General features: G+C 43.5%; 3 protein-coding genes and 1 long non-coding RNA gene across 5 annotated transcripts; 2 read left to right on the forward strand and 2 right to left on the reverse strand.

The window, feature by feature from the left end:
* Window positions 1-22785: 22785 nt before the first annotated feature.
* Window positions 22786-43733, reverse strand: LOC140470621 (Fc receptor-like protein 2). The gene is made up of 12 exons (XM_072566668.1): window positions 43486-43733; window positions 41723-41980; window positions 37869-38150; window positions 36848-37120; window positions 32704-32988; window positions 31494-31796; window positions 30553-30651; window positions 29532-29562; window positions 28684-28757; window positions 26568-26627; window positions 24925-24959; window positions 22786-22905 (listed from the first exon to the last, which is right to left on the reverse strand). Exons 2-12 carry the CDS (start codon window positions 41841-41843, stop codon window positions 22786-22788), a joined length of 1683 nt encoding a protein of 560 aa, XP_072422769.1. The 5' UTR covers window positions 41844-41980; window positions 43486-43733.
* A 25361-nt stretch (window positions 43734-69094) lies between these two features.
* LOC140470643 (uncharacterized) lies at window positions 69095-91949 on the reverse strand. Of its 2 annotated transcripts, none has more exons than XR_011956580.1 (4): window positions 91770-91949; window positions 91065-91119; window positions 83569-83650; window positions 69095-74837 (listed from the first exon to the last, which is right to left on the reverse strand). It is a non-coding gene; the product is annotated as an uncharacterized lncRNA (long non-coding RNA). The 2 variants fall into 2 exon arrangements; XR_011956579.1 differs by having other exon boundaries at window positions 69095-76343.
* Window positions 91950-97561: 5612 nt separating this feature from the next.
* Window positions 97562-98338, forward strand: LOC140470638 (histone H1-like). The gene has a single exon (XM_072566675.1). The coding sequence runs from the start codon at window positions 97599-97601 to the stop codon at window positions 98277-98279; it is 681 nt and encodes a 226-aa protein (XP_072422776.1). The 5' UTR covers window positions 97562-97598; the 3' UTR covers window positions 98280-98338.
* Window positions 98339-99458: 1120 nt separating this feature from the next.
* Window positions 99459-100051, forward strand: LOC140470954 (histone H3). Its single transcript, XM_072566879.1, has one exon. The coding sequence runs from the start codon at window positions 99548-99550 to the stop codon at window positions 99956-99958; it is 411 nt and encodes a 136-aa protein (XP_072422980.1). The 5' UTR covers window positions 99459-99547; the 3' UTR covers window positions 99959-100051.
* Window positions 100052-144179: the final 44128 nt, after the last annotated feature.

Consider the following 144179-nt stretch of genomic DNA (forward strand, 5'->3'; position numbering starts at 1 on the left):
CTTATAGAAGGATTATTTTGAACATGGTACTTGTGCGAATTTTACAATCTCATGTTATTTGTTTTATCACTATTACACTGTGAATGATATTTTGTTCAGAATTTCAGATTGGTTAAGGGTTAGTTTACCTCTCGTTCGTGGCTGTGTAAAACGGGAATGCGGTTTTTGATCTGCCCATGTGAGCTTTCAGGAGGTGAATGATTAGTACTCTCTCACAATCTGTCCCTGTCAGTTTCTGATATCTCAACGTGTGAGTGTAGTCATCAGTCTGTATCTGTCAGTGATTACGTTCGTACAATTATCGCTCAATCCCAAAAGGCCGCTGTTGTGAGAATGTGTAAGTCATTACCACTGCAGTGCCTATCAGTCTTTCCTATGAGAATGTTTGCTGTACATCTCTATGACTCTATGCTCAATTAGTTTGCCTGTAATTATCAGTCTAGCCATATCAGTCTCTGCTATGTGAATGTAGGACTGCTTTTATCAGTACTACCTTGTCAGTTTCTGTGTTGGGAATATGTCAACGTAGTTATCAACCTGTTCCTGTCAGCTTCTGCTTTGTGAGTATATCAGTTTATTTAAACTATTCCACAGAGGTTGTGATGTGCCAATATTGCAGGATGGTTATCAATCTGTACCTCTGTCCTTCCACAGTCATTTTGTTTGTGTAATTATCAGTCTATCCTCAAGGTCTCTGCTGTAAGAATGTGTAATTGTAGTTATCAATTTGTCCCTGTCAGCGTTTGCTCTGTGAATGTGAATTTTTCTGTGAATTTACTAATTGGTCCCTGACAGTTTCTGCCATGTAAATGAGCGTTTTGCTGTTTAATTCTGCTATGTTAATGTTTGACTAGCATAACCAATCTGCACCTGTCAGTTTCTGCTCAATGAATATGTCTGTGTAATTATCAGTCTCCCCTATCAGTGGCAGTCCACTTTTTCCTGCTAAGAAATGCTTCCATCTTTTTTCATCAAAGTCGTGATGACAACTTGGCAATGAGGTTCTGTCATCCCGCCATATATGTAATTTACCAAGTAGATGGCTGCAATAATAAGCTTCATCTAAACAGTCTGTAATTTTTGTTCTTAAAATTTATCCAAAAACAATAGACGCAAGGTCGCCTTCTCAAACATGAAGTATTTCTGTGAATGAGTCTTCAGGTTTCTGTAAAGATACCCAATAGGCCTCAAACTGTTTGTCTAGTGGCTCGGTGTTTCTGCCTTAAAATTGCTCTTCAAGAACAAAAGGACAAAATAAACCTCTTCAAGCCACAATATCATCACACAGTGTCCATCTCTCACTTCCTGCATTGTGAATATGAAAATTCCTTTATCGACCTGTACCTGTCCATTCTTGCCAAATGAACATGTAAATGTTGTCATTAATTGTCCTTGTCAGTTATTGCAATTTATGCATGTGACTGTCATTATAAATCTACCCCCTCAGTTTCTGCTGTGTGAATGAGAGTTTAGTTATCAACCTGTATCTTTCAGTTTCTGCAAGGTGTAAAAGTGTGAGTGTCAATATATGGCTGACAGATTTTGTTCTGTGAATAATTATCAAAGAATACCTGTCAGTTCATGTTCTGTGAAATGGGAGCGTTATCAAAGGAAGGACAGAAAGGGAGGCAAGAGAGGAGGGGGAGTGGCATTTTTGAAAAGGGATAGCATTACAGCGGTGCTGAGGGAGGATATTTCTGGAAATACTTCCAGGGAAGTTATTTGGGTGGAACTGAGAAATAAGAAAGGGATGTTCACCTTATTGGGATTGTATTATACACCACCTAATAGTCAGAGGGAAATTGAGAAATATCTCAATATCTCAGCTATCTGTAAGAATAATAGGGTGGTTATGGTCGGGGATTTTAACTTTCCAAACATAGACTGGGACTGCCATAGTGTTAAGGGTTTAGATGGAGAGGAATTTGTGAAGTGTGCACAAGAAAATTTTCTGATTCAGTATGTGGATGTACCTACTGGAGAAGGTGCAAAGCTTGACCTATTCTTGGGAAATAAGGCAGGGCAGGTGACTGAGGTGTCACTGAGAGAGCACTTTGGGGCCAGCAACCATAATTCCATTAGATTTAAAATAGTGATGGAAAAGGATAGACCAGATCTAAAAGTTGAAGTTCTCAATTAGAGAAAGGCCAACATTGACGGTACTAGGCAAGAACTTTCAAAAGCTGATTGGGGACAGATGTTTGCAGGTAAGGGGACAGCTGGAAAATGGGAACCCTTCAGAAATGAGATAACGAGATTCCAGAGAAAGTATATTCCTGTTAGGGTGAAAGGAAAGGCAGGTAGGTATAGGGAATGCTGGATGACAAAAGAAATTGAGGGTTTGGTTAAGAAAAAGGAGGAAGCATATGTAAGGTAACACACGATAGATCAAGTGAATCCTTAGAAGAGTATAAAGGCAGTAGGAGTATACTTATGAGGGAAATCAGGAGGGCCAAAAGGGGACATGAGATAGCTTTGTGAAATAGGAGTAAGGAGAATCCAAAGGGTTTTTAGGACAAACATTAAGAACATTAAGGACAAAAGGGTAAGTAGGGAGAGAATAGGGACCCTCAAAGATCTGCAAGGCGGCCTTTGTGTGGAGCCGCAGAAAATGGAGGAGGATACTAAATGAGTATTTTGCAGCAGTATTTACTGTGGAAAAGGACATGGAAGATATAGAATGTAGGGAAATAAATGGTAACATCTTGAAAAATGTCCACATTATAGAGGAGGAAGTGCTGGATATCTTGAAATGCATAAAGGTGGATAAATACCCAGAACCTGATCAGGTGTACCCTAGAAATCCGTGGGAAGTTAGAGAAGTAATTGTTGGGCCTCTTGCTGAGATATTTGTATCATTGATAGTCACAGGTGTGGTGTTAGAAGACTAGAGGTTGGCTAACGTGGTGCCACTGTTTAAGAAGGCTGGTAAGGACAAGCCAGGGAACTATGTACCAGTAAGCCTGACGTTGGTGGTGGGCAAGTTGTTGAAGGGAATCCTGAGGGAACAGAGGTAAATGTATTTTGAAAGGCAAGGACTGATTAGGGATACTCAACATGGCTTTGTGCATGGGAAATCATGTCTCACAAACTTGATTGAGTTTTTTAAAGAAGTAACAAAGAGGATTGATGAGGGCAATGCGGTAGATGTGATCTATATGGACTTCAGTAAGGCATTCAACAAGGTTCCCCATGGGACACTGGTTAGCAGGGTGAGATCTCATGGAATACAGGGAGAACTAGCCATTTGGATACAGAACTGGCTCAAAGTAGAAGAGGGAAGGTGGTGGTGGAAGGTTGTTTTTCAGACTGGAGGCCTGTGACCAGTGGAGTGCCACAACGATCGGTGCTGGGTCTAACAGTTTTTGTCATTTACTTTCATGCGGAAAGTCAGGAGGCATGGGATAGAGGGAAATTTGGCCAATTGGATAGAAAACTGGCTAACCGGTCGAAGTCAGAGAGTGGTGGTAGATGGTAAATATTCAGCCTGGAGCCCAGTTACAAGTGGAGTTCTGCAGGGATCAGTTCTGGGTCCTCTGCTGTTTGTAATTTTTATTAATGACTTGGATGAGGGAGTCGAAGGGTGGTCTGTAAATTTGCAGATGATACGAAGATTGGTGGAGTTGTGGACAGTGAGGAGGGCATTTGTCATTTGCAAAGGGACTTAGATATGATGCAGAGCTGGGCTGAGGAGTGGCAGATGGAGTTCAACCCTGCCAAGTGTGAGGTTGTCCATTTTGGAAGAACAAATAAGAATGCGGAATACAGGGTGAATGGTAGGGTTCTTAGTCAGGTGGAGGAACAGAGGGATCTTGGGGTCTATGTACATAGATCTTTGAAGGTTGCCACTCAGGTGGATAGAGTTTGTAAGAAGGCCTATGGAGTATTATCGTTCATTAGCAGAGGGATTGAATTCAAGAGTTGTGAAGTGATGTTGCAGCTGTACAGGACTTTGGTTAGGCCACAGTTGGAGTACTGTGTGCAATTCTGGTCGCCTCACTTTAGGAAAGATGTGGAAGCTTTTGAGAGAGTGCAGAGAAGATTTACCAGGATGTTGCTTGGAATGGAGAATAGGTTGTACGAGGATAGGTTGAGAGTTCTCAGCCTTTTCTCATTGGAACGGCGAAGGATGAGGGGTGACTTGATAGAGGTTTATAAGATGATTAGAGGAATAGATAGAGTAGAGAGTCAGAAACTTTTTCCCCGGGTACAACAGAGTGTTACAAGGGGACATAAATTTAAGGTGAAGGGTGGAAGGTATAGGGGAGATGTCAGAGGTGGGTTCTTTACCCAGAGAGTGGTGGGGGCATGGAATGCGCTGCCCATGGGAGTGGTAGAGTCAGAATCATTGGCGACCTTTAAGCGGCATTTGGATAGGTACATGGATGGGTGCTTAATCTAGGATAGAAGTTCAGCACAACATCGTGGGCTGAAGGGCCTGTTCTGTGCTGTATTGTTCTATGTTCTATGTTCTATGTTCTATCTACATCCTGGAGTTTACCGTCACTGACCCCACCCCCCACGCGACTCTCAACATCCTGGAGGGTACCATCACTGTCCCCACCTCACCACACTACTCACATCCTGGGACTTAACGTCACTGTCCCCACCCCCACCTCAGTATCAACATCATGGAGGTTAACGTCACCCTCCCCACCCCCACCCCCTATTAACATCCTGGGGTTTACTGTCACTGTCCCCACACCCATCCCACCATCAACATCCTGGGAGTTATGGTCACTGTCCTCATCAGCAACCCTCCATCAACATGCTGGCGGTTACTGTAAAAATCCTGGGACATACCATCACTGACCCCACATCCACCCCACTATCAACATCGTAGGGGTTACTGTCATGTTCCCACCCATACCCGACTACCAACTGTGGGTCACCATGATCTACCCACCCTCACTCAACTATCAAGATCCTGGGGGTTATCGTTGCTGTCCCCAGCCCCCCCGCACTATTTACTTCCTTGTGTTGACCATCAGCCTTATCCAACTCTTATTGTCAAAGCTTCTAACATTTTTTGATGAATTGATTAACATGGAATCGTGGAGTCAGAGGTCTACAGTGTAGAAAAAAGTCCCTTCAGCCGACTGAATCCATATCGTTCAAAAGCAAACGTATCCCTACTCTCTAATTTTATTTTCCCAGTGCTTGGATTCAAAGAATCATGTAGCACCGAAACAGGCCCTTCAGCCCACCTTGTCAATTCAGACCAGATCTTACAAACTGAACTAGTCCACTTGCCTGCGTTTGGCCCATATCCCTCTAAACCATTCCTATCCACGCATCTGCTCAAATATCTTTTAATGTTGCAATTGTTCCCTTTTCGACCAGTTCCGCTGGTAGGTCATTCCGTATACACACCACCTTTTTGTGTGAAACATTTGCCCATTAAGTCTCCTTTAAAACTTACCCTTCTCACCTTAAGCCAATGTCACGTAATTTTGGGCTACCTGCCCTGCGGAAAAGACCTTAGCCCTATTTCTGCAGAAAATACAAGTAAAATGTCGACGGCCATTTAATCTGTCTATAGCCTTGGCATCAGAAGTGCACATGTAAAGCGGTTTCTGACTCTCCTATTCTTACACGCAGTGAATTCCAGATTCCCACCGCCCTCTGGATGAAAATCTTCCAGATTCCCACTGCCCTCTGGATGATTAACCCTTACATTTCCAAAGTTTTGAATAACAGGGAAAAAAATAAAAGAAAAGGAAATGTAGCTTATGCTTGATTGAACTGGGAACCATGTCGCTCTTTTTAATCGGTTTACTGTCGCGAGTGGTAACTTTACATTGGTAAGTCCTGGAATGGGGTGGATTATTTCCTCTGTTGTATAAATGCTCTTCTCTGAAGGCAAATTGAGAGATTCTCTTTTTGTTTTGTAAAATATGCAAAACAGGGGTGATCATCGTGAAAGAGTTCAGCCAAACAGAAAGTGTTAAAGTGTTCACCAATGAATACTTCCACGTCGGGGTCAGCTTGCAGCTTTGGGTCAGAGCAGAGATCTATAACAGAGCAAATTGCATAGAAACCGAAACACAACGAATGCTGGAGATCTGAGACAAAGCACAGGAAGTGATGGAGAAACTCAGTAAGTCTGGCAGCATCCATGGAGAAGGACACAGAGAGAAAAACAATTAATGTCACAGGTTATAAACACTTAAAGTGCTGGAGAAACTCAGCAGATCTGGCATCATCTGGGGAGACAGAAACAGAATTAACGTCCGTGGTCCCAACCTTCAGAATAGCCATGCTGCCAAATCATAAAAATAAGGGGACTGTATCTATTTTTACACATCACACTGTGATACATTTGTGAAATTTCTAGTGCACGATCACAAAATTCCTGGGAAAACTGATGACAATGTTCTTTGAAGCAACATTGACATCTTTGCCTTTGAGCCATCTAACACAAGATGCGTACGTTGTGTGATTTGGAGACTGATGTTGGACGGGGGTGCACACTGTTAAAAATCATACAACACCAGATTATAGACCAAGAGGTTTATTTGGAAGCATGGTCTGATGAAGGAGTAGCCTCTGAAAGCCAGTGCTTCCAAATAAACCTGTTGGGTTATAACCTTGATTTGTGTGATTTGTAACTTTGTACGTTGTGTGAGGTCTATTGCGTGAAATACAGATTTTGTTCACATTGATAATTTGCTCCATCTGAAAGTCTCACCCTTGCTATCGTGTAGTCCAGTTCTTGTTCTTCTTCAATTAAGGAATTGTTTAGATACCAAAGGAAAGTGTAATCTCTTTCAGATCCCCAGGAGCATTTCAGAACAAAGGTTTCACTAAGCATCAGGGGTCTGTCACTTCCGATGCTGCAAGAAGAAAACATAACTTGAAAGATCTGCCAAGCCTTATTAACCCTGATTGCAGCAGAAGGGTAGGGGAGTCTTAGTGCATTTGTATGATTTAATTGGAGGTCGTTGACATCACGTTCACCGGGATTATCCTCGTGATTGAGGGGCCATCTTCTCAGCAAACAGAAGTTGGGATTCTACTCACTGGAGTTTAGAAGAATGAGAGGTGATCTACTTGAAACATGTTAGGACTTGACAGGGTCAATGCTATGAGGTCAAATCCAACCATGGCAGGGAGTGGAGTTTGAGATCAGTGAACATACAGCCCAAAAACACCTAAAAATGTAATGGGTTGGAATGTCAAGGCAACAAGTTAATCATCCATTTTAATAAAATGCAAACGATAATGCACAAGGTATGAAGACTGGCCAGGTGGTTGACTGTGAGAGGGAAGTGTTAGATTAGAGGTGAATCGGTCAGATGGGCACATCAGTGACACATGGAGTTGAAATCTGGTTAATGGGAGCTGATGCATTTTGGAAAAAGGGTGTACTCAATGAATGGAAGGTCATTAGGAAGCTCATGAGCAAAAGAGAGATCTTGGGGTGTTTGTCCATGGATCGCTGAAGGTTTCAGGACAGGTTGATAGGGCAGTTAAGAAGGCATTAGGGACACTTGCCTTTATCAGTGAATGTGGAGGTTATAGAAGTGGTGAGGTAATGGTGGAGCAAGACAGGACTTTGTTCAGGCCACAGCTGGAAGCACTGTGTGCAGTTACATTCTTCGCTCTATAGGAAGGATGTGATTATACTAAAGGGAATGCAGAGGAGATTTACCAGGCTGCTGTCTCGGTTAGCACATTTCAGCGATGAAGAGAGGCTGCATAAGCTCAGGTTGTTTACTTTGGAGCGGAGAAGCCTGAGGAGCAATCTGATAGAAATGTGTAAGATTAAGAAGGACATGTATGGGGGGAATAGGAAGCATCTGTTTCCTTTAGTCGCAGGGTCAGTAATAAGGAGGGGAGGCATAACCTTAAAGTTAAAGGCAGGAGGTTCAGGGAGGGATCTGAGGATAGTTTCATCCAGAGCGTGGGAGGGTCTGGAATGCACTACCAGTGAGGATATTGGAGGCGGGATACTGCCTAACCCCGATAAAATGTACGCAGTCACCCATTTGTAAAGTCATAACATTCAAGGCTGTGAGCTTAGTGCAGGAAAGTGTGAGTAGTATAGGCAGATCAGTGCAGAGACGATGGGCTGAAGGATCCCTTCTGTACTTTACGTGGCCAGGACTCGATGACTCACTCACGAAAGCAAATAATAGCTAAATTAACTTGGAAGTGAAAAGCGTTGATTGATTCAGTTCAATAGGAATTCCCTCTCTGTATTGTAACTGGGAACCGTCATCAAACCGTGGGAGATGGTGAAACAGGTTTGACACTGCTTCCAGAATCAACTGGGCCCTCAGCAACATTTAGGATGAGACAGAGTGTACGATGTAGCCCTGTAAATGACAGAATGTGACACAGTGTAATATGGAAAGGACATGCTCCAATTCAGGATGAGGCCCAGTGTAGGGTGAGGGACAGGGTACGTTGAGGCCCAGTGTAGGGTGAGATACAGTATAGCAGTGTATGATGCTCCAGTGTATGATGAATAATAGTTTCTTATGACACTCAGTTTGTACTGTGGCCCACTGTAGGATCTCTCCTGATTTGGCATGTGGATCAGTGTCGGATGTTTCCCAGTGTAGAATCTTGTCCAGTTTTGGATGAGGGCCAACTTAGGACGTGACCCAGTTTATAATGCGGCCCAGTTGAGGATGAGGCCTAGTTTGAATATTTCAAAATTTAGGTTATATCACAGTTTAGAATCAGTTTAGGGTGAGGCCTAATTTATAAGAAGGCCCAGTTTACGATGAGGCCCAGGTCAGGATGTGGGCAATTTAGGACGAGAACCTGTTTTGGATGTAGCAACGTTTACTATTTGTCCCAGTTTAGGGTGGATTCCACTCTAGGACGTTGCCCAGTTTAGGACAAGGGCCAGTTTGGGATGAGGGCCAATTTAGGATGTGGCACAATTTAGGGATGTAGCCCAGTGCAGGATGTGGCCCAGTTTGGGGTGTGTTTCAGTTTGGGACGTAGCCCAGTTTCAAAAGTGGCCAATTTGGATCGTGGAAAGCTTAATGGTGAATCCTAACTTTGGATGGGGCCCAATTTAGTGTGAGGCCCAGTTTAGGATCAGGCCCAGTTTGCGATGGGGCTGAGTTTACAATGGGGCCCAGCAATTGGTAAAAGCTCTGAGGAACAGCTTGGTTCCAAAACCAGTCCCCGGATCTGAATGAAGGGTAGAGCAGGGTCGAATGGCCGAGCTGCCAATCTGTTTTGATTTCTTCTGGTCCTGACGGTCAACATTCAAATCTGGGAGCACTAGAATTTAGTCCCTTGGGAAAGAGGAATGGAAAGCCTCCATGTATCGCATTGGGACTCAGTAAATGGAACAGCATGCAGAACGATACATTCTGGGTTCTCTCTACAAAAAGGAATTTTGTTCGACACAGAGTTCATGCATCAACACTCAATGTTTACATAGCAATAGTCACCACTTGCAAAGGTTCACTGTATGAAAGTATGTTCCCAATTTGACACTGGTAAGAGCCTCCATTTTTATTGTCAGCGCTTCTTCAAAAGTAGTTAACATCAACCTTGTAATAGTTATTCTTGTATCAGCCAACCTTGAGAAATCTGCTGTCGTCCCGACACTTCAGAGTGAATTACACTCTTTTTGGATGACACCATCCCTGGGATTAGATATGAGAATCTCTGGGGATTGGCCTGTAGAACAACAATATCAGTCATTTCTAATAAGTAAAACTTCTGGTGAAATCTTTCACTCTTCACCGCAGTGCATGAAGTTGCTGTTTCTGCCCAATGCAAAAACTGCTCTTGGCAAATTAATCAGTTTTTCTCCTCGCCAACGACTGTCCGCCATTGACAAGGCACAAGTAAGGAGTGTGAGAGAATATTCCTCATTTGTCTGGATGGGTGTAGCTGCAATGAGATTCCAGAAGCTCGGCGCCTTCCAGGGATTAAAACTACATTCACAAAACTCGACTCCCTTACCACCAATGATCGTTAGCAGCAGTGTCACCATCTACAAGATGCTTTGCAGAATTTCACAAAAGATCCTCAAGCAGCATCTTCCAAACCTACAACCACTTCCATCTGTTATGACACGGTAGGCAAATATATGGGAACACCACCTATTCCAAACCACTTACCATCCTGACTTGCAATATATTGGCCATTCCTTCAATGTTACGAAATCTTAGAGTTCCCTCCCAAATGGCATTGAGAATATACCTATAGCATGTGGACTGCAGTGATTCATGAGGGCAGCTCAACATCACCTTTACAACGGGGCAACTAAGGACAGGAACAATAAATGATTGGCCCAGCCAATGACGCCCATGTCCAACAGGCAGAAATGAACTTTAATGGGTGTCTATCTCCAGCAGGACTGTGCAGGGGTCCATCTTACAGATGCGGTCATGGGCAGATGCATCTGCAGCTGGCAGGTTGGTAAGGATGATGTCAGATCATCAGGAGGTTTTCCCTCTTATTGGTGCTAACTCCACATGGAACAGGCCCACGCTAACAGCAATGTCGTGTAGGACCCGACCAGCTCGATTAGGAGTGCTGCCGCTGAGCCACTCTTGGTGGTGGACAATGAAATCCCCCACCCAGATGAGATCTTGTGCCTTGGCCATCCTCAGTTCTCCCCCAAAGTGTTGTTTGAAATGGAGGATGAGTGATCTATTAGCTGAGGAGGGATGGTATGTGGCAATCAGCAGGAGGTTTCCTTGCCCGTGTTTAACCTGAAGCCATAAGACCGCAAAGCTGTCTGGAGATAATGTTAAAGACTCGCAGGGGAACTCCCTCTGGAGTGTATCCCACTGTACAACCACCTCTGCTGTTTCTGTCCTGCTGTGTAACAAGACATATCCAGCGATGGTGATAATGGTGTCTGGGACATTGTCTGTGCGCATGATGATGACCTCCCAATTTTGGCACCAGCTCCCAGATGTTAGTGAGGAGGTGTTTTCAGTGTTGACAGGGCTATTTCCGCATTTGTCTTTTTTGGTTCCTTCGTTGATACCAGGTGATCCATCCAGTTTAATTTCTTTGTTGAGATTTCATAGCAATAGATACAACTGACTGACTTGTCGGCCATTTCAATGGACAGTTAAGTGTCAACCATGATACAGGGTCACTGGATTCGACATGTTAACGCTGTTCCTCTCTTCCATAGATGCTGCTAGACTGGTTGAATATCTCCAATAACTTATGTGTTTATAACCAGCAATGTTAACTCTGTTCAGCACTCTCTCTCTCTCTCTCCCCCTTTCTCTACCCCCACCCCTCACCACCACCTTCCTACGCAGACTGACTAAGATGTTGAATTTTTGCATTCTTGTTTTCCTGTCCTGATTGGTATGAGACGAGAAACCTCTAACACAGTCAGTTTATTTTTTCAGATGCAGCACTGCCAAATGAATATTGGCAAAGATTCCCCACTTCCCAAAGTGGCCGGGATCGCATCAGGACAGGGCGGGGTGTCAACAACAATGATATTCACGTTCACAATAACGGCTGGTAGACATTACAGTATTCTATGGTTTTGAACGTTTAAAAAGTAACATGTCATTGTAAAATTGGTGTCACTTACAGGTCACATTAAATTCACCACAGTTTTACCAGACCTTTAGGCTGCTCTCTCTTTACAGAGAGATGATTAGGGGGTCGTTTAACCTGAGGGTCACCACTCCTCAGGCGAGGGGAGAAGTTGAGAAGGAGAGTCCTTTAAGGTGACCTCAGCCGGTGTGGGAACTGAAACTAGCGTCTTACAAAGCAGATGTCCAAGCTACACCTCCCCATCACAACCCTCCATCTGAGGCAAGAATGAGAGCCTACTTGGAGCAGGGGTAATTATGATTCAAATTGCCTTAACATACACCCCAACCCAAGATGATTGAAGTCAAGGACACTGATTGTTTCCAAAGATTTATCTTAGGAAGAGTGATTGTGCAGTTTAGACCGATACTCTCTGAAGTTAAGAAGGATGAGAAATCATCTAACTCAGGCATATAGGACGCTAAAGGGGGAATTGACAACGGAAAAAGAGAAAGGTTGTTGCCTCATGTAGGACAATCTAAAACCAGAGGTCATCGTTTCAGGAGCGGGCGTAGGACAGAGTGAGAACAGAGATGGGGAGGAATGGATTCTCTCAAAGGCGGAGTGTGAATCTGTGGTAATATCACCACCCCCTTCCAAGAGTGTATGGGGGATACTGGGACACTGACTAAATTGTAGGAGGAGAATGAGTTTTAATCAGTGACAGGTTAAAGGAAGCGAGGGGAGGAAAGTGGAGTTGAGGTCGAGATGGGATCATCTGCGATTGTATGGAATGAGAGAACAGTCTCCCAAGAGGCTTAATGCCTCCTGTTTCTAGCCTTTATGTATTTATGACGTACCTTGGAAAACAGCAGAGAATTTCCACACGGTGTGAGTACTGAGGGACAATGAAAGTAGCAAACACAATCAATCCTCAACACTGATGATCCATAGGAACACACAATCCCAGCAGTCTAGAAGCAAGCCATTCGGGCCATCCCACTGAATTGCATCCTACACAGAACAAATTCCCTTCACTATCCCTGTGACCCTGCATTTCCAATGGCTAATCCACCTGATCTGCACACCTTTGGATTATGTGATGAAACCCACTCAGGCACAGGGAAAATGTGCAAATTCCACACAGCCAAGTCTGGGATTGAACTTGGGTCCTTGGAGATGGGAAACAGCAGTGCTAATGACTGAGCCAATGTGCCACCCTCAAACCTGACCTGTCTTTCAATGGCTGACTTGCGGCCTAACTCCACAGACTCGCCTTTAGCCCCATCCCATTAATACCTTAGCAAACGCAATCTCTCTCAGTTTGAAAATTAACATCTGATCCAGCCTCCACTGTGGTTTGTGGGCCAGAGTTCCAAACCTCTCCCTCTCTTTGTGTGTAAGTCATTCAACGTACCGTGTCCCTCCAGATGTGAAACCTTTCTTACTGTTAAAAGAAATGAGAGAGAATTCGCGGTCACGTCTACAAAAGTCCTCATTTTCAGTTGTAAACTCTGTGAGGAGATACCACACTGGTGCGATCATGTGTCATTTGCTAAAAGAGGAATCTGCTGTTTGAAATCTTACAGCCACAAGATTTGGGGCAGGATTTCTATTTGTCAAAGGGATACACCGTTTGTTTTTACCCTGAGTTTGTACGTTTGCGTTAGAAGCACCTCAGCAAGTCTGAAAATGATGCATTCTATTTCTGGACCTCCACAGACTGATGTCCAAATGGAAAGCTGAGACCAGAACTTCAGAATGGAGCTGGTGAGTACTTTACAATGGAGAGTAGAAGAGGAAGTGGGAGAGTATAACTGAGATGTGATAGGGAAGGGTCCTGGGGACACTGCTTCTTTGAATGGAGATGTCTGTTCAATCTGCTCAGATGGATAGCTCAGGGCATCACACAATAGACACTTAGGGTCATCCAGTACAGAAACAGACCATTCAGCCCAACTTGTCCATGCCAACCAGGTTTCCCAAATTAAAGTAGCACCACTTGCCTGTAGTTTGTCCCTATCCCTCTAAATCTTTCCAATCCAAGTCCCTGTCCAAATATCTTTTAAATTGTAATTGTACCCATCTCTACCAATTCCCCTGGCAGTTTGTTCCTTATACGTACCAACATCTGTTTTAAAAAGTAACCTTTCAGGGACCTTGATCTTTTTACCATAAACGGATGCCCTCTAGTTATTGACAAAGATAATATAGAAATATGGGTGGCAGTACATGATAAGGAATGTAGATTTTAATATGATAGACTCTGACAGGAAAGAGGGGCCGTTTGAACCATCCAGACTGTACCTACCAACACTAAAGGATGTTGCCAATCACCGGGTAGTGGTAACCAGAACCAGGAGGGTCACAGTCTAAAGGAGACAGGGTAGCACTGAGATGTGGAGAGATGTCTTCACCATGGAAGTTGAGAGCCTGTAGCATTCTCTGCCTCAGAAAGCAGTCAGGTCAGAACTTGGAAGTGCTCCCTTTTCTCTCTCTGTCTCTGTCTCTCTCTCTCTCTCTCTCTCTCTCTGTTCTGTCACCATCCCTTTCTTTCTCTCAATTTTGCTCCCACAATCTTTCTCTCCCTCAATTCTACACTCATCTATCTCCTCCTCAGTCCTGCCCCATCTCTCCCCCTCTCTAAATCCTGCCCCAATCTCTCTCCCCCTCTCCCTCAATCCAGACCCTCTCTCTCTCTTTATATCCGTCTCACTCCACAATCCCCCTCACAAACATTTTAACTGCAAGCTCCAACACACATACCAATTTCAATAATTTAGCTCCTCCTGAAAGCATGATGCTCACATCTCATTAACCCTAGAGATAAACACACAATGTTTCATTTAGCTATAAACCTGTAGCAACCACTTATAGAAAACAAGCATACAAAATACCTTCCCATGTACGATCTAATGGAATCCAAACATAAAGTCAACCTGTCCCCCCCTCTCTCTCTCTCTGTCTCTCTCTCTCCATCTATCTATCTACCTCGGAGGGCAAGTCCTTCAGGCAGGTAAATAATTTCTCCTTCTGCCTTTCTGAAAAAGGAAATGAATTCGTGTGTGGCTCCATTGAAGAGAGAATGAGGCCACTCAGTCCATCGACCAAGTGGTGATACTTGTAATCAGTGAATATCTTTCCCCCTGAGTGGATTACGATCAGATTTCTCCCCACCTCCCCCTTTTTCCCTAATTTTCTCCCTTTTACTGCGGTGAGTAAATGGAGCTCAGCAAATGTAGAGTCATAGAGCACGGAAACATGCTCTTTGGCTCAACCCGTCCATGCTGACCAGGTTTCCCAAACTGAACTAGCCCCATTTGCCTGCGATTGGGCCCTATCCTGCTCAACCTGTCTAATCGAATCCAATACAACCTTGTACCAATATCTTTTAAATGTTGCAATTTTAGCTATCGCTATCACTTTATCTGGCAGCTCATTCCAAAAATGCATCATCATGTTTGAGAAAAAGTTACCCCTCAGATTCCTCTTAAATCTGTCCCAGCTCACCTTAACCCTGTGCCCTCTGGCTTTGGACTCCCCTCCCCTGGGGAAAAGACTTTGGCTATTCACCCGATCCATATCCCTCATGATCTTAGAAACATTTATACATTTATAAGGTTACCCTTGAGCCTCCTACACTCCAGTGTTAGAAAGTCCCAGCCTATCCAGCCTCTACCTACAACTCAAATCATCTAGTCCTTGTTAATCTTTTCTGCACATTTTACAGTTTAATAACATCTTTCCTGTCGCATCTCAGGCATTGTTATTTCATTAATTGGAGGACTTCTCACCAGGATCAACCTCTCCAATTGATTCTTCAAAGAGAGTGAATTGCCCCCAGTTTTCCCTCTCCTTTCTCTCACATTAGGAAGCTGGACAAACATGTCTGACGTGTGCACAACTTTTCCAATGGGTACATGACCCTGAAGGGATTGAGTGCCACATCTCCCACCCCAGGAACCAGGGAGACAATCTAAAGGGGGAGATCAGGATCTGGCTTCTGCAGATCGGTCTGCAGCTCTGAATCATCAGCTGTGGGGTTAAAGGAAAATTCTAGCGGTGTCTGTGGAATGACCTTGGGCTAGAGAGAACAGGAAGTGATATTAACCACACAGTTACAAGTCTAATGGACTGCCTGCAACTGATACACAAAGAAAAGGGAAGTAAGCCTCAGCAGTTGATACAGCGAGCTCCTATCTGACAGAAACACATGGCAACAAGGCAAGCGGATTGATGTGGATCAACAGACTCAAAATAAAATTCTCTCTCTCTGCACAAATGTGGCCAGACCTTTTATAAACTATGATATAAGTCTATTTTCTCGCTCCCTCTTTCTCTCCCCCTCTCTCCTCAGAGATGTCACCAGAGCTGCTGAGTTTCTCCAGTGCTCTCTGTGTTGGTTTCAGATCTCGAGAATCCAGCAATATGTTGCTTTTGGAACCTGAAAAAAATGTGTATTCTTTGTATCAGACGCCAATGGCCCCACTCCTGGTGAAAGTCTGTCCGCTGCTGTTCAAGCAAAGAAGAAAGACGGGGGTGACACATTTCAAAATAACTTTGCGTTCCTCTGTCAGAATGGAAACACAGAATTACGTAACTACACCTTATGGGAATAGGGTCCATGCAACTATAGGACTAGGAATAGGCCATTCAGCCCATCGAGTCTGTTCTGCCATTCAAAGAGATTGTGACTGATCTGATCAACCTCAACTCCACTTTGCCACCTTTCCCCTATAACCCTCGATTCCCTTTTTGATTAAAACCTCTCTATCTCAGCTTTGAATATCCTGAAAGACCCAGCCTTGACATCCCTCTGTGGTAAAGAATTTCACAGATTCAATCCCTAGAAACGAACAAATTCCTCTTTATCTCTGTCTTCAATGGGCGACCACTTCCTTATTCTTCGATGATATCCCTCTGGTCCCATGCACTCCCCCACAAGGGGAAACAACCTCTCTCCACATCTCCACTGTCAAATCCCTCTAAGAACTTTCAATAAGGTCACCTCTCATTTTTCTAAACGCCAGTGAGGACTGGCCCAATCTACCCAACATCTCCTCGTCAGACAGGCCCTCCATACCCCGGATCAACTGAGTGAAACTTCTCTGGACTGCTTCCAATGCCCAGGTCTATCTTTCAGACAGGAATCCCCAAAACAATTCACAGTCTCCTCGCTATGGTCTGACGAGTGCCTTGTATAGTTTTTAAACAAAACGTCTGAATCTTTATCCACCTTCCCCTCTGAAATAAAGACTGCTTGGCCTCCCTATGACCAGCTGAACAGTGGTGCTCTTGTTTGTTGATCACTGACAATGCCTTCCCGATCCCTCTGATAAGGACATTCTCAATGGGAGTGTGTCTCAACTTATTTTATATAAGATTACTTAAAGTATGGAAACAGGCCCTTCGACCCAACACGTCCACACCGCCCCTCTAAAGAGCTACCCACCCAGACGCATTCCCCTACACCGAACACCACGGGCAATTTAGCATGGCCAATCCACCTAACCTGCACATCTTTGGACTGTGGGAGGAAACCGCAGAGAATGTGTAAACTCCACACAGGCAGTCTGAGGCGGGAATTGAACCTCAGTTCCTGGTGCTCTAAGGCTGCACTGCTAACCTCTGTGTCACTGTGAAGCTGCTCCAGCCTCTGGAATCCAGCCAACACCTGGATCATAAGAACTCGTCTTCTCAACTGCTTGAGGACCTCAAAGAATCTCTAACTTTGCAAAGTGCAGTTGGTGTTTTTGAAGGTGTTCCTCATGTACCACAACATCAGACAGCGTTGCAGATTGTCACGGTATGATTTGGGATCTCCAGTAGGCAGATCATATGTTAATTCTACGCAGTGGGCGATATCTTCTCCCTGAGGAACAAGATAATCTAGTTCCCTCCCCTCTGTAAAATCATCATTCACCACAAATCTGCATTCGCTGTCCCCTCTTTCTGTCCCTCATCTGTCCCTGCCTCGATTCAATTCTCCTTTTCTATTTATGTTTAAAACAAACATTTGCTCTTCCCTTTTCTGTTGACTTGTTAAAAGCTTTGCTGAGCTGTTCATCACACTCTCTTTGCAACTTATCCATTTGGCTGTTACTTTCGCCCTCTGTTTTCTGTCCTTGGGCAGTTTAACTGTTGACTGTACAACAAGTCAATTTTCACCCTCATTTCCAGTGTTTGTATCTCCAGCTGGCTTGTTTCTGATAAAAGGTGATAAAAGGCATGGGATGCCTTTGTGAATGAATAGGACATGTGTGAGGGAAGGTGTGTGAGAAAGAGTGGAGTAAGAAACACCACAGACTTCTGAGAGAGGGTGTGTGTGTGTGTGTGTGTGTGTGTGTGTGTGTGTGTGTGTGTGTGTGTGTGTGTGTGTGTGTGTGTGTGTGTGAGAGAGAGAGAGAGAGAGAGAGAGAGAGAGAGAGAGATTGTGTGGCAGAGTGTGTATGTGTGTGAGTGAGTGTGTGTGAGACAGAGTGTCTGTGTGAGAGTGTACGTGAGACAGAAAGAGAGAGTTGATAAGAGTAAGTGTGTGCGTGTGTGCGTGTGAGGGTGAGAGGGAGACTGTGGGTGGGAGGAAAGATTGTGTGAGAGTATGTGTGTGAGTGAGAGAGCGTGTGTGTGGGTGAGAAAGAGTCTGTGTGTGTGTGACAGAGAGAGAGACTGTGTGTGTGATGCAGAGAGATAGTGGATGAGAGAGAGTCTGTATGAGTGTGAGAGAATGTGGGTGAAAGACAGTGTGCGTGTGAGAGAACGAGTGTGTAAGAGAATGTGTGAGAGAGTGTGTGAGGGAGTGTGTGCGTGAGAGAGTGTATCTGTGTGAAAGTCAGAGTGTGTGTGAGTGTTTGTGTGAGACATAGTATGTGTGAGACACAGTGTGTGTCTGTGTGAGAGTGTGTGTGTGAGACAGAAAGAGAGAGAGACAGAGTTTGTGAGAGAGAGAGAGAGAGTGCGAGAATAGTGACAAAGTGTCATGCATTTCTTCAGCATGGAAACAGTCCATCTGGGCCAACATATCAGTGGTGCCCAGTTTTCACAATTAAAATTAGTCCCATGTGTTTGTGTTTGATCCGTATCCTTCCATACCAATCCTATCCATGTACCTGCTTAAACGTTTCTGAAATTACAAAACTGTACTACCTCGGGCAGCCTGTCTCAGACAGTCAACACCCTTTATGTGAAAAATTGCACCACTGGACTCTTTCATTTATCTCCCCTCCCACCTTGCTGAAACCCTCATAAACCTGAAGAAGGTTGTAGGTGTGCACTGTGATGGCAAGGCTATGTGCCAAGTGCTGGTGAAATGGGATTAGACAATAGTGAGGTCGTTACTTTTGACCAGCACAGACGCGATGTGCTGATGGACTTTTATTCTGTGCAGTAGACGAGTACAACTCCCCGCCATTGACTCTTATCTGTCCTCTGGGGCAATTAGGAATTGGGGCAACAAATCCTAACCCATTCAGTGATGCCCACATCACATGAGCAAATGTAAAAAGTTGTGATTTTTTTAAACATGAATTGAACTGAGTTGATGACCACAATCTCGTGGTTACAAAGGATTTGGCCTTTGGAGTGATGGAGAAGGGAAAGCATAGAAGGAGGACCTTCAGCCCAATGCCTCTGTGCTGGACAGTTTGAGTGACAGTTCAATCTTGACTGATAGGTCTCTGCTTTGATTCATTTGGGTCAGCTCCTCCCCTTACAGTAACCGGCGTGCTGTGAAATATGTGAGCGACAGCCGGGTTAGGCTGAACTCTAAAGGCAGCGTGTGATGTGAGGCAGCTTAGTGTGGAAATGACGGTGGGTAATGTCACCAAATTGCTTCCGAGTCACGGGTTTACCTGGTGGGTGTTGTGGGTGCGTGCACGCCAACCAGTCTGTGGTGTGTGAGGCTACACATCGGAATTCCCATATTCTCTCCATCACAGCCACAACGCCAAGGTGATGGGGAAGAGGAATGTTGTTTCCGTGTAAAGTTGCTTCACCTGACCGCAACAAATTATCGACACATCACAAATAGGTACAGGAATAGCCCCTTTCATCCTGCTCCCCTCCCGTCCCACATTCAACAGTTTCGAATCTGGGTCCCTGAGACTGTAAGGCAGCAGTGCTAACCATTGAGCCACGGTTCTGCCCACAAATAGAGGATAGAGGGGGGTGTAGGGGAAACGGGAGTGGGTAGAGCGGGGCTTAACAGTAATGGGAAAGTGATAGAGATGGGGAGAAGAGGAAATGGGAGAGTGAAATAGAGTTGGGGGGTCAAGGTTCAAATGATGGTTATTGAGGAGAAATGGCGAGGGGAATACAGTTGTAGGAGATTGAGGGGACATGGAGTGGAGAGCGATGGAGTGGGGGGGTTAGATTGTCCCCCTTCCCTGTTTCCTGTGCACCCCACTCTAGCCCCCTCTCATGTATTCCCTGCCCCGCCATATCTCCGCCCCCTGTTAACCTGGTCCCCACTTTATTTCCCTCCATTGCTCCCCCTGTCCCGCAGCTCTATCTCCATGTCCGCATATCAGTCATTCTGTACATCTCCCCCTTTTCCCTGCTGCCCACTTTATTCTGCTTCACTGTTTCCCCTGCCCCCTCACTCTATCCACCTTCAATGTTTGCCCTGCCTCCCCTGTTTCCACTGCCCCACTCTATACCCCTCTCGTTTCCCCAAACACTCCCACTCTATCCTCCTTCGCATTCCTCCAGCCCCGACTCTATTCCCCCTCCCCGTTTCCTCTGCCCGCCCAACTCTATGCCAGTTTTGTGTTTTCCATGCACCTCTCTAACCCCTCCCCTCATTTCCTCTCTCCCCAAACTCTCCATATTCTATCCCCCTTAAGCCCATACAGTTTTGCAGATAGGTCATTTGACCTGAAACATTAACTCTGGTTTCTCTCCACGGATGCAACCGGACCTGCGGAGCTTTTCAAACAATTGCAGTTTTTATTTCTGATTGACACATTCACAATTCTTTTGGCTTCCATTCTCTGCTAATCACCTCCATCTCAACAAGAGGGTTTCACCAGCTTATCTCTACTTAATAAAGAAAATCTCGCAATATGTTATGTACAGGAATTTTGCTCATGACTGAATACAGAATTATTGTGTACAAAAGCAAAGACCACTAAGGCAGATGCAGTTTAAAATGGATCGACGTGAGGTTAGCCAATTTGGGAGCAAGAACAGGAAGGTGGATCATTAATCGAATGGCGATGGATTGGGAAAAGAGAATTGAGGACTGGAGTTGGGATGTCATGTTTCGGCTGTTCAAGACATTGGCCAGGCCACGTTTACAATTCCGCTTGCCCTGCTGTTATTAAATTGGGAAGAATCCAGGAAAGTTTCACAAGGATGTTATCAAAGCTCTTGGGTTTTAATAATAAGAGGAGTCTGGAGAGCCTGGGACGATTTTTTTCCCTGGAAGGTCACCATCAGAGGGGTGGACACTATAGAGGTTTATACAATCATAAGGGGCATACATAAGGTGAATAGTCAAGGTCTTATCCCAGGGTAGGAAAGTGGAAATGAGGGCATAGATTTTTGATGATAGTAGAGAGATTTAAAAGAGACCTGAGCGGCATTTTTTCATGCAGTAGTTGTTGCATATATGGACCCAGCATGTACAGGACAGGTACATGTATAGGAAAAGTTTCGAGAGATATTGGTCAAGTTCAAGAAAATGAGGCTGGTGCAGTTTAGGAAGCCTGGTCAGCATGGATGAGTTAGGCTGAAGTGTCTGTTCCCCTGCTATATGACTGTATGACTCCATGATTAGAGGCCTGCATGCTGTCCTTGCCAGCAATGCCCTACATCCTTTCCCTGAATGAGGGACTGCAGTGTTTAAAACGTGTAACTCAGTCACTGTCTTTGCTCGCTCTAATGCATAAAAATTCATCAATACAGTCCTGCTGTTCCATTGAAAGACAAATGATATCTATTGACCAGAACCTTCCGCCCTCACACTGTCGTTGTCCCTGATGGTGTTTATCAGTTTGTAATCAGGCCTGCACAGCTCCTTTCTTGATGGACAGCAGTTATCAGATCAGTACGAGGGCGGTGTTAAAATATTAACATCTTCAACAAAGCCTGTATTTACATCAGTCAGAGCCCTTATGTGGTGCCGTGGCATTGTCCCTAACTCCGGACTGAGAGGCCAACTTTTCCTTTATTCCTGGGAAGAGGGCATCACTGGAGAGGTCAGTATTTACTGTCTATCCCGAATAGCCCAGAGGGCAGTTACAAATCAATCACATTGCTGTCTGTCAAGAGTCACATGTAGGTCTGACCAGGTAAGGATGGCAGTTTCCTTCCCTAAAGGACATTAGTGAGCCAGATGGGGTTTTACTGACAATTGATTCGCAGTCTCAATCAGTCTTTAAAGTCAAGAATTTTGTTGAACTTAAGATCCAACATCTTTCGTGGTAGGATTGAAACCCGGGTCCCCAGAACATTACTGGGGTCTCTATATGAGCAGTCCACCGATAACACCACCAGGCCATCGCTTCCCCATTCAAAGTTCAAGTCTGCAGCTCTGGATGTGTCTGATACCCCCACCCCCATCATCGTGGCGTTTCCAAAACAACTGCAGCGTGAGACATCCCATACACTCCCACAATGGTTCCAGAATCTCACAAAGCCGGGCTGATGTATCGGTCAGGGGTTTCTGATTGAAGAGAGTTGTCTTCTCTGTGGAGACTCCCTATCAGCCATGCTCCCTCCATCCGGATCTTTAGTGGCTTGCAGCTCAGTGTCCATTCTGTCTATGGGGCCAGAAGGTTCGAGTTCAAGCTGCACACTCCAGGACACGTTCACCCTGAAAAGTAACCAGTAAAACTGCCTGCTTTCTGGCTGAGTGTCTCCCACCTCTCAGAACCGTCTGATGATTTCTGTTCTAAATTATTCAGAATGGGACATTCACGTGATCGTCCTTTCAGAGAATGAGACAGATGATGCATTCCTCCCGTTAAACGTGGACGAACTGGAAAGCTTAATCCTCAGATATGCACATCACAGCGAAAGAGAGGCAGGTATTAAATATCCAAAGAAAGCAAGCAGCCAAAATAGTTTGATAAATTCAAAGCCCAGCGAGGTCCAGAACAGATTGATTGTCACACTGACGTGAAAGTAGCTTCCCCGGAAGAAAACGAGTGGAGTCAAATTGTGAAACACAGTTTATAACATAAAGTTAAGAAGTTTGTTATCTGTACACAGGAGGTACATTGTATCGCTTCACCAGTCGTTGCATTGAATCAAACGAACACCCCCCCCCCCCCCCCCCCAACCAATCTATCTTCTTTACCTCCGCTGAATATTCATATAAACGTTTCCGTCCCCTCCGTCTTCTTCCTGCGAGGGCTTGCTAAGGTTCAGTGTGGCGTATGTGATACAATAATCATCGGGGTCAGTCTTCGAATCCTGCAATGGAATGATATTGGAAGGAAATTGGAATCGAGTGGGAGCAAGAAGCTGAAGGGAATGGAGAGGTCCGTTGGAGTACAGGTAACAATGAGACTCAGAGGAAAATGGGAATCACCAGCAGGCAGTTCAAGGCCTGCAAGTTAGAAATCTGGCGGCAAAGTGATTTGGTCCCTATCTCTGAGACAGGAGGGCAGGGTTCAAGTCCCGCCTGCTCCTGTGGTCTGCGATATGGACATAGAAGCAGGAAGGTGATGTTGGAGTGTGACAGGGCTTTGGTGAGACCATTGTGTGCTGTTCCAATTTTTGCACTATTGCAAGGATGTGATATACTGGAGAGGGTGCAGAGGAGATTCATCAAGATGTTGTCTGGCACGGAGCATTTCAGTGATGAAGTGAGGCGGGATAGGCGTGGCTTGCTTTCGTTGGAGCAGAGTAGATGGAGGTGGTTTTGCTTTTGTTTTAATTTACTTATGAGACGGCAGCATCGTGGTTGGGCCCAGCGTTTGTTGCCCTGTCTCCAGTTGCTCTCCTGAGCCACTGTGCTCACAACTTCTGAAGGTTAACTGACAATTCACTTAGGGAGGGAATTCCAGCATTTTAAAGCAGCGACACTGAAGGAACGGCTGATGTATTTCCAAAGGACGTTAAGTGGCTCAGAGTGGAGCACACAAGGGTTGGTCTTCCCGTCTGCTGCCCCTGTCCTTCCAGGTGGAATTGGCTGTGGATTTGGAAGGTGATGTCTCAGGATGTTTTGGTGACTTTCTACAGTACATCTTGTAGAAAGTACACACTGCTGCTACCAATTGAGTGCAAATGACAACGGGCTGACAAGTATTTAACGTCAATATCAGTGATGTTTTAATTAGGTACGAAAGGGAACTGGAACATCAACACTAATACTGCCCCAATTTTGAAACTCATTTGTCTCTGAGCATTGGAAGTGGAATGCGAAACAGCGAGTAATCTCCTCCATTGATCAAGTGTTGCCTGTTATTGTTCATTGTGTTTAAAGGCAGACACAAAGCTGGGAGGGAGGAGGGCTGAGAAAGAGGAGGCAGAGATGCATCAGTGTGATTTGGACAAGTTGAATGAGTGGACCAATACACGACAGATGCAGTTTATTGTGGATCAGCGTGAGATTCCCCAACTGAGAGCAAAAACAGGGTGGTGAATTATTATCAGATAGTGATGGATTGGGAAAGGGTGAGGTGTAATAAGACTGGGTGCCCCTCATACACTAGTCACTGCAAGTGAACATTGCAGAAGCAGCAGGCTGTGAAGTAGGTAAGTGAATGTTGGCCTTCATAGTGAGAGGATTCGAGTCCAGGAGCAGGGATGTCTTGCTGCACTTGCACAGGATGAGACCATATCCTGGAGTACTGTGTGCGCAGTTTGGGTCTCCTTATCTGAGGAAGAATGTTCTGGCTATGGAGGGACTGCAGGGAAAATTTTCCAATATGATGCCTGGGATGGCAAGACAGACGGATGGAGATAGACTGTATTAATTAGGATAATATTCACAGCAGTTTCGAAGAATGACGGGGAAAGTCGTAGAATTGTAAGAGGACTAAACAGGATAAACACAGGAAGGAGGTTCCTGATAAACAGGAGGGAGTACAGAACCAGGACGTCACAGTCTGAAGGAGATGGAGTAGGACGGAGATGGGGCTTAATGCGTTCACATCGAGAGAGTGGGAGCCTGTGGACTTCTCTGCCACAGAAAGCAGTCTGGGTCAGAACACGGAATGTTGTTCAGGAAGGAGTTGGATAGAGTTCTTAGGGGCTAAAGGGAGAAAATGGGGAAGAGGAGACTGAGGTGGATGATGCTGTTGAACGGGGAGAGTAGGTTGGAAGGACTGAATGATGTACTCATGCCTCTACATTTCATGACATATTCCTCAATTAGTCTGATAATAATCCACAGTTCATGTTTTACACTGTGGATGCAAGGTATAAATCTACCTGCACATTCTGTGGCAATAGCCGTGGTCTATTTAGACATAAAATGTGGCATACCTTCTTCACATCGGAGCAGAAAGCAATACTGTTGCCTGAAAATAAAACAGAAAAAGATGAGAAGGAACTCGTTGTAGGCATTAGCGATTCGATCTGGACCCATTGAGGGCTGATCAACACTAAAGACGGAGCTGCATCTTGTGAAAGTGTAGCTGTACCTTTGTCAATTAAAAAAAACACAGTGCAACAATTTCTGAATTGTGCCCCTCTCAATCAATCCAGACATTTCAGAACATGACATTTGGAAAAATCGGCTCTGTTGAAATCCAGCAATTGGTTTTTTGACCAATAAGAAGGTGTATCAGTTTTTACGATGCTTGTCAGTGCAACGTCTTTGACAGGCCGCCTTAATCTCGTCATCCTTTGCATCACTTGCTCAGTACTTGTTCATAAAAGACAGGAATGAACTATTCAGGTTCCATATCTTTGGGTTTTCACTGCAGTATGCTAATAGTTCAGTGTGATGCAGCTGGCTGCAGGGTTAGTTTTTGCAATGCATTAAATGCCAACCTTTGCCATAAACATGGTTCCAATTGCCACACCAGCTGAAGTTGCCCTGAGGCATTCTCTCCTTCTGAACCTCTCCTCTCTCATGACGCACAATGACCGGCAAATTAAGTTCGATGATCCTCCCACTTCTCTCTCCCCCTCTCTCTCTCGCTCTCTGTCTCTCTGTCTCTCTCTCTCTCTCTCTCTGTGAGTGTGTGTGTGTGTGTGTGTGTGTGTGTCTGTCTGTCTGTCTGTCTCTCGCTGTCGAATGAGAAGACAGGATAATGGCTTGGAAGAACATGGCTTTTACAGCTCATCCCCTGACATGGTGACTAGAATGTGTTCTGAGAGACAGATTTCATTGTAGATAAGGCTAATTTCGATTCAAATGTCCCTTATAGGTGTTGAGAAGCATCTGCATGATAATTGTAAGCTCAACTTTCTGAACAACAATATGATTGGTGATGCTTTTAGTTTCGCGACTATCTCAAAACATTGAGTGGCAGTGTTTGGCAAGTTGGCCTTGAGTATAATGTCAAAAAAACGGGACTTGCTTTCTCTCTCTCCACAGATGCTGCCAGACCTGCTGAGTTTCTCCAGAATTGTCCGAATTTGTTTCAGATCTGCATCATCTGCAATTCTTAGATTTATGTGAAAATAATCTGCATCTGCCTCAGAGAAGAATAATGTACGTGTCGCACTGCCATTCTCACCCACAGAATCCCTCTCCAGTTGTTCTGTGAGTTTGTTCTGGATCACTGACAACATGTAAATCATCTCCGAATTCGTTGTCTTTGCCCGATCCGTCGGAGAAAAGGCGAGAGCTGATCAGATTAGAAGTTGTTTCTGATTGGCTGTTTTACTGCTCAATCTTGGTAAATGCTGGAGATTTTTTGGTGCATGCTCCAATCCCTCACAATCCTTTCACTGCAAGCACCAAACTACTGCATTTCCCTGTTTGGAACTGGTCTCTCTCTCTTTCAGTCTTTCTCTCTCTCTCTCTCTCACACACACAAACACACACACACACATCCCCAGCAGCTGGGATCGTGCTATTGTTGGAGTTCCTATGATTCCACCCTCCCCCACCACCAACACCCACCCCTCCCATCCCATCTCACACGATCGTCGTATTGAAGCTAAGAGATCTTTACCGGGCTCTTTTCTCTTCTTGATGGTGACCTCTGAATAAACCAGATCCGCGGTGGTGTTTTCTACAAAGGAATAAAGTGCCACAAGAAACACACATCAATCCGACAGCTTCACTCTAAAGGGCTAAATAATTCATAGATTTAATGGATAGAGCGATAACAGAGATTGATAGACAAATATACTTAGACTGAGATAGATAGGAGTTTGATTAAGAATGGGGTATGAAGGTTAAAGGGAAGAAAGGAAGAGAGTGAGGTTGAGGCACACATTAGCTCCAATTGAGGGGGAGAGGTGTCTCGATAGGCTGAATTGCCGAAATTTGCTCCTATATCTTATGGTCTCGTGATCTTATCTTGATAGGTAGATAGATAATTACGCATAAGAGACATTTCATTCGGAATCATTAAGTTAGCCCAGACATCTCGAAAGACTACTGTAAGGGAAAGGTGCTCCTCTTCATTATCAATTGCTTGGGTGCTCGTGTGTCTGAGGAAACGGATCTTTGCACAAATCGCTCGTTGTGAACAACCTCTGTTGGATTTTTCAACACCAGAGAACTCCGGCCTCAGTTTCCAATCTTACTTGAGATAAAATAAGCGTTAGTAAGTCGAGCAAAACACCCTAATGGAGTTCCAATCACAGAATATTAACAGCAGTAGCCGTTTGGAGAAGAGATTGGTGGAAGATAAAGATCTACAACACAGATCAAAGGCCCATTGAGTGTGTGTCAGACAAAAACAAGCACCTCACTATTTTCTGATCCCAACTCCCTTGCGCTGGAAATGTAGGTTTAGCATCGCAAGTGCACATTTAAATTCTTCTTCAATGAGAATTTATGCCTCTCCCACCCTTACAGGCAGTACCTTCCAGACTTCTCACCACACTCTGGTATTTCCTCGTATCCCCCTCTGAATGTCCTGCTCCTTACTTCAATCTGTGATGGCCAAGGTGATGAAGAAGGCATTTGACATGCATGACTTCATCGGACAGGACATGGAGTACAAGAGTTGCCAATTTATCTTGCAGCTACTTAAAATCCTTGTTAGGCCATAATTGGAGCATTGTGTACTGCTTTGGTCGCCACACTCCCAGTGGACGTGGAAGCTTTAGAGAGAGTGCAGAGAAGGTTCACTAAGACGTTGCCAACTCTCAAGTACATTGGCCAGGAGGAAAGGTGAACACTATGATTGTGTTCACTGGAAAGACGGCTGCTGAGAGGAAACCTGATCGAGGTCCCCCAAAACTTATGAGAGGCAGATAGGGTATTGTCAGAGGCTTTTTTCTCAGGATTGATGTTTTAATTTACAAAGGGGCACAGATTCAAGGTGGTGGTGGTGTTGGGGTGGGGTGGGTGGGGGTAATTTAAGGGAGATGTGCAAGGGAAGCTTTTCATGCAGTGAGTGGTTGGAACCTGAAGAGCATTGCCAGAAGTAATGGTGGAAGCAGGCACGTTTAACAGGTATCTGGGAGGTCACATGAACAGTGAGGGAACAGGGGGATAGGGACCAAATAAAGGCATGAGGTGCATTTTTTTTTTAGTTTGGTTGAGGCATGATGATTGGCACAGGCATGGTGGGCCGAAGGGCCTGTTCCTGTCCTGTGTTTTTCTTTTGTTCATTTTTGTCTGTTCATGGGCCCCATTGATCACTCTGTCGAGAGGGAAGGGTTTCTTCCTGTTTACCTTTTCTAAGTTTTTCATCATGTTATACATCTTAAACGAGAAGCAGTTGGCAACTTTGGGGGTTAAAGCGATTGATGGGTGTACGGCGGAGAAAGTGGGGAACCAGGGACTCGGTTGGATGTTCAGCCGTGATCTTATCATACAGGTCAGAGCAGGTTAGCAGAGCCAAGTGGCCTTTTTCTAGTTTCTATGGAAACTGGAGGTTGAGTTGGATGGTCAGCCACGATCATAATGAACGGCGGGGCAGGCGAGAAGAGTTGGTTGGTCTACTCCTGTCCACTACTTTCTGCGTTCCCCTTCAGCCACCGCAGCTCCAAGAAAATCTGTCCCACTCGAGCCCATCTGACGGTTTGGATGTTTATCCAGAATTTCTATCAGGTTACAGTGCACTCTGACTGTGTGGGACTTTTTAATCACACCGATACAATGGCACTCACCAGCAGTGTGTGCTGCTCCAACTACCGCATACTCCAGATTGCTGTCTGCTGCCCCTTCACCAGAAGGTTGGGATCTAGTTCCAGTAGAAAGGGGAAGGAAAGGAAGTCATCATTTAGAACAAAAAGCTTTCAACACCATGTTCAACTTCAACAAAACGGCAAATCTATCACACAAAATACAAAACCCAACGAGATCTGGTATTCCCTGGTCCCGCGTTTCTGGTTTCTATCCGAACATGGCGTTTTCTGAACCCTCAAGAAGCTGCCAATTTCTCCAAGTTGTTTTCACTAATGTCCTTTGGGGAAGGTAATCTGCCATCCTTATTTGGTCAGGGCCTACATGTGACTCCACACCCTGGTTAAATATAACTGCCCTAAGGGGCATTTAGGGATGGACAACAAATGCTGTCCTAGCCGGTGACAGTGTCATCCCCGTGAATAAATAAAAGCTGTCTGGGACCCTTAAGGATCTAAAAATGTGTTGCTGGAAAAGCGCAGTAGGTCAGGCAGCATCCAAGGAACACGAGAATCGACGTTTTGGGCATCTTTCCTGAAGAAGGGCTGATGCCCGAAACATCGATTCTCCTGCTCCTTGGATGCTGCCTGACCTGCTGCGCTTTTCCAGCAACACATTTTCAGCTCTGATCTCCAGCATCTGCAGTCCTCACTTTCTCCTCTGGGACCCTTAAGGAGTATGCTTTCCTGGTTTGTCGATAAGATGCATGTTAACAGCATGCAGTCATATCCAAGCTCCCTCTATGACATCTTCACTTCTATCGTCTCTCCCTGATTGAGAGGAATCGGGATAAACAATGGAAAATATAGAAACTGTCGTTTCAGTCACTTACATCCTGGGTTGTGACGCAGTTGACGAATTGTCTGCAGGGAAAGAGAGAATATTCTCAGCATAATTTATAGTAGCTCTGCACTGTCACAGAAAAGGAGCTGCCAAAGTGTTATCTCAGTCATAAACAGGGAATGTGCACATGAATAGATGATAATTGTCAAATCTGTCTTAATGCATTAAACAGCGTAATATTAAACAGCTGCATAGCGTTAGGGTGAGAGCAGGCATAGGGTGAGGGCTAGGACTATGATAACGTTTAAGGTTAGTGCGAGGTTGAGGGCCACGGTTAGAGTTAAGCTAAGAGTTACGTTTAAGGTTAGAGTTACAGTTATTTTATGGTTTGGATTAAGGTTAAGGTTAGAGTCAGGGTTAGGTTGAGAGTTTGGACTGGGGCGAGAGTTAGGGTTACGATCAGTATTACCTGTATTGTTAGGGTCAATGTTAAGGTTATGATTGAGTTACGTTTAAGTTTAAGTTTAATATCAGAGTTTGCGTTAAGGATAGGTTTGAGTTTATGGTTAGGTTTAGTGTGAGGGTAAGGGTTAAGGTTGAGCTAGGTTTGAGTTTAGGGTCTCGCTGCTGGCTAGGCTTCAGTTTATGTATCGGGTTAGGTCAGTCTGCCCAGTGGATACTGAATAAATTTAAGGAAGAAAGAAACATTGTTTTAACGAGTCATAGTTTAAAGAGCGTGAAGCAGGAAAGTGAATTGCATTAAATAACAGAGCAAGATCCTGAGGTGCTGAATGGGCTCTTCCTGTTCCCGGCAGTCATGGTCTTACTTCTCTCCTCCTCTCTTAGGTGCTCTGACACAGTGTGGTGGGTTACATTTACCGATCCAGCAGGCTAACTGTGTGAGTGCTCTCCCTCCATACTGTCAGGAACACTGTCTACTCCAGTTCCCGACCCACCACTTCCTTCCCTCGGCTCCCCCCGTTCAGCTGTAAGGTTACATTGTGGCGGGGCTGGCCGTATCATGGTGTGAGGATGTGGAACAAGTCCCATTCCCATGAGATGTTACAGACCTGAGGCCCTCCGGTGGATGTAGCAACCCAACACAAGCAGGCCAGCCATCAGCAGAACTGGGAGGAGCGATGCCATGATTTCCTTGGAATAGCTTCGAGCTGGAACCCAAAAACAATATTCAGCTCACGTTCACAAATTCACCAGGAAATTTTATCAATTAGCCCTGCGTGAGGTACACAGTTAACAGCAGACTGACCAACCATCACATATATGTAACTCCCTGCCACTATGGAGGTTTCAAGAGTCTCACTGTGTGGGACAATCCGGCCCATTGAACTACCTAACCAATTCCACTTTCCCCTACAACACCCCGCCCACACAGCTTTCAATGTTCTGACATTTCAAGTGCTGATCCAAGTATTTTGTAAATGTTGGGGGTTACCCTGCCAAGCAGCACATTCCAACCCCCACCACCCTTTGGGTGAAACAATCCTCAACCCCCCCCCCCCCCTTTAAACCTCCCGTCCTTCACTTTAAAATGACCTCCCCAACCCAGCCCTTGTTACTGACCCTTTAACTATGGGGAACAGCTGCTTCCTATTCCCCAGACCCTTCCCCTCACAATCATACATGTCTCTATTCGGTTCCCCTCTCAGCATTTACTGTTCCATAGAAAATATCCCAAGATTATCCAGCATCCCTCTCTTCCTGGCTAAAATCCTCTATCCCAGTAACATTCTGATAAGTCTCCTCTGCCCACTGCCCTCTCCATGAGCCGTAAAATTCCAAATTGTTATTGCATTCAAATTCCACTATCTGATCCCAGGCGGGATCCCAGGAATACCACGCATCATCACTTTGGATCAATAGCCTATTATAATACCACCAGCTATCACTTCCCCAAAAGAGATAGTTAACAGTGTCCAATTGCCACAGATTGAATGGAGCGAATGGCCTTTCCCTGTGCTCTGTCCATGTTCGATCCGAGTGTCACTGTTACCTCGCAGCGTGAATTCGATGTAGTCGCTGGTCACATTAAAAATGGTGTTGTTGGTTCCTTTGTTGATTGCTGCACAATGATACCTTCCGACATGGTCTCCCTGGAATGAATGAATGACCAGCTCACCACCATCAGCAGTCACATGGTAGTGTGCACTGCCGTTTCGTAACAGCACATTGTCACGGTACCAAAGGAACTGGGGCTCGGTGCCTTCCCTCACCCGACACCAGAGAACAAGGTGATCCCCAGACTGTATTTCAGTTCCGTTAATGAAGGAAATCAGCACAGCATCTGTGACAGGAACTGAGGAGAAAACACACCGTGATCAAAAAGCATGGAGTTTACCCATTGATTCAGATGGTCAGTGGGAATCAGTTTGACACAATGATTTTAAAAGAGAGTTAGGGGATTAGTTTTTTTCAAAAACTAATGTAAAGGATGGATATTATTAAATTGGAGTGAATATCGAAGAAATTTACAAGGATGTTGCAAGGATTCAACACTCTTGAGTTTTAGGGAGAGACTGGATAAGCTAAGACCTTTTCCTTTCAAGTGTAGGAGACTGAGGGGAGATCTCAAAAAAGTGTATCAGATTATGAGAGGCATAATTGGGGTGAATGCACTCAGTCTGTTTCCCAGCGCTTTGGTGTCGAGGAATGAGGGCATCAGTTTAAGGTTCGATGGGAAAGAATACAAGGGAAACCTGAAGGACAACTCTTTTACACACGGGGTGGTACGCATATGGAATGAGCTGCCAGTGCAAGTCGCTGAAGAGGGGACATCAACAACATTTAAAAGTCACTTGGACAAGTGGGATAGATACTGGAACAAGGAGAAGGATATTGGACCACGTGCAGGAACTTTGGGTTGCGCTGCTTTTGTTTCCAAAACTGTGCTGCTGGAAAAGCATAGTTGATGTTTCGAACATAAGCTCTTAAAAACATTCCTGATGAAGAGCTTATGCCCGAAACGACGACTTCCCTCCTGCACTAATGCTGCATAACCAGCTGTGCTTTACCTGCACCATCTTTTGACTCTGATCTCCAGCATCTGCAGCTCTCTCTCTCTCACTCACTTTCTCTCTCTCTGTTGCTTTAGTCTAAGGTGCGGTGTTCAAGGAGGAAGCACCAGCTTTGAGTAGGTCTCAGCAACATTATTCCCTGAGCTGATGGTTCCGTTACTCTTTGGGAGAGAATCCTTGTTAACTCACCTATCACTGTGATCTCTATGTCTTCACTGTGCTGTGGGCCGGTCACCTCATTTCTCACTGAGCAATGGTAAAACCCTTCATCTCTTCTGCTGATAGGCCCAATGTTGTAAACAAGCTCAGTGCTGTTGGAAAGCTCCCAGTACAGTTCCACACTTGAGCTGTTGTAGAATTGGTAATAAATCGGCAGAGAACCTTTGGAGACTGAACAGATTAAGGATCCTGTGTCTCCTTTGATTAGATCCTTTCTGGGTTGAATTGTCAGTTCTGGTTTTGACACTGGAATTCCTGTAATCGTAGACAAATGATAGATCATTGTATTTGGCGGAGTTAATTGCAAAATCAGTTATGAACATCATCACAGTTACGCAAAAACGCATATCCTTTTGTTTTTGTTCATTGGTTGGATGTGGGTGTCACTGGGTATCCAGTATTTCTTCTTCATCCCTCATGACACAGAGGGCAGTAGACGGTTGTCCGGCTGCAATCAACCTTTGGAATTGAATTCAGATTCTCCCATCTGTTAAGGTGGGTTTTGAGCCCAGAATATGAGTCGATTCACTGAATTCTTAGGATATAGAACAGTACACATAGGGACTAGTCCTTCAACCCACCGTGTCTGCGCATGACTGTGATGTCATTCTATATGAACTCCATCTGAATACATGTGGCCTGTATCCATCTACTCCTTAAATAATCAAGTGTCTGTCTCTGTGCCTAGTAAACATTGATTCGTATTTATTTCTACCAACTGCTCTGGCAGTGTGTGCCAGGCACCTCCAACTCTCTGTGTAGAATCATAGAGTCATAGAGATGTAGCGCAGCTTCAGTCCAACTCGTCCGTGCCGACCAGGTATCCTAAATTAATCTAGGCCCATTTGCCAGCACTTGACACTTATGTCTCTAAACCCTTCCAATTCATATACCCAACAATTGTCTTTTAAATATTGTAATCTTACCAGCTTCCACCACTTCCTCTGGCAGCTCATTCCATAGAAGCACCACCCTTTGTTTGAAACGGTTATTCCTTAGGTCCCTATTAAATTATCCCCCTCTTACTCTAAACGTATGCCCTCTAGTTTTGCACGTCCCACCCCCTGCCCGTAGAATAAGACTTTGTCTATTTTCCCTCGCCATGCCCCTCTTGATTTTATAAACCACAATAAGGTCACCTTGCAGCCTCCAATGCTCCAAAGAAATCAAACCCAGTTTATTCAGCCTTTCCAGACAGTTCAAATCCTCCAACCCTGGCAACATTCTTGTATTTTTTTTCCTAAACCTTTTCAAATTTCACAATATTCTTCCTTTCGGAGGGAAACCAGATTTGCACACATTATTCCAGAAGTGGTCTTACCTTTGTTCTGTGCAGCCGCCACATGACCTCCCAACTCCTATACAAAATGCTCCAACGAATAAAGGAAAGCATACTAATCACCTTCTTCACTATCTTATCTATGTGCAAATCCACTTTAAGGGAACTGTAAATCTGCACTCCAAGGTCACTTTGTTCAGCAACAGTCCCCAGGACCTTACAATTAAGTGCATAAGTTCTGCCTTGTATTGCCTTTTTAAAATGCAGCACCTCATTTTTATCTAAATTACACTCCAGCAGCCGTCCTCCGCCCATTGCCCCATCTAATCAAGATCCTGTTGTACTCCTCGATAATGTTTACTAGCATATCCCCTTCAAACGGTCCTCCTCTCACACTAAAGCTGTGCGCCCCATCCTAATATTTGACTTTTCCAACCTGGGAGAGAGACACTGACTATCCACTCTGTCCACGACTCTCATAATTTCGTGTACGTTAATCAGGTCCCCCTACAACCTCCAGCACCTTCGTGAAAACAATCCAAGTTTGTCCAATCTCTCCTCATAGCTCACATACTCCAATCCAGGCAATATCCAGATAAACCTGCTTTGCACGGCTCGAAAGCCTCCTCATCTTTGCTATAGTGTGGGCAACAGATCTACATATATCCTCCAAACATGGTAGAACTAAAATCTTATACAGCTACAATATGACTTGCCAACTTTTATAGTCATTGCCCTGACTGATGATAGCAAGCATGCCATATGACTTCTTTACCACCTTATCCACTTGTGTTGTCACTTTCAGAGAACTATGGACTTGCACCCCAAGATCCCTCTGTTTCTCAATGCTCCAAAGGTTCCTGCCATTTACTGCATATTTTCCTCTTGCATTTTACCTCCCAAAAATGCATCATCTCAAATTAGTCTGGATTAAAATCCAGATATGATTTCTCTGACTAATTTTCAGGCTGATCTAAATTATTTGACAACCTTTCTCAGTGTCCACAGGAACATCAAATTTCATGTCATTTGCAAACTTATTAATTAGACATGGTAAGCGTAGGAAACATGTTATTGATAATCGAGAGACATCCAGGGATTACAGTCTAAAGGAGATGGAGCAGGACTGAGATGGGGATGAATGCCTTCACCAAGAGTGTGGGGAGACTGTGAAATTCTCTGCCACAGAATATGGTCGGAGCCAGAACATTGAATGTGGTTCAAGCAGGAGGTGGATAGAATGCTTAGGGTCTAAAGGAAGAGAGCAAGAGGACAGGGGCCTGAGATGGAAGATCAGCCACAATCCTAGTGAATGGGCACATCAAACAGGAAGGCCCGAATGGCCTGTTGCAATTTACATGTTTCCATGATTTTCTGGGTAGTGAATCCCACAGGCTCTTCTTTTTTTTTTTATTTCAAAAATATACTTTATTCATAAATGATCTGATGGTCTGTACATTGGATCATGCCATACATATGTCCATATTTACAAACACAGATTCGACTTTATTCTTGTCCTTTACAATCCTGTGCATTTTTTCAATCTTGTATATATACATATATTTGGCTGAGGCATCAGCAGAGCCCAAAAAAACGTCTGTATGGGCCCCCTGTTCTTCTTTCGGCAGGCCGATCTTACACAGTGGTCTTTCCCCACCGCGCCTTGGCGGCAGCTGCCCCAAGCTTCAGCGCGTCCCTCAACACGTAGTCTTGGACCTTGGAATGTGCCAGTCTGCAACACTCGGTCGGGGTCAACTCCTTCAGCTGGAAGATCAACAGGTTTCGGACCGCCCAGAGAGCGTCCTTCACCGAGTTGATGATCCTCCAGGCGCAGTTAATGTTCGTCTCGGTGTGAGTCCCGGGGAACAGGCCGTAGAGCACGGAGTCCCGCGTCACGGCGCTGCTCGGGACGAACCTCGACAAGCACCACTGCATTCCTCTCCAGACTTCCTCTGCATAGGCACATTCCAGAAGGAGGTGTGTGACAGTCTCGTCCCCCCCGCAGCCCCTTCGAGGGCAGCGTGCGGTGCGGCAGAGAGTCCGGGCGTGCATAAAGGATCTCACAGGCAGAGCCCTTCTCACCACCAGCCAAGCCACGTCTTGGTGCTTGTTGGAAAGTTCTGGCGATGAGGCATTCTGCCAAATGGCTTTGACAGTCTGCTCAGGGAACCGCTCGACAGGATCCGCCCTCTCCTTTTCCCGAAGGGTCTCAAGGATGCTACGTGCTGACCACTTCCTGATGGACTTGTGGTCAAAGGTGTTTTTCCTCATAAATATCTCCACGAAGGACAGGTGATACGGAACGGTCCAACTACTCGGAGCGAGTAGCGAGGCCAGGCCCATCCTTCGCAACACCGGGGACAGGTAGAACCTCAGTACGTAGTGACACTTGGTGTTTGCGTACCGGGGATCCACGCACAGCTTGATGCAGCCACACACAAAGGTGGCCATCAGGGTGAGGGTGGCATTGGGCGTGTTTTTTCCCCCATTGCACCGGTCTTTGTACATTGAGTCTCTTCGGACCCGGTCCATCTTTGATCTCCAAATGAATTGGAAGATGGCCCGGGTGACTGCGGCGGCACAGGTCCTGGGGATAGGCCAGACCTGTGCCACATATAGCAATACTGAGAGTACCTCTTTCTGGGTAGTGAATCCCACAGGCTCTTCACTCTGTGTGAAGACATTTCTCCCCATTTCAGTCCTAAATGCCAATACCATGTGCTGTTTGCCTCTAGCTCAGTAATATACGCCTTTGAGATGTGGGGAGTGATGACAAATTGTCTCTATTCTGAACCTTTAACATTAAAGAAACGGACGATGATAAATGATACTTACGCATGATGGACAAATGGAGCTGGTTACTGCATTTCCACACCTTCCCGTCTGTGACTTCACAATGATAAATACCTGAGTCTGTCGGACGAGCTGACTCAGATATGTAATCACTGTGGTGCGATGGAGACTGGAGAACAATTCCATTTCTGTAAAAACTGTACTGTAAGGAAGCTTGGGAGGGATTCGCTTCAACCCAGCACACCAGTTTGACCCGTTGTCCATCAAAAAGCTGTTCCTCAGGACGCACGGTCAACACAGGGACGGTGTAGACCTCTGGAAAGCAGAAGGACATGTTTCTGTTTCAGCCTGTAGAGTGTCTGGCCTTAGGTACCCTCAGCGATCAGAACGAGAGCAAGAAAATCCCGAGACGGTGTTAGTGCAGGACATTCCTAACAATCCTTCAAGGCCTATCAAGGCTGTTAACATCGAGTCAGCTCGAGGTCAGATTTGGTGACGATCGTGATTGCATTTGGAATGAATAAATACAGCCGCAGCAAGAGGCATTGTACCCGATTCTGGAATCCACATTCTCGGAGGGACAGGATGGCGCTGGGAGATGGTGCAGAGGGAGATTTACGGTGATGTTGCCTTGGAGCTGCAGAGCTTCAGTAATGAAGAGAGATTGGATAGAATGGGATTGTTCTCCTTCGAGCAGAGGAAATTGAGACAAGGGTGAAGGTGATGATGGAGATGTATAAAATGATGAGGGGTGTAGATAGGAGGAAACCTTAACCATTTAGTGCAGGGAGGGGGACATCGATTGAAGGTCATGAGCAGAAGGTTTAGAAGGGATGAGAGGAAACACATTTTCACTCAGATTATCTGGAACTCACTGCCTGTTAGGGTAGGAGAGGTAGAAACCCCCATTGCATTGAAGAGTGTTTCGAAGTGCACTCGTGAGGCCAAGGCTATAGTGCCACATGTTCGGAAAATAGTGATTATAGAATAGCGAGATGGCTGTTTCTGACTCTATGGGTCGAAGGACCTTTCATTTGAGCTGGGAATAATGACAGATAGTTACGTTTAATGGAAATATGAATGCTGCTGCTCCTCTTCCTCAGATTGTAAACTTTGTTGACCGCTTCACAGGTGTAATTCCCAGAAATGTTGACAGCCGCTGCGTTGATGGCGTACACGCTGTCATGACCAGGCACGTCCTCCAGGGCGGCGCTGTCTCTGTAAAATGAGTAGTGAAGCAGGTCGAAGGGCTGTGCCACCGGGACAGTGCACGTCAGCGTGACCGGGAGGCCCTCGAACACTTCCGACGCCGGTTCCACCCTCAGCACCGGCTTGGCGAAGCGTTCTGGAATGTAACACACAATTGGGACTCATTAATCTACTGCTATTATCACAGAGCGAAAGGCACAATGGCGATACGGGATGAAGGGTGTGAGCATTTACTGACAAAGGACAGGGGAGAGGGAGAAATTTTATCTTTCTCTTGCTTTCCAAATTTAAAATTCTTTTTGATGGCACTACAGTCAGAGAATCATACAGGACAGAAACAGAGATTTTGGCCTTTCTCGTCCATGCTAACCAGGTTTGCCAAACTGATTTAATGCTATTTGTCTGTATTTGGCCTATGTCCCTCTAAAGCTTTGCTATTCACAAATTTATCCAAACGCCTTTTAAATGCTGTCATTGTATCTGACTCCCCCAGTACTTCCTCTGGCGGCTCAGTCCACACATGCACCACCCTCATGGCCCTCAGGTCCTTTTCAAATTTTTCCCTTCATCTTAAAGTTATGCCTTCTTGTTTTGGACCCCCCTACTCCTTGCTTTAATCACCTTTTCTCTGCCCTCATGACTTTATTGACCTCATTGAGGTTACCGCTCAGTCTCCAATAACCCAGCCTATTCTGCCTCTCCCCATGACTCACAACCCTTTCACTTTCGATTATCCTGGGATGGGTACAACGCAAATACCAACTGTCTGTCCTCTTCGTGTCTCTGTGTGAGCCCGCAATCTCATTCTCTCTCTGTGTGAGCCCGCAATCATCTCAAAGAATGTGCCAGTCCAAGTCGTGATGTTGTCAAATGTGATCAATCACTGCCAGGATTATCAAAAGAATGGGGACGGTATGGTTTACACTTCAATTGCACATGGCATATTGGGTCAGCATTGGATGTACTGTGCATTGTATTGGTGTCCTTACTTAAGGAATGATATAAGTTCATCACGAGACGTTCAGGTGGTTTGTAATAGACTGTAAGACTACAAGATATAGGAATAAAAGAAGATCGTTGGCTCATTGAGACTGCTCCAACATTCAATGAATTCATGTCTGATGCGATCATTCTCCAATCCCCTTTCCTGCTTTTTATTCCACATAATCTCTCTTCTTAAAAATCTTCTTTCTCTCTCTCCGCCTTGAATGCACTCTACACCCCAGCCAGATCAGGCCTCTGCGGCAAAGAATTTCACAGATTCACTCCCTTCAGAGAGAAGTTCCACCTCATCTCTATCTTCAATGGGCGATCACCAACCCTGCCCCCTAATATTCTGAGAGTTCCCAGACTCTCCCAAACAAGAGGAAAACATTTCTCTCTGCATTTCCCCTGTCAACTTCCTAGAAGAACCTTCAACAAATCTCTCATTCTTCTAGACAGACCCAACCCACTCCACCTTTCCACCATCAAACAGTACCTCCAGAAGAACAGCCTCCAATGCCCAATCTACAGTCTTTCAGATATGGCGCACAAAATATTCACACTATTCCCCTGTAGTCTTTCTAGTATGTTGTAGAATATGAGCAAACGTCCCCCTCCTCACCCCACCCCGGGTTCATGTTCCATGAGCTCCTCTGTTCTTCCTGCCAAATCGCAAAATCGAACGTTTCCCCACATTGTCTTGTATCGGCCAGGTTTGTGCCCATTTCCTTACAATCAATCTGTATGCCATTGCAGACCCTCTGTGTCATACTCGTCACTTGCCTTGTGAACTATTTCCATATCTTCCACAAACTTGGTGGAAGTCCAATCCATTGACCGGCTCAGACCCGGGGGCGGGGGGGGGGGGGGGGGGGGGGGGGGGGAGTGGTTGGATTGGCGTTTGAAAAAAAAAGATGGAAAGGCTGTAGACCGTGAAGAACGTAACCTTAGAGAATAAAGTAATCTTCATCAATTGGGCAAACAGTCACATGGAGTGTAATGTGGTTAAGTGACAGGTTAATATGTCTTTTGCATGGAACAAACAAGAGCAGGACTAATAGAGTGAATGGTAGGACCCTGGATATTCTTGTTGAACAGACAGACTGAGTGTTGGCGGTGCATAGTTCCTTGAAGCTTCTGTTGCAAATAGACAGTGGGAAAGAAGGTTTTTGGCAAGCTTGCCTGCATTGTTCAGGCCATTGAGTACATGACTTGGAACATCATTTTCCGAATGTACGGAGTGTGTTTGACGTCAACTCTGGAGGGCCGCGTGCAATTCTGGTCACCTTATTACTAGGAAGATGTTCCTAAACTGGAAGGTTGACAGAAACAAAATGTGCAACAATGTTACTGAGACCCAAAAGTGAGGCTGGGACTGCTTTCGCTGGAGTGTTGGCGATTCAAAGTTTATAAAATCATGTAATACATAGCTATGATGAATAGCCGTGGTCTTTTCCACAGTATCGGTGAGTCTGAAACTTGGAGGGGTTAGGGTTTGATATGCGAGGGGAATGATTGAAAAGGGATATGAAGAGCAACGTTTTCACACACACAGTGCCGTGTGGATGGAAAGAGCTGCCAGTGAAACAGGTAGGGATAGATACAACTATAATATTTTTTAAAATGGACAGGTATATGACTGGAAAAGCTTTCGAGGGATTTGCACCCAATGCAATTGGGACTCATTCAGCTTAGGAAAACTGGTTGGCATGGACAAATTGGGCGGAAAGGCCTGTTTCCATGTTGCATGATTCCATGACTCTATTTAACAATGATATACTAAGTCCATAGACATGAGTCATGTCAACATATTAAAACTTCCCCCAGATTTCACCAGAGACACAGGGTTGTCTTCTGAGGAGAGATTGAGCAGGTCAGAGCTTACAGTATGTGATGTTGTTTGGTGTCAAGCTCAGTCGGCTGGATGACTGGTCTGAGTTGCAGATGGCGTCTATGGTGTGGGTTCAATTCCAACACCAGCTGAGGTGACCACGAAAGATTCTACATCTCCACCTCTCCCCTCTACTGAGGCGTGGTACCCCTCAGATTCGTCCACCACCCAGTCCCCTCTCTCACTGATTAAAGAGTCGGACCATGGTGACTTTACTCATCCGATGTTAAAGGGACGATTAACAAAGGCGATGGGGACAAAATGTTCCCTCATATGGGACAATCTGGTCCGAGACGTCGTTGCTTCAGTAGAAGATCTGGGGACAGATTCCAAACAGAGATAAGGACGAATGGCTTCTCTCAAAGGTAGGTGAGCAGGTTGGAAGGTAATGAGTGTAGAGCGAATGAGCTCGAGTTATTTTCTCTGGAACAGACAAAGTTGAAGGGGGTACCTGACAGAGTTGTGTAGGATTATGGACAGGATGAATTGGAAACAGCTTTTCCCCTCAGCTGAAGGGTCAGTAACAAGGAACACATCAGTTCCATGTGAAAGGCAGGAAGTTGAAAGGGGGATTGAGGATTGATTCACCTCCAGGATGGTGGGGGTCTGGTGTTCACTGCCTGGAAAGTTAGTGGAGGCAGGAAAACACAAGCTTTAAAAGGTAAATGGGTGAGCAATTCAAGGGACATAATGTTCAAGACAATGCGGAAAAGTGGGTTTGAACAAAGGCCCACCTTTATTATGGATAATTCCGAATGTTTCCTGGTGTTTAAAGTAACAACTGAGACTGGTATGCACATTGTCTATCACAGATTGCAAAATCAAGTACGTACCTATTACCTGAACTTTAACATTTCGTGATTCAGACCAATCAATTTTACAACTGTACCATCCACTGTCATCGGTGCTGTTTACTTTAATGCTATAAGATGATTCACGTCCAGGAAGCGACATGGAATGGAACTTCTTGCCATTTCTATAAAAGGCAAATTCCTTGCTCCACCAATGATCGTATTTGTACCGACAATTCAGTTTTAGTGTTTCTCCTTCCAAAGGTGAAACTGGGACAACATGGAAAGCCACATTTCTATCTAAATCAAAGGTAAAGTTGCATCATTACAGCTCACCATAGGCATTTGTTACATTGGAAACTGCTATAAAAAAAACCGTGATCACTGATAATTTATTGCCCAAGCACATTTTCAAGTATCGGCCAGCCAATCCCCAATATTAAATACAATCCAGTCCAGAGAACTACTATCAGTTTGTTTTCAACTTCCCTGGAGTGTTAAATACAGTCTTGGACCCCTAACCTGAGGAGAGGTCATAAGACCATGATAGACAGAAACAGGAGTATGCAATTTGGCTATCACGTCCCCTCCAGTTAAAGCGATCAGGCCATAAGAATATGAACAGAATTAGCTCGCTCATCCAATCGAATCTGCTCCACTATTCATGCGATCATGATTGATCTGATCTCCACTTTCCTGCCTTTTTGTTCCGTAAACCTCGATTCCCCTCCCAGCTTTAAAATCTGTCTATTTTACCCTCAAATATTTTCAATGAACCAGCCTTGACAGCCCTCCGGAATAAAGAACGCCAAAGACTCACTCCCCTCCGAGAGAAGAAATTCCTCTTCATCTCCATCTTTAATGGGCAATTCCAAACGCCCCGCCCACCACCACGCCCCGCCCCTGCCGAGCCCCTATTCTAAGATGATGGCCCTGTGATCGATGCCTCACCCACACAAGAGTAAACAACCTCTCTCCAAATATACCCTGTCATGTACCTCTAACAATCTTCAAAGAGGCAGCTTTTAATTCTACTAAACTTCAGTGAGTGCGGGCCCAACCTCGTCAAACGCTCCTCGTGAGAAATTACTGACTCCCATGTGAGGTACCAAACTTAACATAAGTAACTGACTGAGCAAAACTAAAGTTTCAGCATTAAATCATGTTGAAACATTTGCATTTGGTTGAAAATTGGTTTGGAGGTCAAGGAAATGGTACAGTTTTGGTCGCCACACTACCAGAAGGGTGTGGAGGCTTTGGAGAGGCAATTGAACTTGTTTATCAAGGTAGTGCCTGGTTCGGAGGGTATTAGCTAAGAGGAGATATTGCACAAATTCAGTTTGTTCTTGCTTGAATGTCAGAAGGAAAAGGATGACCTGATTGAAGTTTATAAAATTATGAGCTGTATGGATTGAAATGAATGCCAGAGCCTTTTTCCCAGGGTAGGAACGTCAATTACTCAGAGACATAGGTTTATGAAAAAAAAAGATGATTCTAAGAAGATGTAAGGAGTACCTTCTTTTCCAAAGAGGGTGGTAAATACCTGAAATTTACTGCCAGAGGATGTGGTGGAAGCAGATACAATCGCAATATTTAAGGGGCGTTTGGCAGATAAATGACCAGGCAGAAAATAGAGGGACATGGACAGCCGAGAGGGAAAGGGTTTCAGTTTAGATAGGCATCATGTTGCATCACAGTCTTGTTAGGCTGAAAGGACTGTCCTGTGCTGTATATTCTTTGAAAAATGTGCAGTCCATTTCCATGCAATCTTTAAAAAATGCAAATGAAAGTCAAATTTCACTTACCCGTGACGACAACTTCAACAGTTTCACTCTCTTTCCATGAGTTGTATATCGCACAGTGATAAGACCCACCAGTTTCATTGTTCGCGACTGTTTCATAAATATTACCCCATCGAGAAGTGAAAGACCGTCCGTTTTTGGACCAAATAACAGCCCGTTCTCTTTCTGTCCCACATTGAAATTTTAAAGTCTCTCCTTCTTTTACAAATCCATTTGTGGGATATACATTAAGCACGGGCCTTCTGAAAGCTGAAGAGAGAGAGAGAGAGAAGCAGAAAGGTTCAGGATCAAATCATTGCATCATGTTGACCTCTCACTACTATAAACACAGTGTGCAGTTCAGCCTCAGTTTCCCAGGATAGAGAGTTCAAGTTGAAGTTGTCTATTGACCAAAGGGTAAAGTCCAGACAAAAAATTCTGAACTCGATGAATTTTGTTGGCACCTAACCATTGATTGCTTGACGCATCATCTCTGCAGCGCCAACCATTTAGTCAACATCTTTATTTTTCAAAGGGCCAATTGTTGACAGGCAATAGTTGATTTACTGTTCGGAAGAGTTAACTGCACAGATTATGTTTAGCTTTATTAGAACCAGTTGATTACAATGTAAAAACAGTTTTGCAATGTTCAATGCTTAGATCAAATCTCAACTCAACCTGTGGAGTGCAAATGAGAAAGTTCACAATATTATCTTCCTGAATTTTCCAGAAAAAAAAACCCTATCCGCTGCAAAGCTTTACTTAATTAACAAGGCAATGGTTATCTCCAATAAGAGATAATGTTTTCCCCTTGATAGTTAATGGTGCTACCCTCACTGAATAATCTTCACAATAAATATCCTGCAAGTTACCATTGAGAAAAATCTAACAATCGTGCTTTGTTTTTCAACTGTGTTACGATCCCTGAACCGCCTCACGATCAACATGCTGGGGGTTACTCTTTTTAAAATTCATTTTCTTTTAATTCATTCACTAGATTAGGGAGTCGCCGGCTAGGCCTGCATTTATTACCAACTCCTAATTGCCCATAGGGCAGTTAAGAGTCAACCATATTGCTGTGGGTCTGCAGTGACATATAGACTAGACCAGGCAATGATGGCAGTTTCCTTCCCTTAAGGACATTAGTGAGTCAAATGGGTTTTTCCAAGATTTGTTGGAGATGCCGATGTTGGACTGGGGCGTACAAAGTTAAAAATCACACAATAACAGGTTATAGTCCGACAGGTTTCATTGGAAGCACACTAGCTTTCAGATTGTCACCTGATGAAGGAGCGTCGCTCGGAAAGCTAGAGTGCTTCCAATTAAACCTGTTGGACTATAACCTGGTGCTGTGGGGTTTTTCCAACAAATGACCGACATTTATTGAATTCAAATTCCACCACCTGCTGTGGGGGATTTGAACCCGGGCCCCCAGTACATTGTCTGACACTTTGATTTAAGAGTCCGGTGATAACGACTCTGGGTCATTGCCACCCCTTCTGAGAGAAAGCAATGTCCTCTACAGAGAGGCAATTTAACTATCGCCTCTTCATATTCAGTGACACCACCACTGAATCTCCTCACTATCAACACCTTGGGGGTTACTATTAACAAGAAACTCAGCTGGACTCACCATGCCAATATCATAGTGACAAGAGAAGGTAAGCGGCTGGGAATACTGCAGCAACTAACTTACCTCCTGACTTTGCCAAGGTCTGTCCACTATCGACAAGGCACAAGTCAGGAGTGTTATGGAATGCTCCCCACTTGGCTGAATGAGTGCAGCTCCAAAAAACAGCACAACTCCATCCAGCTACAATGCAGCCCCCACTTAATTGGTACCACATCCTCAAACATTTACTTCCTCAAATATCGATGCTCAGTACCAGCAGTGTGTACCTTCTACAAGTAGCACAACAGAAATTCACTAGAGATGCTCAGACAACACCTCCAAAACTCAGTAGTACCTCTATCAGAAGGATAAGAGCAGTCAATCATTAGGAACACGGCCACCCTCACGTTACCCTCAAAGGCGCTCAGCATCCCAACTTGGAAATGTAACGGCCATTCTTCAGTGTCGCTGGTTCAGAATCCTGGAATTCCCTCCCCAAGGGTATTGTGGCTGTTTCTACAGCACTTGACGAAATGGCTCAAGAAGACAGCTCAAGCCCCACATTCTCAAAGAGAGCAACTGGGAATTTTGTCAACAAATACTGGGTTCCGCCAGTGATGCCTATATCCCACCATGAATTAAATTTCACGTTCCATGTGCCTGCCCATTTCGCCTGCCCGTATCCTTCTGTTTTCCTCCCTCACTTTCCTCCTTGTTTTGTTACCTTTCCACACGTCCGACCACCTATTATGGAACTGAGGAGCAGAACTGAAGTTAATGTCCATTTATATTTATCATAACAGTTATCACAGCTAGTTCTGATCTGTACGAGGCACCATTTAATGCTGATTCCTGTCAAAAAGAGACAGAATTGTACATTTGGCATATTGTTGTTTACAAATATATTGTTTCGATGCTTACTGCCATTAACTGCCAGTGTCATTATCTTGAATTTTGCTGGCAAATTTGTAATGTGCCTTTAATCTTTAGCTTCCCAAACCTTTTTAAAAGGAAACGAATGTATCAATTTCATTAAAACGCTCACTTTACTCTCTCGCTTATCTTATCCATCAGTTTGTCCATCATTGAAACTGCCTTCCTAGTCGTATTTAAGACCTGAAGAGCAGAAGAATAGGATTAGGCCATTCAGACCCTTGATACTGCTCTGAAATCCAATTGGATCGTGGCTGATCTGACCTCCCTCACATACAGTTTATTGCCTGAACCCTATAATCGTTGATTCCCTTCCCCTCCCTCCACCCCGCCCCGCCAACTAATCAAGAATCTATGTCATCCTTAAATATACACAAGGACTGTACAACTCAAAGCAGTTGCCTGTGGCAAGAATTTCCAAAGACTTCCACACCTGTGAGAGAGGATATTCCTCCTGATCTCAGTCTTCAATTATTGCCCCTTTACTCTGAGACTTCTCTTTTCCTTGACAGTCCCATGAGGGGGGAACATCCTCTCAGCATTGACCCTGCCAAGCTCTATAGGTTTCAATGAGATCACCTCATTCTTTAAACGTCAGTGAGTAGAGCCCTAACCTGTTTAGACATTGCTCAAAAAGACAATCTCTCCTTCCCAGAGATCATCCTAGTGAACCTTCTCTAAATTGCCTCCAATGAAAATGGTGCACTTCCTTAAATGAGGCAGTAAAAGTTCTCAGTGCTCAAGGTGTGGTCTCCCCAGCAACATGTACGTTTGCAGAAAGACTTCCCTACTCTTTAGTAATAATAGCCAAATTTCCCTCCCCACTGTGTGCTAGTTTTCTGTGTTTCATACAGAGCTTCCCCACCCCCAAGTCCCTTTATGCTGCAGCTTTGTGCATTTTTTCTCCATTTAAGTAGTACTCTGTTCTGTTCTCCCTTCTAAATTGAATGGAAACTTATGTTTCCCAAACAACCTGTTCTAAATCTCATGCTCATTTGAAAGGTTGTGGTGGAGTTAAACTTTGATGCAGATTTACTGAATAGACTCTGTCCAATGTGACTAAGTCATTGGCCCTCTTTTTATCTATTGGTACATCCACGCGGTATAAGAGTTGAACATGATTCCAGTGTCTGGCTGTACAGAGGATATCCCTAACTCTGGACAGAAAAACAGGGATTAAATCACAATTGGTTCATATTTAAAAGGTCACTGAAAAGATGTGCACAGCACGACTTCAGATTTCCAAATGATTATCCAAAAAAAAACTTGCAGTTCCCTTACCTTGGGTGATCTGACAGAGAGCAAGATTCACTGGAAAACATAAGGGAATTGAAATGCAAATGTAATTATTTCTGTAAGTGCCCTGGAAACGACAAAGCACAGACAATGTCAAAGCAATTTAAGTGGAGAAGCAGCAGAGAAACAACACCAGTCCTGTCTGTAACTCAATAGTAACTGTTAAATGTTCACTCCCATTGAAGTGGACACAGAAATATGAATTTATATCAACTGTATGAGCACCCATTGGTTTCTTCATCCTTGTCGCATTCGAATTGCAAATGTTGATTTGTATCTTCTGACTTTTATTTATACCCTCGTTTTCTCTTCCTGCTTTCTGTCTGCTTAGTTTCCCACTTCATTTGCAATTTTTTACACAATTCAGGGTCTCTGGAAATTTAAATTTCTTGTAAAATAAAGTACGTTTGCGAAGATGATTGCAAAAGGAATAAAGTCACATGATTGCGCGTTTCTTGCCTCTGTGTGATTCTTAGAAACCCCGAAAGTCAGCCAAGTCTCACCAATGATCACACTGAGACTTCTAGCTCAGCGACGAAAGGCTACTGTTACAATGAAGCATCTCTGCATCTAAAATTACTTCACAAGAGAGCAAGAATCATCTGCAATCTAAATTCAGAGCCAGAGAGGTCTACAGCACAGAAAAAAAGCTTATCAGCTCATCGAGTCTGTGCCAGTCTAAAACAAACACCTCGCAATTCTCGAATTCCATTTAAACACCATTTGGCCCCGAGCCTTGGTATCTCAAATTGACATCTAAATGCTTCGACAATGTAAAGAGAGTTTCTGCCTCTCCACCCTTTACAGGCAAGGACTTCCAGATTCCCTACCACACTCTGGGTGAAAATGTTTACCCTCACATCCCCTTCTAAACCTCCAGGCATTTGTTTCCATCTGTCTCATCCATGTCATTAATCCCTCCATCAAGGGGGACATTTACCTCATGTCTATTCTATCTAGGCAACTTCATCATTTTATACATCAACAACCACAGTCTCTTGAAGTTCCCTACATCTTTGAAATTCTCCAGTCCCCAAAGCAACATCCTCGTTAATCTCCTAATTTGGATGAAAGGTTTTGACATACCCATTCACTGCTCAGTGATATATCTCACCTCTATATTGTTGCTGATTGCCCTTCCCTTTGCTGGATTCTGAAATTCTACTGATCCGCCCATGACTTAACATTTTTAGGTCGATTGCACGTGTGGCGTGGACAATTTGGACCGAAGGGTCTCTTTCTGTGCTGTACATCTCTATGACTCTATGCGTGTAACTTGTATTCTTTCCGAGAAGATCAAATAATATTGTCCGAAGCGGGAACAAAGGATACGATGAAACGATTTTTCTTCTCTCTCTTTCCCAAAACGTTATCGTTCATGTTGCCAACTTGTTTCATTCCCGAATTTAGCCAAGTTTGATTTTTTTTTAATGTTGGCCACAGTTATTAGATCTGAGAAGGAAGTTTAGGGTTATCGACTGTAGAATTCAATCTCACGTGACCGGGGCACCGCGCAGGTTTGTCATGGTTAAGGTCCATTAGTAACACACACTTACAGAGGATCAGAAGCACGGAGGTCAGCGTCATTTTCAACGCGGTTTTCTAGCACAGCAGTTTCCAACTCAGTGTGACCTGATGCTCGCTACATCTATGCATTCTCTCTCTCACATTTACCTGTAACAGAAGACGATGCATTTAGAAACAGCAAAAGTGGCTGCTCTCTCCATACGCTGCTCGCACATGATTAGTTCTACGCACAGTGGGACAAAGCTGCTCCTTCAGCAAGGTTATGCTGTGAATTCCAAGAGGCATGGCACTCCATCACTAAACACATCGAAATAGATCCCATCTACCTTTCCTTGGAAAAAAAAGAACTGGAAACGACATCAATACCTTAAGAAAGCAAAACCTATAAAGAGAGATGCGGGACATGCCACCAGCTCTTTACCAGGGACTCACACTGAGGATGTTACCTCGTCATGGTGACAAAACTATTGAAAACAAACCTTCCAGCTCCGCGAGCTAACGTACATACTTAAAGTTATGCTGTCCTTAGTTGGTTTTTATATCCGAGGGGTTATAAAAAACACAGGTTTCGAAAAGTCTGTGTTTTGAAGGGTTTTAGGACCAATTTGATAATAGCTAACAGATACTGTCACAGGCAGAGGATTTTCAAACTTAAAACATACTTGTACAGTCAAAGGTGAGTGTCCGGATCTCCCAGTTCATCTCTCCTCTGGTTTGGTTTGGGTTTTAGCAGAAATGTAGCAAAAAAGATGCTGGTCCCAAAGAAGCAGGTCAGGACTGCGACTCTCTCTCTATGACTTCTCTCCTGTAAGGCCCTGTGTTTGTTTGTAACTTTTGTGCCAAGGGGTGTTCGTGGGGATAGCTGCAAGTGTTGGCACAGTATCATTAAGTTGCGATAATCAGTTGGGTTTTCGGGTGGGTTAGGTTATTCTGTATTCTGTTCATGTTTTGGTTGTGTTTCATTCAGTAATCTTGTCATTTGTTTTAAACAAAGTGGGTTTGTTTAAAATAAACAATACTGCTGGAAATTCCACGTGACACCTGCTTAAAACAGCTAGCAACGTTCGGGTCTTGGCTACTCTCTTGAAATGTTTTGAGGGGTCTGGCCTGGTTCATAATAACAGGAACAGCAGTAGGCCATTTAGCCCATCGAGCCTATTCCACCAGTCAATAATTGATCTGCAACCTAACTCCAAATACCTGACTTTGGCCACTATCTTCTTCATAACGTTGCTGAACAAACATGGATCCATCTCGGACTGAAAACCACCAACTGATTCAGCATCCACTGCAGTTTGTGGAAGAGAGTTCCATACCTCTCCCACGCTTTGTGGGTGGATGTTCTTCCGAACATCTCTCTTGAACGGTCCGGTCCTAATCCTCAGACAATGCCCTCACCCTTTCTGGAATCCCCAACCAGTGGAAATAGCTTCTCTTCTTCCACCCTGTCTTTTCCTGTCAATATCTTCGATCAGACCACCACCTAATTGTCCAAATTCTGGGGAAAACAGGCTTCATTTGTGCAATCTCTCCGCGCAATTTAACCCCTAAAGTCCAGGTTCCACTCTTGCTAACTCACGTTGTACTCCCTCCGAGGCCAATCTGTCCTTCCTAGCACGGGGTTCGGGAGAGTACTGTTCACGTTAGAAAAGAAGAACAAAAATCGCTGGGGAAACACAGCAGATCTGACAGCATCTATTGGGAGGGAGACAAAGAGACAGAGTTAATATTCCACTTTATAAACACAGGGAGTATTGTAGAAGCTCAGCAGGTTTGGCAGCATCTGTGTAGAGAGAGAGAGAAACCGCTATGGGCCAAATGGATTCAGTTTGGGAAATTTAGTTGGGATGGACGAGTTGGGACGAGTCCGCTCTGGAGGACTCTAAAAGTCCAGTCTATAAGTAGCTGTTCATGATCAGACTCTGATGTGATCACTGGGAATTTTGAAGCAGATTGAGGCACAATGTGAAGGTGTCCTGAACCCGTTCTTTTGCCCAAAGTCTTTGCTGCTTACAGAACCAGAGAGAAACTGCAGCCTAGTTCGGTCTGACCACCGTCTCCGAGCCAGAGAGAGAAAGAGAGAGAGAAGGGTGGGGGGGTTGGGAAGAGAGATACAGGAGACTTCCCCGATTCATGCTGATCATATGCACCCCCATCCTAACCCAATCCCTCCATGAACAGGGAACACCACAACAACCACATCAGTCTTTGGAATGAGCTTTATCAGAGTTGAACAGCCAGCACAGAGGCTGAATACACTCTGCAGCTGTCATGACGACGACGATGCATTGTCAGAGCACCTTCTACCGTTAAACCAGCAACAGCTATGACTAAAATAGAAATCACTGGAGAACGTGCAAGCAAAAACGTCGTGCAGCCTACTAAGACTGAGTGACTCTCTATTCCCTCATCGTAATATCCACCATTTTATATCTCTATTTCGCTTTCACCACAATTAACAGTCCCTTTATCCTTTGCAGCAGCAGTGATCTTTTCCATTCACCCCTCCCTTTCAAGTTGTGAAGAAGGGTCACTGGATTCGAAATGTTAACTCTGTTTCGCTCTGAGTTTCTCCAGCACTTTCTATATTTATAACGAGTGACATAGAACATACAACAGTACAGCACAGGAAAAGGCCCTATTGCCCTCGATGTTGTGTTAAACGGAACACCAAACGAAACTGGTCCCTTCGCCTTGTTCTTGGTCTGTTTCCTTCCATTCCTTTACTAAAACCTATGAAAATAATACCCACAGCTCTACCCTCATTGATCACCTTCGTCACCTCCTTGTAAAATTCAATCAAGTTGGTAAGGCATTAGCTGCCCTGCACAAAGCCATGCTTTTCCAAATGTGCACAAATCCTATCCCGAGGAATTCCCAACGACTGAGGTGAGAGTCACTAGTCTATGGTTTCCTGCATTATCCCTATTTTCCTTCTTGAACAAAGGAACAACATTAGCTACTTGCCAGTCTTCCAGGACCTCTCCATTGGCGAGTGCGGCTACATAGATCGAAGCCAAGGCCCCAGAAAATTCCCTCTCTTGCCTCTCTCAATAACCTGGGTAGATAACATCGGGCCTTGGGGTAGATACCATAGAGCCCTTCGGACTTATCCACCTTAATGCTCTTTAAGAGACCCACTTCCTTCTTGATCTCAACATGCTGTAGCATATTTTGTATGCGCCATGCAAATCTCACTATCCTCCATATCCTTTTCCTGGGTGAATACCAATGCTCATTTAGGATCTCACCCACATCTTCTACCTCTAAACACAAGTTCCCTCCTTTTTCCTTGACTGGTCTTACCTTCTCCCTCCTTATCCTGTGTTCACACTGAGACCTGTTGAGTTTCCCCAGCACTTTCTTTGTTAATAATCTGTCACTTGAACACTGTTTTCCCTTTTTCTCTCCCTCACTTCTGTTTTTGTTTATTATATTGCTCATTCTCTCACTCGCAATTCAGAAAATAACATTGTGACAACAACAATTTGCATTCAGCTATTTTTGGACATATAGTCAAAAAGTATTGATCTGATTTTTCCAAATCTATACTGTGCCACTGACCCATCTGATTTTATTGCACAGCACAGAGCATTTTCAATTATAAGTGGTCAGACAATCAGTGCTGACACGGCACCAGGAATGCGACACTTGGAATTGAAGTATTCATTAACACAAAAACTGTGAGGGATGCTGGAGATCTGAAACAAAAACAGAAAGTGCTGGAAAAACTCAGCAAGTCTGGCAGCAGCTATGGAGAGAGAAAAGGAGAGTTAACGTTCCAGGTTATAAGCACAGACAGTGCGAGAAAAAACTCAGCAGGTCTGGCAGCATTTGTTAGTAGAGACAGAACAGAATTAATGTTCCAGATTATGAACACAGAAAGTACTGGAGAAACTCAGCAAGTCTGGTAGCATTTGTGAATAAAGAGCTAACATGACAGATTGTGGACACAAAAAGTACTGGAGAACCTCAATAGGTCTGTCTGCTTGTGTGAATAGAGACAGAACAGAGTTAACATTCCAGGTTACAAACACAGAAATCATAGCTCTTGTGTGTGACCAACCTTCTGCATCCAATTTAATTACGGTGAACAGTTCTGTATAGTTCTGCAGATGCAGAAACACTGATCCCCTGGGTACCTGAAGCATACCTTCCTCACTCTTACATTCAAATCCCGTCACACGGAACCAGAAATTCCTACCAGCTTTTCTGATTGCTTGCTGCAGCTTCACACCAACCTTCCATCCTTACAAAACCAACTGCCTGAAATGTGCTGATTTCCCGACTGGCTGTCTCTCTGAGAGTTAAGTGTTTTTGTTGTTTGATTCTGAAAGAGAAAAAGGAACTACAGTGACAGAAGGAACAGCTGCGTCGTTTTTTTTATACTGTTTCCACTCAATGTTCCAGTCAGTCCCCGCTCCCTGGGGGCCACTGAAAACAGCACGGGCGGTGGAACCAATTTGAGCAGAGGTCTATTTGGGGCAAGAGGTTTCCATTCTGAAATGTCATGTTCAGTGGAGCTCAGCGAGTGAGAGGGGGATTGTTGAAGTGAAATTGTGTGTCTGAACGAAACGGTAACTGAAAGTGCCGACTGATGGATACTCATGTACAGGATACATAACAGACTGGAGGCTTGGCTGCTTCTCATATCTGGTGTAAGAGTGGAAGGTAAGGCAGGAAAACAGGTCTGCTGTAGTTCCTTGTTCAGGAGATTAGACAAAAACATCCTCAATGGATATTGGCAAAAAAGTGCAATAGCATTAACAACACCTGCTTAGAATAGAAAGAAACTTATTAAATTAATGGAGGGAAACTTCAGAGTGATTCAGTGCAGAGGGATTTGGATGTCCTTGTGCATAAATAGCGTAAAGATAGTGAAATTACTCCATGAGACTACTCTCCCATCACCAAGTCCCCCTTCATTTACATGTATATAGTACATCACACTGACCAATCTGGCTCAGAACCCGTTCCGACAATGAACAGAAACACTGCCACCCCTGTTTATATCTGTCAGTCAAGGCTCCCAGATCGGACAAGGTTAGAAGCACCAATCAGGGAACTTAGGTTCTATGAGGTTCGCCTGGCTGACCTCATTCCAAACACTACATCCCACTTTCCCTCAGTGCTGGTACACAGATCTGTTCTTTTTCCCATAGTATATCCTTGGGCGTTTTTGCATCAGGTCCAGTCGTTCCAACTCTGCCTTGAATACTGGTGGCTTTTACAGGACCGTAGCCTGCCTCTTGCTCGCGGTGTTGGAAGAAAGTCATCATCTTCCTCAGTCAGTAATGGTGTTGAGGCTGTGACGTGTGCCGTGTCCATCTCATTCTGAGAGGTTTCTGCGAGGGTAGCAGAGGGGGAGAACACACAGGTTCTGACAGCCTTGCTGGATGGTCTGAGGTGGTGGGGTATGTTCTGCTCCTGCCCAGTTTGTGAGATTGTAGCTTTCATGTGGTCCATGTGTTTGTTCAGAATTGCATCTTCTACCGAAAATTTGTATGCCATTGGACGGACTTCATGCCGTCAGGTCTCTTACCCATGTAGAGTCATCCCCATGGTTTCAAGACTCAACTTCGTCCATTGAAGTAAACTGTCTCTCCAACTTGGAGGAGCCTTCGGTCCAGCACTGAGTGTACCTCATGTCGTTTCACCCTCTCTCTTAGGTCTGGGGAGATCAGGTTTTACCTGGTGTGGAGACTTCTCCCCATTAGCAACTTAGCATTAGAGCTGTCCCTGTAGTTGTGTGAGGAATAGTCCTATAACGGAGCATGAACCGGGACAGGTTAGTATCGAGTGAAGCTGTAAGCTGTTTCTTTAAGGAGAAAGTGAGGACTTCAAATGCTGGAGATCAAAGTAAAAAAAAACACGTGGCTCTTGAAAAGCACAGCAGATCAGGCAGCGTCTGAGAAGCAGAGGAGTCAATGTTTCAGTCATTCATCATTAAGGGCATATGCCCTAAGCTTCAACTCTCCTGCTTTGCTTTTCCAGCACCACACTTTTTGATGATGTTTCTTTCAGCCTTCCTTCCTTTGCTCCTTCTGCCAGACTACTGGATGATGGACGGTATGGAGCTATACTTCCATGCCAAATGCTTTGTGTCTTTAGGAAATTGTAGTGACTGAACAAAGAGCCAGGTGATATCCCAGATTGGGAGCCTTAACTTTGACCAATTAGGGTGCTCTGGCTGACAGATCCACGCAGGAGTCTCAGATGATACCCCAGAGAACAGTCTCCTACATTGATACAAACCCCCGTGGACTCTCATTTCAGCATACTTCTGGGAATCCTTATCCAATTACAATTGCAGATATGCATAGCTCATGTCCTGATTCGTGAAGAACAGCATCCCGCCAGACTTGAGTATTGCTTGTCTATTTGAGGGATTGGGTAGTTATCCCCAGCTGCCAAAAGTAGTTAGTTATCTGAAAATCCCACGAAGGTAAACTAATTCCCATTCCACAAACTGGACAGGTTTGATGACTCCTTCACTTTCCAGCCTCCAGAAATCTACCTCTATTTTTTGTGCATAAGACTAATGGCATTGGCAGAATTATGGAATTGCTTCTTGGCCTCTTTGATCGTCCCTGCAGCCTGGAGCAGTGACTCACAGCACCAGGGAGCAGGGTTTGGTTCCACCCTCAGCCAACTGTTTGCATATTCGCCCCATGGCTCCATGGGTTTCCTCCTGATGTTCCGATTTCCTCCCACAGTCCAAGGGTATACAGGTTAGATTGAATGGCCAAGCCTAATTGCCTTGTACGAGGATTAACCCTGGGGAATGCAGGGTTACAGCATGGATCTGGATGGGATACTCTTCAGAAGGTCGGTGTGTACTCGACGGGCCAAATGGCCTTTATTCTTACAGTGGGGATTCTATCCTCTAAGCTTGCTGAAACACTTGCCAATATTTAATTAGGACTTTACCCCGGCAGTCGTTTTCCAGTCGGAAAATGTTGAGCTAATCAATGTCAATGTTTCTCAAACAATTTCACCGTCAAGCTTGAGTCCGAGGCTTTTAATACAGTCAGTGCGGAATGAATCAGCTGCTTCTCATAAGAGACCAGAACCTAACTTGCACCCTTAATTGGTAGGAAGTAAAAGCAACTTAACTGTTCCAAATCAGCTCTAGGTGCACTTTCCTGGATGGGCACCATCCTGGATACCAACCAATGTGCTCTCTTACTGGGCAAGACGGCTGTCTTTTGTCCACATACAAACAGAAACTACAATCACCTGTTGGTCTGCATGAGTACAATTTTTAAACACGAACCATTCACTATCCACCAGCAACCACATTAGTATGGCTGCAAAATCCATCCTTGCCAATTCATGTGCCTCTTAAATTATATATTCCTTTATTTAGATTCGGGATCCTACCCTCTAGTTCAACTACGTGGCTCTTCATCTTCATGGCGAATGGTGTCACATTATGGTCACTCTTCTCCAAAGGATCTTTGAACAACAAGACTTAATGTTTCATTGCAAAGTATCCCGTCCAGATGAGGCTGTTGTCCAGTTGGTTCTTCAAGGTTAAAGAACTATCCCTTTTCACTCTTCAAGACAGTGGCTTACCAACACTTTCTCAAGGGCAACTGGGAACAGGCAATAAATACTGGCCAGCCAGTCACACCCACATCCCTCAAATCAATTTTGAAAATACACATATACATACTCACGAAAACACTCCATCATTTTGTTTTGTCAATGTCTATGTCACTTAAAGTCACCCAAGATTGCAGTTGCACGGTTATTACAAGAATCTCTGATGCCTTGCTGCATATCTGATTACGCTTGTAGGAAGGGTAATGGAACGGTAATCCACTATTACAAGCGGATTTAAGTACAGAACAGTTTAGTTTTGTTTCAAATGCATCGGACTTTGGTTAGGTTGTATCTGCAGGTGTGTGTGCAGTTTGGGTCTCCTTATGTCAGGAAAGATGCTATTTCCATGTAGAGAGAGAGAGCCATGAAGATTCACCAGCCTTGCTCCTGGGATGGGGCCAACATCCGATGAAGAGCCAGTGGGCAAACCTGGGCCTGCATTATCTTGGCATTCCACGGATGAGCGATGAAATCATTGGAAATAAAGTAACACAATTCTTAAAGAGGCATGTTACCTTTGGTTTGAATATTCGCTGGTTGGGGGAGACGAGAACTGGGCAGGATTTTAAAGTAAGGGTGACTTCAAAGATGAGGGTTTATTTTGTTTTGCTCATTAGATTGTAATCTTTTAGAATTCTCTACCTGCAGGGTCCTCGGGTCACTCCATCACTGTGTATGTTTAAGGTAGATGCTGATAAATTTATCATCACCAATCTTCAAGTAGGTTATGGGATGGAGTGTGTAAAATGCATTGTAGTGCTCGATCAGCCATTTTCGTATTCAATGGGACAGCAGGTTGATGGGGGTGAATCTCCCACTCCTGTTATTACATTCCTCTGTTGCGAAAGCAATGGATCTGGTTGCTTTTCTCTTAGGAATACACTCAAGTATTTGCCTTCCCCAACAATGAAATGCTGCTCGGAAATGCACAATTTATACACTTGTTGACTCAAAAACGTATTCTCTGATTAATGCAGTGGATATGAAAATGTATTTGTAGTGTTATACAGATAGACAGCATGGAAACAGACCCTGAAGTCGAATTTGCCTCTGCCAACAGATACCCTAAATCAACCTAGTCCCCTTTGCCCGTACTTGGCCCATATTGCTGTCACCATTCTTATTCACATTCCCATGTAGATGCCTTTTAAATGTTGAAAATGTAACAGCCTCCACCACTTTCTCTGGCAGCTTATTCTTTACATTGCACCATCCTTTTTATGAAAAAAGTTGCCCCTTAAGTCCCTTTTAAATTTTGCTTCTCTTACCCTAAACCTATGCCTTCTAGTTTTGATCAACTATCCTTCCCCCCCAAACTACCACCATCCCGGGTAAAAGATTTTGTCTATTTACCATATCCATGCCACTGATGATCTTATAACCTCCATAAGATCACCCCTCAGGCACTGACGTTTCAGAACAAACAGCCCCAGCCTACTCAGCCTCTTCCTAAGGCTCAAACCCTCTAATCCTGGCAATATCCTTGTAAATCCTTTCTGAACCCTTTCAAACTTCACAATATCCTTTCTATAGGAGGGAGAGCAGATTGCATGCAATATTGCGAAAGTATGAGATTCTACTACATCTGTACTTTCTCTCAGGGAAGGCTTGAAGATTATCAACAATTGAATCAAGCTTCATCAAAGAAAGTATTTCCAGTAAATAAATCTGACAAATATGTGTTTCTGTAAATGACAGCTTCACCCCATTTTAATTTAACTTTAGGACTGGAAAAGCAGCGTTAGCAACTTTGCTTATTTCTCATATATTACAAGTAAGCTGGAGTCTAACGGTAGAAATATGAAGAAAGGTAGATAGATAGGTAGATAGATAGATATGACATTTGATGCATAAACTTTTAACATCGTTTTTCATAATAGAATACATATCTATCAAAATTGCACGATTTCATTCGGACTGTTACTGCTGAGCCCGGTTTAACGTGCATGTCTTCCTTTCTTACTTTCATATAACTACCCATCGTTGAAAAAAAAATGAAATGAAAGGATTTATTGTCGAACATCATGCTGCAAATAGAATTAACCCAGTGATGTTAAAGAAGTTAGAAACAAGATTAAATCACAAACGCTAAATCTTCACCCTTGGTGAAAAATTAATGCACTAATTCGACAACTCAATTGAAATAACTTTCAAGTAATACACTAAAATTCTGCACCATCTGACAATGCTTCCCGCTAAATTTGAGTCAGAATTCAGACACATATAAATCATTTTCCGAGTTACTTACACCCATTGTTTTCATGGAAGGGAAAATCGGGCTTCTGCTTGCATATAACTCCTTGTGTGAAGAAGGGAAAGGTGTGAATTCTTCCCAGAAACGAAACAGTCCTGAAGCTAGCAGTATCGCCAAGTGTCTCTCTCACCCTAGTACGTGAACCACTCTGACAAACTCTGCAAGAATCTGTATACTACTTCCTATCTAATTATCTATTCATCTAATTACGCAGCCAGTGGCGTTTGTTTTTCAAGATGTGTGAAAGCAGTGTTGCAATTGCAACAAAATAAAGACTGAAAACATGCACCCGAACAAAACTCTATTGCTGTTTAAGATGGATGGAAATCAATTCTTCTTGGAATTGTATCTCATTCCGGAGTGTGCAGTAGACAGAACCGTGTCTGGAAACATTTCTTTATATAAAAAAAGTGGTGGACACCGTGCAACATTGCGCATCCGTCATCCCTGACAGAGGAAATGTCGCACTGGAGGCAACATCTCAGCATCTATGGAATACCAACGATTAAGCGATAGCCTTGTTGCAATTGTCTCTTGCCTTTAGCTGAGAGAAAACAGATAAGATTCCAATCCACCAGCACGTGTTCCAAGGTTTAAGCTCATGCGTACTACTGAGAGATAAAGACGTTAGCTTTGTCTGACAGTGAGAATCAGTAGACATGCACACACATCAGCAATGCCTACTGTCACCGCCCCTAGCGTTCACAGCGCAGAATCACAGATTGGAACAGTGCTATCAGATCAAAAAGCAGGGAAAAATTATTTTATGGTCAAATAGGTGATGCCCTCAATCCTGCACCTTGGATAATGGTTCGTTTATTTCCTCTCTTGAATTTATCTACATTCATGTGCCGATGAATTAAATAATCTGGGCCAAATACCCGCTAGTAGATGGTATGAAGTTCTGGAAATGGTTGAGGCGGGTACATTGACAACATTTAGAAGGCATTTGGACAATTACATGGATTGTAAAGGTTTGGAAGGATACGGGCCTAGTGCAGGGAAATGGGGTTAGAGTGGCTGGACATCTTGGTCAGCATGGAGCACATTGAACTGAAGGGTTTGTCTCCATGCTGTAGGAACCTATGGCCGAAACAATCTTTCAGGTGAAGCAGCATTTCAACTGCACCTCCTCCAATATTATGTATTGAACTCGCTGCACCCAATGTGGACTACTCCACATTGGCGAAACCAAACATAGACAAGATGGACACTTTACAGAACACCTCCAGTGTGTGCACAGACAGGACCCCAACATTTTTGGCAGCCAGTCATTTTAACACAGGTCACATGTCCATGTGTTCTTCCTCGGCATGTTGCAGTGTTCCAGGGAATCACAGTGCAAACTGAAGGAATAACGTCTAATCTTCAGACTAAGCACTTTACAATGGTTTGGAATTAATGTTGAATTGTGAACCCATTCCCTCCCGTTCTCTTAGCTAGTTACATTCTGTTATAATGCCATCTCTCCCCTCCCACCCCCTCAAGCTGCCTCCCCACCCCCACCCACCCCCCCTCACCCCACCCCGCCATTTCAATGAGGATTTTCTGTCCTTTCAAGACTGGCAGGAGTGTTATGGACCAGTCCGGTCTCCTAAACATATTAGAAAAAGTAGCCCAGACTCTTACTTAGCTAAATGTTTTAAGCAGGTGTATGGCAGATACTCCAAGAGTGTTTGAGCTGATCAAACCTCGTAGTTTTAAACAAAACAGAATTTATTAACAAGATTATTGAATGAAACACAAGGTTTCCCAACTTAATGATATTGTTCCAAATAGTTGCAACAAATTGCATAAATACCCCTTGGCACAAATGGTAAAATCAAACACAGGTTCTCCGAGGAGAGATGTCAGACCGAGGGAGGTTCAGCATGGTCCTGTTTTTTTGGATGCAGCAGCTTCACAATGACTACTTGCTAAAACCAAACCAAACCAGAGCTAAACTGAGCTGGGAGAACTGACCACTCTCCTTTCATTGTACAAGTATTCTTATTTAAAATCTTGAAAGTCTTTTTCCTGCGACAGTATCTGTTAGCTTGAATCAAATTGACCCTAAAACCCTTCAAACCTAGACTTACCTGGAATCGCTGCTTTTGAAACATCTCTGGAAAAAAAATGCCAAGAACAGCATCGTCAAATGAGACATACCATTCCTGATGAAGAGCTTATGCTCAAAACGTTGACTCTCCTGCTCGTCAGATGCTGCCTGAACTGCTGTGTGTCTCTACCATCACACTCTTCAACATACCATTGTTCAGCCATTTTCACATTTGAATCACTTAATCTGAACTACGAATGTATATTCTCCAATAGGACTCTATACCCCCATAGTGTCCCCTTCCAAACCATAACATAAATGCTGACCCCGCCACACATCTCTAGCTCTGATGAACAGTCATCTTGACTCCAAGCATTAGCTTTCTCTCTCTCTCCATGGACGCTGCCTGACCCATTGTGATTTCCAGCATCGGCTGTTTTCAGTAAGAAATATTGTGCTAACATTCTTTCTCTCTCTCTCTGTGTGTATGTGGAAGAGAGAGAGAGAGAATGACAGAGAAAGAAGATGATCAACCTCAATTCAGATACTTTAGCATTCCCTGCACACTCCCACATATACACACACATACATGCACACCCAAACATACACGCACATGCGTGCACACACACACACATATGTGTACACACACACACGTGCTCACATAGACACATGCTCACACACAAAAAGTTGATCGAGTTCATTTTGGAATGCCATACTTCTAGGAATTCTCGTGCATGTCTCTGGCCTGGCCTAGGATGGATGAGTTGTCCCAGTCGAAGTGGTGTCCTTCCTCATTCGTATGTTAGGATACGAGTGAGAGTGGATCATGTCGTTTTGTAGCTAGTTGATGTTCATATATCCAATCAACAAACACATTGACTTGGATCCCATTGACCACCCACTGAGAGAAAGAATAGGAAATGACATCACCAGAGTAAATGATGTCTCCACAGGAAATTACAGCACCAACCCAAGGAAACTCAGACGTATAAATTGAAAATGGGCTACACCACCAGTGCTTCATCCAGAGGCTCAGTGAAGATGTTACCTAGTATGGTGACGAACTGTCTGAAAACAAACCTTCAAGCTCAGCGAGCCAACCTACATCCAAAACCTCAACCTGAGGTATGAATCTTCTCAAAACCAGTTAAATTTTAAGTTCACAATTATATTAATTCAAAACTTTTTAAAATGGATTTTGTTCATTTTTGTTGTAGGGACGGCAGGGTGCCGCACTGGTTTCACTGCTGCCTCACAGCGCCAGAGACGCGGGCTCAATTCCCGCCTCAGGCAACTGTCTGTGTGGAGTTTCCACATTCTCCCCGTGTCTGCGTGGGTTTCCTTCGGGTGCTCCGGTTTCCTCCCACAGTCCAAAGATGTGCAGGTTAGGTGAATTGGACATGCTAAATTGCCCGTAGTGTTAGGTGCATTAGTCAGGGGTGAGTGTAGTGGAATGGGTCTGGGTGGGTTGCTCTTCAGAGGGCCGGTGTGGACTTGTTGGGCCGAAGGGCCTGATTCCACACTGTAGGGAATCTAATCTAATCTCAGAAGGAGTCGATAGGTAGAGAGAGGGCAAACACTGAGATTTTCCGAAATTACCAGATTCACAACAGGATGGTCCAATTTCCTTCCATTCCAGTTGATCGTTTTTCTCCCATTGTAAGCTTCACAGACCCGAACGGAAGTAGTTGAAAACATAACGGCAATTTACTCCTGTCCTACATCGCAGTTGTTAACTGAACTTGATTGTTGTCACAGAGTCCTATAGCAGAGACAAGCCCTTTGGCTCAAACTAGTCCATGCCGTCCACAATGTCCGGCCACGCTAACTCATTTCCCTGCACTTCGCCCATATCCTTCTGTGCTTTCCTATCCTTATCTTGTGTTGACAATGCGGCATCGACTGTCCTCTGTCTGAAACGGTAAATCAGATATGTAAGACAAATTTCTGAGAGAAACAGATATAATGTGAATTAGAACCATAATTTTCAATCGTCAGGTCGATAAACTGGAGAGAAGATATGTGTGTGTGTCTGTGTGTGCGTGAGAGAGAGAGAGAGAGAAAGAGGAGAGATTCAGCGAGAGAGAGAGTCTGTGAGAGAGAGACAGGGAGCGAGGGAGAGAGTTAAACAAACAGGGAAAGGCAGAGAAAGGGGAATGAGACAGTGTGAGATGGGCCATCGTACGAACCATAGCATGAATTTACTGAGTAACAGGAGATGGTGCAATATCTGTGATGGTCAGACTGAATTTCGAAATGTAAGATGTTTTTATTGCTTATGAGTTTGAAGCAATCTTGAATTTCACAGGCTGAATATTTTTAGAAACAAATCAAACCTGATACAAATGAACCACAAAACAGACCGGGTGGGCTTAATGGCACTGACATTTGTTGTCTGATACTACATTTCAATGGATATCAACAAAAAAACGCATGACTCTAATGTATCAGGTCCCCACACAGCACTAAAGGTAGAGAATCAGACCACTGAGATGATGCATGAGCAAGTTCTATTAAGGAGAGAGTATATTCTGTTGTTTTCTGAAGTTTACTGTCAGGCTCTTTAGATATTTGAGGGCACTATTCAACTCTGCCCTGAATTTACTCTGAGTTCCAGTATAAATAAATGGCTTGATACAAGAACTCAAGAGCTGAAGCATGATCCCGATTTCTTCCAGAATAAAGTTTGATTCGCTGGAATTGTTTCCGGAAAAGTAACTGACTCTAGCAAACCTGACGTACAGGAAAGTTATGAGAACCCAAACCCATAAGAGTATGAAGTTCCCTGAGATGGCGAAGAGTAAAACAATAGACTTTCTGCGGTTCTCCATCTCAGGGTCACAATTACCTCCATTGCTCTGGATCCAGAGTCTCCTTCGAGCTTTACTGGCCGCGAGAATGTGTCTGACAGTCCGAGCATTGAGCAGCAGAATCAGCGTGAATGCGAGACAAGGCGTTAAAATACGAAGAGCCCTGACATATGCTACCCGAGCTGATGACGTATAAAATATTATTTTAACGCTGCAAAACCAGGGTGTATTGTTAATTATGTACAAAGGCTCATTAATGAGATACAGGAAAGAACATATAAAACAGCACACTATGAAAACCACTCCAATTACATATGCCGCCGTTTTCTCTGTGCAATACGCCTCTTTCATCTTCTGGCAACAAATAGCTATAAATCGATCAAAAGTGAAAGCCACTGTTAGCCAGGCGGAGCTGCCTAATGCTACAATGTTCAAGACAGCACGGAAACTGCATAACGGTGTAATAGAAAGGAAACTGACCGGGAAGTAAATATCACAAATCCTGTTTAATATCACGGCGGCAAAAATGACAAGAAGATCGGATACTGGCATCGATATCAGGTACCATCGAGAGAGACCGCATCTTTTTTGGGACAGAACCGTAATGACCATCATGTTAGCTGTAACATACACACATGGGTGATTAGATTAGATTAGATTATTTACAGTGTGGAAACAGGCCCTTCGGCCCAACAAGTCCACACCGCCCCGCCGAAGCGTAACCCACCCATACCCCTACACCTACATTTACCCCTTACCTAACACTATGGGCAATTTAGCATGGCCAATTCACCTGGCCTGCACATCTTTGGACTGTGGGAGGAAGCCGGAGCACACGGACATACACGCCGACATACGTTGAACGCTACTTATTTGGTAGAAGTATATACAATATTGGATGAACCGCATCAAGTCTTTTTGCTAAAATGTTTGAAATGGTGAAGAGATTGTTTGGAATATCTTACACGAATAGTGCTTAACTATCAAATGAACTAAAATTTCATTGTTTAAAATTAAATGGAAAAACGCTACCACCAATATTCAAAATATACGACTTATTTGCTGGTGAATCATCTTCAGTGGCCAATGGGCGGTGGCTAAGCGTCATTGGTGGTCAAAGGGCAGTGGCTAATCTTCGGCGGCGAATCTGCTTTGGCGAATGGTCCCATCCGGAAGTTTGTTAACATGAAACTTAATAAGAATGGTGAACATACCGTATTTATTTAAAAAAATGAAGACTCCAATTCCTTTTCCATTGCATTCTGCAAAGGGGCTGAAACACCCTGCTCCCTGTCCGGAAGGCAAAATGATTAGCTTATGAACATGTGGCAATGAACCTGTTCTAAAATATATTCAGAGGTTAAAAAAAAGCTGCAGATGTTGCAATGCAAGGTAGACAAGCAGGAGGCTGGAAGAACACTGCAGGCCAGACAGCATCAGACGGTGGAGAAGTCGACGTTCGGTTGAAACCTTTCTTCAGAACCATCCTGAAGAAGGGTTTCACCCGAAACCTTGACTTCTTCACACGGAAATGTATTCAAACAGACAAAGAAGAATGGGTTGTTAGCCTTCTGTAAAAGTTGGTTGTCACGAGTGATAACTCTCCATGATTATTCGTGGAGCAGACTTGAGAAGTCACATACTCAGTGCAGAGTTGAACCACGGGAGGTGGCAGAATTTGAAGTCTGAATCGTAGAAGGTAATTTCCTCATCTACGGACTAGCAGCAGAAACACTGCCACGAAACATGATTATATCGCTTTAAAAAGGTTATACTTTAAATTTAATGAAATATAAATGAAATAATTTCAAATAGGGAGATACTTTCAAAACAACCGTTGATACATAACTAACAGTGGATCTTCACTGTGACAAATTCCTCATTCTAAATGGGCAATAAACAATTAAACAATTAAAAAAAAGATATTCTGGCAATTCACAAGCATATATACAATTTGTGGAATTCAATGTAGATCGAAAAGACTAGCTGATACCATTAATGTGAACACCTTAGTTTTGTGAACAAACCGTGCACAGAAGAGTTGACGTCACACTTTTAAAGTGAGAACATGGAACACTAAGAAGAAAAAAAAATAAACTGGAAACTTACACATTTGAAGCAGTAAAAAACTGATACAGTAAAAATAGGAAGTATGTCAACTCAAAGACGAGTACGTGGCTGGTTTTCTTTTAACAGATAAGCTGTCGCTTTAAAATGAAACAAACATATGTAGCAGTGAGTCAGTAAAAGCGTGGTTAACTCAAACAGCGCCCAACTTCTTTGATTTACCTGGAACTCCAATCGCTGCAAACATAGGATAGTAAATAGCAGACACAAGGCCCTTTGGTATTCCATGTATTTCTTCAGAAATGTGAGCTCCGCAGTTCATGGAAATAATCCAACATATATAGTTAATGCCAAACACAAGGATTCTAACTGAAACAAACATATTTATGAAGTTGCTGACAACCTCATGTTTATTGTTTTGAAAAATTGTATTTGGCTTTTAAAAAGTCGCACATGCATTTACGACGGAGGCCCATAGACATCACATAGGCTTCATTAATATTTCTGATACAAGAACACAAAAATGAAGTAGCCCCATTGGTTCAACTGGTATTTGTTCAATAGAAATTATTGACATTAGGGCCTTCCTGCCGAGTTAAATGGTGTGAGAATATTGCACAACTGACCAGAGATATCTGGTTGCTCAATGAAAGACGGTCTTTGCTGACATCCGAAACGCTGTGTGCGCACTCATTCAGGGATGTCCATGAACAGAGCTCTATTCCCGCAATGTGACGTTAAATGTCGATGAAGACACACAAGGAGAGGCACAACACAGCTGCCGAGAAGTTGTGATGTCCCTGAGCAAGTAATCCAAACCCTTGACTTGATGATACTGTACTGGTATGTGTCTAAACACCAGCATGAGAAGGAGTGAAATTTGAATTCAATAAAAATCCAAAGTTGAAAGCCAGCAGAATGTTGATTTTTAAAATTAATCTCATTCACTCATGTATTTCCAGGAAAGATTTTTTTTTGCTCTGAACATTGATTTTTACACGCAATAAGATGTAACCGAGGTTTGCTTCCGTAACTCCCACGGCTTCATCGACCATCAGATGAAATGTTAATTCATAACCTATACTTCTTGTTCACCTCCAAGGAAACGTCCGTCTGATACAATGTTGATACTGATCCTCAATGAATAGCGTCAAATCAGAATATCCAATCAACAACATGGGTTTTGTCTTCTTTGTTTGAAAACTGTTTCTCACAGTTCCCAGCACTATAACATAGAACATAGAACAATACAGCACAGAACAGGCCCTTCGGCCCACGATGTTGTGCCGAACTTCTATCCTAGATTAAGCACCCATCCATGTACCTATCCAAATGCCGCTTAAAGGTCGCCAATGAATCTGACTCTACCACTCCCACGGGCAGCGCATTCCATGCCCCCACCACTCTCTGGGTGAAGAACCCACCCCTGACATCTCCCCTATACCTTCCACCGTTCACCTTAAATTTATGTCCCCTTGTAACACTCTGTTGTACCCGGGGAAAAAGTTTCTGACTGTCTACTCTATCTATTCCTCTGATCATCTTATAAACCTCTATCAAGTCACCCCTCATCCTTCGCCGTTCCAACGAGAAAAGGCCGAGAACTCTCAACCTATCCTCGTACGACCTACTCTCCATTCCAGGCAACATCCTGGTAAATCTTCTCTGCACCCTCTCCAAAGCTTCCACATCTTTCCTAAAGTGAGGCGACCAGAACTGCACACAGTACTCCAAATGTGGCCTAACCAAAGTCCTGTACAGCTGCAACATCACCTCACGACTCTTGAATTCAATCCCTCTGCTAATGAACGATAATACTCCATAGGCCTTCTTACAAACTCTATCCACCTGAGTGGCAACCTTCAAAGATCTATGTACATAGACCCCAAGATCCCTCTGTTCCTCCACCTGACCAAGAACCCTACCATTAACCCTGTATTCCGCATTCTTATTTGTTCTTCCAAAATGGACAACTTCACACTTGGCAGGGTTGAACTCCATCTGCCACTCCTCAGCCCAGCTCTGCATCATATCTAAGTCCCTCTGCAGCCGACAACAGCCCTCCTCACTGTCCACAACTCCACCTATCTTTGTATCATCTGCAAATTTACTGACCCACCCTTCGACTCCCTCATCTAAGTCATTAATAAAAATTACAAACAGCAGAGGACCCAGAACTGATCCCTGCGGAACTCCACTTGTAACTGGACTCCATGCTGAATATTTACCATCTACTACCACTCTCTGACTTCGACCGGTTAGCCAGTTTTCTATCCAATTGGCCAAATTTCCCTCTATCCCATGCCTCCTGACTTTCCGCATAAGCCTACCATGGGGAACCTTATCAAATGCCTTACTAAAATCCATGTACACTACATCCACTGCTCTACCCTCATCCACATGCTTGGTCACCTCCTCGAAGAATTCAATAAGACTTGTAAGGCAAGACCTACCCTTCACAAATCCGTGCTGGCTGTCCCTAATCAAGCAGTGCCGTTCCAGATACTCGTAAATCCTATCCCTCAGTACCCTTTCCATTACTTTGCCTGCCACAGAAGTAAGACTAACTGGCCTGTAATTCCCGGGGTTATCCCTATTCCCTTTTTTGAACAGGGGCACAACATTCGCTACTCTCCAGTCCCCTGGTACCACCCCCGTTGCCAGTGAAGACGAGAAGATCATTGCCAACGGTACTGCAATTTCCTCTCTTGCTTCCCACATAATCCTAGGATAACATAATTTCAAGACTGTCTCATTAATAGCAAAGATCTATGTAGCACCGATAGCTGTGAAAGGTGCAATGCCCTCGTGCCAACTTCTTGTTCTTTCTTCCTCGATTATCATTGCTTACAAAGTAATAGTGTAATACCAGTTTGTCAGCGAGTGGTACACCCTTCCCTGCCACCATCTCCACCAATATTCAAATCATTCATTCCACAAATGCTAATCGAAATGCTATTCTTTCAAAAAATTGTTGGAAAGCAAATACTTGCATAACATTGCACTGCGTTAATGTCAACTACATTCGATAAGAGTTTGTTGAATTTGCAGAGAAAAATGATGGGCTTTGAGTTTAATTGCTTTCAAAGAAATACCTTTTGGGAGGCAACATGAAAATCCGGAATCTGTATGCTACCATCAGTGCTTTTTGGCACTGACGGTAAGAACGAATTCAGATTATTAAACTAGTTGTTTTCTTGGTTCAGTTATTGTTTTTTTCCTCCATTGTTGAATGAAATTGTGGGTTCTCAATTTAATTACTGATCAAGACGTCACATAGCCCTGTTGTAAATTGTTGTGACAGAAATGCTCAGTTGGAATAGAAGCCTGTTCAGAAAAAGGTATGAGCCATATCATTCACTTATGTTATGGGTCAGACCAGAACTCGCCAAAACATTTCAAGAAAGTAGCTTAGGCCCTAACTTTGCTCGTTGTTTTAAGTCGGTGTAGAGTGGGTGTTCCAGGAATGATGCAGCTGGCCAAACCACTTAGTTTTAAATGAATCAGAATTTATTTGGACACTTATGGAAAGAAATACATATACAAGAAAACAGAATATAGACTAACTCAATTATTTAAAAACTCAACAGACTATCCCAATTCATTGAAGCTGTTCCAAATTCCTGCAACAATCCCATATGCACAATTTCACAAGAACGTTTAAAACATGCACAGGGTATTACAGGGAAGTGAAATGTCAAAGCAATTCAGCATGGAACACCTTCTTCCATGTAGCAGTTTCTTTTGGATTCAAAGCTAACAAGTTACCAACAGTTCTGAACAGATTGCTAATGAAAAATCAAAGCAATCCAAATCAGGGAAAAGCTGAGCTAGAAGAACTGGCGACTCAACATTCAGTGTTTGTTTTGAAGAAGTAACAAAGAAGATTGATGAGGGCATAGCAGGAGATGTGATCTATATGGACTTCAGTAAGGCGTTCGACAAGGTTCCCCATGGGAGACTGAATACAGGGAGAACTAACCATTTGGATACAGAAATGGCTCCAAGGTAGAAGACGGTGGTGGTGGAGGGTTGTTTTTCAGACTGGAAGCCTGTGACCAGTGGAGTGCCACAAGGATCGGTGCTGGGCCCTCTACTTTTTGTCAATTACATAAATGATTTGGATGTGAGCATAAGAGGTACAGTTAGTAAGTTTGCAGCTGACACCAAATTGGAGGTGTAGTGGATAGCGAAGAGGGTTACCTCAGATTACAACAAGATGAAAGATTAGATTACTTACAGTGTGGAAACAGGCCCTTCAGCCCAACAGGTCCACACCACCCCGCCGAAGCGCAACCCACCCATACCCCTACATTTACCCCTTACCAAACACTACGGACAATTTAGCATGGCCAATCCACCAGACCTGCACATCTTTGGACTGTGGGAGGAAACCGGAGCACCCGGAGGAAACCCACACAACCACGGGGAGAACGTGCAAACTCCACACAGTCAGTCGCCTGAGGCGGGAATTGAACCCGGGTCTCTGGCGCTGTGAGGCAGCAGTGCTAACCACTGTGCCACCCACAAGATCCTGACCAGATGAGCCAGTGGGCTGAGAAGTGGCAGATGGAATTTAATTCAGATAAATGTGAGGTGCTGCATTTTGGGAAAGCAAATCTTAGCAGGATTTATACACTTAATGGTAAGGTCCTAGGGAATGTTGCTGAACAAAGAGACCTTGGAGTGCAGGTTCATAGCTCCTTGAAAGTGGAGTCGCAGGTAGATAGGATAGTGAAGAAGGCGTTTGGTATGCTTTCCTTTATTGGTCAGAGAATTGAGTATAGGAATTGGGAGGTCATGTTGCGGCTGTACAGGACATTGGTTAGGCCACTGTTGGAATATTGCATGCAATTCTGGTCTCCTTCCTATCGGAAAGATGTTGTGAAACTTGAAAGGGTTCAGAAAAGATTTACAAGGATGTTGCCAGGGTTGGAGGATCTGAGCTACAGGGAGAGGCTGAACAGGCTGGGCTGTTTACCCTGGAGCGTTGGAGGCTGAGGGGTGACCTTATATAGGTTTATAAAATTATGAGGGGCATGGATATGATAAATAGACAAAGTCTTTTCCCTGGGGTCGGGGAGTCCAGAACTAGAGGGCATAGGTTTAGGGTGAGAGGGGAAAGATATAAACGAGACCTCAGAAGCAACTTTTTCACGCAGAGGGTGGTACATGTATGGAATGAGCTGCCAGAGGATGTGGTGGGGGCTGGAACAATTGCAACATTTAAGAGGCATTTGGATGGGTATATGAATAGTAAGGGTTTGGAGGGATATGGGCCGGGTGCTGGCAGGTGGGACGAGATTGGGTTGGGATATCTGGTCTGCATGGACGGGTTGAACTGAAGGGTGTGTTTCCATGCTGTACATCTCTATGATTCTATAACTCAAAGTCGACAATCCCAGACATTTCAGAATTTATGCATTTACGATCCCTCTTAAAAAAAAGGACAACGTAAAATTGTTAACAAAGCAGCATGGTCACACTGAGAACATAGAGCATTGAACATGCCCGATAAAAGAGTAATTGCTCCAACTCGTCATCAAAGCCGAGCAACTTTAGTTTTGAAAACAAAAACAGATTTCCAGAAGAAGACGACTTTCCAAACATTTCATAAAATGAGCGTACAAAGAATGGTACAAAAGTGTAACATAATGGATTATGGCTGATGTCTGTTCCAATTAAAGAATTTCTCTATATTATAAAGAAAAAGCTTATGTATGCTCCTGGTCGGATAGGGCGGTCCACGTCATTGGATATTATCACACAGTTTCCAGGGGAAATAAAAGTTCAACTGGCTCGAGAAAGTGAACATTACGCATCAAGAGAAAGGAAAATGTGTGCGCATTAGAATAACTTACAGACGTGGAGTCCACATGAACAAACAAATAAGGATCAGTTGTCATTTTATTTGACATGATAGGTGCCCTGTTGTCATCTTACTGTAATTCGTTATAAAGATTTTCCTGCTACCAATACACAGAACAAGCGTTCAAAACGTTACATAGTGGGCATGGGGATTTACACATAAGTATTAAAATTTGTTCTTCCCCTCTGAAATACGAACATGAATGCTCTATAATCAAGGCAACCTGCCATCCTTATGTCTTCTGTGTACAAGTGATTGCTGACTAACGTCTATCCTTGGAAGGTAAATATTCGCATGAAAAGGCTTAGGATGGCATTGAGTCAATGGGCTAAATTTAACAGCGACGCCGATATACCCGGGAGGGGAAGTGAGGATAAACAGTTAGAGGGAAAGGTAATAAGAAAATGTCCATCGTCACAGAAATCGTGCTTTGTGTTTTATTTTAATCAGAAACAGCTCATTCGGAGGTAGTGACGTAAATTATTTAACAGCCATTTCAATACTTAATTAATTGTGGATTAGAAACAATAAATGTAAAATATCCGACTAAAATGTGCTAAGGATACTAATTTTGTTGAATGTTCAGAAGCAATTAGTCCCTTCCATGACGGTATTCCCGTGAATCCAGTTTACATCATTTTACGTCCCACTTCAATGAAGTTAGATGACACACTATTACCTTGTCCACTTTTTTTTTCCAAATGGGTAATCTGAATGGGTAACTGAAACCACCTTTAACACTTCGCAATATATCCTGCAAGATTGTTATGTTTCCTAACCTAAGGACAAGATTGTGTATTGGGTTGAAAATCTGGAGTGAGCCCAAGGGCATATGTCCGTGCGTTTTTCTCTCTGAAAGAGACAGATGAGATGGGAGATTGCGACTTGGTCTTGGATTGCGTCAGTGTGGTGAGACATTGGATTTAATTATCGTGGGAGAGACTGCATGTTGATCTGGAGTGCACTGCTTCTGTCTCCAATAGATACATTAAAAAAAACTGTTAATTTGTGGGCTGTGGGTCTCGCTGGTCTGCAGTTCCCACTTTCACGGTAATGACTAACAGTCATTGGATGTCAATCCATCAGGATCGCAACAATTTTCTGCTCTGATTCTGTGAGACGGAGCAAAGCATGTTGCTTCCTGTTTCAATACGTTTGCAGCATCATAGGACTGGATGAGAGAGCCTAATGTTGCAGGGCACTGAGAGTGGAGCCTGAAACAGTTATATGGCCTGGAAACAGGAATTCACGCCGGGCAGGGTCTGTACACGCGTCTGTGCGTGGCTGAAGCTACTGCCATGGAGAAACCCGAGGAATCCCAGCCCATGGACAAACCGTGGAAGTGTGGTAACTTGCTTGTCCAGTCTGCACTGGAGACTTATGGGTGCAATCACACTAGGGAAACGCAGTTCTCCTGCACCAAATGTGGGAAGGGCTTTACCCAAGCCCCCAAGCCTCCCACTTGCTTTCCCACGAGCAGGTCCACACTGGGACTGGTGGTCCATCTGCCCCGTGAGCGGGAAGGGCTTTACCCAAGCCTGCTACCCGCTGTCACACCAGCAGGTCCACACTGGGACTGGGTTTGCCTGCCTTGCAACTTGTAGAGGTACCAACAGGGGCACCAGGCCTCCCAGCAATCAGATTCCACCGGTGTCACTGCTGTGGGTCTCTCCAAGAACTGAAACCCCTGCCCATTCACACAGTGGCTGCAGTGCGAGAGTTGGTGGGCATTTCTTTTTGTTTTCTGCAGGACCCCACAGTGCGCAGGGGTGGCACAGTGACTCAGTGGTTGGCACTGCTGTCTCACAGCGCCAGGGACTTGGGCTCGATTCCACCCTCGGGCCGGATGTCTGTGTGTAGTTAGCATGTTCTCCCTTTGTGTCTGTGAGGCCTTTGTTTGAGTGCTCTGGTTTTCTCCCATAGTCCAAAAATATACCGGTTAGGGTGAATTGGTCAAGCGAAGTTGCCCACAGTGTTCAGGGATGTGCACATGTGGTGCATCATTCAGGAGTAAATGTAGGGTAATAGGATAGGAGAATTGGTCTGGGTGGGTTAATCTTCAGACAGATAGTGTGGACTTGTTGGTCTGAAGGGCCTATTTTCACAATTATTCTGTGCACTTTGCTTCCATTTGGCGCTGCTGCTCAGGACTGCATGTTCCAACTGAAACGATCTGCAGAAACTTGAGACCACAAGACCATAAGAGCAGAAGTTAGGACATTTGGCCCATTGAATCTGCTAGGCCACAATTGGAGACAAAAAGAGAACTGCAGATGTAGGAATCCAAAGTAGGCAGGTGGGAGGCTGAGAGAACACAGCAAGCCAGGCAGCACCAGCAGCTGGAGAAGTCAGAGTTTGCAGTATTAACCCTTTTTCAGCACTGAAGAAGGGTTCTACCCGAAACATTGACTTCTCCATCAGCAAAGCTTTCCCACGATGATGCTGGGGATTGCAGTGTTTGAGCTAGAGGGAGAGGTTGAATAGGTTGGGACTTTTTTTTCACTGGAATGTCAGATGCTGAGGGTTGACCTTGTGGAGGTTTATAAATTCATGAGGGGCATGGATAGAGTAAATAGACAAGGGGAGGAGGTGACCAGAACTAGAGAGCATAGGCTTCTGGTGAGAGGGATGAGATTTTAAAGAGACTTAGGGTGCAACATTTTCACACAAAGGGTGGTGCATGTATGGAATAAGCTGCCAGAGGAAGTGGTGGACACTGGTGTAATTACAACGCTTAAAAGACATCTGGATGGGTTTATGAATAGGAAGAGTTGGTAGGGATATGGCCAATTGCTGGCAAATGGAACTAAATTAGGTTAAAATGTCTGGTTGGGATTGTGAGTTGGACCAACTCTGTTTCATTGCTGTTCATCTCCCTGACTCTATGACCCTATCACCATTCAATCATAGCTGATAAATCTCTCCACACCACTCTCCTGCTTTTTCCTTGTAACCTTTGATCAGCAATCAAGAACCTATCCACCTCCATCTTCAATATACTCAATGTGTCTTGCCTTGTCCAGAGCTGGCAGCTGGTTGATTGTTGGCCTTTTGCCCAAAACGTTGATTTTCCTGCACCTCAGATGCTGCCTGACCTGTTGTGTGTTTCCAGTACCACTCTAACCTTGACTCTAATCTCTGGCATCTGCAGTACCCAGCTCCACTTGTTGATTTAGTAAGTCGAGAGAAAAGTATTTTTAAGCAGAAAGCCACAGAGAATGTTAATTCTCTTTCTAAACAAAGAGAGGAAAACCACTGCTGACCGCTGCAGACTTTGGAAGCTTTGAAAACCAGCTGTTTGACTCCAGTATTTTTCTATCCAGTTAAAGAATTCTTGTCACTTTCTGGGAATGAGTCCCAGGCTGTAAGAAATAGGTGAATACTTCATGGCGTCCATTCACATTCTGCAATGACTACGGGGTTTGTTATAGATCTATGTGCCTGCAAATAACTCACCATCCAAGGATTGCCCAAAGGCATGGCAATCCACTGTTAGAAACTGTTTCATTGAATGGGTAATTCTTTGTTTTTATTTTTTCTTTTAACTTGCCCCTGAAGTTTCTGTCTATGAGACAATGGGGGACATGATCAAAAGGCTGAGATCATTGCTGTGAATTCGGTTATCTTGGTTAACCTTGCCCTAGTAAAGTTACAGTATTTACAATTGTTAGTTTTTGTTCAAATTGCAATTTTTGCGTGCGCTATCTGTTCTTCATCAAGTCTGGTTCGGAATAGTAGAGGAATTTTGAGGGATATTGTATATTTTAATTTCACTGTGTTGTGAATCCGGTGATAGTGACACTCGTTCGTGTTGGCTTGCTTCCCCTTGGTTGTAATGCCTTTCACCCCAACCACTCACTGTGGTAGTGACACTCAGCACATGCTGAGGTTTTCTCATGAAATTCTCAGTACAGACTTGGAAGGGAAAATGTTGACCAGGTCAGAATATACGGTGCTAGCAGCAAAACGCCAAGGAGACATGTGACAAAGCAAAAGTTTGACAATGTGAGACAAATAAGGAACTTCGACAGTAATGAGGAGGTCACAAGTCAGTGTTCAAGATCGTAACAAAGTATGTTACTGCCCCTGTAACAGTGTTATGTTGTCCTTGTTTTGTTTTTTTTCCAAAAGGATTTGTAAAGGCAGTGGTGCCGAAGTAGTGAATAGACACAGCCTGACTCAACAACCAGGGGAAGCCTTGCTTTTTTTTAAAGTAGTTGTACAATGAAAGGCGAGTGGCAAGTTCTCTCAGCTCAGGTTTTATTTCAGTTTGATTTAATATTACTAGAATAAAAAAAATGCTGAGGACCTAGAGAAGCAGCTACAACGAAACAAAGTTCTATACTCTAACAGACGTTTTCTTGATTGACTACTCTCTGAAACTATCAATACTGACCAGAATGTGCAGGTTCGGGTGAATTGGCCATGCTAAATTACCCATAGTGCCCAAGGATGTATTGGTTGTACTAAAGAATACACGTGCAGGTTATTGTGGTTTGCCATGCTAAATTACTGATAGTCTCCAGGGCTGTGTAGGTTAGGTGCATGAGTCAGGGATAAATGCAGAGGGGTAGGGGAATGCATTTGGGTGGGTTACCCTCCGGAGGGTCAGTGGGCACTCGTTAGGCTGCTTCCATATTGTAGGATTTCTCTGAAAGGAAGGGATGTTTTTCAAACTGTGCTCTCCTCCTGTAACACTGCAGGGCAACGCAGGCGCAGTGCGGACCAGCCAGCCAGCCGTCCAGAACATGCACAGTGTGGGTTCTGCCGTTGACCTCCCCTGACCCTCGCCCCATTTTAACGTCAAAACGCGGAAGTGGTTTTGTCAAATTCAGAATGAATCTCCCTCCTCTGGGCAAATCCTTGACCTGGGAGGCAGAGAGAGAGAAGGGGTCAATCTCTTCAGTTGCAGCAACTGGAGTGAACCCAGGGCGAGAGCAGACGTTGCAAACTCAGGAATGTGTGTTAATTACCCGGATGAGGAGAGCCAGAAAGACAGAAATTGGGTAGGGGGAGGGGGAAGAGATCTTTTCTGTTTTTACTTTTAAAATGTACACGGTCCCCGTAACTAAATACAACAAGTGCATGCAATGTCCCTCATTGCATCTCCAAGCTGGCTGCAACGGTTTTACATAGAACATAGAACAGTACAGCACAGAACAGGCCCTTCAGCCCACGATGTTGTGCCGACCACTGTTCCTCATGTATGCATCCTTAAATTTCTGTGACCATATGCATGTCCAGGAGTCTCTTAAATGTCCCCAATGACCCTGCCTCCACAACTGCTGCTGGCAACGCATTCCATGCTCTCACAACTCTCTGTGTAAAGAACCCGCCTCTGACATCCCCTCTATACTTTCCTCCAACCAGCTTAAAACTAGGGTTAGTCATTTCTGCCCTGGGAAATAGTCTCGGGCTATCGACTCTATCTATGCCTCTCATTATCTTGCATACCTCAATTAGGTCTCCTCTTCTCCTCCTTTTCTCCAATGAAAAAAGTTCGAGCTCAGTCAACCTCTCTTCATAAGATAAGCTCTCTATATGTGTGAAAATAGATAATTCCCTGGGCCAGATGGGATTTATCCTAGGATTCACTGGGAAGCCAGGGAGGAGATTGAAGAGCCTTTGGCTTTGATCTCTGTCGTCATTGTCTACAGGAATAGTGCCAGAAGACTGGAAGATAGCAAATGTTGTCCCCTTGTTCAAGAAGGGCAGTAGAGACCACCCTGGTAATTATAAATCAGTGAGCCTGACTTTGGCTGTGAGTAAAGTGTTCGAAAAGTCTAGAAGAGACAGGATTTCTAATCATCTCAATAGGAATAAGTTGATTAGGAATAGTCAATATGGTTTTGTGAAGTGCAGGTCATGCCTCAAAAACCTTATTGAGTTCTTTGTGAAGGTGACCAAACAATGAGGGTAAAGCAGTTGATGTGGTGTATATGGATTTCAGTAAAGTGCTTGATTAGGTGTTTTCAGTAAGGTTCCCAATGGCAGGCTATTGCACAAAATATGGAGGCATGGGATTGAGGGTGATTTAGTGATTTGGTTCAGAAATTGGCTAGCTGAAAGAAGACAGAGGGTGGTGGTTGATGGGAAATGTTCATCCTGGAGTTCAGTTACTAGTGGTGTATCGCAAGGATCTGTTTTGGGTCCACTGCTGACGTGGGTGAGGGCACAGAAGGATAGGTTAGTAAATTTGTGGATGACACTAAGGTCAGTGGAGTTGTGGACGGTGCCAAAGGACATTGCAGATTACAGAGGGACATGGATAAGCTGCAGAACTGGGCTGAGAAGTGGCAAATGGAGTTTAATGTGGAAAAGTGTGAGATGATTCACTTTGGAAGGAGCAACAGGAATAAAGAGTACTGGGCTAATGGTAAGGTTCTTGGCAATGTAGATGAGCAGAGAGACATCTGTGTACATGTGCATAGATCCCTGAAAGTTGCCACCCAGATTGAGAGGGTTGTTAAGAAGGCATACGACGTGTTAGCTTTTATTGGGAGAGGGATTGAGTTTTGGAACCATGAGGTCATGCTGTAGCTCTACAAAACTCTGGTGTGGCCACACTTGGAAAATTGCATCCACTTCTAGTCACCGCATCACAGGAAGGATGTGGAAGTTTTGGAAAGGGTTCAGAGATGATTTACTGGGATGTCGCCTGGTCTGGAGGGAATGTCTTATGAGGAAAGGCTGAAGGACATCTGGCTCCATTAGAGAGAAGAAGGTTGAGAGGTGACTTAATAGAGACACATAAAATAATCAGAGGGTTAGATAGTGTGGACAGTGAGAGCCTTATTCCTCTGATGGTGATAGCTGGCAAAAGGGGACATCACTTTAAATTGAGGGATGATAAATATAAGACAAATGTCAGAGTAGTTTCTTTACTCAGAGTAGTAGTAGAGGCATGGTATGTTCTGCCTGCAACTGTAGTGGACTCACCAACTTTACAGGCATTTAAATGGTCATTGGATAAACATATGGATGAAAATGGAACAGTATACTGTGCTGTCATGTTCTGTGTTCTATTATCTCACTAAATCCTTCCTACTCCATCATTTCAAATTACGATTATGTGATCGCATTGATTATTTGAGAAAATGGTATTGAGTTTTCTTGTATTTAATATCAGACTTCATAGGAATGCAGGGCTACTTGTAGAAAATGTAAGTTAATTTGAAACAATGGCACAAGAAGCCTTTGTGATGAAGATAGAGTCATAAAGAAAATCTGTTCCTGCAAGTTGGAGAAATGGAGAATAACGTTGTGCTAAAGGTGGGGATGGCAGCTCCTCTGCCACCATGATCCCTTGATGGAAATGGGATGCTGTCTGAGTGGGAGTAGAATTGTTAGCTGGATGTCTCTGACTGCTGCAGACCACAATGACTCCATGGGAGAGTGATATTCATCTCGATTGGATCATTTCCTGTTGCCTGCAGTGTATATGGAACTCCATAACTGTTAGTCCCTGCTCTGCAGTTATGATGTTTGTATTTTGAACAAATTCGGAATCAGTCAGTGGCTGTGTGCGTGTGCAGTAATTATTTTCCACCATCAGGAACACTGTCCTGGAGAAACTCAGTTCTGAATAATAGTCACTGGCCCCAATACATTAACGCTACTTTCTATCAACAGGTGCTACCAGACGTGCTGAATTTTTCCAGCAATTTCTACATTTGTTTCCAGCCCATAACATGTTCAGTTTTACTTGTCAGGCTTTGGCACACAATGGGTGTTTGGAATTCACATTATTTAATTGCCATGTCTCTGTATGTGACAAGAATTCATTAAAGGTTTAACTCTGTCCTGCCCAATCACTAATAAACTTAATAACACTGTTTCATCCTGTAAATTAGTGACTTTTGTCTGGTTTCCTTCTATCTCTGTGTTTAACATCTATGTTATATATGGTTTTTGAAATGATGTTAAGGTCTGATTTTCTTTTCCATCTTGATTTTAACTTTAAAAATGTCATATTAAATGTAGATTTAACACCTTTCCCAGGCATCTAGTTCAGATAAGAATTCAGTCTAAACCCCTTGAAAAATGGTGTAAAATATCAATGGGCTTGACAATATTAGACAAGAACTTTCAAAAGCTGATTGGCAGCAGATACTCGCAGGTAGAGTGATGGCTGGAAAACAGGAAACCTTCAAAAATGAGATAACAAGGGTCCAGAGACAGTCTGTTCCTGTTAGGGTGACCGGCAAGTCTGGAAGTGTAGGGAATGCTGGATGATGGAGAAATTGAGGTTTTGGTGAAGAGAAAGAAGGAAACATATGTCAGATACAGACAGCAAAGATCGAGTGAATCCTTAGAAGAGGAAAAGTTAGTAGGAGTATACTTGAGAGGGAAATCAGGAGGGCAAAAAGGGGGCATGTGATAGTTTTTGCAAATAGTTTTTAGGAGATTCCCAAGGGATGTTATGAATACATTAAGGACAAAAGGGTAACTAGGGAGAGATTAGGGCCCCTCAAAGATCAGCAAGGTGGCCTTTGTGTGGAGACACAGAAGATGGGGGAAGATACCAAATGAGAATTTTGAATCAGTGTTTACTGTGGAGAAAGACGCAGAAGATATACAATGGGGGGAATAGATGGTGAAATCTTAAAATGTCCATATTACAAAAGTAGTATTACTGGATGTCTTGAAAGACATAAAGGTGGATAATTCCCCAGGACCTGATCAGGCATACTGTCGAACTCTGTGGGAGGTTACGGAAGTGTTTGGCATGTCCCTTGTCGAGATATTTGTATCATCGATAGTCACAGGTGAGACGTCGGAAGACTAGAGGTTGGCTAACGTGGTGCTACTATTTAAGAAAGGTGATAAGGAAAAGCCAGGGAACTACAGGCTGGTGAGCCTGCCATTGGTGTTGGGCAAAATATTGGAGGGACGGAACTTACACGTATTTCGACAGTCAAGGTCTGATTCGGGACAGTGAACATGGTTTTGTGCAAGGGAAACCAGGATACACAAACTTGATTGGGTTTTTTGAAGAAGTAACGAAGAGGATTTCCCCATGGGAGACTGGTTAGCAAAGTTAGATCTCATGGAATACAGGGAGAACTAGCCATTTGGAAACAGAACTGGCTCGAAGGTAGAAGACAGAGGGTGGTAGTGGAGGAATGTGACCAGTGGACTGTCACAAGGATTGGTGCTGTATCCAATACTTTTTGTCATTTATATAAATGATTTGGACGTGAGCAGAGGAGGTATAATAAGTAAGTGTGCAGATGACACCAAAACTGGAAGTGTAGTGGACAACAAAGGAGGTTACCTCAGATTACAATGGGATCTTGATCAGATTGGCCAATGGGCTGAGGAGTGGCAGATGGAGTTTAATTCAGATAAATGTGAGGTGCTGTATTTTGGGAAAGCACACCTCAGCAGGACTTATACACTTAACGGTAAGATGCGAGGGAGTTTTGCTGAACATAGTGACCTTGGAGTGCAGGTACATAGTTCCTTCAAAGTAGAGTTGCAGGTAGATAGGATAGTAAAGTCGGCGTTTGGTATGCTTTCCTTTATCGATCAGAATTCTGGAGTGCATGTTGAGGCCATACTGGACATTGGTTAGACCACTTTTGGAATATTTCATACAATTCTGGTCTCCTTCCTATCAGGAGGATGTTGTGAAACTTGAAAGGATTCAGAAAAGATTTACAAGGATGTTGCCAGGGTTGGAGGATTTGAGCTAGAAGGAAAGAGACAATAGGCTGGGGCTGTTTTCCCTGCAGTATCGGCTGAGGGATGAATTTATCGAGGGTTATAAAATCTTGAGGGGCATGGATAGGATAAATAGATAAGGTATGTTCTCTGGGATGGGGGAGTCCAGAACTAGAGGTTTACGGTGAGATGGAAAAGAAATAAAAAGACCCAAGTGGCAAGTTTTTCATGTAGAGGGTGATACGTAAATGGAATGAACTGACAGAAGAAGTTGTGGAGGCTGGTACAATTGCAACTTTTAAAAAGCATCTGAATGCATATATAAATAGGAAGGGTTTGGAGGGATATGGGCCGGGTGCTGGCAGGTGGAACTAGATTGGTTTGGTTCATCGGGTCTGCATGGACCAATTGGACCGAAGGGTCTGCTTCCCTGCTGTACATCTCTTTGACTCTATAATTGATGAGGGTAGAGTGGTGGACGTGATCTATAAGGACATCAGTAAGACACTTGGCAGGTTTCCTCATTGTGGCCTGGTTAACAAGGTTAGATCACATGAAAATCACAGAGAACTAGCAATTTGGACACAGAATTGACTTGAACGTGGAAGACAGAGCGTGACGGCGGAGGGTTACCTTTCAGACTGGAGACCTGTGATCAGTCGTGAGCCACAAGGATCGGTGCTGGGTTCACTGCTTTTCGTCATTTATATCAATGATTTGAATGTGAACATAAAAGGTTTGCAGATTACACCAAAATTGGCGGTGTAGTGGACAGCAAAGAAGGTTCCCACCGAGTACAAAAGGCTCATAATCAGATGGGCCAATGGGCTGAGCAGCGGCAGGTAGAGTTTAATTCAGATAAAGGCTAAGTGCTGCAGTTTGGAAAGGCAAATCAAGGCAGGTGTTATATACTTAATAGAACATAGAACAATACAGCACAGAACAGGCCCTTCGGCCCACGATGTTGTGCCGAACTTCTAACCTAGATTAAGCACCCATCCATGTACCTATCCAAATGCCGCTTAAAGGTCGCCAATGATTCTGACTCTACCACTCCCACGGGCAGCGCATTCCATGCCCCCACCACTCTCTGGGTAAAGAACCCACCCCTGACATCTCCTCTATACCTTCCACCCTTCACCTTAAATTTATGTCCCCTTGTAACACTCTGTTGTACCCGGGGAAAAAGTTTCTGACTCTCTACTCTATCTATTCCTCTGATCATCTTATAAACCTCTATCAAGTCACCCCTCATCCTTCGCTGTTCCAACAGGAAAAGGCCGAGAACTCTCAACCTATCCTCGTACGACCTACTCTCCATTCCAGGCAACATCCTGGTAAATCTTCTCTGCACCTTCTCCAAAGCTTCCACATCTTTCCTAAAGTGAGGCGACCAGAACTGCACACAGTACTCCAACTGTGGCCTAACCAAAGTCCTGTACAGCTGCAACATCAAATGGTAAGCTCCTGGGCAGTATTAATAAACAAAGAGACCATAGAGTGCAGGTTCATTGTTCCTTGAAAGTGGAGTCGCTGGTCGATAGGATAATGAAGAAGACATTGAGTATGCTGTTTTTTATTGGTCTGAGCATAGAGTTTCAGGGTTCAGATGTCATGTTGAAGCTGTACAGGTAATTGGTTCAGCCACTTTTGGAATATTGTTTGCAATTCTGGTCTCCTTCCTATTGGAAGGACGTTGTGAAACATGAAACATTCAGAAAAGATTTAGAAGATTGTTTCCAGGGTGGGAGTGTTTGAGCAAAAGGGACAGGCTGAAGATGCTGGAGCTGTTTTCTCTGGAGTGTTAGAGGCTGAGGGGCGACCTTATAGAATTTTATAACCTTTATAAAATCAGGAGGATTACGGATAGACTAAATAGACAAGGCATTTTCCCTGAGGTGGGAGAGTCCAGATCTAGAGGACACAGGTTTCAGGTGAGAGGGGAAAGCTTTAAAAGGGACCTAAGGGGCAACGTTTTCATGCAGAAAGTGGTGTGTGTGCGTGTGGAATGCGTAGCTAGAGGAAGTGGTGGAGGCTGGAACAATTCCAACATTTAAAAGGCATGTGGATGCGACATGAATAGGAACAACTTAGAGGGATATGGGCCAAGTGCTGGCAAACGGCACTCGTGTTGGCCGATGGGACGTGATTAGTTTCGAATATCTGGTTGGCATAGATGGGTCAGACCGAATGGTCTGTTTCTATGCTCTACATCTCTATAACTCTATGGCTGCGATTTATAACAATTATTGGCAAATGGGATGATGTACATAAAGAATGGAGAGAGAAAGAAAAAAATTAATTCCTCTGAGGGAGTTGACTCTTGATTTGAAAATTTCTCTCTGGAAATTGAGTCAATGTGTGTCTAATTCAATCTGCTCTGTAACTATGGAAAAGATGCTCTTCAGTCTGACTGTGGTAACATACCTGCTGTTTGTTAGAAGGAACTGATCACACTTGGCTTTGTACCGAGGACATATTACACTGTCTTGGTCCTTCAAGTAATTGTCTGGAGGGAGACAGAAGAGACATCGTCTGTAAATCAACATTACGTCAATGGAATAATTTAATAATCATTTGGCTGTTCTTCCTTCAAGACAGCAATTCCAACAGGACCACAGGCTGATTCTATTGTTGGCCTGAGCTGCTCTTTGGCGACTGTATCAAAAAAATCTGTACTAATTTGCTGAGAATCAGATACTAAGCAACTCCTCTACAAATGGGATAATCTAATACAAGTGAGTGTTTGGATATGAACATTTCCTTATCTATCCATAGCTGTCAGTTCCTGCTCAGCGAATGTGTGAAGACGGTGGCACAGTGGTTAGCACTGCTGCCTCACAGCACCAGAGACCCGGGTTCAATTCCCACCTCAGGCGACTGACTGTGTGGAGTTTGCACGTTCTCCCCGTGTCTGCGTGGGTTTCCTCCAGGTGCTCCGGTTTCCTCCCACAGTCCAAAGATGTGCAGGTCAGGTGAATTGGCCATGCTAAATTGCCCGTAGTGTTAGGTAAGGGGTAGATGTGGGGGTATGGGTGGGTTGCGCTTCGGCGGGGCGGCGTGCACTTGTTGGGCCGAAGGGCCTGTTTCCACACTGTAAGTAATCTAATCTAATCTAAAAAGACAATTATCAAGATGAACCTGTTAAATGCTGCTCTATGAATATCTGAGTGTAATTATCAATCCATATAATCTGTGCAAATATGCGAGTGAATACAGTTATCAATCTGTCGCTGTCACTCTCTGGTAAATATATTTACATTTTCTCACCACAGAGACACATAGAGACAGACTGATAACTACACTCATACATTCACATAGCATAAACCAACAGGTCCAGATTGGTAACTGAACTGATAGGATCAAGGATAACCCCAAGGCATTCTATGCATATGTGAGAAACCTGAGAATGACGAGAACGAGGGTAGGTCCGATCAAGGACAGTGGTGGGAGACTGTGTATTGAGTCGGAAGAGATAGGAGAGGTCTTGAACAAGTACTTCTCTTCAGTATTTACGAACGAGAGGGACCGTATTGTTGAAGAGGAGAGTGTGAAACGGACTGATAAGCTAGAAGAGATACCTGTTAGGAAGGAAGATGTGTTGGACATTTTGAACAACTTGAGGATAGACAAGTCCCCCGGGCCTGACGGGATATATCCTAGGATTATGTGGGAAGCAAGAGAGGAAATTGCAGTACCGTTGGCAATGATCTTCTCGTCTTCACTGGCAACTGGGGTGGTACCAGGGGACTGGAGAGTAGCGAATGTTGTGCCCCTGTTCAAAAAAGGGAATAGGGATAACCCCGGGAATTACAGGCCAGTTAGTCTTACTTCTGTGGCAGGCAAAGTAATGGAAAGGGTACTGAGGGATAGGATTTACGAGTATCTGGAAAGACACTGCCATGATTAGGGACAGCCAGCACGGATTTGTGAAGGGTAGGTCTTGCCTTACAAGTCTTATTGAATTCTTCGAGGAGGTGACCAAGCATGTGGATGAGGGTAGAGCAGTGGATGTAGTGTACATGGATTTTAGTAAGGCATTTGATAAGGTTCCCCATGGTAGGCTTATGCGGAAAGTCAGGAGGCATGGGATAGAGGGAAATTTGGCCAATTGGATAGAAAACTGGCTAACCGGTCGAAGTCAGAGAGTGGTGGTAGATGGTAAATATTCAGCATGGAGTCCAGTTACAAGTGGAGTTCCGCAGGGATCAGTTCTGGGTCCTCTGCTGTTTGTAATTTTTATTAATGACTTAGAGGAGGGAGTCGAAGGGTGGGTCAGTAAATTTGCAGATGATACAAAGATAGGTGGAGTTGTGGACAGTGAGGAGGGCTGTTGTCGGCTGCAGAGGGACTTAGATAGGATGCAGAGCTGGGCTGAGGAGTGGCAGATGGAGTTCAACCCTGCCAAGTGTGAGGTTGTCCATTTTGGAAGAACAAATAAGAATGCGGAATACAGGGTTAATGGTAGGGTTCTTGGTCAGGTGGAGGAACAGAGGGATCTTGGGGTCTATGTACATAGATCTTTGAAGGTTGCCACTCAGGTGGATAGAGTTTGTAAGAAGGCCTATGGAGTATTATCGTTCATTAGCAGAGGGATTGAATTCAAGAGTCGTGAGGTGATGTTGCAGCTGTACAGGACTTTGGTTAGGCCACATTTGGAGTACTGTGTGCAGTTCTGGTCGCCTCACTTTAGGAAAGATGTGGAAGCTTTGGAGAGGGTGCAGAGAAGATTTACCAGGATGTTGCCTGGAATGGAGAGTAGGTCGTACGAGGATAGGTTGAGAGTTCTCGGCCTTTTCTCGTTGGAACGGCGAAGGATGAGGGGTGACTTGATAGAGGTTTATAAGATGATCAGCGGAATAGATAGAGTAGACAGTCAGAAACTTTTTCCCCGGGTACAACAGAGTGTTACAAGGGGACATAAATTTAAGGTGAAGGGTGGAAGGTATAGGGGAGATGTCAGGGGTGGGTTCTTTACCCAGAGAGTGGTGGGGGCATGGAATGCGCTGCCCGAGGGAGTGGTAGAGTCAGATTCATTGACGACCTTTAAGCGGCATTTGGATAGGTACATGGATGGGTGCTTAATCTAGGATAGAAGTTCGACACAACATCGTGGGCCGAAGGGCCTGTTCTGTGCTGTATTGTTCTATGTTCTATGTTCTATGTTCTAACTCGTGTATCCACATAGAGGAAACTGCCAGGGGCTTGTTCATAAATACATTTCATACATTTTAAATAAATATGATCAGTCCCTGTGTGTTCGTCTAATGCGGATATGTGAGTTTAGTTATCTATATGTACCTGTCAGTTTCTGTCCTGCTAACGTGTGTGTTTGCTTGACCAATCTGTCCCTAATAGTTTCTGCTGTGTGTCTGAGAATGTAGTTATCAACCTGAACGTGTATGTTTCAGCTATGAGAATGTGTCAGTTTCTGCTGTATGAATATTAAATGCAGTCATCAATTTGAACCAATCAGTTTAATCTGTGAAAATGCAGATATTCACCTCTACCTGTCAGTTGAAGCGATATCAGTATGTGAGTGCAATTATCAAACAGTCCCGGTCAGGCTTTGCTATTTGGCCCCAAAGTGTCATTGTCAATCTGTTACTACTATGTCAATATGACAGTGTAGATACTAATGGGTCCCTGTCAGTTTCTTTCCTGTCAATATGTGAAGACAGTTATTGAGCAGTACCCATCAGCTTCTGGTCTGTGAATGTGGGTGTATTAATCAAACGGTAGCTGTCAGTTTCCGTGATGTGAATGTGGGAGTACAGTTATCATTCTCTACGTGTCAGTTTCTTCTTTGTCAAAGTGAGTGCAACTGTCAATCTGTATCTTTCAGACTCTGCTGTGTAAATACATAAATATAGTTGTCAATTTGTAGCTGTCAGTTTCTGCTTGGTGAATATGTTTGTGAAATTGTCAATCCTTCCAGTTTCTACGATGTGAACGTGTGAACTGAGTTTTCATCTGTCACTATCAGTCTCTGCTTTGTGAATGTGAGAGTTTAATTATCAATCTTTCCCCGTCAGGCTCTAATGTCAATGTTTGAGTGTGTTTATTCATCTTTTCCTGTCAGTTTGTGTGACTGTAGTTATCAACCTGTACCTCTCAGATTCTGCTATATGAATATGCGAGTGTAGTTATCCATTTGATTTGATCTGATTTATTATTGTCACATGCACTGAGATACAATGGAAAGTATTGTTGTGTGTGCTTTACAGGCAGATAATATCATACAAAATCATCAGGGTAATAGAACAGAATCCACAATATAGTTTTAAAGCTGCAAAGAGAGAGGGAATAATGTTAAAATTTGAGCCAGGTTAGAGTGGTGTTGGAAAAGAACAGCAGGTCAGGCAGCATCTGAGGAGCAGGAAAATCGACGTTTCAGGCAAAAGCCTTTCATCAGGAATGTCCGAAACGTCAATTTTCCTGCTCCTCGAATGCTGCCTGACCTGCTGTGCTTTTCCAGCACCACTCTAATCTGGATACTAATCTCCAGCATCTGCAGTACCCACTTTCGCCTTAAAATTTGAGCAGTACATTCAAAAGTCTGATGTCAGCAGAGAAGCTGTTCTTGAGTTTGTTGGGTGATGTATTCAAACTTCTGTATTTTCTGGTGGTCGGTAGGAAAACATTAGTTTTTATACAGACGTTAGGCTGGGTGGAAGGGTGAAGAGAAAAAGATAGATGGAAATAGAGTCAACAGAAAGAGAAGAACAGTCGGACAGACAAAGGAGTGGAGTGACATGGTGACAGTGGTTAGCACGACTGTCTCACAGTATTGGGGACCCGGGTTCAATTCCCACCCCGGGCAATTGTCTGTGTGGAGTTTGCACATTCTCCCCGTGTCTGTGTGGGTTTCGTCCGGGTGCTCCAGTTTCCCCCCCACAGTCCAAAAATGTGGTTAGATGAATTAGCCATGCTAAATTGCCCTTGGTGTTAGGTGAAAGGGTAAATGTAGGGGAATGGGCCTGGGTGGGTTGCTCTTCGGAGGGTCAGTGTGGGCTTGTTGGGCCGAAGGGCCTGTTTCCACAATGCAACTGATCCAATCTGCCAGACTCAGTGGGTGAAAAGCTTATTAATAGGGCCTGTTAGTGGCTAACAATTGGTGGTGTATAACAGCAGATTAAATGTTAACAAGGCCGGATATGTGGGTTTTTGGGTAATGATATGGGAGAGCTCAAGCCCTGCAGTTACCAGAAGGCTGTCGAGATCCCAAGGAGAAAATGAGGTGCTGTTCTTCCAGCTTGTACTGAGCTTCGCTGCAGCACTGCAGCAAGCCTGAGACAGAGATCTTGGCCAGGGAACTGGGTGGGGTGTTGAAGTGGCAGGCAACTGGAAGCTCAGGGTCTTTTTGTCTGGACAGAATGTCGGTGCTCTGCACTGTGGACACCCAATCTACAGTCAGTTTCCTTAACATAGAGGAGACCACATTGTGTGCATTTTCCTGGCCACCATCAGTTCTGAGGACTGGTCACTCGACCTGAAACACTGCCAGACCTGTGAATTTTCCACTAATTTTTGTTTTGTTATCAATCTCTGCCTGTTAGTTTCTTCTCTGTGAATATGAGAGTGGTGTTATCAAAGTGTACACGTCAATTTATGTGGTTTGAAATTGGGAGCATAATCAATCTATTCCTGTCAGTTTCTGCATTATGAATATGAGAGTATAGTTATCAATTTTTCTCTGAAATTTACTGCCAACTACATGTGAGTTGTTTACCAACCTGTCCGTCACATTCTGCTCTGTGCAAATGAGAGTGCAGTTATTAATCTGTATCTATCAGCTTCTTGTTTATAAATATGCAAATTCATTTATCATACTGTCAGGTACCTGTACCTGTCAGGTTTTGCTGTGCGAATGTGTTAGTCTCGTTATCAACCTGTACCTGTCATATGTGTGTGCGCGTGATTATTGTTCTCTTCCTTTTAGTTGCCGCAATGTGAATATTGTGAGAGCAGATATCAATCAATGTCTGTCAGCTTTGGTTGTGTCCATACGAGAGTTTAGGACTTAATGTATACATGTCAATTTCTGCTGTGTCCATGTGTGAATTTAGGAACTGATCTATATATGCCAGTTTCTGCTGTGTGACTGGGAGAGTGAAGTTCTCAATGAGTTCCAGTCACGTTCAACTCTTATATATCAAAGTTGCTCAATTCTCTGGCAGCCAATAATATTCTAAGAGTCTACAGATGTCCATGAATCTATTGTTGATTGCCAGAAAAACTCATCTGGTTCAGTAATGTCCTTGAATGAAGGAAACTGCCATCCTTCCCTTGTCTGGCCTGCATGTGACTCCAGACCCACATCAATGAGGCTGCAGGGGTAGTTAGGGATGGTCAATAAAGGCTGGCCGAGTCAGTGATGCCCCCATCCCATGAATGAATGAGAAAAAAAAATATATGACTGAGACTCAATCTGATAATAGTGTTTAGGGTGTTGAGATTGGGCCTGAATCTCTTATACATTTTGTAATTTATGACTCAATCACAGAATTGGTACAACCATTCAGCCTGTTGTCTCTGCACTGGGACATTCTATTCTTTATCTGTTCTCCATACTAGTTTCCACTAATTATTGGGATTCTAATCTTCACTCACTCACTGTCAGTGTCTCGGTGTAAATGCCAATTTGAAATTAGTTCTGCAGTTATTAGCCTAGGGTTATTAGTTATTACCTGTAGTGCCAGTTTTGCTCGGTGTGCAACAGTGACAAGTTGAGTATATGGATGCCATTCTCTACGTTCAGTTGTGTTTTTTCAGCAGGGTGTAGGATAAACCCATTCAATATCTGATAAACCTGTGTGATTGAGGGATTAACGTTGGTTCAATACTTATCTTTGCCAAGAATCTGTGTATTCAATCTCAGCTTTGTTTTTACATTTTATGTGTGCAGTAGTCTTTGGCAGCTGCTGCTGGGCACTGCAATAATGTAACATCGAATATGAACATCTTCTGAAGCGATTACTAATGTGGTCAGTCAATTTATAACTGTCCATATCTGGAAGTAGTTGTGGGCCTAAATTGCATTTTTATTTCCCTTTTACCATTAACTGGCTGAGTGAGAGTGAGTTTTCTGTTGTGCTGCCAATCTGTATCACTTTAAAGAGTGGTACTGGTCGAGATCACACCAACATTGTCTGTATGTCTCTGTGTGATTCCAGTTCTGATACACTTTATGATGTAGTTTTAAGGTCTTATCAGTGTTTCATACACTAAAAAAATATGGAAATGCTTCTGCATTACTGAGGCCCTCAACCAGAATGTGAGTATGCATAAAGTGTGTTTACATCAACACTAGGCTGAGAGTGAGAATGAGAGAGACAGAGACAGACACAGATGTGTATATACAAATGTGAATGAGCATTAAGCATCCTCTCGAGAAGCATCCTCTTTAGATAAGGCTAGACCAAGAGGTTCATTTGAAATTTACATTGTTTGATTATTGTCTTTGCACAGGACAACTGTTTATCAAAAGAATAATTTTGTCCTGCTTAGTTACTCATAAATGTCCAACATTGCTTCTATATCTGCACTCAAATATACACTTCATATATATATTTGTTATAGCCATGTAACGCCATGATCGGTTTGTTCTAATGATTGTAACTTTCAAAATGCCAAATCTACAAATGAATTTAATGTAGCTCATAAATGTATATTTACTATAAGCATACAGTCTAACCTACTTCTAATCTTGTGAATGATAATTGGCTTTGAGTAATGGAATTTACTGTCACTGAGGTGGTAAACACTGAGAATAGGGCAAAATAATATAGATTTATATATCGTCAGTTGTTTTTAACTCTTGGATTGAATGTGTACTTCTGGAAATGGAATTCAATGTGTGTCTGACTCAATCCACTCTAACTGTGAAAAGGACCTTCTCCTCTCTGACAGTGGTAACATACCTGCTGGGTGTGAGAAGCAGTTGGTTCCCCTTGGATTGATCCATCAAATATTTGCCTGGAGAAAGACAAAAGAGAGAGCTCCTGTACATCACTAGCAGCTGAGTAGGAAGATATCAAATGATCAAAACAATATTCAGGTCATGATCGTTATAATTCTTTGTTTTTGAACAGGGCAAGATAAACAGTAAGGATCCTGGTTCCACTCGAGCCCTGGGCTTCTTCCAGTCTTTTTCTGTTTCCCAAATTCTAAAACATTTCACTTAGATAAAATAAACTCACCAACTTATGGACATCTCCACAAATGGAATGATTACACAGTTCAATGTCCAGCTCCCAATACATTAACTGTTGAAAAACAAATATTGGGCACGATTTCACATACTTGGGGACGTTTCCCGGTGCCTGCTATATTTATCCTAGACAGGATTATCACATTTGTTTTTACTGTCCTTCATTTCAATGTCTATTCGCAATAAACAGCGTGAAACAGAAGCCAAACAATGAATTCCCATCAGTGTTTAGGGGATTATAAACCCCAAGACCATCTCACAGCAGCTTCTTCCCGCTCTCCCTCCCTCAGCAGGCCCACACACAGCCCGAGAAAGGCCTCTCTCTTCCCCCCAGCCCGCTCACTCCAAAGTTCCGGGACCAGTTCCTGCTCCGCTCGGCCTCTTACAAACAGCCCCCGGTTCTCCCTGAACTCACCCCGAATCAATCCCGGTCTCGGAGCCCCCTCTGTGTCCCAGGCTCCCATCCCGATGTGCTGCTGGAAGGAGCCTGCTGTTCCCTCCCTTCCCTGGGCGCTGATCTCTCCATTGCGGTCTGTTTCAAACAAACCTCTTGTACTCACTGAGTAAATGCTCCTCAATGGCAGCGCTGGGGGAGGGCCTCACGCATGCGCTCCTCGACCCAGGAACAATCAGCGTTGGGGGAGGGACTGCATCGAACACTGCTTTTCCCAATGATTCCCCGAAACAAACATCAATTGGTCATTTTCCCCAATTCCCTTTTGTCCCAGTTTGACCAAAGGAACTGAGGCTGTGGGGGAAAGGGCAGAGAAGGTTTCAAGCTGGGACATTGTCCCTTTATGAAGCTCCAATGGAGCTCATTCCCGGGTCATGTTAATAACTCCTCCCTCCGGCTCTCTCACAATCTGATCAGGGAGCGGAGAAACTGGCGGCCACTCGGCCCATCCCCTGTGCTCCCCCATTCAAGAACATCACGTCTGATCTTATGTTAACTGTGGTATGTAATCCTGCTGACTCCTCATCCACAAATATTAACTCCTTGCCAAAAGTAACATACAGAGAGATGGAATAAGTGGAACATTCCTACGCAGGCAGAAAATAACTGATGGAGAGAGTCTTGCATCACAGTGTCAGTGCTTCTTTCTGGGTCAGGAGGGCCGTGCAAAAGTCAGACCAGGTGTGCAACAACACCCCTGGGACTCGACTTAGTTTGTCGTGGATGACAGATTTCAGTGTCAGGTATGCTGCAGACAGAAACTTTGTGATGTATGCCACAACGAGAGACCCCAGCTGTTTTTGTTTATTCACTCCTGGAACGTGGACGTCGCTGGCTGAGAAATCCTTTATTCTCCATCCCTTTGAGAAGGCGGTGGTGAGCTACCTTCAGGAACAGCTGTTGTCCATGTGCTGCCCACAATGTCATGAACAGGGAGTTCCAGGGTCTTGATCCAGTGACAGTGAAAGAAATCGGTTTTATTTCCAAGTCAGCAGGGTGAGTGCCCGAGAGGGGAACTTGTCCGACATGAAGGCGGTGTTCCCTGACATCAGCTGCCTTTATCGTTTTAGATGGAAGTAGTCGCGATTTCGAAGGTCCTTCTTTTACAACTTACAAAACTCGAATCTCTTTGTCAGCGGCACAGACAGACGTCTCTCTGGCCGACAGCGTGAAATCAGATTAGTGTGTTGTCTCCCTGGTGTCAGGATCAAGGATATCACGGCGAGAGTGCAGGATATTCACATTGGACCGAACTACACAGGAAGGGAAAGGGATGAGATTCCGAAGGAAGAATAAGGAAGAGAGGCAAGAATTTAGAAAGGAGGTCCTCTCCGGTAGTAATATCTAGATTACTCCCGCTGCGACAAGCGACCAAGGGTAGGAATAGGATGATAGAGCAGAGGACTGCCCGACTCAGGAGCTGGTGCAGGGGAGAAGTGTTCAAATTTTTGGATTTTGGAATCTCTTCTGGGGAAGACGTGACTTGTAGAAAAAGGATGGAATCCACCTGAATTGAAAGGGATCTACTATATTGGCAGGGTCACTTCCTTGAGCTACTGGGGAGGGGTTAAACTAGTAAGGTGTGGGGGTGGGGTGAGGTCAGTGGGAACCGGGGAGATAGTGAACAAAGATATCAATCTGATGCTGGTAGTCGGTAAGTCAAACACCCAGGACAGACAGGAACATAGAAGAGAATGAGGTTGGATTGATAACTGCATTTCTTTCAATGCAAGAGGCCTAACAGGGAAGGAGGGTGAACTCAGGACATGGTTAGGAAAATGGGATTGGAATTGGGATATCATAGCAATTACAGAGACATGGTTTGGGGATGACACAACTGGCAGCTTAATGTTTGAGGAATTAAATGTTATAGGAAGGATGGAGGGAGGGGTCAGCAAGAGGAAATGGGGAGTGACATGTTTGGTAAGAGATAAGATCACACCTTTACAGGGGAGGATAATCCTGGGCTTATGTCCATGGAAATTATTTGGATGGGGAAATGAGAAATAAGAAAGGGTTTGATCACCTTATTGGGATTGGACTGTAGACATCCCAACAGTCAGCAGGAAATTGAGAAACAAATTTGTCAGGAGATCTTAGATCTGCAGGAATAATGGTGTGGTTATGGTGAGGGATTTTAACATTCCAAACATAGATTATGGCTGCCATATTGTTCATGGTTTAGACAGAAAGGAATTTCTTAAGTGTGTACAAGAAAAGTTTCTGATTCAGTATGTGAAATGCATCTTCTAGACAAGGTGCAAATCTTGACCTTCTCTTGTGATATAATGATGTGTCAGTTGGGGAGCACTTTGGGGCCAACGATCATAATTTAATTAGTTTTAAAACTCTGATGGAAAAGGATAGACCAGATCTAAAAGTTAAATTTCTAATTTGGAGGAAGGCCAATTTTGAGAGTATTGTGCAAAAACTTTCAAAAGTTGACTGAGGGCAGATGTTCACAGGCAAAGTGATGGCTGAAAAATGGAAAGCCTTCAAAAATGAGAAAATGAGGATACAGAGACAGTATGTTCCTGTTCGGGTGAAAGGCATGACTGGTAGGTGTAGGAAGTGCTGCATGAGAAAATAAGTTGAGGTTTTGGTCCAAATAAGAAGGAAGTATATATTAGTTAAATACAGGAGAGGTTGAGTGAATCCTTCGAAGAGTATAAAGGCAGTTGGGATATACTTAAGGAGGAAAGGAGGAGGGCAAAAAAGGGACATAACATAGCTTTGGCAAATAGTGTTAAGGAGAATTCAAATAGATTTTATAAATACATGAAGGTCAAAACGGTAACCAGGGAAAGAAGAGGGCCCAGCAAAGATGAGCAAGGCAGCCTATGTGTGGAAGAAAAGGAAAAGTGGGAGATACTAAGCGAGTACTTACTGAGGAGAATGAAATGGAAGATATAGAACATGGGAAAACAGTTAGTGACATCTTTAAAAATGTCCATAATACAGAGGAGGTGCTGCTGAATGATTTTATACAGAAAAGGTGGATAAAGCACAGCACCCGATCAGGTGGACTTGGAACATGGTGATAAGCTAGGGAAGTGATTGTTGGGCCCCTTGCTGAGATATTTGTATCACCCATAGTCACAGGTGAAGTGCAAAAAGACTGGAGGCTGGCTAATGTGGTGCCACTATTTAAGAAAGTTGGCAAGGAAATGTCAGGGGAACTATTGAACAGTGAGCAAAGCATCAACAGTAGGCAAACAGTTTAGGGGATTGTGAGAGACAGGATTACATCCTTTTGAAAGGCCAGGATTGATTAGGGATAGTCAACATGGCTTTCTGTGTGGGAGAATCATGTATCACTAACTCAACTGAGTTTTTTTGAATTGGTAAGGAAGAGGACTGATGGGGGCAAAGTGGTGGATGTGATCTAAATGGCCTTCAGTAAGGCGTTTGACAAAGGTTCCCATGGGAAATTGATTAGCAAGATTGGATCACATGGAATCTAGGGAGAACTAGCTGGTTGGATACAGAACTTGTTTGAAGGTAGAAGACAGAGGGTGGTGATGGAGGGATGCTTTTCAGACTGGAGGCCTGTGACAAGTGATGTGCTACAAGGATCACTGCTGAATCCACTGCCTTTCATCATTTATATAAATGATTTTAGTTAATAAATGACAGAACACCAGGTTATATTCCAACAGGTTCATTTAGAAATACAAACTTTCAGACTGCTGCTCCTCCATCAGGTGTCTGTATTTAGAAAGCTTGTACTTCCAAATAAACCTGTTGGACTATAACCTGGTGTTGTCATTTTTAACTTTGCACGCCCCAGTCAGGCACCAACACCTTCACATTATGATGAATGATTTGGATGTGAGGTTCCAGTTATTGTTAGTAAGTTTGCAGATTACACAAAAATTGTAGATGGACTAAACACCAAAGAAGGCTACATCAGAATACAGCAGGATCTCAAACAGATGGGCCACTGGACCAAGGAGTGGCATATTGAGTTCAATTTAAATTAATATGAGGTGCTGCAATTTGGAAAGGCAAATCAGGGCAGGACCTACACAGTTAATATTAAGGTCCTGTGGAGTGTTGCTGAACAAAAAGACCTTTGAATGCAGGTTCATTATTCCTTAAAAGTGGAGTTATAGTTAGATAGAACAGCAAAGAAGGCATTTGATATGTTTTCCTTTACTGGTCAGAGCTTTGAGTATGCGACTTAGAAGAACATGTTATGGGTGTACAGAACATTGATAATGCCACTTTTGGAATATTATGTGCAATTCTGGTCTCTCTCCTATAAAAAGAATGTTGTGAAACTTGAAATGACTACTTAAGATAGTTTTTGGTCCACAGAAAAGGCCTACAATTTGGGAATATAGTGAGACGGGAAGGCTGAAAACAGATGCAAATTCAGCAAATGACTGCTAAAAGGGATTTAACTAACAAAGAACAAATGAAGAAAAGAGTAATGTTGTGGAAACCATTTAAAAAAACTGTTAAAACACCAATAAATGTGTAAAGAGAGAAATCAACATAAATAGGTTGGCAAAGAGGACCACATGCCACTTACAAAATTAAAGAGGGGAGTTCAAAATGGGGAACGAAAATGTCTCAAAAATCGCAAACACACTATTGTTCTCTGTTCACAAATGTTCACACAACTAACACAGCAGTGGTATTGGTGAGTTTAGGGAGAGGGAAGAACTGAACCAAATCAGTATTATTGGATGTTGGGACAGTGGATAGGATTGAAGGTTGGGAAACACCAGGCCTTGAACATCTACGTCCCAGAGTATTTAATGTAGTGGGCTGAGTAATACTGGGTGCAGGGATGGACATGTTCCAAGATTCTATAAGCTCTGCAATAATTTACACAGATCGGGGGCTAGCTCGTGTAAGCAATCCCATCGAAAAGGGAGGTAGATATAAAATTGTGAACTATAGGCCAGTCAGCCTCAGGGAAAAAAAAATCAAAATCAATTGTGAAGCATTTGACAAAACAGTATTCAGGATCTGCTAGAATCAGCATGGACATGAAGGGCCTGTTCCAGTGCACACTGTTCTGTCTTCTAAGCTTGACAAACCGACTGGCCGTCTTTGAGGATGTAAACAGTGGAGCTGATGAGAGTGTAACAGTTACTGAGGAGAAAAAACTACAACTAACTCCCTGGACCCCGCAGCAAAGGCTGAAAGGAGGAGAAAGTCTATCTTTCCACACTTACATTTGGTGATATTTCTGGCGTGTGACTGTGTGAATGTGAATACTGTGTCAGAGAGACTGTAGGGAAAGGGCGGACGGTTAGTCGAACGTAACTGTGTTTGTGTGTCCGCGAATATTATGATATTTCTGGGTTTCTCTTCTGAAAATCAAAAGCATTTTCAATTCAACTTATTCCTCGGCTCCCCCAATAGACCCCAAAGGTAGAATTTAAGACAATGTATTTGTTGATTTCAAGATTTTAGTCTAAAAGTACCGACAATGTCAGCGCTCAGCTCAAAAAGCTCGATCTGTGCGGCAGCAAAATGCGTTTAACTCGACAACGGAGTCATCTATTCGAGTGAAAACTGTTCAGTCGCAAACCTTACCGTGTCAGGGTGAGGAGCGATCGAGCCTGGCTCTCTGGAGATGCGGAATTTCAGAGGAATCGGAGAGTTTAGGCCGTTAGAGAAACACAGAGAGGCAGCAGGAACAGGGAGCTGACGGCAGGTTGTCCCTGCGCCGTCCGCTCGCTGCCTTGAAGTTGCTCAGTGCCGCCACCAGCAGCTTCATTGCTGACCCAGTTCAGACTGACTCAGAGAGAGATTCAGCGCAGAGTTCTCAACATGAGCGACAGTGCAACCGCCGAAACGGCTCCTCCAGCCTCCGCTCCCACCAAAGTCAAGGCTCCCAAGAAGAAGGCGGCGGCTCCCAGGAAAAAAACACCCGGTCCCGGGTTGGGAGAGCTGGTTCTGAAGGTTGTCGGGGATATCAAGGATCGCAAAGGGACGTCTCTATCCGCTATAAAGAAGGGGCTGGAGAGAAGCGGGATCGATGTGGGAAAGCGAAATGCACAGATCAAGATGAGTATCAGGAGGTGCCTGGCGAACGGCTCCCTTGTTCTGGTCAAGGGCCAGGGCGTCTCCGGCTCCTTCAAACTCCCAAAGAATCCAGTCAAGGCAAAAGTGGGAAAGAAGGCGGGAACATCAGCGGCCGCCAAGAAACCGGCCGTGAAGAAATCTGCGGCCAAGAAGGTGACAGCAAAGAAATCCCAGGCCAAGAAAGCGACAGGCAAGAAATCCCAGGCCAAGAAAGTGGTAGCCAAGAAATCCCCAGCCAAGAAAGCGAGCGGTAAGAAGACGGCACCGCCAAAGAAAGCGGTGAGCAAAGCAGCGCCAAAGAAACGGACTCCCGTGAAGAAGGTGAAAAAGGCCAAGGGCCCTAAAGCCCCCAAACCCCTCAGCAAACCGGCTAAAGGCAAGGCCAAGCCCAAAGCGAAAGTGACCAAGACAGCAGCAAAGAAATGAACCAGTCGGTGTAATATATAACCATCTGAACCCAAAGGCTCTTATCAGAGCCACCCACATCTCTCAGGAAAGAGCTGAGATCCAATGTTCCCCGTCCCCTCCCTTCGATATTAATTGATCTGAATCACTCAAATACACACACGCGCCATGGTTCACGAAAGCGGAGACCTGTGAATGGGGAAGGTATCATAAAGGGAGGGTTTATTGATCCTCCATCTGGTTATTTCACTTCGCGACTTAGAACCCTACCGAGTGACGAATGGGACGCATTGTGATATTTTTATTTCATTGACACGTTCAGGAATGTTACTTTGTTCAGTTTTGATTCTGAGACCCTGCGGATGTTTTCATGTCGTGTTCCTTCCACCTGCCAGTTACAGACAGTTCAGGCAGCAATTCCACACTGTGTTCAGTCTAATTACAATCTGGGGGTAATAAAAAATGTCCCGGGGCGGCACGGTGGCTCAGTGGTTAGCACTGCTGCCTCACAGCGCCAAGGACGTCTGTGTGGAGTTTGCACATTCTCCCCTTGCCTGCGTGGGTTTCCTCTGGGTGCTCCGGTTTCCTCCCACAGTCCAAAGATGTGCAGGTTAGGTGAATTGGATTTGCTAAATTGCCCATAGTGTTAGGTGGATTAGTCAGGGGTAAATGTAGGGGAATGGATCTATGTGGACTTATTGGGCCGAAGGGCCTGTCTCCACGCTGTGGGTAATTTAATCATAAAGTGAGATTCTGCCCTTTTATCGGTGTACACTGCATTAGCTTTTAAGATGTTTAAATTGGCGGGGTTGTTTCGATTGATTCACGGCGGGTAAACGTTCGGTTGTTCAGTTTGTCTGGGCTGTTTTAAACCCCGCCTTTCCTCCTGCCTGTAACGGACAGATCAGACAATGATCCCGCCTCCTGTCCCCGCTGACTGCTAACGAGGTTTTAAAAAGTTGCTATAAAATAGTAAATTTTATCTTAGTTGCAGACGGATGGTGTTTTTGAGTTTTAATGGTTACTTTAATCTCAAGGTTTGTGAGGGTGAATTCGGCGGGCATTTTCAAACTGACCAACTGTCATTTCACGTTACCCAATCAGACTCCAACAATTCTTTTCCTGTCTTTTCAGTCCCTTCCGGAGCTGTTTCTCTGTGGGTTGAGGGACAGGGCTGTATCCAATCCCAGCTCTAGGGCGGGCTCTCCATTCCCTTAAACAGGCAGCACCGCAGCAGCCTCAGCATTGACAGCAGCAGCCTGTGTGTGTGTTACAGAGAGTTGGAGAGAATGGCCCGAACCAAGCAGACAGCGCGCAAATCCACCGGAGGGAAAGCTCCCCGCAAGCAGCTGGCGACCAAAGCGGCCCGCAAGAGCGCTCCGGCCACGGGCGGAGTGAAGAAGCCTCATCGCTACAGGCCCGGCACGGTGGCTCTGCGGGAGATCCGCCGCTACCAGAAATCCACCGAGCTGCTGATCCGCAAACTGCCCTTCCAGCGGCTGGTGCGAGAGATCGCTCAGGACTTCAAGACCGACCTGCGCTTCCAGAGCTCGGCGGTGATGGCCCTGCAGGAGGCCAGCGAGGCTTACCTGGTGGGACTGTTTGAGGACACCAACCTGTGCGCCATCCACGCCAAGCGGGTCACCATCATGCCCAAAGACATCCAGCTGGCCCGCCGGATCCGCGGGGAGCGCGCCTAAACGGAGCCTGGCCGGCCCGGCACACTCACCCCGAGAGAGAGAGAGAAACACAACGGCTCTTTTCAGAGCCACTAAACCATCCAGAGAGAGCGGGAAACGATCGCAGTCGTTGAAACGTCGCTTTGAATAATATTAAACAGTGATACATTTCAGGGGAGTTGGTTGAAGGCACAGATCGCACAAGCGGCAGTGATTAGAATATACGATGCTGTGAATGTTATGTAACTTTCACATGCTTCATTATAGTAGTTCAGTATTAATTCCGGATTAAATCCTCTGTTTCCCTTGGTGTTCCCACCAGCTGTAACTATCTGATCATTGCTGAGGAAGCTGGCGGGAAAACATAGCGCCAAATCATCAACCGTTTTCTTTCAAATGTGAAAATCCTGCCGAAATGTAGATCAGAGAAGGGAAAACAATGCATTCGTATTTAGTCATTAATTTACAATTTTTCTTTCGGGTAATGAGTCTAGAAGGTATTTGAAGGGTTCGAGATTGTCTTCAGAGGGAATGAACACTCTCATTCAGCCCTGTCAGGATTTCATCACCGTTCTTCGGTTATTCTAGCAATGAACTGTTAACTAATGCCACTCTCCTCCCGGAGTAACAGTCTACGGTTCCATTCCCAGTTTGGCAACCTACCAACTCCATCCCCACTCTGTATCCTGCGAAACTGCCTGTGACCTCATTCTGAATCTGTTTCCCGAACAGCGACCTGAGACTCCAACCATAATCTGTTCCCCGAGCAACGGTCTCGGAACCCATCACCCCTCTGATCTCCTATCAACCTTCAATTACTCCAAACCCACCCTGTTCTCCGTAAAAACCCATCTCATCTCTGTTCCAGAAACAACACCTGTGAATCCATCCATACATTGTTTTCTATATTCAGCCTCTGATCAAATACCCACTGTATTATCCTAGGAATGGTTTGTAACAACATACTCGGTGTTTTTCCACAGCAACAGCGTATGAACCATTCTCATTCTCTTCCCAGAGCAGTGGCCTGTAAACTCATTCCCACACTTTTCCAAAAAAGGTCCTTTCAACGCATCCTCCGTCTGTTTCACAGGCAATTGCCTTTAATCTCATCCACAAATCTGTTCTCCTCCTTGCGCCATTTTCAACCACTGTTCCCTTTGCAATGCCCTGTGAGCCCAACCGCACTCCGTTGTCCCGCATATATCCTATGCTCACAGCCCTGTTCTGTTCCCCTGGCAAAACCAATCACTGCTCTGTTCTCCGAGCTACGATTTGTGACCTCATGCTCAGCCCATGAATAGCCCATTCTATTCGACTCACAAGGGCCTACGAGTAGATTAGATTAGATTACTTACAGTGTGGAAACAGGCCCTTCGGCCCAACAAGTCCACACTGCCCCGCCGAAGCGTAACCCACCCATACCCCTACATCTACATTTACCCCTTACCTAACACTATGGGCAATTTAGCATGGCCAATTCACCTGGCCTGCACATCTTTGGACTGTGGGAGGAAACCGGAGCACCCGGAGGAAACCCACGCAGACACGGGGAGAACGTGCAAACTCCACACAGTCAGTCGCCTGAGGCGGGAATTGAACCCGGGTCTCAGGCGCTGTGAGGCAACAGTGCTAACCACCGTGCCGCCCACTTCCCTAATCTGGTCTTCTGGCAACCGTCGGCCGAGTTGAGCTTTGTTCTCTTGGCACCAGACTGTGAACACACGACAGTTTCCGTAGCAAAGACATTTGAACCCATTCCCATTCTGGTCTGCTTGCAATGGCCTGTGATACCAGCCCCACTGTGTTCTGCTAGCAACGTCCTGTGAAAGCATCCTGCGTTTGCTACCCTAAAAACTGACACCACTTTCTCACTCTGCCTTCCTAGCAATGGCCTGTGAAATCATTTCCTCTCTTGTCCTCGCAACTGCCTGTAAACCCATCAGCACAGAAGTCTCACTCCACGTACAGTGACTACATCCCCATAACGTTCTTCTAGTAATGGCCTGTGAACCCATCTGCAATCTGGTCTCTGAGCAACGACTGAGAACCCATCCCCAAAATGCTGTCCTAGTGTTAAGACTGGATGGAAAAATTTGGCTGTTTTCACAATTCGAATTTAACCATTCGGTTTAAATTATGCCCCAGGACATTAAAACTATCGAATTCAAATTTAATCTTTTGTCAACCTGGAACCAATGAGATGTTATCTAACGTCTGGGGTAGAAAGAAGCCCGCATTTTGAGAGCAATCGAAAGCGGCCAACTCTCATCGTCAGAGTAACTTCCAAAGATCACTCTCTATCACTCACCTTTTGCATATATAACATCTCTGCTGCAAAAGACCGAAGACAGCCCAGAGTCATCTCCCGATGAATGAAGTAAGAACCAAAGACGACAGCCGTTGGGTGGTTTTGAAGTTAAGTTGATGTAATTTCAATAGCTTTTTTGCCTCTTGAAAATAGTACATTGTTAAGCTGTTGGAGGTAGATAACAAACGTTTAAGACAAAAGAGGCTTAGAGTTGTAAGTAGTTGTTGTTTAATGTTCACTTTCGAATTAAATAATAAATTGATTTTTTCCCCCTAAAATAATGGAATTTGGGGAGTTCTCTGTCACTTATGTGTTAACAGTCACGAGAGGAGGTAAGTTTTTCTGTGTGTTTGTTTTAATTATCAGAAGCAATTCTATGTTGCTACAATCAGAATTCTATGTTGCAACACTAGCAACTGTGTGTGAAGCCATTTCCACTCTGTTAACCCAGCAAAAGTCTGTCAACCCATTCACTACTCTGTTTCCCTGGCAACAGCCTGTGAACCCATTCTACATAGAACATAGAACATAGAAAAATACAGCGCAGTACAGGCCCTTCGGCCCTCGATGTTGCGCCGACCGAAGCCTACCTAACCTACACTAGCCCAATAACCTCTATATACTTATCCAATGCCCGCTTAAATGACCATAAAGAGGGAGAGTCCACCACTGCTACTGGCAGGGCATTGCATGAACTCACAACCCGCTGAGTAAAAAATCTACCCCTAACATCTGTTCTCTACCTACCACCCCTTAATTTAAAGCTGTGTCCCCTAGTAACAGCTGACTCCATACGCGGAAAAAGGTTCTCACTGTCAACCCTATCGAAACCCCTAATCATCTTGTACACCTCTATCAAATCTCCCCTAAACCTTCTTTTCTCCAATGAGAAAAGTCCAAAGTGCCTCAGCCTTTCCTCATACGATCTTCCTACCATACCAGGCAACATCCTGGTAAACCTCCTCTGCACTCGTTCCATTGTCTCCACATCCTTTCTATAGTATGGCGACCAAAACTGTACACAATACTCCAGATGAGGCCGCACCAGAGTCTTATACAACTGCAGCATGACCTCAGGACTCCGGAACTCAATTCCTCTACCAATAAAGCCCAGTACACCATATGCCTTCTTCACAGCACTATTTACCTGGGTGGCAACTTTCAAAGGTTTGTGTACATGGACACCAAGATCCCTCTGCTCATCCACACTACCAAGTAGTCTACCATTAGCCCAGTAATCCATCTTCTTGTAACTCCTACCAAAGTGAATGACTTCACACTTAGCTACACTTCTTACTCTGTTTTCCTTGCCATAGTCTGTGAACCCATCCCCACTCAGTTCTCTGGGAGTCAGTTGTGACCCGATTCCGACTCCGTTCTCCTGGGAACGGCCCGTGAACCCATCCCCATTCCATTTCCTGACAAATAGCCACTGAACCCATTCCCATCCTGTTACCGTACCAACGGGCTTTGTACACACTCTCACTCATTTCTCCTTGTAACACTCTGTGAATCTCTCCATGTTCCGTTACCCAGCAATAACCTGTGATTCCATTCTTGCTCTCTTTTACTCTCAACTAACCGTGAACGCATCCCCACTCTTGAAACTTTCAAAGGCTTGCGAACATATTCTCATTCTTTTCCACACGCAACAGTGTGTGAAGCTGTCCCTGCTTTGGTAACGGAGCGGCAGCCTGTGACTCCAATCCTACTGTACTTTTGTAGCAACTGCCTGTGATCTAAATCCCATCTAATTCCACTAGCAACACCTCGTAAACCCACGCCCACCTTTCTCCCCGAGCAATAGCCTGTGAATCCATTCACACACTGTTCCTCCAGCGATTGTCTGTCAATCAATCCTCACAATGTTCTGTTAACAATGTCCTGTGAACATAATCTCACCCATACCCCCCGAGGTATGCCCTGTTGCCCATTTATCACTGTCTGCTCCTCACAAATGCTTGTGAACTCATATCACAGTGTTCTGCTAACCATATCAAGTGAACATTTCCCCACTCTATTCTCGGAGCACCGGCCTGCGAATGCATCCCATCTGCAACAGCTTGTGAACCCACAACACTGTAATACCTAGCAAAACCTGCGAAACTGTGCAAACATTCCTGTCCTCGCAGCTACCGGCTGAACCATTCTCACCTTTGTTTCCCTAGCAATGTCCCGACAATCCATCCCCAATATGGCTCCCCCAACAACGGTTGATGATTCCATTCCCCGTCTATTGTCCTGGAAACGGCCTGTTAACCTGTCACAGGCAACAGCCTGTGAAGCCAAAGCCAAATGTTTCCCCAGCAAATGACCCCTATTCTGTTCGCTTAGCAACGACCTGTGAATCCATCGCCATAATTTTCTTCGAGCAACAGCGCGCAACACAATTCCTGCTCTGTTTCCCCAGCAACAGCTTATGAACCAATTATCACCCTTTCTCACTAACAGTGACATTTGAATCCATTTATAGCCTGCTCCTGTAACAACAGGCTGTGGATCCATTCCCAATCTATACTTTGAGCTATAAGGTGTACCTCTTGCAATAACAGAACACTGGGACCACAAACGTGCTCCTTTCAACTCGCAACCGCTTCTTAACCCCTCCCCGCACTGCTATGCTGTCAAAAGCCTGGACACCATTCTTATCCTTTTACCCAGCGACAGCCTTGAATTTACTCCCAAACTATTATCCTCGCGACCTTCTGTACTCGCAGCTCCTCCCTGATTCCTGAGGAACAGCCTGTGACTACATCCGCACTCCGTGTTCCCAGGCACGGCTTGTGAACTAATCCTCTGTTTCACTCACAACTGCTTGTGAACGCATCGCCATTCTGTTTTCCAGGCATTGGCCTGTGACCTCGTCACCATTCTTTTCTCCTCGCAACAGACTAAGACAACATCTCCCAGCAAATGTCTGTAAACTTATCTCAACTCTCCTGACAACAGCCTGTGAATCCATTCCTCTGCTGTTTCTCCAGCAACGGCATATGAATCCATTCCTATCAATTCCCATTCTGATGTCCAAGCAATCGCGTATGACATTACGCCCACGCTCTTCCTTGACTAAATCTTGCGAATCCATCCTTACCCTGTTAACTGAACAATGGCCTGCAAATTTATCCATACTCTCCTTCCCTGCCAACGACCTGTGATCCCATTTCTACTCTTTCCTGAACAACACCTGCGAATTTTGCCATGTACTGCTTTCCTATTAACTGCCTGTGAAACCATTCTGACTCTGATCCCCTAGCAACAGTATGTAACCGATTTTCTACTCTGTTCCCCAGGCTGCAGCCGGTGAACTCCTCCTCAAACCGTCGCAAATGACTCCATGGAATTCTGATCACAGAATCATCGAGACCAGTTGGAAAAATACAACATTAATCATTTTGAGTTTGCTCGACCATTCAATATGATAAGTGGTGATCCTCTATGGAAACATCGCCCCATTTTCTTTTATCAATTCACATATTTATATAAATAACACTATTTCATGTTTTATATTTGGTGTCTCGGCGTGGTTTATCTCTATCACAAAGACTTTTCCCATCTCACAAACATTGGAAGCATTTTCTGGAATCTAATACGGAAAATATTTATTTGCATATAGTCTCTCTTGTCCTGGAACATCTTATCTCTTCTGTCGATATATGTTGTTTTCCTGGAGAGATGGTGAGATTATGTATCCGTACAAGTAACCCAGAGCTCAAGGCTCATACTGTGGGGACGTGGACTCAGATTCGCCTGCACTCCTTTGCTGCTGCTGTAATATACAAAAAGTCTGTGATCGCCCTGGCTGAGAGTAGATATTATTGAATTGATTTTGCCAATGTTAGTTTATTCATGACCATTACAAAAAAGGATATTGCATTCGTTGTTCAGTCTATGCAATCTACAACTACAGCCAAACATAAATGTCATTCCAGAATTGTCCTCTGGCGTGGATGTACAAACCACTCAATTCAAGTAAACTTAGGATAAACAACAGAAGCTGGTCTTTCTCGTATTGCCCATATTAAAGAGAGTTTACATATTAATGAAATGAAACTTGCAACCCATTCTAAAAGACGAAAGGTGTAACAGTCCAGGTTTGTTCAATATATCATTTCAGTTTCGTGACACTGCAATCTTTTGCCATAAATTCTGTGTCTTATGATCATATTCTCCACAACCACCTAATGAAGGAGCTGTGTTCCAAAAGCTAGTGCTTCAAAATCAACCTGTTGGACTACAACCTGATGTTGTGTGATTCTTAACTTTGTCCAGCCCAGTCCAACATTGGCCTCTCCACATCAAACTAAGCAAAGAATGCAGAGAAGAGAAGCTCTGGATAGAGGGAGGAGGACGGGAGAGGTCGGGGAGGTCAGGCAATGTGGCTCCACCCGACAAATCCTGAATTTTCTTGAAATATTTTCTTAACATATAGTAAATCAGGAGCACAGTGTGAGACAAGTCTGGTTCAAAGAGGAGGCACTGTCAAAGCTGCATAACCCCATTCAACAAAGCATGGAGGTTCAAAAAGCACGTGGATTGGGCTCACATTAGCCGTGGAGGTCATGGTTTCATTGAATTTGTATGAACTGCAACTTCTCATCCAGGAGTCGTTGTGATTTCCATCATCTCCCATGATGCTGTCGATCAGTGCATTCATTATGTGATGGAGGCAACCTACTCCAGGCAAAGGGCACACATTTAGGGTGGCACGGTGGCACAGTGGTTAGCACTGCTGCCTCACAGCGCCAGAGACCCGGGTTCAATTCCCACCTCACTGTGTGGAGTTTGCACGTTCTCCCTGTGTCTGCGTGGGTTTGCTCCGGTTTCCTCCCACAGTCCAAAGATGTGCAGGTCAGGTGAAGTGGCCATGCTAAATTGCCCGTAGTGTTAGGTAAATGTAGGGGTATGGGTGGGTTGCACTTCGGTGGATCGGTGTGGACTTGTTGGGCTGAAGGACCTGTTTCCACACTGTCATCTGATCTAAATTATTCCTGTCATCATGGACCAGATGCACTCCCAGAAATATCGGTGAACTGAGTAACTTGTATTGAGATGAGTATTCGTGATGGATAATATTATTGAGATCAGCATTTGTTGTCCTTTCCAACTTGGAAAATGTGGGAAACAGCTATTTTGTTGATTTTCTGCAGAAGAATTGTTGTGGGGAGAACCACAATGTCATTTGGAGGAAATTGCAGCAAGTGACGTGGAGGGAAATTGCAAGTGCCAGTGATCACACATATCTGTTGCACTTGTCCTTCTGGATGGATGTGGTTGTAGGTTTAGATAGTGCTGTCTAAGGAGCCATGACCGTTTCCTACAATGGGCATCATACGCTCCTAAACAACAATTTTGAGGAACTGCTTAATTTTAACGTTGATGTGAAGGAGGTGGTTCAGATAGCAGCTGTACAGGAATACATATAGAGACCAAGAACTGAAATGGATCATTTGGTCTCTCCAGTTCTGACATTCAACAAAATCGTAACTGATATGTTTCTGACTTGTGTTCAATATTCGTCTCTACCTTCAAAGGTAGTAGCTTATAATTATCACACTAACCATATACACGTTTCTAAGAAGACCTCACCTGCACTAATATGATCGCTTCGCGTCTCGTTATTTCAGGAAATATGCTAGGAGATGGCAGATAGATTGAAAGCACATCAGAGAAGGTACACAAAATTAATTCCAGAATTGAGGTATTTTCATAAGAGGTGAGATTAAGTAGTTCAGTCCTGCATTCATTCCAGTATGGAAAAATGAGAGGAGATCTTAAGGAAAAAAATAGAACATTCTTACTGTACTTGAGACGTTAAGAACATAAGAATATGGAACAGGAGCGGACTATTAGACACGTTGACAATGTTTCCACCATCAAGAAAACCGAGATTGATCTGGCTGCGATCTCGGCCGCACTTTTATGCAAGTACGCGATTTCCCTAATGCTCGCATATGTCATAAATACACCTATTTGAGCCCCAATATAAAGTCCCTGCTTACATGAATTTATTTTGGAGAGATTTTCATTTTGAAATATCCATTAGAGAATTGTTCCTCAGCCCTATTCAGACCGAAGGTGCAAGCTGTCAAGGGGTCAATGCTTTATATTATAGGCAAACTCTTGCACTGGTCAAAAAATATTTGTTTGATATAAATTTGGCGTTATGACCAGTGATATATATCTCAGACTGGGTCATAGAGTCATCGAGTCATGAAGATATACAGCAGGGAAACAGACCCTTCACTCCAACTTGTCCATGGGCAAACACATCTCCCAACCAAATCTAGTCCCACCTGCCAGCACTCGGCCCATATCTCTCCAAATCCTTCCAATTCATTTACCCACCTAGATGCCTTTGCTGCAGTTGCACCACTTCCTCTGGCAAGTCATTCCATATACGTACCATCCTCTGCATGAAAATGTTGACCCTGAGGTTTATGTTATTTCTTTCCCCTTTCACCCTAAATCCATGCCCTGTAGTTCTGGAGTCCCCTATCCAGAGAAGAGACTTTCTCTTTTTATTCTGTTCATGCCCCTCATGATCTTATAAACTTCTATAAGGTCACCCCTCAGCCTCGTCGCTCCAGAGAAAACAGCCCGAGCATATTCAAACTCTCCCTATTGTTCAAATGTTCCAACCATGGCTACATCCTTGTAAATCTTTTCTGAAACCTTTCAAGTTTCATAACATCTTTACGATAGGAAGGAGACCAGAATTGCATGCAATATTCCAACAATGGCCTAACAAATGCCTTGTACAGCCGCAACATGACCTCCCAACCACTGTACTCAACACTCTGACCAATAAAGGAAAGCATTCCAAACGTCTTCTTCACTATTCTATCCATCTGCGACTCCACTTTCAAGGAGCAATGAAACTGCACTCCAAGATTTCTTTGTTCAGTAACATTCCCTAGGATGTTAACATTAAGTGCATAAGTTCTGCTTAGATTTGCTTTCCCAAAATGCAGCACCTCGCATTTATCTGAATTAAACTCCATCTGCCACTTCTCGGCTCATTGGCCTGTTGTAACCTGAGGTAACCTTCTTCGCTGTCCACTACACCTCAAATTTTGGTGTCATCTGCAAACTTAATAACTGTACCTCTTATGTTCACATTGAAATCATTTATACAAATGACGAGAAGTAGTAGACCCCACACCAATCCTGGTGGCACCCTACTGGTCAAGGTCCTCCAATCTGAAAAAAAAACGACCACACTCTTTTACCTTTGAGCCATTACTGTATCCAAATGGCTAGATCTCTCTGTTTTCAATGAGGTCTCACCTTGCTAACCAGTCTCACATAGGGGACGTTGCTGAACACCTTACTGAGGTCCACGAAGATCACATCTACCACTCTGTTTTCATCAATTATCTTTGTTACTTCTTCAAAAAATCTCAATCAAGTTTGTGAGACATAATTTCCCACGCACAAAGCCGTGTTGACTCTCCCTAATCAGTCCTTGCCTTTCCAAACATCTGTATATCCTATCCGTCAGGATTCTCTCCAAGAACGTGCTCTCCATCGACATCAGGTTCACTGGTCTATAGTTCCCTAGCTTGTCCTTACCAAATTTCTTCCGGCAGTTTGCTGGCACCTCACCTGTGATTCACAATGATACAAATATTTCAGTAAGAGGCCCAGCAATTGCATTCCTAGCTTCCCACAGAGTTCAAGATTGCACCTGTGGAATGATCCACTTTTATGCGTTTCAAGGCATACAGCACTTCTGCTTTATTAAAACTGACATTTTTTTTCAAGATACAGTTTCAATGTTCGCAAGAGTTTATTTAAATAACAAAAAATAACTGATTTATAATGAAAGTCAACTTCCTCAAGGCAGTACATGGCAAGGGAGAAACATTTTGCAGAATGAAAACATGTACAGATATGTTTACCTCTACTAAAAAAAAATCTTTCTCTCTCTTTCTCTCTCTCTCTCTCTCTCTGTTTGTTTCTCTATCTGTCTCTCTCTCTCATACACACACACACGCATGCACGCGCGTGCACACACATGCAAACACCAACACACACACACACACACACAGGCACATACAGGTAGAGACACAAACACAGAGAAGTAACAACACACAGAAGCAACAACAAGCAGACACACACACTCACCGACACACACGCAGAAGCAGACCCACAGAGCCACACATACACCCAGACACAAACAAACAAATAATAGACACAGATACCTAGGCAGACAGATACACAGTCATACATATATACAGGCAGACACGCACACAAGCATAAGCGCACACACACAGACAGAAACTCACACAGCAATGAAACATTGAAAGGAACACACAGAAATGTGCACAAACAGACGCACTCTCACTGAAGTACACACACAGAAGCATCCATAGTCACAGAAATATGCAGACAGACACACAGACACACACACACAGAGCCATCCACAAATAAAGACAGACAGAAACACACACACAGACAGACAGAAACACACACGCAGATTCACGCACAAATCCACACAGACAGAAGCATACCTATACAGACAGAAACGCACACAAAACAAACACAAAAATCCTGAGAAACACACAATGTGCACAAACGCATACACATGCACACATAGAAACACACACAGACACAAATACACACAATCACAGAAACATGCACACATACATAGAAAGGCACACACAGAGTGACACACACACACAAAGATACAGACACAAATAGAAACACAAATATATATGCACACACACCGAAACACACACGCAAACACACACAGATACATGCATGCACGTGCTCACAGAAATTCACACAAATGTACACACATAGAAACACACACAGACATACACACAAATCGAAACACATAGACATAAACACACAAACAAAAAAAAACACACACACGCGCAGATACATGCAGACACTCACACGGACACATACACGCAGATATACTCAAGCAAGCATACACAAAAATACATACAAAAGCACATACACAGACACGCACAAAAATGGTACGCATACAAACACACTCGCACAGGCAGAAACACACACAGAAACACGCACACACACAGATAGGAAAACACAGATACAAACACAGAGAGAGAGAAACACTTACACAACTGCTCTCAAACAGGAACTCACATGCACAAACACACAGAGACAGAAGCAACACACAGACAGCAATGCAAAAACAAAGACAGAAATACACACTGAAATACACAGACACGCACAGAAACAACATTATCATACTCATACATACAAACATGCATAAACAGAAACACACCAACACCCACAGAAACACACAAACTGACAGTAACACATACTCAGTAACACAAACTGACAGAAGTACACACACAAAAACACAAGCAATAGCATTCACACAGAAGCACACAGACACGAACACATAGAAAGAGACACACAGAGAAAGACAAACAGACAAACACAAATCCACACACACAAAATCACGTACATAGATGCCCATACACACAAACGCACAGGCAGGAACACACACTCTGAAAGGCATACAAAAAAGACAGAATAATGCACGCACACACCGTCAGCCACTAAAACACACTCGCAGACAGAAACACAAATACACACATATATGCACACAGAAACACACACAGTCAGGAACATACAAATGCAAACGCACACATAAGCACAGAAACACGTACAGAGACGCAGAGATAAAGAAACACAGGCACATGTAGACACGCACACAAAAACAGACACATGCACTAACACAGAGACACACGCACAGAGACGCACACACACAGACACATACAGAAACACACAAACACTCAAACAGAGGTATACAAAGAAATGCATACATAGAAACACTTGCGCAGAGTCACACACTCTGACACAGACACACACAGATAGGCACATACAGACATAAACACAGATAATATAACACAGAACCTTTAACATTCTAATGCACACACACACAAACACATAGCACAAAGCCACTTCCGATGAAAAATGGACAAAATAAAAATCTACAAAATAAAAACTTTAAATTATGTTTTTTCAACACAATACATGAACTCACGAGAAATGAGAACTAAGATTTTCCCAACGTTTTTCCTTACTCTGAAGGTATTCCAGTCTCAAAAGCTGCTATCACTAGGTTATCTGGGTGACCTGGACAGGTTAGGTGAGTGGTCAGATGCGTGGCAGATGCAGTTTAATGTTGATAAATGTATGGTTATCCACTTTGGTGGCAAGAACAGGAAGGCAGATTACTACCTAAATGGAATCAATTTAGGTAAAGGGGCAGTACAGAGAGATCTGGGGGTTCTTGTACACCAGTCAATGAAGGTAAGCAGGTAGGTACATCAGGTAGTGAAGAAGGCTAAGAGCAATCTGGCCTTCATAACAAGAGGGATTGAGAATAGAAGCAAAGAGATTCTTCTGCAGATGTACAAGGCCCTGGTGAGACCACACCTGGAGTATTTTGTGCAGTTCTGGTCTTCAAATTTGAGGAAAGACATTCTGGCTATTGAGGGAGTGCAGCAGAGGTTCACGAGGTCAATTCCTGGAATGGTGGGACTACCTTACAGTGAAAGACTGGAGCAACTGGGCTTGTATACCCTTGAGTTTAGAAGACTGAGAGGGGATCTGATTGAGACATATAAGATTATTAAAGGATTGGACACTCTGGAGGCAGGGAACATATTTCCACTGATGGGTGAGTGCCGAACCAGAGGACACAGCTTAAAAATACGGGGTAGACCATTTAGGACAGAGATGAGGAGAATTATCTTCACCCTGAGAGTGGTGGCTGTGTGGAATGCTCTTCCCAGAGGGCAGTGGAGGCCCAGTCTCTGGATTCATTTAAGAAATAATTGAATAGAGCTCTCAAGGATAGTGGAATCGAGGATTATGGAGATAAGGCAGGAACAGGATACTGATTAAGAATGATCGGCCATGATCATATTGAATGGTGGTGCAGGCTTGAGGGGCAGAATGGCCTACTCCTGCACCTATTGTCGATTATCTTCCAATGTGTTGTTTCAGATATTGGGGGAAATCAAATGCATCTTCAGTCCTCCACGAGTGGTAAAGATGAGTGAGGGCTTTTCAGGTCTCACACTTTACTGTGAGGAGAAACAATGCAAAAGATTTAGCATTAGCTCATTCCTTCTTAGGCAAGTTGCATTTTCTCCCTCTCTGAATTGACAAGGTCGGAAGTTACATGACACCAGGTTATAGTGTAATAGGTTTATTTGAAATCATGAGCTTTTTGGAGTGCAGCGTCTTCGTCTGAGGAAATCACCTGATGAAGGGGCAGTGCTCAGAAAGCATATGATTTCAAAATAAATCTGCTCGACTATAATCTGGTTTTGTGGGACTTCTGAACTTGTCCATCCCAGTCCAACACTGGCATCTCTACAAGTCTGAGTTAAAACATACAATTGTTACAACATGGCGTAAACCCATATGCTTATATAACCAAATACCCAGAAAAGTTCACATCGCCTCGTAATTTGTTGAAGAATGAGTGACAGAGAACGGCCCAAATTCCACGATTTAGCAATATATGTCAATTTTATTATTTAACCCTCAATGAATATTAAATAACAACTATTTACGACTCTAAACCTTGTTTCCCTGAAAGGCTTGTTAGCTACCTTGCACTCTTTAACAATATACTGCTTATCAAATTACAACAATACAATTTTCAATACCAGACAGTGGCCTATGTCTCCGGTGTCAATTTTTCTGTAGCTGTGGATCTCCCTGGGTCATCTTTGGTCTTCTGCTGCACAGATATTCATATGATAAAACTACCTTTTATACAGAGTGTTTTCGGGCAGTGTGTCTGACAAAGGCAAGTGGTGCTCTTTCTGGCTAACTGTCCAAAACATCATATTGTCTCATTGGTTTGAAGTTGTCAAAACAGTAAAATTCAAAATCAGTTGGTTTGACTTTATTAATATCTCGCTTTAACCACCCCCTTCAGAAAAAAAATCATAATGAAAACATTTCTTTTCCGAATTCTTAACCTTATTAAGTACTGAGTAGCTGAAAGAAGGCAGAGGTTGGTGGTTAAAGCGAGATATTAATCCTGGCGTTCAGATGTCAATGGTGTATCACAAGTATCTGTCTTGAGTCCACTGTTGTTTGTCAGTTTTATAAATAGCCTGGATGAGGGCATAGGAGGATGGGTTTGCAAATTTGCGGATGACACTATGTGAATAAATGTGTGGATAATGGCAAAGCATGCCGTAGGCTATGGAGGAACTTAGGTAAACTTCAGAGCGTACTGAGAAGTGGGAAGTGGAATTTAATGTGGAAAAGTGTGAGGTGATTCACTTTGGAAGGAATACCAGGAATACAGAGTACAGGGCTAATGGTAAGATTCTTGGTAGTATGGAGGGGGGAAGAGAGATCCCAGTGTCCATGCACATAGTTCCCTGAAAGTTGGCACCCAGGTTGATAGAGTTGTTAAGAAGATGCACGGTGTGTTAGCATCTATTGGCAGAGGGATTGAGTTTCGGAATCATGAGGTCATGTTTGCAGCTGTACAAAACTGTAATGTGGTCGCACTTGGAATATTGCACACAGTTCTAGCCAGCACATTATAGGATGGATGTGAATGTTTTGGAAAGGGTTCAGAGGCGACTTACTAGGATGTTGCCTGGTATGGATCGAAGTTCATACGAGGAAAGTCTGAAGGAATTGAGGCTGTTTTCTTTGGAGAAAAGATAGAGAAGTGAATTAATTGAGACATATAAGATAATCAGAGGGTTGGATAGGGTGGACAGTGTAGGGCCTTTTTCTTCGGATGGGATTGGCTAGCACGAGGAGACATAGCTTTAAATTGAGAGGTGATCGGCATAAGACCGATGTCAAACTTAGTTTCTTTACTCAGAGATTAGTAGGGGCATAGAAAGCATTGCCTGCAGCAGTAGTAGACTCGTCAACTTCAAGGGCATTTAAATGTTCATTAAACAGGCATATGGACGAGAATGGAATAGTGTAGGTTGAATTGGCTTCAGTTTGGTTTTACAGATCAGTGCAACATAGAAGAACTGAAGGTCTTTTACTGCGCTGTAATGTTCTATGTTCAATATGCCACGAAATACATAGGGTATTAATCTAAATTCACATTAACTTCAAACATTAGTATCTGTTCAATCTTATCTATACATTGTCCATTATATCTGAGATAACGCATCTGCTATCACACTCTGACGATCCACAACATGTACGATTTTATAAATTAAAACTTCAACATAAGACTTCACTGAAATAGGTTCATATTTTTGCCTTTAAGTCGTTGCAAGATTGTAACTGGATTGTGAATTATATACACAACGACCTGTCACGTAAACATGAAAATGTTGTGTGGTCAGTACCAAACTCAATAATTCCCTTTCGATTGTAGAGTATTTTCTCTGGTGTGTGTTATGTTTCTTTGAAAAGTAACCAATTGGCAGTTCAATACCATCATCATCTTCCTGTGGCAGTACAGTTCCAACTCCTATGTTGCTCGCATCGATTGCAACTTTGCACGGTATCAAAATGTATCGTGTGGCAAAAACTGGTGTGGTGATTCATATTTGTTTCAAGTTATTAAATTCCTCCAGGATTTGTTTTGTTAATCGAAACGTTCTGTTCTTCTTCAGCAACTCTGTTATTGGTACAATCGCACTGCTGAAATTTGAAAAAAAATATTTCAGATGAATCCACTTAGTCCCAAAAATCAAAGCACCTCTTTCTTCGAGTTTGTCGAAATTCCTCGATGGCCTTCGTTTTTGCATACGTTAGGGTCAACCTTTCATGTCCGATGTTATTTCAAAGGGAATGAAGAATTAAATAAATGAAGCATTGCAAAAAAGAAGGCACAAATCAGACCACACTGAGAATGCTATAAGGTTTTGTCCTTTATCAATGGTAAATAAATATTCTTGCATTGGAGGCAGTCCAGACAAGATTTATTAAAGTTGTTATAGAATCATAGAGCACAGAAATGGATCCTTGGTCCAATCATTCCATGCCAAACTGAACTAGTCCCAGCTGCCTGCTCCCAGCCCGTATCTCTCCAAACCTTTCCTATTCATGCACTTGTCCAATTATTTCCAAACATTGTAATTGTACAGACTTCCACCACTTTTGCAGGAATTTCACTCCACGTCTGAACAAAGCCTCTGTGGAAAACATTACCCATCACGTCTTTATTGTAAATATAAAATCAGATAAAAACCAGTTATTTTAATAATATACCAGTTTATTGTAATATTACAGTACCAGACAGTGTTGAAGCATTTATGTAACTCTACACGGGGCATTGTTTTGTGAATAAGAAATATTATTTCTCTCAAGACGAGCAATATATTGTACTGTGCGTTAAAATATGATGTTGGATGATATCATTAGAGTTAGTCATTTTTTATGACATTATAAAAAGTTTGTCCTGACAATTGTTTCCTCCAGCACCTTTCTCCTTTCAAATATTTTGCATGTTTTGCGTGTGAATGTTTTGTAAAATGTTTTATTTTAAACTGATGTGAGAGACCAACTCTCCAAACCGACGATTAAAGTACTGTCAGATTCTGGTACCAATTATGCGATTCGCCCAAAAGAAAGAATATTCTACTCGTCCATCGTTTGGAGTGAAGGTTTTAGAAAGGGCATGTCATGAAGATACTGCGGCCTTTACCATCAATGACCATACATCTTCTTCCATGGGAAAATACAGTTGTTGATATAAAACCGAGGTTAACGGATATCCAATCCTTTCCCAGTCCAACCAATCTGCTTCAGTTGGAGAGAATAGAAAGGAGAATCACATAACTAAAGGTAAGCATGTGTTCTTCTATCTCAAAGTCTTTGTATGAATGCATTTAGGATAAAGAATTATTTTTTTATCTGATTTTATATTTACAATAAGACTGTTGCATAATTAATGATGCTTCAGGTTTTAAGCTTACCTTATGCCCTTGTTTCAACATGTTGCAATTTGATCAAAGATCTGAGCAAGTTATGAAATCATGCAGAGAAACAGACCATTTAGTCCAACTCATTCATACCAACTATATATCATAAACTAATGGAGTATGATTTGCCAATATTTGGTCCATCTCCCTCTAAACCTTTCCGACTGATGTCAATATAAATACCTTGTAAATGTTGTAATTGTAATTTCTTCTGGCAGCTCATTCTAAATATGCACCACCCTTTGTGAGGAACGGCTGCTCCTTAGCTCCTTTTTAAATATTAATTTTGGACTGCTGTAGCCTGGGATAAAGACATTGGATAATCACACTGTTCATGCCCCTCATAATTTTATAAACCTCAAAAGGTCACCCCTCCACTTCCATTATTCTGAGGAAAATAGGTCCTGTCTAATCAGCTTCTCCCTCTAATCAAGCCCTCCAAACCTGACAACATCCTTGTAAATCTTTTTCTGGATGCTTTCAAGTTTAGCAACATTTTTCCTATAACTGAGTTTCCAGATTATGGAATTCTAAAAGTATTCACAGCATTCCAGAAATGGTTTAACTAATGTCTTGTACATCTGCAACATGATCTCCAAAAAGTATACTCAGTGCACTGACCAATATAGCAAGCATGCCAAACACCACCTTCACTGTCTGTCTACCTGTGTCTCCACCTTCATGGAACTATGAACCAGCAGCCCCAAAGTCTCATCGTTCGCCAACGCTCCCCAAACTCCTACCCTTACATATCTAAGTCCTGCATGAGTTTTCTTACACCTCACATATATCTAAATTGAACTCCATGTGCCGCTACTCAGTTCGTCAGCCCATCTGAGAAACGTCCCATTGTAGTGCGAGGTAAAGTTCTTCGCTGTGCAGTACAGATCCAATTTTGCTGTGGCATCAGCAAATTAAAGCGTGGCACGGTGGTTCAGTGGTTAGCACTACTACCTCACTGCACCAGGGTGCCAGCCTCGATTCCAGCCTCGGGTGACTGTCTGTGTGGAGTTTGAACATTCTCCCCATATCTGCGTAGGTTTCCTCCTGGCGCTCCGGTTTCATCCAACAATCCAAAGACGTGCAGGTCAGACGAAATGGCCTTGCAAAATTGCCCATAATGTCAGCTGCATTAGTCAGAGGGGAATGGGTCCTGGTGGGTTACTCTTTGGAGGGTCGTTATGGACTTGTTGGGCTGAAGGCCCTGTTTCCACACTGTAGGTGATCTAATTTTTAAAATACCACCTATAAAGTTCCTTGTCCTGGCAGGTGCCTACCTGTTTCTGAATTTGCTGAATTCATCTTGGTTCACAAGCAATGACAAATCATGCTGCCATCGTTCAATCTGATATAATATCTAGGCCTTTACAGCAAACTGTCCATACATTGTCAAACATGTTCAACTCTCCAGGTCTTCAATTTGCCACAAACGTTCTACTGTTGTTTTTGAATTGGACAGAAAGATGCATATTCCTGAATTCGTCAGAGCAGCCGAAAACCCGACAAGATTATCCCCCAGAGGCGCAGAAGTAATAAAAATAACAAACAGTGGACATGCCCAGGGAATCCTTTCTGGCAAATACTAATAGAAATTCACCTGTACTCCCACAAATGTCACCGACGGTATCCGTTGCACACAGTATAGTATCCTCTATATCAGGGAGGCAGGATGCCAACTTGCGGATCATTTCAGAGATCATCTTTGGGACACCCGCACCAAGAAATCCCAATGCCCTGTGGCTGAACACTTCAACTCCCCCTCTCACTCCACCAAGGACATGCAGGTCCTGGGTTTCCTCCATCACCGAAACCTAACCACCGATGCCTGGAGGAAGAATGCCTAATCTTCCACCTTGGGAACCAGCAACCACATGGGATCAATGTGGAGTCACGAGTTTCCTCATTTCCCCTCACACCACCTTATCCCAGTCGCACACCTCCAACTGAACACCACCCCCTTGACCTGCCCATCATCTTTTCCACCTATCCACTCCATCATCATCTACGACCTTCTGCCCCTTTTTTATCTAGCTATTGCATTCCCAGCTACCTTCAACCGAGAGTCACGCCCTCCTGTTTATCGCTCAGCTCCACCGGCCCTTAAGCCATATTCCTAATTAAGTGCTTGTACCTGAAACATTAATTCCCCTGCTCCTCGGATGCTGCCTGACCTCCTGTGCTTTTCCAGCACCACATTCTCGACAGTGAGTGGGAGTTGTAAACTTGCATGATATAGAGTCTTAGAGAGCTAATGGACAGTTGCAGACCCTTGCATGCATTGAATATGGGCTGAAGAAAAACAACCACTTTAGTAGTCTCCCATCCTATTTGCTAGCTGAAAGTCTTGTCTACCTTGGCATTGCATGTTCACATCCACATTCGTCTTCAATATAATGACGGTTTGCAACTCTCCAATTCTTACAGCTGTAGATTTGCTACCACCCTCTTGGTGTTCACAGAAAACATCGAAACCTCCAGCCCCTTATCTTCAGTCATTCCCACCCCCCCCCCCCCCATTCCTCGTCATTGCTCCCTTATCAAGGGATAAAAGTTTGGTTGCTGTCTGCCCTACTTATGACCGTCATCATTTTATGCATCTCAACCATGTTCCCCCTTCCCCACCCGCCACATTCCACACCTTATCTTTTCTGCTATGAGGAAATCCACCCCAATCTGTCCAATCTCTCCTGCCTCCCAAGCCAACATCCTAGTGAACTTCCCTCCACAACTCCACATGATGACTATTATTGGACATTCCCGATATTTGCTGCTTGTCAAACTTTCAGGACCGTAAGCTGTGAAATCCCTTTAAATGCCCACTAATTATTTTTATTAGATACGTCAGTAGGTGTGCCCAAATATCATCTGATGTGTTAAGTACATCATTCACAGACGGACATGTTGATGATTCTGTATTGTTCATTAATGTGAATTTCATTCTTTTGCATTGTATGGATGCCAAGATGTATGTCAGACTAGGACACAAATTAGAAAACTACAGTACAGTATAGGCTCTTCAAGTTGATGAGTCTACTGCTGTTGCAGGCAGTTTGTTCTTTGCTCCTAGCATTCTTTGTGTGTAGAAAACCACACCCAACATTGCTTGAAAACACTCCTTGCATATGTCCACTGTTCGTTATTTTTATATTTCTGATCCTCTGGGCTTAAGCTTGTATAGGCCTGGGCTGCTCTGAAATCTGTCTTGTATCTATCACCCCTCAGTTTAAAGCTATATCCTGTCGAGCTAGCCGACACCATCCGAGGAAAATGGTTGTCACTGTCCACTCTAGCTAAATCTCTGATTATATTGTATGTCTCAATTAAGTCATCTCTCAACTTCCTTCTTTCTAACGAAAGCAGCCTCAAGCCCCTCAGCCTTTCCTCATAAGACCTTCCCGCCATACCAGGCAACATCCTAGTAAATCTCCTCTGAACCCTGTCCAAAGATTCTCCATCCTTACTATAATGCGATGGCCAGACCTGTACGCCTTACTGCAAGTGCAGTTACACCAGTATTTTATACAGCTGCAGCATGACCTGATGGCTCCGAAACATAATGCCTCTATCAATAAAGGTAACACACCATATGCCTTCTTAACAACCCTATCAACATGGGTGGCAACTTTGAGGGATCTATGCACATGGACACCGAGATCTCTCTGCTTATCTACACTACTAAGAACCTTAACATTAGCTCAGTACTCTTTATTCCTATTGCTCCTTCCAAAGTGAATTACCTTACACTTTTCCGCGTTAAACTCCATTTGCAGCCTCTCAGCCAATCTCTGCAGCCTATCTATGTCCCTCTGTAACCTGCAACGTCTTTCAGACCTCACATGATCTTAATGTCATCTGCAAATTTACTATCTCTTATCCCGGTCATTTACAAAAATGACAAACAGATCCTTTCCGAACACCACTAGTAACTGAACACCAGGGTGAAAATTTCCCATCAACCGGCACCATCTGTCTTCTTCCAGCCTGTCAACTTCCGATCCAAGCCACTAAACTACCCTCAACAGATCTGTTGCTGTGATCATTGTTTTACTTGTGGTGTTGTGCCTTACAATTATAAATAAAGATAACTTAATGAAAAAGTTTAATGTAACTGGTTATGAGGGATATGATAGCACTAGGAGAATCTACAGAAGGAGATGTACTAGCATGATGCCTTCAGGGCTGGAGAGTTTCAGTGATGATGAGAGATTGCACTAACTGAAGGTGATTGGTGTAAACTCATGGGAACGGGGAATTATTACATGGGATGTGGGGGGAAACATTTTTGCCCAGAGGATGTTGGGGAATCTGCAACTCACTGCCTGTCAGGGTGAGAGAGGCAGAAACCCTCATCCTATTCAAGAAGGATTTAGGTGTGCACTGGCAATGCCAAGGATCTGAGCCATGTGCTGCGGAAATGGGATTAGAATGTTTTTGACCAGCACAGACGTGATTAAGAAAGGTGGTGAAGACAAGCCAGGGAACTATAAACCAGTGAACCTGACGTTGGTGGTGGGCAAGTTGTTGGTGGGAACAAGTGGGTCGGAAGGATCTGCTTCCGTGCTGAACATCTCTGTGATTCTATGATCCAGTTGCTTAGAATGAGTTGTGTGTGCTATGGTTTCCTCTGTGTAAAGGAGGAGACAAATTTGTTATGTTGCTTTTCAGTCTCCACTTAGGCCTGATTCACACCCACTGAACAAAGATGCAACTTACAGAACACGTTTGAAATCGTCACGGAAATCCCATGATTGGAAGTTGCCCATAAGAAATGACAAGAAAAAGTCGTTCAGCGCCTCGAGACTGCTCCACAATCCAATAGGATCATAGCTGATTGAACATAAGTCACGTTGAATGTCCTGTCCTTTTTCTTGATTCCTCACTGAACAAGCATCTTGCCCTCTCAGTGTTTGCATACGGAAGGACTCTGCTCCCCACACAACTCTCTGTGGTGAGATTTTCCAGATGCATTCAACTCTCAGAAAAAAGTCGTGTTATCCCATTGGTGCTCCTTTTTCCTAAGACTGTACCGTTTCATCCTAGACTCTTCCATGAGGGCAAAACAACCTTTCATCGTTGTCCCTGTCAAGCCACTGTGTGTTTCAATGAGATCACCTCTCACTCTTCAAAGTTCAGCGAGTAGAGCTCCACCCTGTTTAGCTTATAAAATAATCCCTCCATACTGGATATCATCCGATTGGATTCAGTATAGTTCTAATGAATATTATTTGTCTCCATATATTAGAGTTTAGGTTAGGCAATGGTGACTTGGAATAGCGTCTGGGTAATGACAAAAGTGTGAGTTCAATTCTACACCGGCTGAGGTTACCTCCATCTCAACCTTCCGTTCCTGTAAGGAGAGACCCACAGTTAAACCTACTACTAGGAGTGGGACCTAATGAAGGAGCAGGGCTTTGATGTTCCCTTTTTTAAAAATCTGGGCCTATGTTTCAGTGATAGTAGCGTACAGTAATAAATTGACAACATAAACTAATGAGTCTTATTGCTGGACAATCAAAGAAAATTTAAATTTCTATACTAGTTTTTATCCCAAGTGACAATGCCAAAACAATCCACCATAACATTACGGTAAAGCACGCAATTCATAGTCAAACTCAAATGGTCTACTTTCATGCAATGCAAAGTCTGATTCGATTCTCATGTAGAGGGATAGTCCAGGGACAGAGAATATACTTTGAGGGTTAGGATGATTAGGACAGAATGAACTGATTGACAAAGAGAGAGAGAAAGACCATAGTAGAGAGTGAGAGACAGAGCCAGGTGGACAGTAATGACAGATGGAAACTGAATTCAATGATCACCTAGAATTAAGAATTTAATGATGACCATGAAACCATTAAGAATTTAATGATGACCATGCTTATTGTCATGAAAAAAAAAAGTCGATTTGGTTCACTAATGTCCTTTTGGAAAGGAAATCTTGAGTTCTTACTTGCATGGTTTACATGTGACTCCAGACCCACAGTGATGTGATTCATCCTGAGCTTCTCCTTGTTTAATTAGGGTAGGATAAATGTTGCTCCAACCAGCAGCACTCACATTCCATTAACAATTTTAAAAAATGCTGCCCAGAACCTCTCCTGAAAAGTCTGGCCCTATTTTTTAGACTTTGACCCCTCGTGTGAAAATCTGTGGAATTAATAAGCATGAAATTAGCGACCTCTCCTGTCTGTCTTTATCGGAGAGGACAGTAAAATAACAAAATCCTGAGAATGAATGTAGAGGAATGATCAAAAGGGAAAGAGATAGAGATAGAGAGTGTGCGGGGTGGGGGTGGGGGGGTGGGGGGGGGGGGGAGAAGCTTTCGATATCAATTGAAGTAACGCAAATACGGTTCATAATGGAGAAGTTGGGGTTACCCTTGAGAAACTCAGCCGGTCTGGCAGCAGCTGTAGAGAGACAGAAAAAGCGTTAAAGTTTCAAATCCAATGACCCTTCCTCTGACTTGGAAGTATCTAGAAAACGATAGTATGGAGGAGTGTAGAGTGTGAAAAATGCATGGAGACAGTGCCCAGAGAGAGAGAGAGAGAGCGGAAAGGGCAAAGGCGAACAAAGGGCTGGTTAGTATGAAACCAGCGATGAAGTAAGGTTGGATAATAGAGATAAGGAGGAATTAGGTTGGCTGTGCTGAAAATAATCAAGATCGGTTTTAGGTGTGAGATTAACATACTCTGTCAACAACTATCAACAATTCCTTTATCTGCTTTCCCCTTGCTTCTTTCTGGGCGTTGTCTTCATCTGTTCTGTTCTGGACTGAACTCTGCTTTCTCTCTCCACAGATGCTGCCAGACCTGCTGAGCTTCCCCAGCATTTTCTGTTCTTGGTTCAGATCTCCAGCGTCCACAGCACTTTGTGTTATTTTAGCGTCTCTACCTGTCTGTCTCTCTCTCTCCCAGCGCTGAAACCATTATTTAGGAATCAGGAAGGTAAGAGTATGCCATTCAGCCACGAGAACGTGTTTACTATTCAATGAGATAATGGATGATCTATGACCAAGCTCCATATGGGAACACTGTCGAACAAAAATGTAATTGAAAATTAACAACTGACCCAGAACCCTGTTTGTGGAAGAGAATTCTCAGAAGTGCTTCCGAACATCTCTCTTGAATGAGCCAGACTTCATTCTCAGACAATGCTCTCCCTCGTTCTGGAATCCCCCACCAATGGAAATAAATTCTATTTATCTACCCTGTCTTTCCCTGTTAACACCTTGAAGACTTCAATCGGGTCATCTCTTAACCTTCCATATTCTAGAGGTAACAGCCCCAATTTGTCTCATCTCTTTTCATACCGTAATCACTGAAGTGCAGGTATCATTCTTGCCTAACTACGTTGTACTCCCTCCCAGGCCAATCTATCCATCCTAACTGATGGGGCCCAGATCTGCTCCAAGTGTGGCCGAACCAGGGCTTTATATAACTGCAGCATTACTTCTGCATCATTGCACTCTAGCCCTCTCGATATAAAGGCCAGCATTCCATTACCTGTATTGATTATTTTCTTAAGTTTCAATGAGGATTGGTTAACCAGGCTATTATCAGATTGAGAAGCTGTAAATAAAAGTGATCTGTCACAAGGATCAGTAATAATTATAATTAATGTCATGATCTGGATGAATGGACTTAATGCATTGTAGCGAAAAGCTTCATTATTTACAGATTTAGTTGGAGATAATAAGGTGTGGCGGTTCACAACGTTGGTTAAATAGTTTAGAGATAGACCGTACGAATAAATATGAATAGGACAGAGAATAATGCGTGAAAAATGGGATATTAAATTAGATATTACGAATTGCCTATCAGGTATGATTTAGTTGGGGAGGGGACTGAGAACCTTTTTTTTATTCGTTCATAGTATGTGGGTGTCCCTGGTTTGACCAACATTTATTGCCTATCCCCAAATGCACAGAAGGCAGTTAAGAGTCAACTGCATTGCAGTGGGTCTGGAATCGCATGTAGGGCCAAACCAGGTGAGGATGGCAGCTTCGCACCCTAAAGGACATTAGTGAACCAGATGGGTTTTTGCAACATATGGCAATGGATTCATGGCCATTATCTTTGATTTCCAGATTATCATTGAATTCAAATTTCGCATCTGCCACGGAGGGATTTTATTATGGATTCCCCAGGAAATTATTTAGTTTTCTGTATTAACAGTCTAGTGATTAAGGCTAGCAGCCTGCATACAAAGGAACACTTTCTTTTTAAAAAATCCTAGAGGGGCAGAAAGTTTTGTAAGAGACAAATAGAAGGGTGGATTATGTTGCCAGCTCAAGTGAAACATCACATTTTGAAATTTACCGTAGCACACTGGTCAGGCTATACCCAATGACTAAGTAGATTTTGTCCCTTATTTAACAAGAGATCTATTTGCATTGTAGGAGATTAATCTGATAGCTTCCAGGACTAAAAGAGTGTGCCGTATGGCCAATGATTGTGTAGGTTGAGACTATTCAAAATGCAGTGAAGATATGTGAAAGGTGACCGTATCAGATGCGTGAGAGTTGACTTTTTTTTTAAAAATAAAGAATACTGAGTTGTTGAGGCACTTAAGGTTTGGGAGAAATTTGAAGGTGTTGAGCAGGAATGTGTTCAATTCTGATGATTGGCTGCATAGGTAGTAGGAGTATGAAGTTTAATTTTGAAATAGTAGTTGTGGGAAGGAGTAGGATTGCTTAACTTTGGAAACGTTAACCTCAAAAAACAGTGCAAACTGTGTTATTGATTGGCATGCATAGTTGAGGTTTTCAGAAACTAGTTTTCATAACATAAGAAGTGGAACAAGACTGGGCCGTTCAGCCGTTTCCTCTGCCATTCAATGGTGTCATGGATGACTCCACATTTTTTGTAGAGTCATAGAAATGAGCAGTACGGAAACAGTCTCTTCAGTCCAACTCATTCACGCAGACCAAATGTCCTAAATTAAGACCATTTGCCAGCACTTGACCCTTATTTCTCCAACCTCTCCTATTCATGCACATCTAGATGCCGTTTAAATACTGTAGTTGTGGCAGCCTTCACCACTTCCTCTGGCAGGCCATTCCATACATGCTATGAGTTAAAAAAAGGTGCCTTTTGGGGCCGTTTTTAATTTTCCCCTCTCCCCTTAAACTTGTGTACTCTACATTTGGACTCCCCTATCCTTGAAAATAATCTTGGCTATTCACCCTATCTATGCCCGTTAGAATTTTATAAATGTGTAAAAAAGGCCACCACTGAGGCTCCATCATTCCACAGAAGATAGCCCCATTCAATTGGGATCCCCAATTAATATATTTGAAGGACAACACTCGTCATCTACCTAAAATAATATCTGGACATAACCCTTGCACAGGGGTGGTTTTGGAAGGCCAATGGTAAAGGATTTATTCTGTTCAAACTCACATTTGCAAATGGAGCGTAGAAAATAATATTGACAATGATATCTGGACAATGTGAATGTCATAGTGAATCTTGTGCTATTAATTGAACAACAAATCATGCCGGCCTCTGAGGAGTGTCAAGTCTCTGAGGATATTTTGGGGTCTGCCTGACGCACAATCCGGCAGAGAATTCTTTTGCCAAAAGCAGCTTTCAAAAACATATATTAATGCTACTTACACCTACCCTTTCCTGCGCCAACCTCATTAGCTACAGAGTGACAAGACTAAACCAATACAAGAAATGCGAACCAACTGTGCACATTGTGTTACTGTTTAGGCCACGGAAGGAAACAAACCGCAATTTTCTGTGGTTTAATGTTTCTTTGAAAATTGCTGTTTTTAAGCACATTGAACTGAGCTATAACTCTAAAGCAATGTTGCAGTCATTTCCCACTTAAAGTGTCACAATCAATCGGCAGGACAGCGGTGTGATGCCAAGACTGTGGATTCAATGCCAGCACAAGTTGAGGCTTTCTGTGAAAGACTCTTCTTCTCAACGTCTCCCCTTGTCTGAGGCGTGGTGATGCTCAAATTAAATCACCAGTCATCTAAATCTGTTATGAAAGAACTGCCCCTATCGTCCACTAAGCTTTGGTGACGTCACTTTTTTGCATTGAACTCTAAAAGGGGAAGCAAGAACTGATCTTACACAATGTCTGGACCGTTGGAAACTTGCATCATCCGGATTGTCAATGGGATATCGAGTAGTGGAAGCTGTGAACTGCTAATTTTCCACTTGTACACTTATTCATTGAATCGTGGCATGCAATACATTAAAACTGAATGGAGGGAGCCCTACAAGAAATCTGCCTTTACATATTCCCTGGCCACACCTCAAAGTAATTCCATGTTGTTGATGTTCAGCTCCCTCTATCGTCGTCCTCCATCAGCACTGCCCCTTGCCGTTGATGTCTGACTCCATCACTCAGTTTCCTCCTCTCATCACCCCCTATTGTGGAGGTCCCGTTGGAATACACTACTCCCTCATTCGATGCTTGCCATCGCCACTATCCCCATTTGTGGAGATCCAGCTCCTTTGCTCACTGTCTTCTCTCATCATCGACATCTGTTTTGACTGTCCCGTTCCCTCACTCAGTGACGTGACCATCAGCAATCCCATGGCTTGGAGGTCCATTTGATTCCTGAAGAAGGGCTCATGCCCGAAACGTTGATTCTCCTGCTCCTTAGATGCTGTCTGACCTGCTGTACTTTTCCAGCAACACATTTTCAGGTCCATCTGTGTTGCCAAGCTCCCTCCCTCACTGCTCTCCCCCACTATCATTCCCTGTTGTGGTGGACCATATAGTTTGGCCACTCCTTTGATGAGTGCAAAATGCACCTTCCAATAAACTGTGCAGTAAACCTATTTTCAAACGTATAATGCACGTGGTTGTAAGATACTCTAATTAATTGGCATCTGAATTTTACACTCAGTTATATAAGGAGAATGTTAATACGTAAATTAAACTTTTTATGGATGCACTTTGGAACGTTGGTGTAAGAAAGTTCTGTTCAATTGTTTAATAAACTTATTTTCAATTGTATGATTAAAAACCTATGTCCATTTGTACAATAAGCTTATGTGACAGAATTTATGTATTAAATTTGTAAACAATTTAGCGAAAAACGTGATGTTTTGCTCTTTCACTCTAAGAAAGCAACTGTTGTGTTCTGCATGCTGTAGGTCCTGTGAAGACAGAGAGGGAGCTAGAGAGAAAGAGGCATTCTGCGTTAAACTGTTGTCTACTGGTTTCTCGAAAGCACCCACTTTCCAACTGCGCAAAGGATGACACTTTGTTTAATTTTTGTATTTGAAAAAAATATGTTTAACGTGAAGGAAATATCTTGCCGAGTTGTGATTTTGGGAGAGATGGAGATTGGACTTCGTGAACTGGAGATAAATTCATGGTGAGTCTGGAAACTATGAAACCTTCCTGTTGTGTGAAGCTTCAAGCATGAAAAATATTTTAGGACAAAATTACTGCAGTTGCTGGAATCTGTACTGAAAACAGCCAATAATGGAGCCCAGAGGAGGGCAGACAGCATCGAAGAAGATGCAACATCTCTCCTTCATATCCTCTCTGCTTACCATACAAGGAGTGTAGTGGTAGAAAGGGACCTTGGAGATCAGGCGCACAGTTCACTGAAAGTAGAGTCACAGATAGACAGGACAGTGAAGAATGCTCTTGGCATACTGGCCTTCATCGATCAGTGCATAGACGTTGAGAAGTTTTGTTGCAGTTGTGGACAACGTTGGTGAGGCGGCACTTGAATTATTGTATTCAGCTTTGGGTACCTTGATATAGGAAGGATGTTTTTAAACTGGAAAGATCCAGACGAAATTTAAAAGTATGTTACCAGGACACAAAGGTCTGAGTTATTGGGAAGACTTTGGTTAAGCTAGGACGTTTTTTCCTTCATAAAGTTGGAGAATGAGGGGTGAGCTTACAGAATTGTATAAGATCTTGAGAGGAATGGACATGGTGAATGCATTCAGTCTTTTTTCCAGGGTTGGGGAATCGATGACTACAGGGTATTTGTTTAAGTCTAGAGGGGAAAGAATATAAAAGAAACTGAGGAGCAACTTTTATACATAGAGGGTGTTACGCACATGGAATGAACTGCCACGAGAAATGGTTGAAGCGGGTACCTTAGCAACACATAAAAGACAGTTGGACAAATACATGGATAGGAAAGGTTTTGGAGCATGTGGGCCATGTGCAGGGAAATGGGGTTAGCACGGATGGACGTTTTGATCGGCATGGACCAGTTTGGGCCAAAGGGTTTCTCTTTGTGTTGCATGCATCATTTCCAAACTTGTGTGTTCCATTCCCTGCACTCAACGTGACCTACTCTACAGTGGCATAACCAATTACTGACAGGGTAACCACTTTGCAGACCGCCTCCACAAACTTTCTGCAGCTGGTTTAACACAACATCCTGCTTGCATGGCCATGTGTCTGTCATTGGCATGTTTCTGTGTTCCAGTGAACCACAGCGCACGGTGCAGGTACAACATCTCACCTTTAGTCTAAGCAAATTACACTCTTCTGGACTTCATACTGAATTCAACATCTTCAAATTATGAACGATTCCTTTCAGTGCTTTTGGCGTGTTACAGCCTGTTATCATGACCTTCTCCCATCCATCTCTCCACCCAAGCTCCTAATCCAGTGGGGACTCTATGGCGTTTTATGTCTTGCATGACTCTTCATCAGAATTGGTGAAATGTGGAGGTAACAGCATTTATATTATTGTATGGAAGGAGGGTTGTGGGGATAGTGGGTGTAGAGCCCTGGGGGAGAAAAGATGGTTTTAGTTCAGATTAAGAGATTTGAAAGGGAGAATGGCAAAGCAATTGCATGTCTTATGTGACAATGCTGACATTTTTTTTAGAGAGTTCGTAAAAACAGCGATTACAACAGGTCTAGGTTTGAAGAGTTATAGGGTCAATTAGATTGTCGATAGGCCAGACTCCCTCAAAACATATCGAGAACGTAGACCAGACGCGAACTTTGCTGGTTATTTTAATCAGGGGCACTTGTCATTTCAGGAGTGATGCAGCTGGTCAAACCACATGGAGAATTTATTTACAGGGTTACTGAAGGAAACTCAAATAAACGAGAACATAACATAGTATTACTTAACCTATGCGAAGATCCATCAGATTATTCCACCTTAACGATGCTGTTCCAAACACTTGAAACAGTTCTCATAAACACCCCTTGGCATAAAGCGTAAAATCAAACACAGGTTTTCACAGGAGAGATGTCAGAGAGAGGGAGGATCAAAAACATGGACCTGCGTCTTTGGATCCAGCAGCTTCAAAACGACTGGTTGCTAATATCAAAACAAACCAGAGAAAAACTCAGCTGGGAGAAGGGAACTCACCCCGCCTCCCCACCTCCCCGCCCCAACACACACACACCTTCATTGTACAAGTGATTTATAACTTTAAACTTGAAATCTTGTTGACTAAGGCAGTGTCTGTTAGCTACAACCAAATTGGCCCTAACACCCTTCAAACCTTGACATTTTGTAATCGCTACTTTGACGATGTCTCTGAAAAACGCCAAGGACAGCACCGTCCAAAGATATAATCCATTGTCATGCCATTCTCACATTCCAATCACTTAACCTAAACTACAAGGCATTTTCTCCACTAGCACTCTTCTCCCACTACCCCCAGAAACCCTTTCCAAAATCTAACATAAATGCGGTTCCCTCCACACTTCATTACTTCTGATGAACACTCATCTCGACTCTAAATATTAACTTGTTCTCTCTCCATGCCTGACCTGCTGTAATTTCCAACATTGGCTGTTTTGAGTAAGAAAAATAGTGGTCAGTTTCTGGGTGTGTGAGACTGTGTGAGGAATTTTGAATTCCGGTTCTGATAATCAAGGATGCCCCTCAATCTCTATCTCTCTCTCTCTCTCTGTCACACGCGCACACACACACGCACACACACACGTGTACACGCACAGGCACGCAAACATATACACAGTCACAGGCATTCACACACAATCAATCAGCCTGAAGCAGTCAGCACAGGGTCATGACCCCAGAGAGACAGAGAAACTGTGAAAGTTCATCGAGAGATGTGGAATAGTGAGTCTGAGCTCTTTATTCCACAAGTCCATCTCTCTTTGCGTGTCTCTTTTAGTTTCTGTCTCTCACCGTCCCTTTCTCCAATTATCTGTCTTTCTGTCTGCTTCTCATTCACTTTGCAAACGTTTTGTGTTCCTCACTGCCTGTTTGTTTAGTCAGCCAGACAGATGGATTGATTTTACTTCCAAAATTTGAAAAGCTAAATAAGATGCTAGGAATTGGAAACAATATCCAAAGTACTGGCGAAACACAGCAGGTCAGGCCGCATCTGTGGAGGGGAAGCAGTGTTAAACTTTCGGGCCCAATAACATCTGCTTCAGATCATAATCTGGGTGACTGGTATAAGAATACAGGAAGAAGGTTTTCAGGACCCAACATTATTGAATTCCATAATGAGTCCAGAACGTTGCAGGGTCCTCAAGCAGAAACTGAGATGCTGTTCTTCAAGATTGCGCTGAACCATTGCAGCAACTTTATGAGATCGAAATGTTGGTTAGTTTGGAACACGGTGTTGTGTTGAAATGGCAAGAAACAAGAAGCTCAGTCACGTTTGCACACAGAATGTATGCGTTCCTTACATCAATATATTCAATCAAGCCCACACACCTGACCATGTCATCTCATGGGCTACTACCACAAACAACCTATTGTTAGCCACTGACAGCCCCATGCTGCAGCTGTCCAAAACTCTGGTGCAGCCGCACTTGAAGTATTGCATACAGTGGTGGTCACCGCAATATGGATAGAAATTGGAAGCTTTGGAAAGGGTTCAGGGGAGATTTACTGGGATATTGCCTGTTATGGAGCATGGTCTTGTGAGGAAAGACTGCCTGTTTTTGCGAGTTTGAAGAAGTCTAAGAGGTGACTTTATTGAGACATATATGAAAGTCAGAGGGTTAAATTGCATGGGCAGTGAAAGCCTTTTTCTTCCAATGGAGTTTGCTAGCACGAGGGGACGTAGCTTTAAGTTGAGAGGTGATCGATAGAGTACAGATGGCAGAATTAGTTTTTGGTTTTACTCAGAGCGTAATAGGGGCGTGGAACGCGCTGCCTGCAACAGTACTAGACTCACCAACTTTGAGGACATTTAAATCGTTTTTGAATAAACATAGGGACGAAAATGGAATAATGTAGGTTAGATGGACTTCAGATTGGTTCCACAGAATGGCGCAACATCTTGTGCTGAACAGCCTGTACTGCTCTGTAATGTTCTATATTCTATTTTCTATCCTTCAGTCAGTAAACTTTCACAACTGAACATGCTACTCCAAATATAGTCTCAACAATTACTTGTAAAGTTGTAGCGTCAGTTCCTTCTTTTATACTCTATACCTCTATTGATAAACCCGAGGATCCACTACGCCTTTTCCGCAATTATTACACCTTATCTGCCCACCAATAAATTCCTGTCTTCTGCTTCTCTCTCTCCTCAGTCGGTGTGTTACCTTTTCCAGTCCTCTGGGATCTTCCCCGACTCTAGTGAATCATAAAATTCACCAACAGTGCCTTCGCAATCTTGGCAGCTGTCCCCTTAGAAATGCTTGGTGTCGTCCATCTGATCTAGTAATTTTTTGACTTCCAAATCTTTCAGTTTCCCCAGCTACTTCTCCTGAGTGAAGTACACTACTCTCATCTCTGCCCACTGATGCTCTTCAACCTCTGGCATACTGCTGGTACCTTCCACGCTGAGGACTGATGCAAAGTACTTATACAATTTCTCTGCTTTTGCCCCCATAACTATTGCTCTCACCTCATATTCAAGAAGTCTCACGTTTGCTCCTGCCTCCCTCTATTACGTGCTTACATATCCAGTAAACATCTTGCAATCTTCTTTATAATATTCAAGATCTGGCCATCAGATTTCATCTTCTCCTCCCTATTAGATTTTCTTCAGTTAACCTTTGCTGGCTTTTAAAGACATCTAAGTCCTTTGCATTAGCAAGAATCTTCACCACACTGCATGCTTTCTCTTTTGGCTTTATGCTGCCCATGACTTCCCTTATCAGCCACGTTGTCTTGTCCTCTCCTGTGTATGTTTCTTCTTTTTTGGGATGAATTCAGCTGTGCCTCTGAATTATCCCGAGAAACCCTTACTATTTCTGCGCCACTGTCTTCATTGCTCAGCTTCCCTTACAATTCTCTGTGCCCAGTTCCTCCCTCATGTCTTTGTAGTTACGTTATTCAATTGTAATGGTGTTACATACAAAAGTGAGCAATAGCTCAAACCTGGAAGAGGGAGTTTTGAGAGATGGGACACGGGTTTTGGTGACGCTAAGCGCTGATAGAAATAAGAGATCCACTGTCTGTTATTAAGTTCTTTTTCTCTACCAGTAACACATGCATTCAATCTCCGACCATCTAATATAGGACTTCAACAAAGAAGTTGATTGTAAATCGACCATTTATTTTTTGGAAAAGCCCAAACAATCAGAAAAGTTATGGCTTCAGGGCATATAAACTGTGAAAAATATGTTTGCAGCTTTAGAAACAAAATTGTTGAAGTGCACTGCTAAAAATAATATGTTGCCTTGTTAGAGCAGTGAGAGGAAACTCCAGAGAAATTCATATTTCCTGTACATGTTTAGGTCAGTTTGATGAGAGACAATTTATAAATTGGTCGTTGTGGTGTTACTGGAGACTTCAGTGTAGTAACAACCTCTCAATTTGCTCTTCGGAATGTTGTTACATAGAACATTGTATGAGAATTACACAGCAGCATCATTGATCTAGAGAACGCATCACCTTTCTCCTTTACTTCCAAAATTGTCAGAATAATTGGCAATGCGTGTTAAAACCAATAGCAGGCGATGTCAACATCTAAAAGAGACCATGTATTGTTGTTACATATAAAGCGTTGTAGTGAAAGTGGTTACCTGGAGCTGTTTGTTCAGTGACTGTGACTGATGTCAGTCCCCTTGGATCCCAACTGTCACTGGAGGTTTTCCCTCTCTTATGAATAAGGGGGTTCTTTCAATGTGTTATTCCATTGTAGCGGTGGTGTATCATCTTCAACACGATTTGGATAGGCAGCTCCAGAGAGAGGGAACGATCAGCACCTGGGAAACATAGACTGGAAAGTTCCAATTCAATGGATCAGAATCTGAGAGCATTTGACTGGAATGTTCCAATGAAGGATCAGAATCTCAGAGTCATGGATCAGAATATTACAACAATGGGCAAGCGTTTGTCCTTTGGTCTTTTCTGGCTTTCTGTCGATTGGATATGGTTAACATGGCGGATAAAATGTGTACTGATGATCATTCAGGCTGGTTACTATCCAATCCTCGCTATTTTGGGTGTTCCTAGTAAGTCTATCTCTGTCATTTTGTTAATACTCTGAGCCATTATCAAAACCATTTTTCTTTCTGTAATCCATATTTGTCAGTGGAAAACTCCATCCCTATTCCCTCAATTTCAAACCCTTCACTTACAGACCTCTGAGGAGGAACAAAAATGTTTATAACCACGATTGCCCCATTTTGTCATGAGTTGATTTATATCTCAATATTCAGTCCTGAGCTGATATATATCTCAATATTCTCTCTCACCAAACCACCTCCATAATATCCCCAGTCCTCACTTCTGCCTTAGTGCTGTTTCTGTATAAATCATCATCTACACATTTACAGTTGCAGTTCTCTTCTGAGTAATCTTCCAGTTACAAATAGTTTCATCGTAAACTTATTATTGTCTCTACCTGGACATATACCAGGGCAAAGCGTGTAGCCAGTTTGACTCTAACATGCGATGGTCACAACTTTATATCACGTTTTTCAGGTCACACAAATGAGAGGGCTGTGCTTTCAGTGACCATGATGTGACAGTTTAACTGAACTGTTTTGATTTTAGAGCTTTCCAAACTGGCGTGGGTGCCATGGCTATCATTTGCCAAGTCCATTGCTTTAATGTATTCACTCGGTGAGGGTGGTTATCACTGCCGTCCGCTGAGGGGAATGCGTAGGTTTTGTCTCCATAGAGGAAGGTACAAAAAATCCTCCAAAAAAACTACGGGACAGAGTGACTGGTGTAAATGAGAAACTGGGAGATTAGAATTATTCGAGGAATTACTCAAAATAAACGAATTCAATTGAAAGTTGTTATGTTGACGCACCAGATGAGCTCCAACCCAGAGTATTCAGATAGGTGGAAATAGAACTGGTGAAGAGTTATTGAGTCAGACAGAACGGAAAAACACTCCTCTGTCCAACCAATCCATGCTTATCATAATCCCAAACCAACGTAGTCCCATCTGCCTGTGGTTGGCTCATAACCCAGCAAACCTTTTCAGTTCATGTACGTTTCGGAATATATTTTAAACGTAGAAAATACAAGAAAGAATTGTTTGAATATCCTTCAAAATTCTTTGGACTCGGAAAATTCTGTTTCCTGCAAAATGGAAAGTAACTAGTGTATCCATAAATATTTGAAGCAGGAGCGTGAGGGGAACAAAAAAAAAGAAAATCCAAATACTGGATAACGTGTGAGTGCAGAGGAAAATACTAGAGTCGTTGATAAAGAATGTGATAACTAGACACTTGGGGAATCATGGTATGACTTGTAGAGTCATCATAGTTTCAGGAAAGGGAAATTACCTTTGACAAATCTGTAGAGTTGTGATAATTTAGGCATCCACAAATGAGAATCAGTGGGAGTGGTGATATTGAATTTGTAGAATATATTTGACACACTTGTTGGCAGGTGAACGAAAGTCCGTGTGTAAGGGATGAATATACGGCACAGATTGAGAATTATTTGATGGAGACAATGCCCTTTTCTGGATTGAAGGCTGTACTCATGGGGTGTCGGTGTTTGGATTCTTGCAATTTGCAAGGCAGAAAAGTAATTTGAATATGGAATTGGAAAGAAATTGTTGTCCAAAAGGACTGGCATGTCCTTGATCAACGTAAAATCCCTACATTGTAGCAACAGGCAATTCAGCACAACAAAATCGCAGCGACCCTCCAAAGAGAATCCCTCCTAGACCCATTCCCCTAATTAAAGCACCAAACATCCACATTCCAGGATAACATGGTCAATTCACCTAACCTGCACATAGAGTCATAGAGATGTACAGGATGGAAACAGACCCTTCAGTCCAACCTGTCCATGCCGACCAGATATCCCAATCCAATCAAGTCCCCCCTGCCAGCACCCGGCCCATATCCCTCCAAGCCCTCCTATTCATATATCCATCCAATGCCTCTTAAATGTTGCAATTTTACCAGCCTCCACCACATCCTCTGGCAGCTCATTCCATACATGTACCACGAGGAGAATGTACAAATTCCAGACAGAGTGTCGCCCCAGGTAGGAATCAAATGTGATGTGATGCATATAAGCAAGACTAATTCTAGAGCGAATTATACAATGAACGGAAGAGCCTTCGGGAAATTTGATGGGCAGAGAGATCTGGGAGTACACGTCCATTTAACCGTGAAGGTGGCTGCACAGGTGGATAAATACAGGATGCTTGCCTTCATTGGACGGGGTGTTGAGTATAAAAACTGCCAAGTCATGTTAAAGTTGTGCAAGACATTGGTTCGGCCTCCTTTAGAATACTGTGTACAGTTCTGGTCGCCACATTACCAAAAGGATGTGGACGTTTTGGAGAGGGTTCAGAGAAGGTTGACGAGGATTTTGCCTAGTATGGAGCTATGAAGAGCTAGCTATGAAGAGACGTTGAGTAGGTTAGGTTTATTTTCGTTAGAAAAAAGGAGATTGAGGGGGGACCTGATTGAGGTTCACAAAATCATGAAGGGTATAGAAAGGGTGTATAGAGACAAGCTATTTCCCAGGGTGAAGGATTCAATAACGAAAGGTCAAACTTTCAAATTGAAAGGTGGAATGTTTCAGGGGGATACACGCGGGAAGCACTTCACACAGAGGTTGGTGGGCGTTTGGAACGCGATACCAGCAAAGGTGTTAGAGGGAGACACATTAGATTCATTTAAGATGCATCTGGACAGATGCATGAGCAGGTGGGGAGCAGAGGGATACAGATGCTTCGGAATAGGGTGACAGGTTTAGACAGTAGTTTTGGAACAGCTCAGGCTTGGAGGGCCGATGCAAATTTTCTTTGTTCTTTGTTCAAACCCAGGACCCTGGTGGAATGAGGAAGCAATGCTAACTATGGAGCCACCATGCTGCGTATGAATCATAACTCACCAAATATATTACATATATGGGTGTCATTCATTCCAACACTATATGATTTGGTATCATTCATTGCAGATGATACAAGTACATAAGTAAAGCCATCTTCCTGCAATTTTGAAGCCTTGAGAACCTTGACCAGATGGGCCAATGGGCAGAGAAGTGGCAGGTGGAGCTTAATTCGGATAAATGTGAGGTGCTGCATTTTGGGAAAATAAGTCTTAGCAGGAGTTATACACATAATGGTAAGGTCCTAAGGAGTGTTTCTGAAGGAAAAGATCTTGGAGTGCAGGTCCATAGCTTCTTGTAAGTGGAGTCGGAGGGAGATAGGATAGTGAAGAAGGTGTTTCGTATGTTTTCTTTTATTGGTCAGAGTATTGAGTTCAGATGTTGGGAGGTCATGTTACGGATGTTCAGGACATTGGTTAGGCCACTGTTGAAATATTGTGTGCGATTTTGGTTTCCTTCCTATCGGAAAGATGTTGTGAAACTTGAAAGAGTTCAATAAAGATTTACAAGGATGTCGCCAGGGTTGGAGGATTTGAGCTATAGGGAGAGGCTGAACGGGCTGGGGCTGTTTTCTCTGGAGCATCAGACGCTGAGGGTTGAACTTATCGAGGTTTACAAAATTATGAGGGGCATACGAGGGGTAAGAGGGGAATATTTAAAAGAGTACTAAGGGACAACGTTTTCACGCAGAGGGTGGTACGTGTACATAATGAGCTGTCAGAGGACGTGGTAGAAGCTGGTACAATTACAACATTTAAAAGGCATTTGTTTGGGTATATGAATAGGAAGGGTTTGGAGGTATATGGGCCGGGTGCTGGCAGGTTGGGCTAGATTGTGTTGGGATATCTGGGCGATGTGGACGGATTGGACAGAAGTGTCTGTTTCCATGCTGTACATCTCTATAACTCTATGACTCTCTATGATTAATGCTTACATGTACCTACATACGGCTAAAAACCTTGTTTGTTAGCTGTGCTAACAATATAGTAAGCAAAGATGTCCACGTTATGAGATAAAAACAAGACTTGAACAGATTAACACATGTAATGTACACCACACAAAACGTACGCTGAAGAAAATCAGCATAACAAGATCAGAATTCCTTGAAGTTAGAGAGTCCATTTATCAGTCAAGTAGGGCATTCCTAATATTCATATGCCTCTAGGAGCCCCATGGCGTCTGACAGAGAGAGAGAGAGGTACAGGCTCTGAATGAACTCTCTCCACATCAATGCACAGTCAGTGTATGAACCTGCACTGAATGTGAAGTTCACAATCATGGTAGCAACCACAATAACTTCCTTCTGAAACAATTATCCATTCACACTGGCTTCTGATCTTCATAGAGAACACCAGTCTGTCATCTCAGAGAAGAAAGTTGACCACTGAGTTTTCACCCAACGCATTTGACTTCCCGTCTCACTGCTGGAAAACCATGTGTGTTTCCCAAACAATGGAGGGCAGAAGGAACAAGAAGGGCCAGTCTATTTATGTAGCTATGCTTCATTTGTTTATGTTGGATCACAAATTACCTCTTTCTATCCATATACAAGTGAATCGTAGGGGTGAATTATCTTCCCCTGCTCCTGTGTGAGTGATTGAAATCGTGAATGGATTTTTCTTCGTCCGATTGGTCAGGGCCAAGGGCCTGATTGGGCTATCCTGGATTCCTTATTAACAGCTCGGTGTGTTAACTCGTGTGACAATGTTTTAAGAGGGTACTTTTTCCTTGTTTATTTTAAGAAAGAGGTATTAAACTGGCTCGTTAAGACCATTTGAGTAAATAGCTTGGGAAGATTTAGGTTAATTGCACCTTGTGACAACACTGACAGGCTTGGATTTCTGGGTTTGTGTTTTTCAATAACATCAGGAGAAACTGGATCTTATCAGAGTAACCTTCGTAAATTTATTCTGGCTGCTACTATATGAATTTTCTCTTGATGCTTATTTCCCTCTGCGACTGGAGAATTGCATGTTCGAATCTGTGTCTGAATTTGAAGTTTGCCAAAGGGCGTGTCTATGAGATGTTACTCTGTTGGAACAGTTAATTAGTTATAGATTGTGCATTCATTATTCAGTTGTTTTACAATAGAGTTAAATTATTCGGACCTCCTGTTTCTTTGGTTATACGTTCGCGAAAGTGTTGAAATACATTGTTTTGCCTCACCTCGTGTAGTTTGAACAGTTGCAATGCATCTGAAACAGCAACCTTATGCTTGCTTTTACGAGAAGAAGAAGATAGGGTCAAGCCAGACTTCTTAAAATATTTTCGAGGGGTATGGTCTGCTCCAAAGCATTAGCCTCCTCTTCCTTCTTTGTAATAGGGCTGGAGCGCCTGAGTGGACTATCTCTCTTCTTGTCAAATAGTTTCGTTGTGCTGAAAGGCTTCATAGTTCTATGAAGTGAGCTTGACGGGTGAATGAGCTCCTCTTTCTTTCACTGTGGCAACGTGTAGTGTCCAGCAGTACTCCTACATGAATATTATCCACACTTTAGCAGTACAAGCTTGAATGTAGCCCAGGTCATCTCGCACAAGGACGCAGGCCTTGTGGCTGAGATGTGACAGTTTGATCTGAACATTGTGTGACCATGAGAGATCATCCCCATTCGGATCGTGTGATGGGCGAAACACATTTATGAATCAGATGAGGATGACTGTGCCGCAATGCCCTGGTACTGAGAAGGTGGATGTCTCCCAAACAGAAATATCGTCCCTTGGGCTATACATGATTCTAACCAATGAAGAGTTTGCAACTCATTTCCATTAAGTACCATTTTCGTCAGGTTCCTTGATACCATCCTCGGGCAAATAATGCCTGGCTATCAAACAAGTTACTCTTACTGAGTCCTTGTGTTCACCTGCTTTGTTCATACCAATATGCCATTGTGTAGGAGCAGGGAATATTTTCTTCCAAAAGAAGTTAGCAAACGTCATCAAGTCTCTATTGGTGCGTTAGGGGAGCTGGATCACCGAAGGTATTAAAAGAAGATTGATATTGAGCTGTCAGAGAGTTGAGGGCCGTGAAGAATTGAGCATTAAAATGGATATGAGACCGACAGCCAATCAGCCATGATTTTATTGAAGGGAAAAACACGCTGGGGGTTTGGTGGAATGGTGCTGATTGGGGGAGGTGAGCGCCACGTTGCTGTTCCTGACCTTCTCATTCTATTATTGGAAAGTTAGTGATTGTTATTTTCCTAAAGTTCTGTTATTGAATGATGCAGTCAGGAAAACCACGGGATTTTTTGAGTCGTCCCTGGGTGAGCAGTTGGGGCTGTATTCACAGTGATTCTGGGTCTATAACATGACCAACAACTGAAGCACAAGTTCCTGAGAGGGGAAACTCTGTAAAGAGAGAAGAGCATTTCTCTCTGTAAAGAGACAATCTGTATTTCGTAACCTGGTGGGTTTTCAAATTATATTTTGCAATTCACCCCAATCCGTGTGTGACCGTCTTGATGGACTGAATAATATCCTCTGTTTCTGTGCATTAGGTGATAGGAGTAAGAGGCCTCCAACTGCTCCGGTCCAGCAGATTTGAGGGGCTGAATGGAACATAAAAACATTTGACAGAGGAGCAGGTGTGGGTAATGAGGCACTTTGACCCTTTTCCAACCAGCACCCGCGTTTTCACCATAACTCTTAATGTCTTCATGTTTCAAAAATGTAGCTACCTTAGCTTTAAAAGTGATTACTGAAGTAGCATCAACTACTTCCCTGGGCAAGGAATTCCATAGATTAATAACCTTCTGGGTGAAGAGATTAGATTAGATTACTTACAGTGTGGAAACAGGCCGTTCGGCCCAACAAGTCCACACCGACCCTAAGAAGAGCATCCCACAAAGACCCATTCCCCTACATTTACCCCTGCCCCTAACAGTACAAGCAACTTAGCATGGCCAATTCACCCAAACTGCAGATTTTTGGACTGTGGGAGGAAACCAGAGCATCCAGAGGAAACTCACACAAACACAGGGAGAATGTGCAAACTCCAAACAGTCAGTCGCCTGAGGCGGGAATTGTACCAGGGTCTCTGGCGCTGTGAGGCAGCAGTGCTAACCACTGTGCCACCGTTCCGCCCACTGTGCCACCGTGCCGCCCAACAGCGGTTCCTTCTCAGTTCAGTTCTCCTCTCATCGTGAGGTCATGCCCTCTTGTCCTAGTTTCACGTACCAGTGGAAGCATCTTATCTAGTTCTATTTCATAGATTCCCTTCAGAATTTTATGTTTCTACAAGATCCCCCATCATTCTTCTGAATTCCAATGAAGACAATTCCAATGTACTCAACCTCTCCCGCAACTCTCTCAACTCTGGAATCAGCCTAGTTAAACTCCTCTGCATCCCATGCAGTGCCATTAAATTCTTTTATTGAGTAAGGAGATCAAATCTGTACACAATACTCCAGATGTGGCATCACCAGCGTGTCCAACTGTAACATTAACTCTCTGCTTTTAAATTCAACCCCATTAACAATGAAGGACAAAATTCCATTTGACTTGCTGGTCAGCTCACAGCAAGTCATCTCTTCATTTAAGAAATAAGGGTACAACAAAGTTGGAACTGATGTAGGCAATTTAATCCCTCAAACCTATCTCATTTTCCTACTACACTGTTCAATAAAGTATTATCAAACTTAGCTTTCACTGCTCTCTTTGGCAGTTATTTCCTGATACCCGAAGATCACAGAGCATAAAAATTGGAACAGAATTAATCCATTTGGCCCATCGAGTCTGCTCTGCTGTTTGATAGTGTCTGACATGTTTATCACCATAACCCTTGATCCCTTTATTAATCTAAACTTTTATATCTCTATCTTAAAGACACGAATGTACCTGTGCTCTCTGTATACCTTTATGCGAGCACGTCTGTGTGCGTGTGTGTTCCTGCTCAATAGCAGCAGACAGGATTATGGTGGGTAGTTGTTTATTTTTCAGATTGGAGGCCTGTGACCAGCGGTATTCCACGGGGATCAGTGCTGAATCCACTTTTGTTTGTCATTTATAATAAATGATTTGGATGAGAATTATAGAAGGCAATATTAAGAAGTTTGCATATGACACCAAGATTGTTATCCATGATTACAAAGAGGTCTTGATCAAATTAATCATAAAGATATACAACATGGAAACATCCCCTTCAGTTCAGATCGTCCATGGCTCAACAGATATACGAATATCCGAATAATCTAGTGTCATTTGCCAGCATTTGGCATATTCTTCTGAACCCTTCATATTCTTCTATCCATCCAGATGACGTTTAAATGTTGGAATTGTACCAGCCTCCACCACTTACTCGGGCAGTTAATTTCATGCACGCATCACGCTCTCCATTGATTCTTTCCCCACTCACCTTAACCCTTTGCGTTTTAATCTTGGATTCCCCTACCCTGGGGAAAAGATCATTACTCTCCATGCCCCTCATGATTTTACAAACGTTAATAAATTTTAAATTTTACTCCAATCATCATTGATGACGATGTTTTACTCATCCTGAATTATGAAATTCAATACTGATGCCTCTTCCTTCTCTATCAATTTATAACTCAAAAATAATTTTATACAACTTTATCAGAAATATTATGAAACACCTTTGTGGGATTTCAGTGTAGTCCTTTGGGCCAGAGGTATAGATGCTACCATCAGAATGCAATAGTCCCTGAAGCTGCAATATTACTCTCCTGTGTGCTTGTTTGCCAACCTGTTCTGACATGATTCTGGGACTTCTGGTCCAGACCTAAGAATAGTAACACAGGATCACGAATTGAAATCGCATCCAGAACTCTGGCTCAGATGAATGGGTGCTGCCCATTAAATAAAACCTAAACCATGGGAAATATTTTGAATCACATTTTTAAGTGCGAGCTTTTAGCTCTGTGTGGATTTCTAAAATTCTGCTTAACTTTATTGAACACTCAGAAAATATTTTTCATTGTAAACAAATGCAAGATATTTGCCTCTCATATAGAATGTTGAGTGCATTGTCTCTGCCATTGACATTAACTATTAACATCTTTAGTTTATAGGCTATGATTTCCATTTAAATGGCTATTATCTGTAGACTGCAATATTAGGGAAAGAAATCGTGTAAGCACACTTTGCTCTATGAAAGACCACAAATAGATATTATTCCAGAACACCAGAGGCAATGAGAGAGCATGTCTTCCAGCCCCAACAGGCTGGATTGCAGATCATTATTTCGCATCTCCAACGTGTCACTGCCCACTTCGAGAAAACATTAAATGATGCTAGTCAGCTCATTATATTCCAACTTCTCCTCACCACTGGCTGGGTCTGCAATCCAACGCCACCACCTCCTGCCTGTTAAACCAAGCTCAGGGTGTCTGTGAAAATCAAGGCCTGAGTTTGTAGGTTTCCTGGAGGGAAGAGGATCTTCCAAAAGGAAAAGGTAGTGTGGAGTGTAGGAATATCAGTCACTGCGCTGAAATCTTGCAGACGGAATTTAATTTGGATAAATGTGAGATGTATTTTGGTAAAACAAGTCAGGTCAGAGCTTACACAATTGAAAGTAGGGGTTTCCTTGTGTTGGAGAGCAGAGGCTAGGCCGTCAGGTATAAGTCATTGAAGTTTGTTTCACATGTAGACAGGGTGATGATGATATCGTTTAGTATGCTGCCTTCATTGTTCAGAGCCTTGATATTAGAAGTTTGGACGTCATATTGAGATTGTACAGAGCGATGTTGAAGCATCTTCTGGAATATTGTGTCCAGTTATCGTAGTTATAGGAAGGATATCATTAAGCTGGAGAGAGTTCAGAAGAGATATGACAGGATGTTGATGGGA

Source organism: Chiloscyllium punctatum, chromosome 52, assembly GCF_047496795.1.
Source record: "Chiloscyllium punctatum isolate Juve2018m chromosome 52, sChiPun1.3, whole genome shotgun sequence".
NCBI lineage: Eukaryota > Metazoa > Chordata > Chondrichthyes > Orectolobiformes > Hemiscylliidae > Chiloscyllium > Chiloscyllium punctatum.

Coding starts and splice junctions, on each gene's coding strand:
- LOC140470621 (XM_072566668.1), bottom strand. CDS start 41,843: ATGTCGCTTCCTGGACGTGAATCATCTTATAGCATTAAAGTAAACAGC. Junction 26,628..28,683: donor TGGAGCAGCACACACTGCTG/GTGAGTGCCATT, acceptor ATTCCTTTGTAG/AAAACACCACCGCGGATCTG. Junction 24,960..26,567: donor CAAGAAGAGAAAAGAGCCCG/GTAAAGATCTCT, acceptor TTTTATTTTCAG/GCAACAGTATTGCTTTCTGC.
- LOC140470638 (XM_072566675.1), top strand. CDS start 97,599: ATGAGCGACAGTGCAACCGCCGAAACGGCTCCTCCAGCCTCCGCTCCC.
- LOC140470954 (XM_072566879.1), top strand. CDS start 99,548: ATGGCCCGAACCAAGCAGACAGCGCGCAAATCCACCGGAGGGAAAGCT.